Source organism: Patagioenas fasciata, chromosome 1, assembly GCF_037038585.1.
Source record: "Patagioenas fasciata isolate bPatFas1 chromosome 1, bPatFas1.hap1, whole genome shotgun sequence".
In the NCBI taxonomy this organism is placed as follows: Eukaryota; Metazoa; Chordata; class Aves; order Columbiformes; family Columbidae; genus Patagioenas; species Patagioenas fasciata.
Window position 1 is genome coordinate 93,727,183 of NC_092520.1, and position 117,301 is coordinate 93,844,483.

At 41.1% G+C, this 117,301-nt stretch overlaps 2 protein-coding genes and 1 long non-coding RNA gene across 5 annotated transcripts; 1 reads left to right on the forward strand and 2 right to left on the reverse strand.

Annotated features, from left to right (window-relative positions):
* Positions 1-45,705: 45,705 nt before the first annotated feature.
* Positions 45,706-53,752, reverse strand: LOC136109090 (uncharacterized). The gene is made up of 7 exons (XM_071811794.1): positions 53,669-53,752; positions 52,731-52,873; positions 52,250-52,589; positions 50,897-51,363; positions 50,626-50,674; positions 49,928-50,132; positions 45,706-46,346 (listed from the first exon to the last, which is right to left on the reverse strand). Exons 1-6 carry the CDS (start codon positions 53,750-53,752, stop codon positions 49,980-49,982), a joined length of 1,236 nt encoding a protein of 411 aa, XP_071667895.1. The 3' UTR covers positions 45,706-46,346; positions 49,928-49,979.
* SIM2 (SIM bHLH transcription factor 2) lies at positions 53,405-116,824 on the forward strand. Of its 3 annotated transcripts, XM_065862291.2 has the most exons (11): positions 53,405-55,156; positions 63,965-64,047; positions 67,022-67,111; positions 73,471-73,579; positions 90,965-91,050; positions 93,220-93,419; positions 97,251-97,357; positions 104,162-104,309; positions 106,220-106,388; positions 107,526-107,934; positions 114,483-116,824. In XM_065862291.2, the coding sequence occupies exons 1-11, from the start codon at positions 54,982-54,984 to the stop codon at positions 115,208-115,210; spliced, it is 2,304 nt and encodes a 767-aa protein (XP_065718363.1). In that variant the 5' UTR covers positions 53,405-54,981; the 3' UTR covers positions 115,211-116,824. The 3 variants fall into 3 exon arrangements, with proteins under 3 accessions (XP_065718363.1, XP_065718371.1, XP_071667079.1); XM_065862299.2 differs by lacking the exons at positions 53,405-55,156; positions 63,965-64,047 and adding an exon at positions 64,279-64,463; XM_071810978.1 differs by lacking the exons at positions 53,405-55,156; positions 63,965-64,047 and adding an exon at positions 65,112-65,338.
* On the reverse strand, positions 65,168-73,037 carry LOC139828428 (uncharacterized). The gene is made up of 4 exons (XR_011739995.1): positions 72,859-73,037; positions 67,009-67,135; positions 66,362-66,447; positions 65,168-65,251 (listed from the first exon to the last, which is right to left on the reverse strand). It is a non-coding gene; the product is annotated as an uncharacterized lncRNA (long non-coding RNA).
* Positions 116,825-117,301: the final 477 nt, after the last annotated feature.

Genomic DNA, 117,301 nt, shown 5'->3' on the forward strand with positions numbered 1-117,301 from the left:
TGATATAGAATCCCTTATGGCACCCTGTACCTCCTTTGTGAGGCACCAGTGCCAGATCAACGGATATTTTAAAAAAAGATGCTGCTTCAGTATATAGGAATGACAATTAATGTATTTTCACATGTTACAAATCCATTATCAAATGGTAACTCGCAAATCATAACAAAGTTAGAAGCAAGTTTTAATCTGTTCTTAGTTATTTTTCTTTAAATTATTTTCTTGTCATTCAGACATATAAATTTGTTAGCTTTATACATGCACATATACTTTATACATGCATATATACACATCTGCACATATTCTGCATGTCAATTGGAAATAATATGTCATTATCTACTGAGTTACATTTCCATGAAAATTTCATAGCTTTTTTCTTCCTAACAAGCCTGACTTAAGCCTTAATTTTTAACTTTAACCTGGATGTCATTCCAATTTTCCGTATAATTGATGAAATTTCTGTTACTTGAAGTTGCACATTACAAACAATACACATCAGAGAACTTTCTTGGACATTATCAATGCTGTCCATTTAGTCAGTAAATTTATAAACAATGCAAAAAACATTCCTACAGATGAAGCCTGAGCTGAAGAGAAAAACAATTTCCATTCAGTTCTGGAAATCAGAATCTTCTCTTACAGATTTGACCAAGTGTCTTTGCAATCTGGAGAACACATTCATTTATCAAATGTACATAACTTCTTACAAGGAAACCTGTTTATGTGCACATAAGAGCCACTGCACACTGGACTTCTGTCTAGCTTGGTTTCCCACCTCTGTCAGTGGCCACTAGCAGATGCCCAGCAAGCACAGAGAAGTGGGCTAATCCCAGAGAGACACACACTCGGGCCTTCTCACAGCCTGAGGCCTCACAGTCTCCACTTTGGACACTTTTTGAATCAAAGGTAGCACCAGCGTTGTGCTTGATGAACTTCCATTTCACTAATTTGCTTAATAGGTCTCTGAAACCATGTTAGTTTGTCAACTCCCACAAAGCTGTGTGGCAGCGTGTTCTACAGCTTGTCTGCAGGTCATGTGAAGAAATAACTCCTTTGTTGTGGTTATGACCCAGGCTGGTTTTGCCCTTTTTTTCTTGTATTACAGTGGCAGTCAATAATGTTGCATAATCACTGTCCTCACATCACCTAGAATTTTATATATGGTTTGTATAAAGTTAACTCTTTTCTCTCCTACTCTCAACTCTTCGCTCATCAAAACTATATTATGGTCACTCCTCATGCAGAGAATCTCCTATATCATCTTGAACTTCTCCAAGTCATCTCTAGTTCTGAAATATCTGCCTAGAAACAGAGACTAGAAACCAACACTACCCCTGTAATCAAGACACAGGTACGTCGTGAGTTTCTCTAGAGACATGGTATTCTGTCATGTTGTTCTTTTCCTATACTACTTGTCTCTTGACTGCTGCTAAGCACTAGGTTGAACATCAGGGCTTGGAAATCTTTTCCCTGAACAGTAGTAGATAGTCTGAAAACTAGCATTTTGTATGCAAAACCTGAATGTCATTTTTCCCAAGAGTATTACTTTACATTGCTCTGCATCAAATTTAATCTGCCATTTTATTGTCCAGTTGCTCAACATAGTGAGGCCCTTCTGGATCTCTGCAATTGACTTTACTTCTTAATATCCTGGATAATTTAACGTTCATGCTAACATTATCACTTTACTCTTCATCCGCTCTTTCAGCTGATTTCTGAAGAACAGAGGACCTATCACAGATATCAGAGGAACACAACACTTGACCTTTCTCCTCTGAAAAAAAGATAATTTCTTTTTTTTTTCTGTGTTACCTTTTCATTAGTAACATAAACATATCACTACGTCTTCTCCTGTCCCATGGTAATTTGATTTTACCTAAGAATACTTGGGGAAAAATCTTGCTGGAAACCTTTTGGAAATCCAGGCAGTCTATAGCAGCTGTGTCTCCCTTGTCCACATTTGTTGTCTCAGGTAATTCTAGGAGATCTGGAGAGATCTGTGTGACTTCTCATTATAAAAGGTATGTTGACACTTTCCTAAGAAATCAGTTATTCATTCTACTACTTATGCATGTATCCACTAATTATTTTCTTTTATTTTAACGTTTTGATGTAGAGTTGATAGGAGCTTTGGCTACATATCTCCCATTTCTGACCAAAACTCTGCAAGACAATTTATCATCTTCTATTTCTCACTGAAGCTTCTAGTGTGTGTAAACTGAAGAAATGTGAACTCCATCCCACATAGACCCTGTCTAATGTATCTCTAACATGAATTTACATGAACAATTGAAAACATCAATCTTCCTTCTCTGTTGATGCTACATTAAGGCGTGAATGTAGAAAACTGCTAAAATCAAAGAAGTTCTGGACATATTTCCTTTTCCACTGGGCATACTGTACTGGTTTTGTTAAAAACAAGTTTCTCTTTTACTGAATTTGCCTGTCAGCTAAAACCTTCACATTAGCTGCTTTCCTGAAAAGCCAGATACATGTTTTGGTAGACATAGCAATGGAGTGCGAGGTCATTGATAAGGATGGATGGATGTACATCTTGCGAGAGGGACAAGGAAAAACAGGTGATCAGAAACTGACCAACGGAGTATAACGTCCCATTCACATGAATACTTCATATAAAAGTGGAAGATCACAAGGATCTCGTCCCTTTTTTCCTTATGGCCAACATTAGGAAAGGACCTTGCTGGTCGTCCCTGTGAACTGAGGCCTAGTGACAGACTGAATCCAGTTCCGGTTGGCTACAGAGTCCACTCCAGGACTTCAAGTGCCAGCCCTACAATCTACCAGAGCAGTTGTCGGGACTTTGAAGATTGGTTTTGTATATTTTGTATTATTTTCCTCTATTTTATCGGTAGCATTAGTAAAACGTTTTTAATTTTTCCAACTGTCTTCTCCCTGTCCTTCTTTCCCTCCCAATCACTTGTCCTTAGTGGGAAGGGGGAAGAGGGTGGGGCTGAAGGGGGAAGCGAGGGGAGAAGGGGTTAACAATACATCTGCCACGGTTTTATTGTCGTCACGCAATCAAAACTACGACACATATCCAGACTAGTAATCAAATATGTGTTGATGAACTAGGCTTAAGAAATTAAATTAGAATTGTATTTGTAGCTGCTTTCTTGAAATTTCCTTCCTAGTTTAACATCGAAACACTAATGTGTTCAGTATCCATACTTTTATGATTCAGTTGTTTCATAGTTTTTTATTGCAGCTTTGGATTCCTCCAGTCAGAAATGACCAAGTTGACACTGCTGAAAGGATACTTGGTAGGGGGTGGAGAGAGAAAGAAAGGAAACTGCGAAATTATTTTCCACAGCCAGAATTTGGGGGCCAGACTGATAAGTGCAAATGGATAACTATGTGTCCTTTTATGTGCAGTGATGTTGGTGGCAACGAGTTTCACTTCAAAGATGGAAATTTTACAGTGAGGACTGTGAAACACTGGAACAGGTTTCCCAGAGAGGTGGTAGATGCTCCATTCCTAGCAACATCTAAGGCCAGGCTGGAGGGGACTCTGAACAACCCGATCTATTTCAAGATGTCGCTGCTCATGGCAGGGGGGTTGAACTAGATGAGCTTTGAAGGTCACTTCAAACCCAAGCTATTCTATGATTCTACTAGCAGTCGTGTGAAGCACAGAAAGAGAAAGTATGCCTAGCTTAAGTTCAGTTAGAAAAAAGAGAAAGCCAGAAACAGGGCACGGGCAAGATAATATTTAACATGCAAACAGTAGTAAGGGGGTGATCAAACAAATGCCTTTCATAAACCAAATAAACTTTTGTCTTTGTTGGTCATGCTTGTTTTGAGTTGGGTGCTCCTTGTCTCTTCTAATGCATAGCTTGTTGCCAATTGATCCAATTTCATGTAGGTCTATTATCATAGTGGCTGGAGGATGGTGATCTTACAAACTGTTCCAGACTAATACTATGTGCCTCTGGAGTAGCATAAATACATGTGTGGACCTCTAATGAAATGCACATAGCAGAGAGTCAATGACAGAGACCTGCCCAGAGTAAGGGGGTCACATCTGGAATATCAAGGATCAGAACAACAGAACTCTTTGAAGATAAGTTGAAGAATCATAACTGGATTCAGCAGAAAGAGTGCAGGGAAGGGGACTTTAAGATGTAATGTAATGTAGCTAGTGTAACTTTTAGAAAATAGTGATTTATAAATGGCAGGATTATGGGACAAATCCAAGGGATGTTATTTACAGAGCCTAATCTTGCTTCCCTTGAAATTGTGGTAAAACTCGTATTGAACAAAAGCCCTGTACTGTTTTGTTACCTTGCACTCTCTGTGATGATAGACTCAACTATTTGATTCCAGTTGCTGCTTCAAAATGCACTTTTTAAGTACAAACATTTTAAGATCACAACTGACTAGCAAATATAGTTTTTACAGAAATAAATTTCCTGTGTCATTTAATTCTACCACACTAAGCTGTTTTCTGTTTAAGCTCTTAGTGTATCACTGTGTACAATAAAAACAAAGAGCAGGCTGGTATATCTTTATCTTAGAGTTGTTCTTTCCAGTGAGTCTAGTTGACATCCTTAAGTAATCATAATGCTACAGGTGGTGTTTTCACGATTCTAGTGTTTAAGTACATTGCTTAACTAGTGCCTCCTCTTTTAGAACAATGACATTTTCAATCTAAATGAAACAATCTTCCACTTACTTACATTATGCTCCTCTAGCAATTCCAGAGGGAATACAGAATAATATAAAAGGCCTAAGGATTTAATTCATAAAGCCAATTCTGGTCACAATAAGCAGTAATCTGAAAATTGCTTTAGTTTCACTTTTTGATTACCCTTTAGCAACAACACTTGACAAAAACACATTAAGCAAATGAAAGATAAAAATAAATTCTAAAGACCTGGTATTTTGAAGTTGTAGATAGTCATCACTGTGAAATTAAAATTGACTTGAAGCACAAGCATATAAGGAAGATCTTGAAAGTACATAGCCTACAATTCAAAAGCCCTTCCAGGTATTTTGAAAATGACAAAAATTCTTAAAGCATCCTCACTGATTTCTTGATTGTTTGGTTTGGTTTTTTTTGATTAGTTGGATGTTTGTGTTTTTTTTTAATCTTAAACATTTGTAACAAAGGTAGTAAGGGGTTGTGTTTGGTTTGGTTTTTTGGGGTTTTTGTTTGTTTATTTGTTTTTAATGTTTCAATGCTTTGGCCCTATAAGTACAGCTGATCACTTATGTTAGAAAGGAGGATGTTTCAACTCAAGCTGGGAGATCACACTTTCAAAATAAACTAGAAAATGTCCAGGAGCCATTCTGGTATGCTATGGTATTCATTTCAAGAAATCAAGGTAGGATTGTCAGTTTGTGGTGGTAGATGTTTACCCATTGCTGGGATAAAAATGGCTACTGTCTCCATAGACTTCTATCAGTGGGATGTCACTTGTAAATATATTTGTCACCCATGTCTATGCTGTTGTATTCTAGTTCAACCCCATCCTTCATTTCACTACCAAAATTTCTTATCAGCATATTTCCAAAGTGCTTTTTAATTATTTGTGGTTGCTAGTGCTGCCCATTTTTATTTATTTCGGGTTACTTGACTTCTGGAAGAAAATCTATGTTTTCAGATATTTTGGATCTCTGCCATAAAGGATACAATGTGAAAGGAGTAAATGTCAGGTTTATCAAAAACACCTTTTTCAGTTGAATTGAAAAGCATGCCAAATGTTTTCAGTATTTCTTGTCTTGCAATAAATCTACGCATCTACAATTTTGTTAAATTTCAGTCAATTATAGCTTTTTTGTGTGTTTTTTGAACCTTTCCAGATTGGGTGTGGAAAGCTGAGGGCTTAATGTGCATATGGGGAGGGGACATTCTGGAAAAGGCTATAACACTATTTTCTTCAGGGCCATTGCTACAACCCCGTATATTGTGTATTTTCTGCTAGAACTTCTATGGTATGTCAGATTATTTATTTTCTTGGTTGTCTAATTCTATTTTATTTAGTGTTGGAGGGGATGCAAGAGAGAAAGAAAGAGCAAGAGAGCAGTTCAGAGGTTTCATTATTGCTGTTTTTGTAATGAAGTGTTCAGATGAAGTACTGGCCCTTTTAAAATACCATTTTCAGCAACATAAATGCAAATGATCCTTGTGCTGAGTATAACCATTATGAAGAGTACTCTCAAATGATTACTCAAAATAAATGTGTAATCTTTTAATCACTCTTAAGTTTACACTTAAGAGTAATTAGTCTGGCATGAATCCAAGTAGTCCCTATCAAGGCATGTTATTAATGCACTAGGTAGCATAGCTGAAACACTGTTACGGGTTGATAGAGCTCCTTAGTCTAAGCCTACAAGAAACGGAGGCTATCTGCCATGAAACTTTCCCAGTCTAGAATAAGACACTGGAATCAGATCTAAGAGACAGAAGAAAAATCAGATTTGTCAGAAATGAAAACAGTAGTCTGAATGCTTCTCTTTAAATGAGTGATAAATTTAATTTTAAGTTAACAGAAGCAGAGAAGGATCAATTTTGAGCTACACTGATAATCCTCCCTGTACTCTGTTGCCAGATTAGCACATAGGTCTGCTCTTCTGTCATAATTAGGGATTTTTCTGGCATGTGGGAAGTATTAAGAGCGAAGACTCTTTCAGACTCTCTAAAACCAGCATTTACAGAGTGTATTTTTAACTCCTGAAGGATTTCACACCAGGTCGTGTCACTGAAGTAGAACAGCATTTGTGGTGGAAAACAAAACATCATCTGCATGACTGAAAAACAGAGATTGCTTAAATGAGAGATCTTTCTTCTCTCCTGGAACGTGGAATAGCAGAGTATCTTCTATAACCGCAGATATAGCTATATCAAATATTCTGTGTTTATTTCTATATAATTCATTGGATTCCTCCTCATAGGGACAAGATGGTCTGGTACTAATTTGATCCAGAAGGTTCCTAAATCTGCTCAACTGTTTGAATCGCTAAGTCCTGTCCACATTTACTGAAATGTTACAGAATTGCACTCACAGATTTATTGGAGTTTGTGGCCTTCCTGAGCACTGCATCTCTCTTGACCACACAACTGCAGCAGCTCCTTCTCATATGATATGGGAGACATGCTCAGTTTTGCCAACCACATAGGAGAGTATCTGCTACGGTAGCTGAATACTGCCTTTCCAAAGCATACACTTGGGTAATTTGAAAAAAAAAAAAAAAAAAGACTCTTTTTTCCAGAAGAGTCTTGAAGTATGATGTTGAGAATGAAAATTGCTGGCAGGATCCCTTTGAGCACAACTCGCGGGCTGAGTCGAGAGTAATGAGTCTAATTCAATATGAATTTAACATCAGTACCCTTTAATGAACTCTTAACAACACTGAATATCAATGTTGGCCAGACCACCTTTTTCCAAGCCTTATATACTCTTTACTCAAAGGCCATGCGGCAAGCGCAGGCTACGATTGGTTACACTTGCAGTCACTCTTCTCCCCCCACTATGGTGATTAGCTACAGGGCACTGTCCACCTACGGCGCCCCTCCTGCAGCCTGGGTCAAGGGCAGACGAGCTTCTGTTTACTTCCCTTCTGTCTTTGGTGTCTCAGAAAAAACCTTCTGTGTAGGTCTCAGCCTGCACCACAGCCACATCAAGCTCTGGCTTGTTCACAGCACACAGCCAGAAACTCTCCACACAGTCTTATGCCAGTTCCCCACAGGAGTGACAATGGCAGTGATGGACAACTGCGTATCTAAATGAGAAATGGTGCTCTTCTTCTGACTGTTAATAGTTCTTTAGTCTGAAGCACCAACCTACTCTATGTCACACAAGCAGCACATACAGGTCTTGGTTCTTTGCAGTGGTAGAACCTGAGCTTGCTATACATTGCTCAGGTCCTGCTGTGTAAGTTGGGGATACATCCTTAGCTCTCAGGAGTGCTGTGGAACTAAATATGTCAAATCTTTCCCAGCAGCTTGTCTATTTCATAGAAAATACTTTAGACATCTGATGTACCATGAGTGCAATTTTGTTATCAAACTCTGTCATTTGGCTAACATAAAAAATCTCTATTGCTCAGCAACACTGTCTTCTCTTTATCAGTCAGTATTCAATTAAAAGAACCTTTAGCACTTACTGCTCCCAAAATACAGGATGTTTTGCCCTGTACTACTAATCCAGCTTTATTGTTTCACTTCTTGAATAATCTGCCTCTCATATGTATTAGCAATGCATACCAACTTTTTGGTTAAGTTCATACTTTCTGGGAGATAGTTATTTGCATGACTATTAGATCCATCTTTGAAGAATTATCCTAGTAGTTTCCCTCTGGTCTGATACTTGTTTTCATTGCAGTCTCATTTTGCCTCTCTAGCAGGTAGTTCTTTATTTCCTTTCAGTAGCTGAATTCATCAAATTCTTTTCTAATTTCTTAAGATTTCCCATGTATTAGCATGTTTGATACCTTATGAAGGCCAGACAGAGTAGGTATAATAGATTTCCTGTGTCTAGACAATCAGTTATCAAGGAGTGTGAAATGCCTAGCATGATCTCTTCAATAAACTTATGTCACATAGTTTTATATCCCGTTGCACTTTCCTTTTAATTATTCTTTTTTTTCAGCATTTGTTCTCTTATGTGTTATTAAGATTGGACCAACAGACTCAAAGATGTCCTGGTCTGCCATCTCTTCTAAAATACATATACCACTATTACAACCCCCTGTTTTTGTGGTTCCACTTCTTCCTTTATCTATCTGATACAATTTTTTCCACTGGAACTTTAAGTTCATTTTCAATGCCATGGTCATTTCCATTTCTACAGTCACCTTCCCATGTGGCCTCTCATTATCAACAACAGTGTTTTTCTCAAAAGATGAGGTGAGATATGCGAGTTCATCTGAATCTCAAATAAACAGTATTTAATGCCTGACTTGCTCTCAGTGGATGTGATTTTCTGTAGTAGATGTTCTGGATGAATCTTTTACTACTTGTTTTGTTTTGTTTTCCCAGAAAATTTACATCAGCCTGACTCCTGGCAATTCTCACTTTGTACTTACACTTTGCTACTCGGAACACTGTTTTTAGCCAGCTTTTTAGCCTGGTCTTTACTCTCCATCTTTGCACACATCTGCATCTACTCTCATTTTGGAAAACAATTTTTTTATTTAACCATTTGGCCTGAAGATCTTAATCATTAAGATTTTCCCTTGCACTGGAATACAGGCTTGGGCCACTTTTTCATACCTTTGATTTAAAGGAATTTTAAGCCTCCTCTATACTGAAGTCTCAAAGGTCTACAAATGAAGGGTCTTCACTGAATTGTCTTAGGCTAGTTGCTTTGAAACACTGATCTCTTAGTAGCCAAGATCTAAAATCATAGAATCATAGAATAATTTTAGTTGGAAGACACTCTAAATGTCGTCAAGTCCATCCATAGCCAAACACTGGCACTAAACCATGTCCCTAAGAACCTCATCTCTGCATCTTTTAAACACCTCCAGGGATGGTGACTCTACCACTTTTCTGGGCAGCCTGTTCCAATGCCCGACAACCCTTTTTGTGAAGAAATTTTTCCCAATATCCAAACTAAACCTTCCCTTGTGCAAATAGAGGCCATTTCCTCTTGCCCTGTCACTTGTTACTTGAGAGAGGAGACCAACACCCTCCAAGCTACAACCTCCTTTCAGGCAGTTGTAGAGAGCGAAAAGGTCTCCTCTGAGCCTCCTCTTACCCAAGCTAAACAACCCAGTTCCCTCAGCTACTCTTCATATTGTGCTCTAGACCCTTCACCAGCTTCGTTGCCCTTTTCTGAAATCTCTCCAGCACCTCAATATCCTTCCTGCCTTGAGGGCCCCAAAACTGAATACAGGAATCAAGGTGGGATCTCACCAGTGCCCAGTACAGGGGGATGATCTAGTCCTGCTGGCCACACTAGTTCTGATAGAAGCCAGGATGCTGTTGGCCTTTTTGGCCACCTGGGCACACTGCTGACTCATGTTCAGCCAGCTGTCAATCAACACCCCTAAGTCCTTTTCCACTAGGCAGGTTTTCAGCCTGTGGCATTCCATGGGGTTGTTGTGACCCAAGTGCACTTGGCCTTGTTGAACCTCATACAACTGGCCTCAGCCCATCTATCTCCTTCATTATTTTCTTGAAGGTTTCTACCCTGTATTTCAGCTTTCTCTCCTTTTATGGAACAAGAAGCACATGGAGTTTTCCTCCATACCAGTGTCTCACCATGCACTCCAAAAATGGGATGTACTTATCTTCCTCCAGGATGTGAAATATTTTTCTAGGAAAGTGAACTACAGGCAACTTGGCTTTGGTCCCAGCCGGTGGTGAAACACTAATTCTGCAGGAATCACAGGGATTTAATTTTTCAGCTGACTTTCTCAGAGTGTTGATCTCATCTCAGTCTGAACAGGGTTAGATTAGTAGAGACCTAGAGATCACTTTTCAATCTTTGGCTTTTGGCTTTATATATAACAGAGTTAAGGATTTAACCTGACAAGCACTGGAATTTAAAAAAAAAAAAATTCAAACATCGTAATGTGAACAGCGATGCTTTACAAGTCTCAGAAATCCCTTCCTTAGTGCTGATAGGAAATGTGCAAATTAAGAAATCCATGTATTGTACAATGTGTGATTTTTGACAACTATTTTATAGCCATCTTATGTGCATGGGGAGAAAGGAAGTTTGGAATTGTGTTTTGTTTCAATTAATTATACATAGATATATTTACATGCAAACACATATACAAGCAATGGGTGCTTGTGTGCATAATGTATGTATTCATGATGCAAACCTCCAAAGAGGCGGGTTTAGAGTGTCATTGCCATGCCTTTTCATACAAAGGGGAAAATCTGCAATTTAGAAACAAACCCCTCTCATAACAAAGTGGTTTAATTTTAGTTACAGGCCAAGCTTAAAATGTACCCATCTCTGAAGTGCACAGCCTGAGGTAAATTGATACATTCATTCCCAGTGCAGACTTCTTCTACACTGATTACTGGTCTCTACTAACAGTGTTTGCAAGACGGCTTATCTATTCTCCTCTTCTATAAGAGACACTGTTCAAAGAGCTTGAAACACAGCTGCCTCTTTACAGGCTTTACCTACTTTTCAAAAGGAGGAGAATCACGTGGCTGGGGGATGGATGCCTCCGCAATAGAAAATCTCAATTAATCTTCATAGAAAGTGGGGAGCCTTGTCGGGATCTATCAGAAAGGGAAAGCACTTGTAGGTGAAATCTTCTTAAGACCAAAGTGAAAACTTGGAGGGAACCCTGTGAAAATGCTGGGCTGCCAGGCTTCCTGGGCATTTCAAACAAAAGAAATTAGCTCTCCGGATAAAAGGTTCCTAGTTTAAATGTGAAAGTTTTCACCATGAAGAGGGAGTGCAATGCTGAAAGTCTGAACGGGCTGGGAGTTTAACATCAAGCCTCTTCGTCTGGCACCAGCACAGCCTGTCTTCTTCCTCACCTGTTCCTTCAGAGCAGGAGCAGTGACACAAAATACCCATTTGCTTCATCCTATTGGGAAAAGAAGCAATGCACTTAAGTGTATCATGACCTCTGTAGGCAATGTTTCAGTAACTGCTTGATTTTGAATTATTCTCCTGGCCATCTGGCCAAACACAAGGCTGGAACAGACATCAGAAGGACACCTCTTTCAGCATTTCTCAATCTCAGACATATTTCACCTGCCAGTGTGGGAAGGCTGTGCCATGGCAGGAGAGAGGGTCTGCCAGTGTCTGATGTGTTAGAATGTCTTGCAGACCACTGATGGTCCAGGAAGCATAGAGCTCATCCATCTCACCCTTCCTAGTGTCGCCCTGTGCCCCAAGCAGCAAGGGACTGGAGTTCTAACCAACAGGGATGGCTAAAGGGAGGGTGAGAAAAATCAAGACAACAAAAGGAGAAGGTGAGAAAGAGGGTATTGCAAAAAGGGGACAGTCTGCCCAGATAAACACATAACCCAAAGGTGTAGTTTAGTGAAAAACAGCTTTTGGCTTTCATTTTAATGAATTTTCATGGGAAGAAAAAACAATTCTTTTTGCAAGACCTGGGAGAGCACAGAGCTATTCCCACACACATTGCTGTTGGTTTGCAGTCTGATCTGCTCAGTCACTAACATATCCGAGAGGAGAACTTTATTTTCTTTTTAGAGGTCTGCTAACTGAGGATTTTTGGTATCTGAAGTGCTTGCAAGAAGTAAAAAGCTACTCAACTAAAGTCACCACAGATCTTTAGTGCAAAACATACCAGAAATTTTCTGGTGATGTAAATTTGATTCTTTTGATTAGTCATCACTGTGTTCTAATTCCTCACCCTGTTGGAGAAAAAAACTTACAGTATGATAAATGAGCACTGACCTCTGGCCCAGGCAGCACTGGATGTAAAATCCAATGGCTTTTCCAAACTGACTGATGCTTGTCCTTCCTGTTCTTGGGAAATTAGACTTATGAAGGTTAACATCACGTCAGACAAGCTCACATAGCTCTTACTTGTTTTAAAATGTTAATTCGCTTCCACTTAGAGATCTGGAGTGTAAGTGGGCAAAAGAGAGATGAGGTATCCATAAACTTGTGATAAATTTATTACAGCAGCACTGTGGCTCATTCTGTCACCTGCTGTTTTGAAACTGACTGTTTTGCATATCTGGAATTAAGTGTACTAGACACATAGCTGTCCACATTTCTAGTAAGTGAATAGCATATTAAGCCACCTTTTTTCTGTCAAAACACTTTGCGTGTGTGTATGTAGAAGAGCTGATCCCAAAATATGGGGTTTCCCTATGCAAAGCTCTACACCTGAGATTGTGACACTTGCTTTCCAGAATGCTGTTTTTCATTTCAGAAACAAGTCTCTGGTGAGAAGGAAAACAGTAGCACTTATGATATGAGTGGGGACCACAGATTAGTGTGCAAGTTTCCCCGGGGATTTCCATGTTCCAGTTTTGCACTTCAGTAGGCCTTAGGCAGCAGAAATTGTATGCCTACATCGGACAGATTTTGTTTCTTCTTGAATTATGTGCAAAATATGCAACCCAACCCTCCTGTAAAAGACTCACAACATGCAAGCTCACATAGCACCCCATGCAAGGGAATATGCTTTTATGGAGCCTGGCCTAATGTGTGAAATCATGAAGTTAACCTCCCAGCATTAGTGGTGGGCCTTTCCATTCACAGTTTAAGACTGAAAACTCCCAAGTGTCAATCCCGAGTGCTCCTAAAGCCCAGTTGATATGGTTGCAAGCAAAACAACTTCCCACATCCAGATATATTTCATTTCCCCAAGCTTAATACAGTAAAATGTATCAGACAGAGATCTCGCTATGTCTTTGAAAGCTAGACCACCCAGGGGAACCTCTGCGAAATTACTCTGAGTAAATGTGATTTCAGCAGTTTAGTACAAGGTCAATGATTCTTGCTTTTCTTTTTCTTTTCCTTTTTCTCGCATCTCTTCTTCCTTCCTCACATTTCACAATTGTGAAAAAATCCACTTTGATTCAAAACTGCAATCCCACCTAATATTTGTCTTTGCAAAAGGCAAAAGAGGAAAACATTTTAACAGCTCTGCCTAGTTATATTCACTTAGATAGTGAATGAAAATGCCTACAAGTAGCAGTTTCATGCACAACTGTAGCCTTTGATTTGTTTTAAGTACCTGTTATTTTAAAATTATTCCCTTGAAAAAATTGTACATTTATCTCTTCTACTTGCAGAGACCACTGGGAGGACTTGTGAGTCATTCGCCATGGAGACAGAAACATCAGGGGAGGTGGACTGTTAACACTAGGATGTCACCTGCTGTCAAATCAGGCTTAGCACAGAAGAGGATGGGAGATTTGGACAGGGGTTTGTGAGGTTTGACCCTATGGCAAGGCAAGGCTCAGCTCGATTGCTTAAAGGCATGTTCCTGCAGACAGGACCAGTATGAGTATTGCTATCGACTTCCACAGAAGCACAGTTGGAAATATCTCTCTGTCCGTACTTCCCTTGCTTGCTTGCTCTCCTTTTTCTTTGTGTCCCTTCTTCTTCATTTTGTTTTTTGGTCTTTGCAGAGGATACAGGAATTTGGCCAGGGTCTCTGCAAGTAGATTGGGGACTCAATGCCTTTTCTCACTGGATTCAATAGAAATCTTTCTTATAACTGCAGAATCAACTTGACTGAACATAAATTATCAGACATGAGGGATTAGCTGCCGCATGAAGTGTAAGTTAATGATCACGGGTTAGAAGCAAAATAAATATTTTTGTAAGTAAACTCTTTTCTGGAAAGATTAAAAAAGAAAAAAGATAAATGAATGATTAATTCAAGTACTTTTTCAGATGATGAAAGATATTATTAGTTCCTCCTGCACAAAAATTCATTGAATGGGAAATTTTCAAATACAGCATTTACTGCATGGAGTCCAGATGAATCACTGAATTCAGTGACACTCTTCCCAGCTCTTATTTCCTACACATGAGGAGAAGCAGCCTGTGGGATTGGAGAAAGAAAAGATTAATAAATGATAGAATTAAAGAAGAAAGGGAATAATTGTATTATTTTAACTGCAACACATTCCTCAACTACTTGGTCTCACAGCTGTTTCTCACTAGAAATTTTCCAAGTAATTTTGGCCCCATTCAATGCTCAGTTTCTCAGTTAGCATCTCCCTCTACACGGACTAGAAGTAGACTGTATAGGGCTTAGATCTGCCCCTACAGCCACATGGAGCATAAGGATTCATGCAGAAATCCACTGTAAACCCATACTCTTCAAATCAATCCCTTAGAGGATCTGCTCTGTAAGGTTGCTCCCTTGACGCTCTTCCACAACCCTACTTTCCTCCTTGCTGCATGCTTCCTTTCAAAATCATTATATCCTTGGCTGCCCCAAAGGCTAAAGGAGTTGGCAATTCTGTGCTGACCCTGTTGGCCTTTTCTGCTGGAAAAATCCTGTGGTGTGCTGCTTCTGGGCCACGGTGCCATGTGGAGAGAGGTCTGTTTTCTTCCTTGGTCTCTTTTGTCCCCAGGACACATCCTACCCAGAAAGAAAAAGGTGAGGTATCTGCACCCTCTGGAAAGGAGGAAGATGTTTCTACATGGGATTTGTTGCCCTTTCACAGGCAGTTTGTTCTTTGTCCTCACAAAGTTTCTGCTCTCCCACCAGGAGACAGATGAGTAAAGGCCAAAGTCCACATGTATTTTAATCCCTTTTCCCCCCAAAAGTCTGTCATTAAATTAAAAGGTTTAAATGTTATTTTTAAATAGCTTAAGCTTTTAAATAGCTTTAAATAGTATTTTGTTTTATAATTTTGTATCTCTGGCTCCTAGTATTGCAATAACAGTATTTTGTTTTTATTGCCTCAAGGTCGCATGCTTTTTATTTTGACTGAAAAGACCTAGTGGAGCATTTGGCAACTATTAAGCACAAAGACATCCTGATACTTTTGTATTTCCAGCCATCACCTTCCTCCTCCCCCTCTCCTATCCGCATGTTTGTCTCCATCACCTGTCCCAACACTTTCGGGCCAGGAGCCCTTTGTCGCAGACCGTCTGTCAGCCTGTGTGTTTGCACAGGGCTGGAGGCAGCGATACCCAGACCTGGGTGAGGCCCCTCACACAATATAAATTGTGTTCCACAGAGGAGATGTCTTGTTTTTACAGAGAGCTAATCCTCACACATACTCGTGTGGGGTAGGTACACCACTTGCTTTTCAGGAGGAAGGACCCTCTGAGCTCAGAGGCACCAGCCCTAAAACTGGGATACCTCCTGCTGTTGAGGTGCAGGGTGTGATTGCTGCCCCAGGGACAGCATCCATAATGTTTGGCAGGGGCATGTGCAATTCCTGCTCCTCACCCCCCTCCACGTTTTCTGCTGACACACTTTGGCTGGCTCTTGTGTTCAATGACAGGTCCTTTACCAATCTTCAAAAAAGGCAGCCTGAGGATTTTGCGAACAGCAAGCAATAACCTACCCCAAAACACCTCTAACCATAAACTCTGAGTTTTCTGCAGATGTTTAACCCTTAAAGGGTGTTTATGGGCCTAGGTTCAGCCCCGCAGCGAGTCTGTTGCAGAAGTATTAAGCAGAGCTTGTACATGAGTTTTGTCATCCCAGACTGACTGCGGTGCTGCGATGGGGCTCTGCTCACACAGAATGTCAGCAGCAGCAAACTCCGGTGGCCGCTGATGCTCCTGGCAGATGTCAGGGCAGTTGTAGCAATAAAATCTGCAAGGGCAGGTACATTTTTTCTGCTGTAGCACTGAAGGTGGGTGCTGGAGAGGAGGGTTAAATACTTTCCGTAAGTACATCTCAGCGGGATCAGGAATGTGGCAGTTGGTGCTGATACCTTGCACTTTCAAATGCTGCAAAACACTCATTCATGCGTAGGTGAGACATTGTCAGTGTGCTCTCTGCATGTGAGGAGATTTCATTTTTCTTTTTTCAGCTGTGACATGGGTGTTTCCCCAGTCTTCTTTTAGAAATGCAGGAAGCTGCACCTCCTCATATCTCTCTTTTAGACTGCCAATCAAATTATACTTCACATCTACCTCAGCATTTGCAGCTTGGGGCTGTAAAGAAGCTGGTTTACCTGGAAGAGTGTAATACAGTTTTGAGAAATAGTAGGTTTTGAGTTACAATTGTTGTGACAGTTTGCTTTGTTGGGCTCCAGTTCAGGCAGGAGAGCAGCAGCCAGGAAATAGCCGGGGAGGGTGGGGGAGGCAGGGACTGCAAGATATTAAAGCAGAGTCAGCATTTCAAGCTCTGCACCTCACAGAAGTCAAGGGAGTTTCTGCCCAGCCACTCGCTGTGCTGTATCTATTTTGAAACTCTAATTTCCAATGACAGTTTATGTTAAAAACAAAACAAAACAAAACAAAACACACAACTTGCTGAATCTGTTCAGAAATTTCAATGTGAAAAAACAAAACAATTATTTTTCCCAGGAATTGTCTTCCCAGGAACTGTTGATTAAAACCTGTGGGTATCTCTTTATAATATGCCTGCTGGTTTCCCTTGCCTCTATCCTACTGCCCCTATAGTTTCCAAATGACTGCCCACCTTTTTACTCTCCTCTTCTCTGTACCTGAAGTTCTGTAACACATCAAATTCATCCTGGAAAAATCTCATACATCATCTGTAGATGAAAATTTATGGGTTTGGATTTTAATTAAGAAATAATTTCCAGTAAACGCTTTTCCAGTGAAGTCAAGTTTCACCAAGTTATTTGCATGGATATTTAAAGAAATTTCATAAAAATAAAATGAAAATATGCTAGTTCAGGCCCCAATTCAGCAATGTGCTTAGGCACGTACTTAAATTCATCCATTAACACATGTTTGAGTGCTGAATAAATCCCCTGTGGTATTTAAAGCTTAGAGCATGTTTAAGTACTTTTGTGATTTCAAATTCTAGTCCTCCCGGGTAGGAGGAAAAAGTATCGCATACGTTAGACAAAAACACTTTTATTTTCTTTTAAAAAGTACATTAAAGGGAGCTGATGCTTATAATATAGCCAATGTTCTGGGGCACGCCAGACTGAAACACACAGCAAGCTGTGCTCCCACAGCCTGTCCTGAAGGGACAAACCAGCAGTGCAGGGTGATTGATGCCTGTTGCTGGGCGGTGGGAAGACTCTTGCCTGCTTTCTGCACCAGCAGGCATGCAGTGTTGGAGGGAAAGGTCAGCCATTCTCTCCTTCCTCACCTGGTCATGGAGGGTCAGGCCCCAAATGTGGGGCAAAGTTCCCAAAAGCTGACAGAAATCACCTGAGAGGATCCTGCTCCTGCAGACAGTCTGGCCCAGCTGCCACTCTGCAGACACTGCACTGTTCCCTCGACTCTGTGTTGGACTCAGACATTCACTTCCACCATGAGATGGACGTACCCCTGTGCATGCAGGGCAATTAGGTACCAGCCTAGCTAACCTGTTTCAAAGTCACACTTTGCTTAATCTGAATTATTTTTGCATTGTTAACGAAGACAAGAGAGACTGAATTCAACTGAACAGGTCATGCCAGCAAGGAACTTGCTTCACTGTTATTAAGCAGGACTTAAGTTGCACCATTCTGCAGGAACAATAAGCAATTTGGGCATCCTATATCTGGCAAAGTATTTTCACCTCCTGTTTTATTCAGCTCTGATGATAAAAAAGGGGAGAGCATGTACAATTCTGCATGATAACTGAAAATGAACCAAAGTTTCTGGCTTTAATGGAAACTGAAGACAACATTGAATTTGAGGTAGCATCTCTCTGAAGAAGGGCTCTTTCATCTCAGCTGTCATACAAATACATGATCAAAGTTTGATGAGAGATGGAAAGACAATAACTTAAAATTTCAGTGCTTGCTGAAAAGGGTGGAAAATTATTCTTCTTAGATAAAAGCCACATTGAACAAAATAAGAGTGTGGTATAACTGTTTCTCTTTTAGCCTCTACCTGAGTCCTAGAAGAACTCATGCATAAACCTGATAAGCCACTAAATAAAACTCAGCTCTTTCATGCAAGCTGCAAAAAATCTTTGTTTGTTTAAAGAAGATCCTTTAACAATAGACCTGCCTGCTTCAGCAGGCAAACCTGAATTTTTGGTAATGCCAGGCTGTAGAAAGTAGTGTTTTAAATGTAGGATTTCTCCTCTTGACGATGTTTGAGCAGGTGGCTTTGTGGCAACAGCTCTATGCTTTTTATTAATACTTCATTTTAATAACTTGGACTACATGAAACAAACTATTGAAAGCAGCAGAGCAGCAGACTACTAGGCCTGAAAGTGTCATCTCACTATTATGCTCAAAAGGTTCTAATAAAATGTCCAAGGCAATAATCATTAGGCATCCCTGTATTCTCTCTGCCAGTGCCCAATAGTGGGAATGGTCAGGAACAGATGTAAAATTCCAGGATATTTAACCTGTGAAAAATTATACAACTGTGTACACAGGTGGAGCTGGACTCCCTTGTATGAATTAGAGGAGGTGGAGAGGGAAGGAAAGGGTAGGTAGAGAGGAAGTTGTTTGAGTCCGTCAGTGACAAGTGGGCTATTTAAATATACAGGGAGATAGGTGAAGAGGGTTATTTTCTGTGTAAATATGCACATGTGGTTGTCAGAGTCTTCAAAACATCAAACTGAAGAATCCCACAACCTCTACTACAGGGATCGTCACAGCCAGTGTCATCTTACTGGGGACACTGTTTGTTTCGGTGGGTCCCCTGGTCTCTCCGTAGTAAACGCTCAGTAACAGCAATGCAATTGTAGAGATTCATGTTTTGAACTCTACCAGTCACATCCAGCTGTACTGCTCCTCTTCACTCACCTTGGTGTCATGGCTTTAGCTAGCTCCTCAGGAAGGCTGCTCCAAGGTTTGGCTCTGCAGCATGCCCCCGTCCCTGGGGCACCTGGGCTTGGTTACTGCACCTGGTTCAGGTCCAAGCATCATCCTGACCAGGGGGGTTGTGGAGTCTCCTAGTCTGGAGATATTCAAAACCTGCCTGGACACACTCCTTTGTAGCCTCATCTGGGTGTTCCTGCTCCGGCAGGGAAATTGGACTAGATGATCTTTTGAGGTCCCTTCCAATCCCTAACATTCTGTGATTTTGTGATTCTGTGAAGGCATGTGTTCTCTGTGCAGCCATCATGAAGAACTGAATCAGCAAGAAAGGGGTTTCAGGCACTAGCATATGTTTTAGAGGAATTCAGATTTACCTGCTGTTCATTTAGTCTGCAGTTTTTGAAAAGTCAACAAGCCATTTGGAGCCCTGCTGCTCTGTGTGAAGCTTAGAAGGAGAGTGGGAAAGTGGGCCTAACCTGTAAATGGCTTATTCTGTCCTAGCAAAGGTTGTGCATGTGTTTTATAAGAGAAAAAGAGGTGGACAAACTGGCCCAGATTCAGTATGGATATGACTGAAATTAATCTAGTAGGCTGGAGGAAAGATGGAGAAGCAGGAAGAGATAGAGCATGTAAAATTCTGCTCCATGACAAATTTACCATTGGTTTAAGCAGTTCTGAGGTTTCATTCATGTTGTCTGCTGCTAATATCTGAATTTCAGTCATTGTGAATTTTGAGAATAACCCATGCTTAAATCCCCAAAACAACTTTTTCACATAAAATTTATCTACTTTTCAGTTTTTCAAAATATGTTCAGCCTGACTAGATCTCTGTTAAGTCTGAAAAACTGTATTTCTGCTGATTAACAAAGAAGATAACCAAATTTAACTTTAAGACTGTTTTTATGGCTAGCAACTGTGAAAACAGTGGTGGGTGTAACATAGAAAATCAAAACATATTCCCAATAGCACCTCTTTTTACAACGTCATTGTGGGCTTTGTTGACTTTAGACTGGCTTTTTTTTCTGTGGATACCATGGAATTTGAGATGACTTGAAACTCTCAAATGAACACGCTTACATGTGTGTATTTATGGGTAAGGGAAGGGGATTCGCACTTAAATCCTAAGTGCTGGAATTAGGTCCAACAAAACCTGAGTGTGTTGGCTTTCAAATGTATTCAGCTGATGGAACAGAAATTTGTTGGCTAGCTTCAAGAGTTGTCTATATTTTTTTAGTTTATTTTTCTTTCCGGAGATCATCTTTGCAAGCTATCTCAGTAAAACAGAATAATTGCAATAGGTTTAAAAACAGAATTTCAGATCTAGAGTGGCAGGGCACTAGGGTTGCTCTGCCACATTTGAGGTTCATTTTGCTGGTGTAATTGGGTGAATCCTGGACTGTGCTGTTCTCGCTCTGCAAATGCAGAGCTCTACGTCTGCCCTCAGTCCTAAATCCTGCAATCAAGGAGTTACTGATAGAGACACTTTGTCAAATTCAGTGACAGAAATTTAAAATATTAGCCAGGGCCCCTTGGATGTTAGTGGTGACAAGACCCAGGTGGGAGATTCTTGCCACAGCAGAGGTGGTGGAAGAGGACAGAGTGCCCATGTGTTTTACAGGTTCAGTGTGCTAGGCAGCTGACAGTGTAAGCACAACAGCAAACCCATTTCCTCTTCCACTTTTACAGCAGATAGTAACTTGAGATGGAAAGGGGGTTGATGGTTAGGGATGTCACCTACAGCTAAAGTCCAAAAACTCATCTGTTGGAACCAAAACTAAAGTGTATGTTATAGGCGGGGGAACTTGTGTTGTTAGAAGTCACTTCAGATCAGCACCATTAGTCAAATTAATTGTATAGATTTCCACAGATTGAATCTGAAACAAACTTGGCATATTGCCTCTTCTTTGTGTGGTGTAAGGGAATAAACCTTTTTAACCACCTGGCCAAGCCTCTGTATCACTTGTTAGAACTATTTTTATGGCTCACATTGGTCCTGACTCTCCTCTTCCCTATGGACAGTGTAAACACCAGTATTGCATTGGGCTGCTGTTGTGGGGGAAGAACTGTGCTTGTAGAAGAGTTCAGTTGGTGCTTTAAGTCAATGGGCAGAAACAGCGTGGCCTTGAGGGGCTCAGACCTGGGCTTCTCAGGAGGCTACTCCATCATGTTGACATTTTTGTCATCGAGGTATGAAACAAAGACTGTTCTGCAAAGATCAATATGCCTAGCGCCATGCCTGGCAGATTTCCTACAGCCTCTGGTGCTCACTGGGGAATAAAAAAATCTGATCTGCACTTGCCCCTTCCTTCATGGGAATAAAACCTGCAACCTCTGTATAGTTTTTGCTTTACAGATACAATCTATAGTCTACCTATCTATTAATCTATCTGTCTACATATAATGAAGATAACTATACCTGGATTTAACCCATTGTCATCTCACTGCAAAATCTTCACAGAAACATGATGATTCACAGTAGTTTGATACACAGTTGGTGCAAATGACTGTTCAGAATGCATCACAAAGGTTTGGTGCAGAATTCCTTTCCTATAACAGAAAAGGAACATATAATGCAAACATTGTGTGCCTGACATATTTTTATAACAGAGTACTAAGAAAATACTTGCTACCTGAAATATTTCTGTAAGTCACTGAAGCAAGCAGTCCAACATGTGGGTTACATTACATTCAGAGCTGATCTTAGTTTTGTAACACACACTAAACAGCAGTATGTAGGAGGCTCAGGTTTAATAAAACTAAAACTTTCGGTGGTGCATACAGCCAATAAAGATTTAAGCATGCTGGGCATGATCAGCATACTAATTGCTGCATTAATAAATCTTGAAGCCTGGGTTGTTTTGAAAGGCAAATAAAATTATTGTAAAAACCCTGAAGAACATTTACTTAGAAAAGTTAGCATATATCTGTACTGAGACGTGTGTGAATGTAAAATGATAACACCTTTCAGATGTTTTTTTCCTGTTTTTTCTACCTCTCTGTTCTGTGTAACCAGGACTTTGCAACATCTGATGTTAAGTTGTTCTGCCATAGCGTTTATTGACAAAACATCACCAAAAGCAATCATGTTTCTGTAACTACTAGTGATAACACAGTTTATCTTTCATTTTCACCACTGCATGAAGTAAATCATGCTGTACAGATGAAAGGATCCTGAAGAATAAGACTGAACAGAGTCATCTATTCCACTACAACACTTCAGACCACGACCACAGGCAAAAAGGAACATGGAGGCAATAGCCCCAGCTAAAAAAATTGTCCCAGGTATCAATTTCACAAAGACAGAGTGCGATATTTCCCAGGAGGCCAGGGAAATGGGAGGCCCTCAAGGTCTCTTCTTGTGTGGAAACACAACCACAACTGGATCTGAACTGATGTGAAGTGGTACTTCAGGTGCTGCAGGTCAGCACACAGCATCTTGTCTGGCTGCCAGCAAGAATTTCTCTCCTCTCATTTCCGCTCCCCACTAGCCCCTCAGCTCCTCACCGAAGAGAAATGCTGCGTGTCTCATGCAGAAACAGGCAGGGTATCAGCAGTAAGAGGTTTTCAGCTTAGGAAGGACAAGCTTGCAAAGGTGATAACAAATATTAAAAAATAAGCCAAGAGTTTATACAAGTGGAAAGTACTCTGTGCATTTCCAGACTTAGTGATAGAAGAAAGATGGTTCTACATGAAAAAAAAAAAAAAAGTAAATAAACTGGGAGCTCACTTGCCTAGCAAAAAGCACACTCCACTGTTCTTTACTTCTTAAATAAAAACTGTTTATTAAGAAGTTTGGAATTTTTTTAGTGAACGGTAAGATTAATGAGCCGTGCTCAAGCAGCAATGATTCCTGCCAGCTTGTACATTAGTCAGCTATTAACATACTTCTTGGGTAATTTGAAGGTATTTTTTCATAGTGCATTGGAAATCACAAAAGACTCGTTGAACTCAACAGGATCCTTACTCCCAGTTACCTTGCCTTACAGTCTGATGGCTGTGACTGTTGTAATACATTCTGGCATTTTCCTCAGTGGCATCAGTACAGTCAATGGAGAAAATCAGCAAATACTCTAAGGTGAAAAGGGCTTCCTTTTAGAGACACCTCATTTTTAACACAACAGTCATCCTAAGTGTCTCTCTTACTTCCACTACCATTACATGGACTGTATGAACAGGGAGGTGAGATCTGGAGGCAGAGAAGATGAAAAAAATAGCATCTCTTTCCTTGTAAGCTCTTGCCTGCCCAGTCTGAGACAGATAAGAAGCGTGCATTAGAGCCGTGAGTTCTGAACCTCGAGCAGAGTGTTTCCAGCACGCAGAAGATACAAGCACGGTACACGATACTCCCATTGGGAGAAAGTGGTGAAAGAAATGTGTTTTGTTATTGCAGTGTCAAAAGGAATCCCCGGGCTGGAGAATCTGTGGTTTCTAGTGAAAATCAGGGGTGAAATAAGAATTAATAAAAAATAAATAGTGAAGCAGCTGTTTTGACAATGGTACTTCATACTTCCACCAAGCAATACTAATGAAGAAGGAAGCAGGGAAGTGTAATTATATTAAAGGACCTGGACCCAGACAACAGACATGGTTTTCAAGTCTGCAACAGATTCTGTAGGTGATATGGATCAAACTTATCTTTCTGTGCCTCAGGTTTCCAATTGTAAAGTGGGGGCAACAAGAACATTGACTTTTTTTTTTTTCCTAGCATATTTTCTCTCCTTTCTTGGTTCCTCTCGAGAGAGTAATCATCTTCTGCTAACTATTTCCACTGTGACCAACAGTGTTATGATCATCAGTGCTCGGTCTCAGCTAGATCTGGTGGCTGTCAATCTCTTAGTCTAGACAATATTGATTTCAAATTGCATATGTATCAAGCCATATATTTGCAGTGTCTTGGGTCCTAAGTTGATGGTAGTAGTTGTTAGGATGCTATTCTCTGTCACTTTACCTACCAAAGAGTCCATTTTTCCTGTTGGTTACCACATGGTCTCTTTTCCTTTTGAAGCAGCTTCTGTAATAGGCAGAGATTTATTGACCTCCGACTCAGACCACAAAGGCAAACCTTTCAGGCTCCCAAACATGTGTCCCATGGGAAATCTGCAGCTTTCCAAGGTGTTCTTCTCTCCTTTCTTCTCCCTGGGAGTCCAACAAAGAGCTTCTCAGGACAGCACAGCAACAACTAAACATGATTTACCCAAAGGACTGGAGAAATAGCCGACCTGTTTTCTCCTGGCAGAAAGCAATTCAGCCTTCTAAGGACGGTGGTATCATCCCAAAAACCCTTCCTGGGGACTTTTTCCATGGTGATTAACCAGAGTTTGCATCACTATGGAGAAATATCCCTTTCTCTGCTGAGACATGCAAAGACCTAGTACAAGAAGCACTATTCCCATGAGGATGCAATAGGTGGTATGTTATCATACTGCCTGCACAGCAGCTGCTCTGAATCCTTTAATGCATCAAATCCACAGCCAGTTTCCAGTGCAGACATGCCCTTCTTGCTACAGGTCAGTTGTCTCTTTTGACACTTTCACAGAGTGTATTAAATTAATCTCACTCCTTTTAAAACCTGGTTACCAGAACTGGGAAAAAGTGTTCTACACGTGCAGCTGTTTTCCCAAAACATGCTCTTGCCGTCTTAGAAAATACTTCAGGTCTCTTGTACTTTCCCAAACAGAATTCAGTTCTCTTCCTGCTGTAGCTTTGTGCCATTTCTAATAAGAGAAGCTTAGCAGTACTTTTAAAATTCTTCAAATATGAATTGTTTAGGTTATAGAGCTATAATTCCATGGCACTACCTCCTGACTCTGGTGGCCACTATGGTGCTGATGCTGAACCACAAATTTGACTGAGGTTGGGAAAGTTTTTGGTGTGCATAGGCTAAGATTCAAGCAAGGATGAGCTAAATCGTTAGCTGGGGTGGGAACTTGAACAAACCATTATAATAGCTGAGTTTCTGTTTTTCAAGTTTTGGTTTCATTTGAACCACACACTCAAAACTGAAAATTGCAAGATCTTTTACAAACCATGCCTGCATTTGCAAAACAAGCACTGTGTTGCGCTCAGCCCAAGTGATGAGTGAATCCTAATAAAGTATTTCTGTTTATTCAGACCTCCAGACATTAGAGATATGCTGGAAAACTATTTGCCCAGTGAGATTTACTGTCTGGCCATTCTGGAAATACAATAAGAGCAGTCTCTTTTATTGTACCTGTTTTATCACTAGTGATCTTACTCAAATCTGGAAATCCAAAATTGCTGGTCTGGAATGGCAGATAACATTTTTAAAGCCTGCTAATCTCAAGGTTTTATTATTTGGCATAAGCGTCTAGCTTCAGCCTTATTTTATTTGAGCTGGTTGAAAAAAAAAAAAAAAGGAGGGGAGCACGGAAATTGCTCATGAACATACCTGTATACTGCACAAACCAAAAGTCCCATCATGGTTTGCACGGCTCAGGGGAATGTTCCAAAACATAAACCTGCCTGGTCATACAGTCGCTTTGCCAGAAGTTAAAGCACACTTACCAAGGTTTTTAACTGCTTGTCAGCTTAATTAAGTATTGCACTACATGCGTAAGCAGCAAAAATAGTAAGTTCTGATCAGTCAAAAAAATATACTGATTTAAAATAAAAATATGTGCAGTCCACACAATCTACACTCTATAAAAGGAACATACTGTCAGTAACTGTCTTTAAATAAACTCTTAAAAATATTAACTATTATGCCAAATAGGAATATTTCACTTTTTTGTATTTTTACTGTTCTATAGATGAGGCATCTAAAAGTAACTATTAACCCAAAACTTACTGACTAGTGATAACCAACTTTTGTTGGGATATTTGTTGCTGCAGCTCATCTCATGCAATCTGGGTGCACTGTGACCCACAAGAGTAAATTCTCAAGTTAGGAAAACCAGAATTTTTTTTTTAAGTATATTTTGGAGTTATTATAGACAAGATAAGGAAACATGCCCTATACAGGACTGCACATAATGCATCTGTAATGACTAAATAAGAAGTGACAATGACTCTTGAAACAAAATATCTCAAACCAGTAGTACACTTATACATCTGCAGAGGATGATTTTCTGTTTGGTGGCAAGCTATCACAGTTGTTCCACAGTGATGGCAGTCCCAGTTGCAAAAGGTAAGACCTTCTAAATAATTAACAGAGAGAAAAGCAGCCTTAGTATTCTATTGTGCTGGATTCAATATATGGCTACCCTCCATTTGTGCACCATGTAGTCTTCCCTGTGTAAACAGGGAGTCTCTGTAGCCGATGTGCTCCTTTCCCAGTGAGAAAGATGAATTATGTGGCTCAGTCCCATTGGCAAGAAAACATACAGCCCCCACATGTCAGTAGAAGTATCCTCACCACCACTCATGTAAAATCTAATCCCTGCCTGTCATGACAGTCTCCAAAACATGGAGTATTCTCTGAACCACAGCCAACTTTTTGGTCATTCACTACATCAGGAGCAGCAGTCGCTGTTCTCTGTGTGTGTGTGTGTGCATTATGCCTTAATGTATAAATACACATACTTTCAATGCAGTTACTTTAAAATTGAGAGGGGGTGGAAATCAGTGGAAATCCCTAGCTATTTCTTTTGGGGGTTGATACTTGAAACTTTGAGTTTCATTCATAACAATATGGAAATGCTAGTGGTCTTGACGTGCGTCTCTTTGGGGAATTTTTCACAGATGAACATTTTCCCTAGTCTTATTTCATAATGTGTGAGTGAAATACAGTACACAATAGATTGATAGGGCTGTTTTAAAGAAGTCTTTGTCAAAAATTCCTGCGTGCTTGACCCGTTTCTTCAGTAGTAAGCCCTACCAGAAATGCAATCTGAATATACAGTGAGTAGGACAAATGTGGCTTGGCATAAGCAGCTGCAGGTCTGCAGACGTGTGCCATGATGGGAGGTGAGTGCTAGCTGAATTGCTGCTCTGCTGAAAAGGCACCTGTTGAAATAAAATACAGTTAAAGAGCAGAAGACTACGTTGCAGTCGCGATCCTTAGTAGCAATGTGGAGGTAAGACCACGTAAGTGTCTGAGCGTATGCCTCTGTTTAGCACCTGAAAGCAGGAATAATTTTCTTTCCATGCAAACTGAGGGGGCAGCTGGATCCCAAATGAGAGCCCAGGGCAGGACGAGAAGAAGGTCCAGGGCAATACACAGATTTGACAGAATCTGAATTTTCCAAATGCTACTGAATAAATGGATGAGCTAGTGTATACTGAAAGCAGTATTTTGATGGATTGATCTAGCTTCAAGTTATTTGAATAGGCAAGCAAGCTTTTTCGTGAGGTATTTGATACTTCATGGAAACCTCAATGTGTTCATTTTGGTATCTCCTTTTCCAGTCATGCAGAGGAAATTTACAGAGCCTTTGCAAGACCTGTGCACATGTGGTGCACTTACACAGTAGAGGGGCATATGATTATATTCTTCTTTGCTTTACAAGTAGAGAGTGGGTTTCTGAGGGTAATTCAGTGTTGCGCGAAAGGAAGAATGCCTGTTCAGTCATATGCACTGAACATGAGTTTCGTGGCCCTGTAATCACTGCACATACTGGTTTAGCACCAGAACCACCTTTTCTTTCTGTGCATTAATGCTGGATTTTTCTAATTCACCAAAAGATTCCAGAAAATAGATTATCTGGAATTAAGCAGCTACCACTTAGCAGAAGGGTGATGTGGATTAAAAAAGAAGTGAGAGCCAAGCCATGAATACAAGTTTCTACATATCCTAACCTTGATGAAAGACTGAGGCTGAAAAATTATGCACAGCCCATGGACCTTGCGTGCCAGGGCAGATGGCAGAATGGACAAAAATCCACTGGGCAGTAAGGTGTGATCTGGAGGTGGTATTCTTTGTGCAGCAGGTCAGAAACTTAATGCTACCGTGCCATTTGATTTATCTTTAAAAGTCTTATATGCTAAAACCAGAAAACCAACCAAAAAAAGCCAAATCTTGCCAGCAGTTGCTTGTCCCTGGACTTCTACAATTTCTTTCCTTGGAAAAAGCTTTTAAGAATGATTTTCAAGGACTCCATTTATAATTTAAAACAACTTAGTGTTGTACCTGTTTAAAGCTGTATATTTAGATCTGTGATTACGATAAACAGATTTACAATGCACAAAATCTACAATATACAAATTTACAATGTATTTAGAGTTCTTTATTTGATAAATTATACATTATTTCACTTAGACAAATAAAACATTGTTGGAGTCACAGTGATATTAGTATTACAGCAATTGTTGGTGTCAGAAGAGGCTAATTCCACAAATGATATATCAAAACCTGTTCCCTGCCCAGCCTAAACCCATTCCAGGCCAACAAGGTAATGTACCACAAGGCTTTATCTTCATCAGGATGACCCAACACTCAAGTCCTTCCTACTTACATAAACGCAAGTACCAGCTCCATTCACATGACAGACAAGGTAGAAAAGTGCTTCTGAATGAGGGAAGACACGAAAAATAGTGGGCTTGTGTACATATGTGATTTCTCTTCCCTCTTTTATGAAGTGCATTATGCAGAGATTACACATTTAGGGACCTGAGGTGACAGATTTTCAAATGTTGCTTCTGCTTTCCCTTGTTAATCGAACTGGCAAAACTGCCTACAAAGTGCTTGCTAGAACATCCATCTTCTCATGAAAGCAAAGGAGATGTGAGAGGACTTGAACTGATATTAATTGGACTTCTGCTCCCAGTTGAGTTTAAGTGCCCAAAACAGTATCCTGGCTTCCAAACTGACAAATGTAGAAGTTTTCTGTGCACACACAAGCTTGTGAGCTTCACTTTAGATACACTAGAGGGGAAAATTTTCTGAATAACACTGCATTGTTCTTCAAGGAAAAGCAGCAGAAGATAGTGTCAAAGCGTTATTGTTATGGTGTAAGTAGACAAGTCAGATCTTGCAAACAGGAAATAATTGCTTGCACAAGTAATTATTGTGTTGGTTTGAAGGTTTATTAGCTAATGTTTACTTCTCAACCAGGAGATTCTGATATTTGCAAGAGAACAAGAGAAAATTCCTGCAGGCTCTTGCATTTATAAATCTACTGCATTTGTACAACTTCTTAGTATAGTCGTGAAACTGAATTTATTTTGCTCATTAATATTGTTTTTGCATTTCAGTATATCTTATAGTGTGTTTTTCCAAATGAAAAATACAGCATTAAAAAATCTTGCCAATCAGTTGGAAAGGTGACTCATATTTTATTTCAGTTTGGTTTGATTTTCTATTTTTCTCTCAAACAGTCTAATACCATTTGTTAAGTCGGGTTCATACTGTTTCAGGTATCCTCCTGTTTTAATCCTAAATAACATCTGAAAGTGTGTTTATTCCCCTGTAACAGTTAATATGTACAGTTGGTGAATATGCATTAACTAATCACTAATAACTCCGCACTGTCACCACCTGCTAACCCATAAATTGATCACAGATTTTTCCTTTCATATTCCTTCACTATTTTCTGGGTAACCTAAATGCCCCTGGCAGTGACTCTTGTGAGTCTGGCTGGACAATCTCCAGGGAGCATCAAACCTTTTTCTCAGGAATCTCCTGAGGAGGGAGGCTGATAAGGTGTTCCATCTTGATGGGAGTTTTGAGATGTATCAACTGGGTTTTAAGCTCTGCATTAGAGGAAAAAGCTATGGTTTCACAGAATGATTGGGAATGACAAAGAAATATATTGATCCTTGGGAAAAAAAATCATTTTGCAATAAAGTAGGTTCATAGATGAGTGAAACAATGTAGTGGGTCAGGCTTTTGCAAGACCAGGCAACTTATGAGATTAACAGGTATGTGTTTAAGCACAAAGAGATGACATGGTGTCTGATTCATACAGGTAAAGACAGATGAGGCAAACAACTTTCTGTAAAGACTGGAAGTATGTAATGTTGTTATGAGCTGCCAGAGGTCTAGTGGCGCTTATTAGTCAGTAAGAAGGAACAGTTCCAAAGCAGGATACAAATCAGTAATAGTTACAGAGTACTAATGCACATACTGCCATGAATCATACTTTTTCCAACGGTAAAAAAGCGTAAAAGCACTATTTGTGTTTTATATATATTCAGTTCCTGACTTCTTTTTGGTTATTATTTCTTAAAATATCATAAAACAAACATGGTCTTTAATCCATCATAGAAAACCCCTATATCTACTCTTAGTGTAGCTGTTGCCATATGGACTATGCAAACATTAAAAAACTAAACCAGTAATTCTACAATAAGCAACACAGGAAATTGGAGGTTGCTGATGATGAAACTGATATCCAAGTGGTAATCTGAGTAATGAAGTCACTAGGCTTTTCCTGCACTGTAAATTTGATTTCCTGGGACATATTTAATGTTTTTGTTAGATTTCTTGGATAGTACACCCCAGGTATTTTTAGCTAAAAATTATCACCATAATTTTGTTCAGCTCCCTCAAAATAAGTAGCGTGTTAAAAGCATAATGTCAGAACAGAAAGGTAAAGCGTGCTCATATTTTAGTGTCAGCATTTACTTACAACTGGGCCTGTTGTGCAGATAACATCTAAGTGATAAAAGGTGGAGGGGGCTTAAGCAGTGCATGCTCTTTACAAAGGCTGCTTAGTAACCAACATCACATTGCCTCACTGGAAGCTTTATGTTTGTTCAGGCTATTTCATTAAAAAACAGCAAAGAGCCCTTCTGGAGGGTAGTGAGGAGAGAGACTCAGAGAACAGCGACCCAAGCGAAATGTAAACACAGCCCACTGAAGCCTTTCCCCAAAATGGAGACAGCAAAAGATTTAGTTATTTTGTAAGCTGCTGTTAATCCTTGAAACTATGACAGCCATGTCCTTTTACCCAAGCATAGGCCATTTATTTATTATTACAGGTGGTGGTGTACCAAAATGTAGTGATTTCTGAGAGACAGATCATATCGTCAGACAACACAACTACAAAGTACTGTTGACTATAGTGAACTTATAGAGAGTATCTGACCCAAATCTTCATAAACACTATTGAACAACGTCCTGGCACATCTGTAGACACTGTTTTAATGATCACATATTGTTTGACTGACTTACAACTGGTGTTTTTAATGGTTAGTTCACAATGGCTTCAGTCTATGTAGGTAATTATGTTTTGGAAGTCTTGTTCTCCTCCACTTTTTAGAACCAGAGATGGGACCTACACAGTGGACTGGGATTATCCAAATTCACTATAGTGAAATGAGGCTGGGAATGATACTTGGCATAGGGGATGCTTGCTGGGAAAATGTCTCCGGAGGCAAATATGAAAGCAATAGGACACAGAAGCAGGCTGAGAAGTAATTACAATCACGAGAGCATTAACAGGACAATGCAAGAGTTTATATCCCAAAAGCAGTGAGTGAGGTCTGTAGTGACAACAGCAATAGGCAAAGTTATTTCTTAACAGAAGTTAAGTGTATATTATGTGGGTGTATGTGTGTGTGTGTGTGTAAAATCAGTATGAATTTGTCAGTCTCAAAGAACTGAGATTGACCTGGAGGCAAGTGTCCCCTGGATGTGGAGTTTATTCTCTTTTTTCCAATAGGAAATGAACCTGCTAGAGGACAGGGGAGTGGAAAAGCAAGAGTCATGTGCTATAAAGACCATAGGACTCATCACTACTACTTCAAAAAAAAGCACAAGTTGATGGATGTCATTGCTCTGAGGAAGAAGGCAACAGACACTAGTGGACTAAGATTCACAGTCAGGGAGGTATGCTGCATGCAAAGAACTCAAATCTGAAACAATTGTACACAAGTTGTGAAGACATCAGGCATCTCTCCCTCACACTTTTCTGACCAGCAATGACACGACCAGGAGTCACCCTGAGCATATCCCAAGGCCCCTGGGATAAGGGACTAGGTATTCAGGAGTTGGTCACTGTGTGATCTTCCACCTCCCCTGCCAAGAAATGTTGTTTCTGTGTGGCTACATAGGCAACATTGCCAGGGACCATCCCATCCCATGTGATAATTTTGAGCATGGATAGAGAAATGAGAAAAGCACCTTTGTACACCAACTTGTTACTTGAATCAAGAGAGATCTAAACCAGGAAAAAAGAATGAAAGGGAACATTCTAAGAGGTATAAATTGATGTGGTCAGAAGAACAGGAGAAGAGAGAGCTAATTAAAAATAAGAAAAGAACTGGGCTTAGTGATAGATCTCAGATCCAACTTATGCTGCCGTATTAGGAAGTTCAGATGGATAAATATTTTATTGAGTAACTAACAAAATCATTCAGGACACAAAGTCTGATGGATACAAAATTTGATGACCTGTACAGATTTTAGTTGTCCAAACATCTGGGAGAGAATAGCAAATGTCCAGAAAACTTCAGGGATGCAATATTGTCTATTTTCTTTTTAATCTGTACGTTCTAAGAGCAAAGAAAGGTATTAGAGAGGAAGGTTTTTCTGATGCAATTTTAACTACAGGGGAGGAACAGGTTCATATATAAGTTAACTTGAGGGAGGATGACAGAGCTCACAATCAAGGAGAAGGAAGAAAACGAAATAGAAACCATGAATCCATTCAAGAAAGTGGACTTCAGAGAAGTCAGAGACTTTGTAGGACTGATCTCTCAGGAAATTGATTCAAAGGAGTGGAAAGGATTCTTCAGGAAACGGTATTACAAACACATCAGTAAATAATATCGTTGTGAAAGGCATGGAAAAATGGTGTAGAAAAGACCAAGATGGCTACATTGTGAGTTCTTTTCACAAGCCGCATACACAAGGAGAGGGTGTACAGAAGTTAGAAACTAAATCAGGTAATTCACAGAAATATAGTATGAGCATGTAGTGACAAAATCAGAGAGTCCAAGGCATAAAATGAATATAATTCACATGGGGCACCAAGAATAACTGATACAGAGGAACACAACCCAGAAAGGATTGCTTATCTCCCTTTCCTACAACAGCTGACAGTCTGAAAGACTACACAAAGCATTGATCTGATGCACCAACCTTAAGCAATCAAATTCTGCCCAAAATGCTGCAAAAAGTCTAGATCCTCTTACCAAAAACTTGCCATTAATTCTGTGCCGCAGGAAGAGGGCAGAAGAGGATCAAGCGTGTTGCCTCTGCCCCAGGACCTTCTAACAGAACATTTTACAAAAGTGCTTCGTGCTGTTGAGAGCAGAGGAGAGATAGTCTGGTCTCTGGGAGGGAAATTCCCCTTCCAACTCCAAATCTGCGGGTGAGGGTACAAGTAGGGAGAGGCAGGCAGCAAGAGTGCTACTTGCTACATGAGTAGCAAAAGGAAGATCACAGAACGTAATGGGAAAGTCATAGGGGACATTTGGGGAGCCATTGATGTACTGGAAGACTGGAGTAGGAGAAAACATAGTAGAAGTTCTTAGAAGGTGGCATGCAGAGGTGTATGGAGTGGTGTACTTAGGCAGTAGTTGTCAGTTGTCACTAATGGCATTGGAGGCTGTGCTGAGCACGATTTTGCAGATGAGTGTCCTGAGATCTGTTACTAGTATTTCCATTACTAACTTGAACGTTAAATAAAGCAATATGCTAATAGTGAAAGAATGAAAACAAACTCTACATGATGGCTACAAAACTGAGAAATAGCATTTAATTTAGCAAGAATGACAGCAAAGTGCTATGTAGGGGTGGCATAGGCACAGGACAGGGAACAGATTGATAGACGGTAGCTCTCTAAGAACAGATGTGGTTGTCATAGTAGGTCATTAGATGAGCCCATAGTAGGTCATTAGATGAGCCGTGGTCCACTCTGCTAATGGTGAATGCCATCCAGGGGCTGGACAGGAGCAGTGTCTGGAGGGCCAGGGAAGTGTTCCATCCTCTCCACCACAGCAGGAGTCAATTCAAGGCAATTCAGACAACAGAAATGTCAATAACCAGAAAAACAGGAAAGGGGGTTTGTGAGGAAAACTTTGAATGGACCATGACTGTTCAAACCCACGGGAGAAAAAACCTTGAAATAATATCTAGAAAAAAACAGATATAAAAATAATATTCTTTTAAATAGTAAGAATATTTAGATATTCTTTTAATATTTAAGTCCTTAATAAAAGGCCTGTCAACATCAAGAGGATTTTTTTTTCATTTCCAATTACCTTTTTTTTTTTTACTTTCAACAAGCAAATTAGACCTTATTGAGAAAGCTTTGAAAACCTTGAGAGGATTATATTGATTCATCTCCTTTGAAAGTCCCTCAGAAGAAAATGAGAAGTTTCTCAAAAACATGTCTTTTGCAAGAATCTATAAAACTGTGAGGGGAAACGAGATGTTATTCATATCTGTGCAGCTGTAGTGAAGTCAACGGAATCCATTTGCATCAAAACCGAATCTAACCCACATGTCTCAAAAGAAGCCGAAGTCAAGCCTTGAGATCAGGTCCACAGAGGGATGTAGATGCTCTTGTCTGCCCTGCCTCATGGCTCAGATCCTGGTTACATGCTTGGCTCCTCTGTGTGCCGTCTGGGTCTCACTGCAGCCAGCATGCTGAGCAGGGACTCACACAAATCAGCTAGTGAGAAATGCTTTAAAGAGCAGCATGTCATGCACTTTGCTTCTTTTGGAGGTTAGGCTCTTAACCCAGGCTGTTGTTCCTTTCAACAACATAGCAAGAGGTCACTCTCCTCTTTTATCACACAAGCTAAAAAAGAGCAAGAGGTTGCAGTCATCACAATAACCTTTTGTCCTCTAATTCAGCAGCTAAAGCACTTCTCAGGACACAGGTTGTTCAAGGCTCTCGCAAGACAGTACCCTGGTGACAGAGCTACTGGTGAGGCTGGGCACTCCTCTGTTTGCCGGGTCACACACACACAAAAAGTCCTCAAGAGTCATTGTGTAAAGAAGGACTGTGATGCTCTAGTCAGGTGCATGGTCTCCTCGCTTGTGAAGACAGAGACAGGGACTTAGCCCAGCTCTTAGGCTTGCTTATACATTATGCATGACATCTGTACTGGATAAAATTATTCAGTCAGGTCCTAGGAACCCAACCTGCCAGCTCTGCAGGGATGGCAGATATTCTGGCCATTTGCAGAAGTGATTTAGGGGTCTCAAAGACTTTATGCACCTAAAAAATAATGTGGAGAACTTTATATTATCAAGTCTCTACATGAACATGGAAGGGGTCCTCACCTTTGGATGACATGGACAATCCCATTCAGTGCAAGAACGTCAATAGAAAAAAAGAGTAAACAATCTTCACAACACGTTCTGCTTCACCAAGCAAATCTTCAGTGTTATCCATTCATACATTGCAAGACAATCTTTTTGGTCAAAACAGTAATTAAGAAAATACAGTTGTGTATGAAGTTATTCCTGACTGTCGACATTTATGTGCAATGAATGCCTGACCAAAGTTTCAAAAAATAAAGAAAAACTAAGAGCATATCGACAGGTTTGGGTGACATCCATCCCTTTGCCACCTGCCCAATATACTGAAGTGGCATTCATGACTCTCCTAGGAGTTTTGTTTTTAAGGTTTAGTCCCGTAAATGCTGTTTTATGTCATGAGGCACTGAGGCCGTCAGAGAGGTAAATAAATGTCACGTTTACTAGTGAGTGCCAACAGCAACTTGACTGCAACAAAGCCTCAGTTGTTGAATGTTTTTATGAATACCAATGTTTTCATTTTGGTCTTGGAATCCTGGAATCTCTTCTGTTTTGTTTATGCACATACACGCACATTATATGTAATATATATAGAAAGCATGAAGAAAAGAAATCTGGAATATTTCTCTCTGCAGTGTAATGGAGTTCAATTTACTCAACGGTTGCATGACCTGCTTGCTTGTGAAGTCCTAGCACTCCTAATTTCTGAGCAGGATGCCTATGAGGAGTTATCAAGAGATGAACGGAGCATTTTCACATAGTAACATTTTAATACCATAGATACAGGCAATTATAAAAGAGAGAATCTAGCATAGGATAGGAAGCGTATTCAAATTTTTTGTTCCTTTTTTCATTTTTCTTCCTTTTCCTTGTTGTCTTTTACAGGGAGTTTTCTTCATTATAAAGCATCAGTGCTCTACACTGGTGGAGGTAGTTCCAAGTCTTCACCTAAATTTGTGTTTTAGGAACTGTAGTATTCTGGTCATTGAACTCCAAAGCTTCGGTTCCATGTTTTGGACGTCCTGTGCTGGTGCAGAAAGAGCGTCTTGTATTCTTTTGCAGTTCTTTATTACAATGGTATGTTTCTTAAATTACAAACTGGAAACTCGGCTGTTCAAGGAGTTTATCGTCAATGGCACAAAATATTTAAGAGCATTTTGCTGCCCCTTCTGTGTTTACTGCCTTTCTCTTTCGAATTTTGATGAGAGTTTCATCTCATGTTCAGAGCAATACCTCCTACTGTAACCAATGAATGCTTTCACTGTGAGTAAGGCAGCCCCATGGTGGAGCTTATCTAATAACACGAACTTCTTTTTGGCTGGTTTCATGATTCAAGTTTCTGTATGTTCATAGTTAGAGGGAAGACTTGCTAATGTGATTTTATGCGACCTACCCAGCTTTCTCCTATGCCTTGATGAGGAGCCCCTGCAGCCCTTTGCTGTGTCCAGCTTTATTGCAGTACTTTGGAGTCTATTGGACTGCCTCCATTAGAAAAGTCACGTCTGAATTTGTGTTCAAAGGCTCATATTTGTTTATTAAAATGTTGCACTCAAGTCAATATTCTGTAAGCACGGCAACCCAGCCAGGATTTTCTTGTAACCTATTGGCATTATGTTCAATAGCATGATGCTGACAACAGATTTATTGCAAGGTTTAACACTATGTCAGGTAACATCTCTCCTTTAGGTCAAATCCTGATCCATTTTTGTGCAATTAAATTGCACAGTCTAAAGGGTAAAATTCACCCTTAGATGAGTATATTTTACCCTGTTGGCCCCTTACACCTTTTTCTTGAGGTTCAGCAGAATTTGCACAGAGACTTGCTCTTCCATTCACCTGGCTTACTGCCTGTATTTGCCGTTCCTTTCAACCACATACAGATGTGTTCAACTTCTCTCAACATCGTGGGGTTTCTATACATTTTAGGAGGAAGTCCTGGACACTTCTTCAGTTGTATGACAACCAAAGACACAACCACAGGACTAATATTTCTCTCTATATGGTTAAGATGAATGGCATCTTAAAAAGTTCCATCATGTACAGTAATCATTATAATCTTGTGGACAGCCCCTTCTTTAGCTTCTTTAGTCATGACTTCTGCCCTTTTTTCTTGATTGATAAGTGACAGCTCTGCATTCTGGACCTTGAAACATATATTTACAGTAGTCTAAGAAATTTGTCCTTAATCAAAGGAGGCTTGACTTGCCAGCACATCTTTAGAATATTATTGAGTGACTCATTAAAATGTTAATAGCTTCTGTCAGAACTTATTGATCCTGATGTCAGCTTTTTTCAGAATAAGAAATAAAGCTGATTTTTATCTTATCTTCAGACAATTCTGAGCGATCAGTACTTAAATAGAATAATGAGAAGTGCTTGAGGCGAATAATCAGCAACTAGCACATGCATCAGTTCTGAACATAGACAGAGACCTCCAGATACATGAGTGTATTATACATGGTGTGTGAAATAATATGTAATATAAGGAAAATTAAGACAACACTTTATCTGGATAATTTTGACAAATAATGTTTTCTGCTGAAGCAAATAGAGGGAATACAATCACGTCAAATATTTTCTCTTGGATGAAAATAGATTTTTTTTAAAACAGCTTAGTAAAATCAAAATATGAGTGCCCTTGTTGTTCATGCATCCTAAGTTATACAAGCAAAATAATGACCAAATTCTATTCCACTGAATTTCTGTAAGACAAACATTTGATACAGAGTATTTTCTGCTATTGTCACATTGGTTTGGTCGTATGTGGAACTCAACAAAAGACTGACTGACCTAGTGAAGGAGAGGGAGGGAAGGGTATTTGTTTTTCAAAGGCAGTTGTTAATCTCAAAATCTTTCCCACCATGAGCAATGTTGTCCAACAAGAGTAAAACAGCAAATCTCATGCTGACCCAAGCAGAGGCAGGATTGTCAAGTGTCAAGATGAATGAAAGAAATAAGAGAGATGAATCTGTCTTTTATATCTTGCTTTAAAATTATTAAGTCAACCTTAGGTCACTTATTTTGAGTACATCAGTGAGTATTTTGCTGAATTTTTAACAGATGGGTATGATGTTGTGATACTTCGCTAACGCAAAAGGACCCTGAAGACAGTATATAGAAATCTGTCCGTAGAGGTTTATTTAAGCAACAGCCTAAAAGGCAATTGCCCCTGGGCCTGGCATGTAAGAACCACTGTGTCCTGTACTAATATGCTGTTGCCTTGTACCTGGAAGGTGATAGCCATTTACTGGCAAAAGGATTGAGGCATTGCAAATGGGCTAAAAAGTTATCTATCTGGCTGCATTTAAGCTGCAGCATGGTCAGCTTGTGAAAACGGTGCACAATATAAGTACCCGCAACAAAAAGGCTCAACCTTCTGATACAACAGATTCTTTTAAATCCTATGCTCTTATAACTTAGAATTCAAAAAAGTCAGTGGGTTATTTAGCAGTTTCTTTATAAGATAAGGGCAAGAACAACTGTCAAGAGAGTGATGAATGCCGTAAAACTTATAAAACAAAAAAATTCAGACATCCTGAGAGAAGCTTATTTCTAAATCAGAATGCCTTGTCTGGATATTAAGTAGAGTCTGCAAACAAGGAAAATTTATAGGAGTTATAGTTATGAGTGATACTGTTATGGACTTGCTCGACTTACCTTTTCATCAGATTAGTCAACATAATAGGACTAAGAAATCTGGCAAAACAGCCAGATGTCATCACATGCTTAGTGAATTTTAATCTGGCATTTACAGTATTTGAGAATATAATGTGGAAAACACTAAACGTTGCCTAGTTTATGTGACTTGCCGTACTGATTTGCATTAAAACTTTTCTTGTGACAGTTGCCAATAAATCCTGGAATTACTTACACTCCTTTAAAGGGATGAAGGCAACAGCTGTGAGAATGCAGACAAGAAACACTACTTAGTATATAGTAAGCAGTGTGCACTTCTGAAACCTGGTTGAATCCTTAATGTAGGATATTAATTGTTTTTGCATAAAGTACAATCTTAGTAATATTTGTCCAGAGTGACACTTAGACATAAAGATCTTCAATATTCAGACACTTAAGCTTCTGGGTAATTTTACATTTACGTGTAATCCTGTTTGATGTGCATTATAAAGTTGCTCATGTATGTAAGTGACTTCAGGATCAAGGTCAAGGTTTATAGAGTGATTTGAGATTCCTCAGGATAAAAATGCCATCTAAATGTAAAGATACTGTTTGTTAGGCACCAGTGTTTTACAGACAGTAAATTTAATGACCCTGATTTTCATTTACCTTTACAGTCATATGAGGGATCCATTTTGGAAAAGTCACCACTGTGGGGGAAGAAAAACAATAGCCAGGAAATTGCTAATGTTAATGTGATGTAAAGTCAAGCAACCATTTCGAATCTCATTTAAACTTTGATTCAGGAAGGGACTGAAACATGTGCTTAATTTTAATCATGTCAGCAGTCCCAGCAGTCACTGAGACTACTTAAAATTAGGCGTATTCTGCCTGCACAGAGGCCTCAGTCAACAGTGTACAAAATACATTACCATTTCTCGTCCAAATTGCTTGTGCCCGCTTCTTAATGGATGGATGGTCTTCTCCCAAAACAATGACAGAATTGATATTTAATGGAGCAGAAAAACTTCTCTGCTGAACTGAATCAAATGAGATTTCACTGAGGGGACAGAGACAGTCATACTTTGAGAAACGTATATTTTAGAGGGACTAAGATAGAAGTGCAGGTAAAATCCCTAATGCAGGTGCTCTGAGGAATCAAGTGTAGAGCTCTTGATGCCTCATGGCAGGTACCCACGCTCCTAACTTCACTGTCTAGGCTAAACACCTAAAGTAAGAGGGCATGAACATTTTCCAGAGAGGTTTATCTGCCTTCTACACCCCAGGGCAACATGTTGTGTCGTATCATTCATCTCTACCAGTAGTAACTGATGGCATCAAAGAATTCACCAAAACCATGCAAAGCCAAAGACTGCTTCGGCATCATCTTCCTTTCAATGGCACTATTCAAATTATCTGTATTAATCTTCATTTTAAGAACTAATCTTTCAAGGGAGGTACTGCGAATGTCTACTTAAAACAGTATCCTCTTGTGTATTGAATTTAAAAATAAAGTCTGCATTCTGGCTTTTTATAGCACATATTTATAAATAAGACATGGTCACAGTCCATATTTTCCCCTTCATTTTTAAATGCTGTGTGATTTAGAATTTGATGACTGAGTTTCTTTGGGTGTTTTTGTTCACAAACACAGAGATCAGAAAGAACCATTTATGCTCTTTCTAAAGTAGTGATGTGCAACTCAATGTTCTGCATAACCTCTCACATGTGTATTTATATACACGTTTATGGGCAGAGATATTTTTATATATTGCGAATGTGTGTTTATTGTTCTATCTTTAAAAAGGTTCCTCACAACAAGAAGAATTTACACAATTCTTCAGGCGTCTGCATTCTTTTGAAGAATCCATTAAAATATATTTGCTTCTGACATTCAGGGCTTTAAAGAATGGTTAGCATTTTTTGGGGTCTGTTTTAACTTTTTTTGGCATAAAATTGGCAAGATGTATTTATTTAGCTCATATATATATATATTTTTTTTTTCTCACAATAAACAACTTGGTATTGTATGTGATCACAGCTAGAAGAGGAGACTGGGAAACATCCTCCCTGGGATGAGACTTTCTCACAGCACATTTCCAACAGAGAAATGGGAAAACTAAGACACTCAGATTTCATTATTATTCCTGATCTTGGGTTTGCTGCATGTTTTTGATCCCAGCCCAATGCTTTTTTTTCTCAATAATGACTTCCAAAACCATGGGTAAAATCTCCTGTAATTGCAGGAAACATATTCAATTTAAATTTACATATCATGTATTAATGCAGGACTACTTTAGACCAGGTTATTTTCAACTGTGCCCAGGCTTTCACATAAAAGGTTCACTCTCTTAATTAATAATTTACAACAGCTTTTGAAAGACCTAGTTAGGAGCAGTTACAAAGTTTCATCAGAATGTTTTCAGTGTAGGAGTTTTACCCAGTGTCCTTACCAGCACCACAGAAGTTTCTACTCCTGTTAGCTTCCAAGGTCAGAAATGTCCAAGGAAATGGGTGAAAAAGCCCCACAGTTTAAATTCTAAATAAATATCTACCTTCCTTTAGTAATTCATTTATCTTGATCCTTTGTACACAAGAGGGAATATTTTTTGTTATAAGAACAATCAGCCACTGGAATAATCTCTGCAGGGATGTGGTGGATTCCCCAACATTAGACACTTTTAAGATTCAGCTGGACAGTGTGCTGGTCAGTTTTGTCTGGACTGTGCTTTTGCCAAGAAGGTTGGACCAGATGATCCTTGTGGTCCCTTCCAACCTGGTATTCTATGATTCTGTGATTCTTACTAATGTAAGGGTTAAGCAACACCACAAAAAAAAAAAAAAAAAAAAAACCAAAAACCAAACAAAACGCTGATGATAAATATTCAGCTGACCATGGCATGGCCCATGTGGCTTGGTAATCATTCACTCCTCAAATTCAGCTTCAGAGCCAACAGATTATTTTAAAAGAGATCTTTAAAATATTTTACCAAAAAAAAAAAAAAATTAATAGAGGATAATTAAATATGTGAAAATATTCTCCAATAAAAATAGGATATTTTTTTATTTCATCTCCTTTAGCTAAAATTTACTTCTAAAGATTTCACTTTTCACCTAATGCAAAAGGTTGGATTTTATGTGATTTCCTAACAAAAACAACACATCTAAAGGGGCACCAGGAAAGAGAACTACTTGGGGATAACAAACACCTTGTTTTAAAAACACATTTCTCTTTAGAGGAGGATGTTTCCAGGGGCATCTTTGGGGTGAACATTTACACTGTAAAAATTGCTGGGAAAGCCTATGAAGCTCAAACAGATCTCCTCTAGCAAAGATGCTATTCACTGACTCAGATAGAGGGCAGAGTGTCAGATGGTTTGTGTCCCTGAAAACACTTTAGAGTTTGTGCCCATGACCTTGAATGTCTCAGATCAAATCACTGAGGCAGACGATTAGTGATTCGCTCATAACAGGATACTCCATCCCTGGAAACACTCAAGGCCAGGCTGGACAGGGCTCTGAGCAACCTGATCTGGCTGAAGAAGTCCCTGCTCGCTGCAGGGGAGGTTGTGCTAGGTGATCTTTAAAAGTCCCTTCCAACCTAAACCATTCTAAGATCCTATGATTCTGTGATGTGTCACTAATAACAATATCACATGAGCTATCCAAGCCACTCTTTTATATGAAAGTAATTAAACCATTTCTAACAGTGAGCAGTAATTTCTAAATGCATTTCTCTTTCTCTTCTGGTCACATAGGTGAGGAAGAGAATAAATACGTGCTTCATTGGATGCTTACAGCAATCAAGCAGACAAAACCAACACTAGGAAAAGCTTATTGGTTTATTTTACCTTCTGTCCCATAAAAAGTGGTAATTGACATTTTAATGCATGACATACTGCATTCCTTCATAAGACTACAGTAATTGAATACACATGAAACTGTAGTGCACTAGGTGACCCTGGAGTGTGCCACACACCTGGAAGCAGTGAGGTTCAATTAATGTGTCATTGCTACTAATAACAGCTACTAGTGAGAACCTCCAGCCAGTTGCTACACCAGAGGAAACAGTAATCCTTGTATTTAGACAGATAGCATACAGTAAACACCAAGGATCCATTGTTTACATGCAGAGCTGTTTTGGATCAACAGTTAAAATCTTATTCTCTTAGTAACTTCCTTTTTCACTAAGTTGCACAATTTACTTACTCCTGCACTGAATTTAGCTAGCTTTGTGTGCAAAAAATTTGCAGATACTAAAATAAAATCAGCTGAGAACCATTAGTAGACTAAATCAAACAGTACTGAGACAAAGGTTCATGCAATAAAGGGACGATATAAATCATACACTTGTGCAGAAAAAAAAGCTATGGTAAAATGGCTTGAGGATTTGATTTAATCTTTCAAACCCCAGGAAATTTACAGTTAAGAGTTGGAAGTCCTTCCTTAACTTACCTTGTTGTTAAAATCAAGTTATCAACAGTCCTACAGTGTATGCATATATAGATGCACATACACAAACAGTCTGAATATTTTCTTCATTTATATTACAAAAATAGAGGACATGAAAACTGAAAGTGTATGTCTGTGGTGGGCCAGAACAGAGGCATGCAGGGCTGAAGTTCTCTTTTTAGTATTTCAGCACCAGGTCTGATTTCACTAAATCGTAAACTTCAGGCTCTTGAGACAAGATATGTGTCCTAGGTGCTGAACCTAAGAAACTACAAAGCCATTTAACCAAAAGCCCACAGGGAAGAAAAGATCATTCAGGATGGCCTGGTTCCACAATATCTCTGCCCTCACTAGGATTACAGAGCAGGATATCAACTTACAAACGCTACATCGTTTGAAAAAGCCTCTACTGACTAAAAGCTATGTTAATACTGTGAAGACCATGATGTTGATTCATGAGGAGTTTAGCCCCTTCACAGGAACCCTGTTTGCAGTACCAGACCTGTGCGTTTTTACTGGTGTTGAGAAAAATCTCAGAGGAGTTGTAGTTTCTGGTTGAGTAATCCCCAGAGATAAAACATCTTACTGAAAATGGGTTTGAACTTCTGCAGAGCTTCACTCCTCTTCTAGGAGCTATCATCACCACATCTATTTTATTTCTCCAGTCATCCTGCTCTCTCATCTTAGATTTGTCTAAGATTTATCTGTCAGCTTTATCTGGCCTGAATACATTTCAGCTCTCTAGCTGTTTCTCTCAGGCATTCATGATAAATAATATTCTCTGTGTTCTTCATGCTCCTATTTCCCTTCACTTTGCTTTTATATGTCTTGGTTTAAAGTCTATCCTACTGACCTGCCTGAAATCCCATCTGTTTATGGAATTAGAGTACAAACTTCCTCAGTGATGAGTCTCTAATAGTCGGTAAAGCGCTGGGTAGGAAACTGGGAGAATATTTATCTTGTATTAATTGAACAAGTATTCAGCTCAGTCTAAGATCCTGTTTTTTTGAACTAGCTAGTCCACACTGCATGTGTTTAAAAGGTTGGTGACACTGGTGTAATCAATCCCACTGTGAGTATTTGCACTGCCCAATACTTGCAATCTATTCAGGGTAAACAGTTGTCTGCCAACCTCTACTGCAGGAAGGTTTCTCAAGGTATGTCATAGCATGTCTCCAGTGCTGGAGGAAAAAGGTAGGAGAGAGGAAGAAGAGGAAAAAACAAACAAACAAACAAACAAACAAAATGAAACAAACACCCACAAAACTAAAATCCACCACATCCAGAATCTGACTTTTATAGGGAGTAGCAGGAGGTGAAGAAACTAAAGCCTTTCTGAAATCATTCAAGTGATAAAAGGAGTGTTTGGAGACAACAGCGTGTACCAGTCTCTGTTGATGGAGGGAATCTGCTGTTTCCTTCTCTCAGAAAAGGAGTACATTGTATTTCTGGAAATTCAAGAAAATTCCACACAGGTTTAGAGAGAAGGGAGGTTGGACAGGGGTTGATTTTCTTTCCAGTGTAGCATGGGAGACTTAAGCCCAAGAATCTTGTTTCATTGAGGTTGGTTGTATGGAGATGGTTACACGAGAACAGATGATCTCAGGAATGTTCAGAGACTCCTAATAAGTAGCACCAGAAAACAGTGGGATCATATATTGCTCCATAGCAATCTGAAAACAGATTTATTTTGGGTTTTCTTAGATAGGAAAATTAAAAAAAAAAAAAAACACAACAAAAAAAACACACACAAAAAAAAAAAAAAAAAAAACACAAAAACCAAAAACCAAAACTTTAGCAACATCAAGGCAAGGTGTCGCAGCTTCTCAAAAATAATCCAGCCCTAGCATCATTTCTGAACTCATAGTTATCTACCTAAACTGCTGCGAGTTTGGATTCTTCCAAAAAGAATGCAAAAAAAAAGCTGAGCAGAGAAACATATAAGTTCACCCCCAGGGAGATGTTAAGGGAGTGGGCTGGTTCTTACGGTCTTTTTCCTACTTCAGACTGAGACATCTTTGTCATCATGAGATTCCCTGACTGGAAAATTCTTGTAACCATTTCTTTTTTTGTTTGTTTGTAAGGTGTTTTTAAGAGGAAAAAATAAAGATAAGAAAAGGAATGAGAAAAATAACAAAATGGAAAAAAAAAAAAGGAAAGAAAAAGAAAAAGAAAAAGAAAAAGAAAAAGAAAAAGAAAAAGAAAAAGAAACAAGGAAAAAGAGAAAAAGGAAAAAGAAAAAGGAAAACCACCACTGTTTAAGCTATAAGTCTAAAGGCAGAAGTCCAGTTTTCCTCATCTTCCTACCATATGACAAAGTGGTCCTGAATTCATGAAATAAGAGGAAAGTTCAATTGCCTTCAAGGAAGTTCAAACTTTTACCTCCATCTTTTCAACAGCAGCAAGATATAAATGGGGATGAGACTCACAGTTCCTTGTGTTCATACTAGGTTGCTCTGCCTAGAAAAGCTAATGTGACCCTGGCCTGCTTGGGAGGGTAGTTGTCTGGGAACAAGTAGTCCTGCATCTCATCCTGTTTCAAAGACTTTTAATGCATTTGTGTGCAATGTCCCTTCCCAAATAATAGAAATTTTAAACAAACAAACTAACCAAAACTTGGAAAAGACACCAAAATTTGTCCCTTCCCCAGTAAATCTTGATTATCCTATGCACAACAAAGTCAATTCCGTAAGAGAGTACCACACACACACAAAATGGACTATGATCTGATAACCTGAACATATTCTTCATAGACAAGAGGCCTGCAGTTGAATTCCCATGGACAAAGGATGGAATTGAGTCTGGATCTTCACCATCGTATCAGACTGATCTATCTTGTGTATAAAATGAGGACATCTGCTCCTGTTGATGAAGAAGAGGAAGAAGGTTTCAGAGTATTTTCACAGTGTATTCACTGACTGTGTTCAGCACAGATCAAAGGAGAGAAGCAAGGAAATATTATACTTGCTTTCTAGGTCTGCATTAGGTACCTCTGCCCTGCTGAGACTGAGATGCCACTGGATGTGTGTTTGGGGAGCTGAAATGATGAAAAATGGCCCTTAGAAATACCCGTAATTAGGCAGCAACTGACTGGAAGTGTTCAACATTGTCATTTTAGACTTCAACATCTGCATTCTTCCTGAGTCCCTTTCTGGATCTGGCCTTGAGCTCCAAAACTGAAAGCACATTCAAATGGTATCCAGTGACTGAAGTGTCTAATTCTTTGGTATTGGTGGGTCTTAGGGATCAAATTTCAGGATCAGTGTCTAAAGGTCAAACAGATCATTTTAGAGGGCAGTATCTTCTGAGTATCTTTCTGTTGTTAACAGAGACTAAACTTAGGTCATCTTTGTCCAGTTAAAATCAAACATATCCCAAGTTCCCATAATAAAAACACGGAAACCTTGGTAATATGAATCCTGACAAAAGAAAAGGGCATGTGAAGTTATAAACAAAGCTGTAAATAATAATGAGAAATTGCAGTAACTTCCCATACTGGCAATAGCTCCACTTTCAGATACATTTTATGACTAACTAGCAGCTCAGAAACAAAACTCACAGAAATGAGTTTGTTGAGGGGTGAGTTACAGAAAAAAGCAAATGCCTTGTGAGCCCATGCAGGATGTTTTCTACATGTTTCAGCATTGAATGTAATTGCATTGTGGCGATTGTTGTCCAAGTGGCATAACATTTCAATCTCACTGCTACTGGTGAAGCTCATGGTGACCAGAAGAAAACAGTCTGGTTTTATATTGGAAAGACAAAAGCAGAGGCAAGGAACACCTCTTGCACTCTGCCTTCGATGAAGCTATCTCACGTGGGCTCCTTACACACTCACAAAGCCTTGATTCTGCAAGGATGAATGTTAAGAGACCTACAAGCCGTTTCAAATAAGACACTGTGGTATGAGGCTGTTCTCTACTGTCTTTTGAACCAAAAAGGGATCATGTTCCTTGAAACCACACCACCAGTTCCACAAGAGCTGAAGTTGTGAATCCTTGATTTTCCCATACCTATGCCAGACCTTCCAAACCAGTTTGACCACACTAGTGAGGAGACAGACCCCCTCTTCCCATTCTTCTCAGTGCTTTGTCATGTCTTCCTGAGACTGCACTGCTGAGTATTCCACACTGATGGCTGATGGCTTGAAGAGTTGCCTGGTACACATTCATTTGCAGGGCCGAAGTTCACAAAAGCAACCTTCACTAGAATCTCTGTTTCTTTACTCCATCCTCTCTCTCTCTTGCAATTATGTCCCAGCCCCACTTTAATAGCTTATTCTTGACTTAATTTCTCTGTCTGTATGTAATAAAATATCTGTATGGTTATTACTTGTGTTACAAAGTTTTCAATGGAGAAACGCAAAAATAGAGATTCAGGATGTTACAACAAACCAAAAGTACAGTAATTAACAAGAGTATATACATTTGCTTATGAATGTGCTTAGAACACAGTAAAGCATCACATAATTATGTATAAATAGAATTTTCCATTCATCATTTCTAAATCATGACTAAAGTATTTATAAACTTGGCCATAAAGTACTACCAAAGTTCTTCTGACAGTCATTCTATAATATATTGAATGTCAAGCAGCATAAAATACCACCGAAAAACAGAGAGATGTTTTTGCATCAGAATTCCTCTATTCCTCACAGATCCATTACTCATCTCCACTAGATTAGTCACACTATTCATATAAGCTCAGGGCCACTGAGAAAACTAGTTCAAGTCATTGAACATAACTTAAAAAAAAAAAAAAAAACACCTTACGTTTACTTTCATAATGTTCAAAGTATTTCAGACAAATAGAGCAAAAATGCTCCACTGTGTGCTCTTCATACTAAGTTTTTCTGATTTCTTCACCCTAGGAGCTTCCTCTCTGTGACTGATACATTCCCTCTCCTGTTCCCAAGGACAGCCTTCACCTTTTAAACTACCTACTGTAGTCAAAAGAAATATGGTTGTCAGCTTACATTAGCAGAATCAAATGTTTGATAATGGAAGTCTTCACATCATAATTAGTATCAAGTATCTGAGTTTTATGAAAATACTTTCAGAAAATTAATCAAATTCCAGGTCTAGTTGGGGGAAAAAAAAAAAAAAAGTTTGCCTTAACAAAATACCACTATTCTCCTTAGGAAACTGAAATTGAAAACCTGACCCAAACATGAGAATTCAGTGGTTTTAACTTAGATTCTTTGCAAATGTCATCCATTTGGATCAGTCCATCAACTCTGATAGCTTCTGCAGTGTTGCATGCCTATATTATCACTACATGTTATGTAAGGCACTATACATTATGTACACTATGTACCCTTTTCTACACCAACTACAGGAAAAAAAAAAAAGTTACTAATTCTAAGGGGACAAAATGCCCCTATTTTATTTTTAAATAGCAGGTATTTTTCTCAATAGCTAGCTCAAACCACATTTGACAAACTCTAAAAATGCTATCTATGTAACGAGAAAGAGTGTTTAGTTTTCCTTCCCTCCACTCTGATTAGAAATGGGATCCACACCCCAGCTGGATATTTCCAGTTCATACCCAGTAGAAATAATTTTCTGTCCGATTGCCAAACGCTGTCCCATGTGGCCAGCAAAGGTTGGACAATAGCAATAACACAGCTTCAAGTAAAGAGCTGAAAACGATCCCCTGCAACCGGAGGCCTCAATTCTGCATAGTTTAATGATTCTAGCACCATAATTTAACTTCCTTTTTTTTCCTTTCAAGTGTTCAGTGCAAATTAATCGTATTGTCAATGCTTATGTTTCCTACCTTACTTATTTGTAAGGACATGTTCAAGTGGCATACTAGAAGGTTGATCCTGCGGTCTATACTTAACTAGTAATCCTCATGCACACCAGTAACCCCATTGAATATCAATATACAATTGTGGTGCCAGGGAAAGTTAAACAAATCCTGAGGAATCTGTTTTATTAGCATTTATAGGATTTGTGTGTGTGAGCGTGTGTGTGTATACATCCACACTTGGGAACAGTAGTTACAGGAAAAAAAATATAAGGGATTCCTCCGGGGACGATAAGAGCTGCTAGTTCTTGAGCTCATACCGATGCTGATGTTGCAGCCTGTAAATGTTAAAATATCTGATGATATTTTCTTTCCTGAGGAACTCGGTGATATTTCTCACAGTTAATACGTTAGCTAAGCACATCAGACAAAGTTAAGACCCCCACTGTGCTTGGCCCTGCAGCCCAGTTTTCCCCAGCCTGGATCCGTCTAGCATTGTGTGTGTTATACTAGCGTACAAGAACGAGAAACACGGGAAAATTACATGAATGTGAAAGACCACGGCCTTGCAAAGGTGGCTGTCCCAAGAGAAGACCGAGTGGCACGGGGACCGCTTTCACGGCCACGGGTGGAGGGGAGGCCCCGGCCTGCCGCCTGCCCCTTCCTGGGCCCTTGTTCGCCACCATGCTTACCGAAACACGCTGGCGTCTGTAAACCGCGGCCGAAACACCCCTGGAAGCTCCCTCAGTTCCCGGCCAGGGCCGCTGCCGCCGCCGCCCGGCTCCTGCCGACCGGGCGGGCTGAGAAGCAGACGGCACGAGCGGGAAGGGGACTGGAGGGCAGCGGCTGTGGGGCTACACACGCGTGTGCCCGTCTGCGAGAGGCTATTTGCGTCTCCTTCAGGATTACCAAAAAAAAAGAAGGCGTTAAACCCCTCGTTTCGAGCTTTTCCTTCGTCACCGTCTTCCCCCGGTCTCACCTCCGCGCCCCGGCGCAAAACAAGCCCTTCGGGCTCGCCACCAAAGCCAGCAGCCGCCCCGGCGCGACACGAACACGCATGGGCTTCGCCACCGGCGGCGCCTCCCCGCACGGAGGGGGAGCAGGAAAGTTCCTGTCAGTCTCCCACCCGTGTAAACCCCCACGCACACACACACAGACTCTGCGTGGAGCGCAAAGGCTTAGCCCCTCCGCACCATCCCCAATGCCTCCTGGCGCGCTGCAGCCGGGCGATTACGGGACTCGCTGCGGAGGAGTTGCCGATAGAGTGTTTTTGGGGGACGGGTTTGTTTGTTTGTTCCCCATAAATTTTCCCCTTTATTTTCCATTTTTAGTTTAAACTCTTGGGGAAAAAAAAAAAAAAGACTGAATATTCCTCTGCAACGCGTCTCACCTGAGAAAGAAACGTTCTTCCTTTATTTTCCATCTGGTGAAGTTTCCCCCTCGAACCAAGGAAAAAAGGCTGTTAAATAACAGTGGGTTTTGTATGCAGCAAACTTATGATTCGACAATAACGTATCTGTGAAAATATGATCTAAATATTTAAATAATAAATTGTTTTATTTATTTTCCTTATTAATTTCAGTCCCTGATATGGAGTTTCTTATTAAAACGGACGGAGGGAAATCTTTCCCCGAAGGTCCATGCAGCCACCTCAGACTCACCGGGTTGAATGTTGCGAATCCACCTCGGTAACTTTGGGCCACCCTTGAAGTAACGTGATTTTTCTTTTTCTTTCGGGATTATGTTGCGAACATTTGCAAAGCTGCCCTTTCTCCAAACCACCGTAATTTGTTAGAAACATAACGTGTTCCCCTCTTGCTTTCCTTTGAGACTCAGTCGCTCGTCCCTGTATATTGTTTATGGGACACAGAAATATCCCATACATTTTCCTTCTCGGGGTCAGCCTGGCTTGGAAGACAGCCTGTTTCCCGCATGTATATGTATATGTATAATTTTTTTCCCGTATAATTTTTTTACCTCTGCTAATGAGTCCAGTTTCGACGGCGGGCGGAGGTTGTATTGAATTTTGAGAATTTCCCCGAAAGGCTGAAGTTTCGTTTCGACTGGTGCTTTTTCCTGGATTATTTTTGGTTTGTTTTGCTCGGCGAAAAGTCCCAACCGGAGCATGCTGCCGTAAAAATAAAAATATAGCGGTGGGTTTAATCGTCGACTACATCTGCGGTCCCCAAGCCTGCGCCAAATGTCCCCGAGAGAGAGGAAGCCCTGCGAGAGGGTTACGGGACTGGTCCTATTTTGCGGGTAAAAAGGGCAGTGCAGGAGAGTAAAACGGGAAACATCGCCCGGGCTCCCCTGTGCAACCTTTTCGCTCAGGTTTCCTTGACCTGTAAGCCAGCTCCAGCCTAAATCCCACCCAGGACGGCGGGGCAGAGAGCCTGTTCCCCATGTGTTCCCTGCAAAAGTCACTTTCCCCCAGACGCGCCAGCCAAGAGGACGGGCGCGATACCAGGTACCTGAGAGGGAAGGGGTGCGGATTTAGAATGGGACAGGGCAAGAGGTTGTGCGGACTGGGCCCGGCGCACGTCGGGGCGCTGCTCCCCCGCTCTTTGCCCCACGTTTCAAGCAACAGATGCCGAAGGTCTCCCAGCCTCCCTGCTCGCCATCCCCTGGGCGCGGAGAGGAAAGCGGCTTCCCCCGGTGGGGCGCTCCGGCGAGGGCGACCCGGGAGGGGAAAGCAGGAGCAGCGGTGCCGGCGCGGGGATCCGCGCAAGTCCCGCCCGCGAAGACGGGGCCTCCTCCGGCGGCGGGGAGGTTAAAGAGCGTGGCCTTTCCCTCGACAACGCAGGGCCGGGTCCTTTCTGGTGTAATAGGATAATTACAGAGGGGCGGGTGAGCTTAAGCAAACACACTAGCCCACCGGCCAGGCCTCTCCCGGGGATTAATATTAAGGACCGGTGCATTGTGTTTTGCAAACGGGCGATTCAATCGCCCTGGGGGACCTCCCCATGTCCGCGGTTGTGAAACCGCTTCTTTCTGGGCTCTGCCCACCGCTATACCTGGTCTCTCCTTCGCACCGAGAGTTTTCTCCTTACTGCTTTGATCGTCGGCTGCAGCCCAGCTCCCCCCGCATGGCTGGGGATTGCTGGGACCACCCTTTGGGGGTGGGTGAATGTACGTGTGTGCGTCTCCCCACGTCTGTGCCCCTCGCAGCATCCCGAAGGGTCCCCTCGGAGAGCGAAAGGCTCCCGTCGGGTCTGGGCTGCATCACAGCCAGGCAGAAGGCAGCGCGGTCCTGTCCGGGCTGAGCTTAATCGCTCGGGTAGGGATGGGGGACCCCGGCATCGCGCTTTTATTAGGGGCTGCTGTGACAACCTCTGCAAAAGCCGGCCTCGAGCCCTGTAGTTAAAGCCCCGTGAGCTCCATGTCCCCCGACTCTGCTCACAACACGGTGCGTGGGGCCACCGCGGGGTCTCTGCTGCCTGGAGAGGCGGGAGCCGGGGGCATGGGCAAAACCCGGGCTCTGGGGAAGTTTCTTACCTTTCCCTGGTCATCGGTGGCCGGCCGGGCAGCCGAGTGTCACGTCGAGGGCTGATGAGCAGTGGCTGCCGGTGCAGCGGCACCGACAGGGAGGACTGCGGGGCAGGGGGACCTCTGGACAGCGCCCACCGCCTCTGCCGGGGCTTGAATCAGTGCGAAGGCCCACGTATAAATATATATGTGTGTGTGCGCCTTTGTAAATGTATTCGTGTGAGTACATGTTTATATGCATACATACACATACTTGTAATGTATATGACACACACACATGTATGCGTATGCAGGTACATTTTGTCCCTTTTATCCAGCGTCAAAACAACAGGGGAAAGTGCTCGGGTGACCTAATGGCGGTGCAGTGAGTCTGGTAAGGGAGGGCCCACGCGTGTCGCGGCCCCACGCGTGCCTCTGGCCCGGCCCTCGCCGGCAGCCGGCTGACGGATGGGGGTACGAGGGCTCCCCCCTGGGGCCGCGGGGTCACGGCCGGTGCGCCAAACGCGTACGTGAGCGACGGCAGGTTATGGGGCAAGGGGGCCGCGGGTCTCTGCCGGCGCTCCGCGGCTGCTTAGGGAGGTCGGAGGGAGCGGGCTCGGGCTGCCAAAGCAAAAGGTCCCCGCCCCTGTCTCCCCCCCACCGCAGCCTCCAGTTCCATCTCGAGTGCTAATTGCGGCTCTTTTCTGGCTCCTCTGTATTTGGGTCCCTCGGAGGGCGCTGCGCGGGAGGACACGTCACGGATACATTATCCCCTCCCCTCTTGAGGCTCTCCTGGCTTTCTGCAGCCTCTGCTCAAGAATTAACTGAGGGGTCCACTTCAGAGCTCCTTCTGCCCCTGGGAAAAAAAAAATAAAATAAAAAAAGAAAGAAAAAAAAAGTGCGGAGATATCGGTGCTTTCAGGCGAGGAGCGTGACAGCTAGGATTTCTGAAAGGAGCTGAATTTTACCTTCGATCCTTGCCGTATGGTGAGGATCGCTGCTCTTTGCGGGAGGTGAATGTTGCAAACCCTCCCTTCGCCTTTGAAAGGCATGTCTATGCGAAAGAGACACCGCTTTGCTCTTTCAATACGTGACAAAAAATAATAATAATAATAAAACAAAAAGGAAGCAACTCCTGACCATGCAAATGCTTTTTCTTTAAAAGGAGGGGGAAAAAAAATAAATCCAACAAAATCAAACCCGCGCCTTTGCCAGCGCTCGGACTTGTTTGGAAAGAGACAACGCTGAAGTGGCACTGGTCCCGAGGAAAACGGATCCTTTAATTTGACTCCGCATGAGAACCACATTTGGAGCTGGGCGCAGCGGCCGGAGCGGCGGGAGCAGCCCCGCGGCCAGCAGCCCCCCGTGCCCGCAGGCCCGCCGTCAGCCCAGCCCCACCGCCCCGCCGGGCTCGGCACCCCCCGCGCCCCGGCGCTGAAGCAGCCCCTCGGGGACTGGAGAAAGCGTCTTTCTGCTGCAAGACCAGCCGCCGCCCGCCGAGAGCTGACCGAGAGGAAAGCGTCTGAAGGAAATGAGAGCTTGTGATTTCGGAGCGCTCCAGCCATCAACTCCCTCCGCACCGGCGTTGGTTTTCGTTTAGCGGCGGGTTGCCTTGCCGTCTAGTCGTCTCCTCGGCATCTCGGGCTCTGGGACCAGTTCATTTTGCACTTCGTTAAACAAGCAGCACGGTCTTTCCTTTTCTTTCTTTCTTTTTTCTTTTTTTAAGAGACAAAGTGTCCAAAAATGGTTCAGCCTGCTTAGCCCAATGATCTTGCGTGGACGCTTTATTTTTAATATTTTTTTATTATTATTTTCGGGCGGGGAAGGATTGAGTAGAAGAAATCCTTCAAGGAAGGAAACCCAGTGATTTGCTCCCCGTTAAGGAGAAGATCCGTTTCCAGTTGCAGGCAGAGGACCGTGGTTCGTGTAGGTTTTTCATTCTCTGTTTCGAAGCGCTAGATATTGCCGAGTCAGAGCAGAACTGCCTCCTCACGAGCAGCTTACCTGTCTTGGTTGTGGCTCAGATATCGCCTTCCCCCTCTTCACACCATTTCTGTTGGTGTTGGTTTTGTTTGGTTGCTTTGGCTTTTTTTCCTTCCTCTTTTTCCCCTTTTTTCTCTCTCTTTTTTTTTTTTTTTTTTTTCAATTCGATTCGATTTGGGTGAATTCCCTCCCTTCCTTAAACGAAAATACTGACTCTGAAGCCGAAATCCATGCCCCCTGCAATTCGGAAGAATCGGGTCTAATATGCCAGTGTCATCTTCGCCTTGCAGTAGTCGCGATGAAGGAAAAATCCAAGAACGCGGCAAAGACTAGACGGGAAAAAGAAAATGGAGAATTCTACGAACTGGCCAAACTCCTGCCTCTGCCCTCGGCCATCACCTCCCAGCTGGACAAGGCGTCCATCATTCGCCTCACCACTAGCTACCTGAAAATGCGAGCCGTCTTCCCCGAAGGTAACCACCCCGGGGTGCCCCGGGAGGGGCTGTCTGCCTCCCGCCCGACCCGCACAGGAGGGACCGGGCAGCACTACGGCCCGAAAGAGGGGGTGGCGGGTGGGGTGTGCATACCCCGAGACGAGTCCGCATCTCCTCTACCTCCTGTGAAGAAAGGCGGGGGGGGGGGGGGCGCGGTTTGCGGGGGTGCCAGTACCGGCTGGCGAACGAGGGGCGAGCGAGGGAAAAGCCGCTGAGGGTGGAAAGGATCCCGTTTGCCTGGGAAGAGGAGGCAGCGCTGCACTGCCCGAAAACCAAAGCTTGCCGGGGGCTGCCGTGCAAAGCGCGGGCTGCAAATAGCAAGTCTGGTCCTGTGAGGCCTAAACTCGACAACAGCTCTCCCCGGTCTCGCGTAGCCCTTCGAGAGCCGCGACCAGGGGCGCGGGCTGCAAGGGGACCCCGGCCGGGGACTGCGCTGGGCTGGCGGCGGAGCGGAGGAGGGCAGCCCGGCCGGTAGTGCGGGAAGGTGGAGCCGTCCGGTTAATCCCTCTCTTCTCCCCCCTCCTCCTTTGCTGCCGGTTCAGCTCCGTCTGCTCGGGGGCACCGTCCCGAAGAGAGAGGGTTCCGCTCGGTTCCGCTCGGCTCCGCCGTCCCCGGCGTCTGCGGCCCCGGGAGGCAAGTCGCCCCAGCTCCCTGGGAGGCCCCTCGGCACAGTGCTCCTGCCGGTGTCCAGACACGGCCTTGTGGGGGGAGGAAATAGCGTGGGTGTTATTATTATTTTGTTTTGGTTGGAGTTTTCTGGAGATAGGGAAGCAGTCTGGGAAATAAGGCGCAGCGGTTTCGCAGAGAGGTCCTCCACCTTCTCCTGAGACCGGGGGAGAGGGGAGGACCAGTCGGAGCCCAATATGCTCCTGAGCGGGGCCTGGACCTCGCTGCCCCACGGCCAGGGCCGTGCAGGGGGGCGAGAGCCGATGACCCCTGAGCTCTTCTCGGAGACACGCAGCAATGAGGCCTGACACTGCTCTCTCCTTCCCTCGCGGTTTGATAAACAATACCCCCCCGTCAGCCTCGCACCTACACCCCAAGCGTCCGAAGGACGCAGAGTTTCGGCCACTTTGGGTGAGGGGAGGCAGCTGGTCGGCACCCGTGGGAAGCCGCCGGCCGCCCGGTCCATTCCGTGCCGCCGCTGAGCTGATGGGAGACGTGAAATGAAACGCTGGTTAGTGACTGCTGGTGGCTAAATAAAGCCCAGCTTCCCCCTTTGTCATCTGTTTGCGCCTCTCCGGACGGGAGTGTGTGTGTGAAGGAATTAGCAAATTCCAGAGTGGAAGGTCTGCTCTCCGTCGCGGTTTCTAAGGAGCTTTATTAAAAGCCTCCAAATTTAAAAACAAAAACAAAAACCCACTCCCAAACCGAGAGAAGCTTACCGTTATAGTCATCTAATTCAGTAATTTCGAGAGCAAGTGCTAGCAGTGCTACGGGAAACTAGGGCTCCTTTAGCGTACGCTTCTGAAGCACGCCGGGTGAAGAGAGCAAGGGGAAGCGAGACGCTTCTCCGCTGCAATTTCCAGCCATTATCCCCCATCGGGAAATTTCGCGATGAGAAATAGCGCGTCGTAATTTCGGGGGAGCATTCGCCGGCCCTTCCTGGGGAACTTGCCCCGAATGGCTTTGGTTTAGGAGGGAAGAAGAGTGGCACGTTTCGAGATGCTGCTGAGTGTATTCGTGGTTTTCCAGTCCTGCTGAGCCTCAAGAGTAACAAGAGGACGCCGAGAGTAGGTTTATACCCACCAGCTCGGGTGTGTTTTATGTGTCTGTCTTCCTTAAACAGGCCAGGCGTGCGCTTCCGCACACTCTGCTTATTAAGAGCAACGTTTAAATGCATACAGCGAATTCCTGATCTTTCATCGTCTTAAGAACGGGTGGAAATACGTTGAAAAACAAAGCTTTGCACCCAGGGATGACAGGCCCCAGGAATAACCGTCTCCAGCCCCCGAGCTGTGTGTTTAGTACCCAGGAGCGTAGAGGGCAGAGAGGGTAGCTGCAGAGAGGCGGCCATGGGCAGTGCTTGCTACCTTGCCGTCTGCATTAGGACGTTTGGTGCCGGACGGGGGGAGGAGGGGGGAGGGGGGTTGCCCGACGGCACTCGGCCCCGCATCGCCCCTTTCTTCCCTTTCTCTCTGAATTTGTCTGCGGAAAGCGGAAGAGGAAGGTCCTCTCCCCCCTCAGCAGCTCGGCGACGGCATGGAAAGGCGGTGTCCAGTTGTCTTTGCTGGGGCGGCGGGGGGGGTAGTCTAACAGCCCAAGACGGCTGACCGGCACGGTGTCTTAAATTCTGGGGACAATAAGACCTGAGGAAAGTGCCCCTTTGAGTATACTGGACCCAATTGGTGGGGACGACCCACGTCCGAGGTCCTGGGGCTTGAAATAAAGGTGGGCACGTAACAGTTGGCCGACCGTCGGCCGCTGCTCCTAGGGCAGAGGGAGCGGCGCAGCCCGCACTCCCTCGAGCGTCTCCCCCGAAACGGCTGTCACCGGGGAACCAGCGACCCGTGCTGCCCTGGCCGCCTTGCCCATCACTGTAAGGGCATCGCCAGGCATCGTCCCTGTAAGACTCAAGGGAGTTTACTTCTTCCAGCTCGCGGTGGTGGGAGGACAGGCCTGAGACAATTCTAGCATGCGTGCTAGACCCATGGTAGCTGGAACCAGCGTGATCAGAAACGTTGTCCAGATATAAAACTGGCTTCCAGCTCTGTCTAGACTGGAGGGAAAGAGAGAGAGGATTTTGTTTCTAAAAACTCCGGTGGATGGCTTCCCCCACACGTTTTATTTCCAGCGCGAGCTGACACAAATTGTAGGTAGAGTTTGAGACTCTCACTGAGGTATCTGGTCCCAGAGCTTCGACAGGGCTTCTAAGGGGGCTCAGACAAGTCTCCTGCTCATCTCTGTCAGGATTTTCCCGAAGATGCTCATTTTGGACTAAAATTATAGATCTCCCCAAGGAGGCGCCCGATAAGGCTCAAAATAAATGAGTGAAAGGCGATTTATATTCCAGCTCCTTTCTTCCGCAAAGTGCAAGCCCTGTTAGGCGCAATTTCGTGCTCCGACATCACAGATTTTGCCGTGAGGTTTCACTCTGACCTTCAGAATCGTGAAATAAAGTCCAGGAGACAGCAATCTACAGCCTCCCCCGCGCTCCCGCTCTGTAATACCGTCTTCTCTTGTGTTTTGATATTTTGCCAAGGCATTTATTACTGTAGAACAAAAATACACCACGGGACTTCTGTCCTGACTGTCAGTATTTTTTTTTTTTCTAAAAATGAGCAAATGAGAGGAGTCGCGAGAAGAAATTGTATTTAAAACCCGCGATTCTCTGCCTCACGGTTATGGCAGACTGGTTACATTGTGACCCGTTTCTTCCCCCAACCTCGAAGCGGTTTCGAAAACTGACTAAAAAACTGCACACTTATGGATGTTTAAACGGGTTGCGAACGAATTGATTAATAAATGACCCAAAAGATAATGTGAGTTATAAAAAATTGCTGAATAAAATGACTCAGCAGCAGACCTTAGACCTGTTCCTTATTCCGAGATGCAGACAATATAAATTACTGGGCGCATGTAGAGTTTTCGTTCGATTTAAACCTGGTCGTGAATGTATGTTTTAAGAAAATCAAGGCGAATTGCAGCTATTTCATTAATTTTCATACTCACTCCGAATAGCTTAATGAATTAATTAAAGCCCGAGCCGGCGGCGCGAGTAATTCCTCTACGAAACTTGCCTCTACTGTAATAACCGCTAATAGTGGCACTGAAGGTCTTACTAAAACAGGAGTGCCATTAGTGTTTCCCGGTAGCCGCGGCGGGAGCCGGCAGACCCTCGGTGCGGGGACGAGCGACGGCGGCGGGAAGGGAGGGCAGGAGGGGGTCACTGCCGTGGTAGCTGTGGCTCTGCTTGGGACCTCGCTGTTTGTCGTGCGCCCGCTTTCGGGCCTCTTAACAGGATCTGGTGTTTCTGGCTCGCCGGGAAGTGCCGGGTTTGGGTTTGTCCGAGTGTCCTGGAGGGTGTTCCTTGTTGTTTTCTCTAGAACTCGACTTTTTTTTTTTTTTTTTTTAAACGATTGTCTCGATTTATACGTCTGTCACTCCCATCGCCCAACCCTTGGAAAACTTTCCAGCCGGCGGTGACGCTGAAGCCCGCGGAGAGGATGCGGGGGGGCCCACCACATCCCTGCCAAAGTTAAGCTAATGAAGCCCTTCTCCTTCCCAAAATCATCGCAGTCTGGAAGCTCCCGTCCAGAACAGAGGTTACCCCCACTGGAGCCGGGGACTCCCCGTCAACTCCAGACCCGACCCGGCCCCTCGGACCAGCCTGTCAAGCGGTACGATTCTATGTGCCGTCGGGGCTGAGACATCTCTCCCTCTGCTGTATTTGGTCTAAGGGCAAGGTGTCAGCTCTGCCCCTCGCCCAGAGCCGCACTTCCTTCCCCACCTCAAGGGTTTATGCTAAACCCTGTGCCTCGCCTAAACGAAAGAGCCAAAGTTAGAACGAGGGTAGGGGCCACCTCCACCCCGTCCAAGGTGGGTCCGGGGCTGGCAGTTCGTCGTCCCCTGGTCATTTCCGTTGGCTTTCCCGACGAAGGGAGGCACAACCGCGCTAGGGAAAAGTCCCTAAAGAGAAGCGGTACTGAAAATCTCCGCTCTCGCAGTTGACTCGGGCTCCTTGTGAAGGATAGCTGTTGAATAACGCGGCGGGACCGTGAGGTTCGGGAGAGCCGGGGAACAGTACAGTACACACAAAGGAAATAGTACAAGTTACAGGGCAATCCGATACTTGACATAAAACATCACTAAGTAATTCTTTTAGCAGAATCCCAAGCAGAAAAGCTACCGGGCTTTCAACTGTGTGTGTGTACGAATTTACACAGTTGGAGACCAAAGGTGGGAGTTGTTCTCGAAAATTTCTAGATCTTATTACAGTTTGACTTACTCCTCTCTCTGGAAACTGGGAAATAGTACAAAGTGAATGTTGAGATACTTTGAAAAACAGTCAGAGATGTCAAAAGACGGTGGAGGCAATCATGCCCGGGTTTGCCGAAGGGAAGGGGACGCGTTCGTATGAGAATTCCTACGTCTTTCAACGGCAAAAGTAGCACGTATTTCGGGGTGTCTGTTGAAAACCCCGTCTCTGTCCCTAGGACGCCGTCGTCGGAGCCGAATCTGCCGCCGGGTGCCCGGAGCACGGGCTGATGGTCACAACTGCGATTAGGGCCGATTATTTCCCCCTTAGTACTGCCCGCTGTGTATGTCCTTCACCCCCTAGCACGGTCCCGGTGGGAACGGGATCAGCCGTCGTTACACACACCAGTAAACGGAGAGTGAACAGGGAGAGGGGCTCGTCTCATCCGTGTTTGCCGACGGCCGGATGCCAGCAAAGAGGAGGTTGCGCCTTGAACCTCTTCACCGTGCCAGCTCCTACTCGCCGGGGCGGGCTCTGCCGCTGAGTTCGGCTCCGGCTTTCCGGGCTTTACGTTACCGGTACCGCCCGGAGTCTCCACAGGCCGCTGGGTGCAGGTGATCCCCTACGCTCTCGCGCGGCAAAGGGGGAGAGGGCACCCCCACGGTTGTCCCCAGCCTTTGCGGGAAGGATGCAGCAGCTGCTCGCTCTCTCGCAAGGAAATCGCTATCTGGGCCAGCGTTGCAGGTAATTAGTGCTGCAATTGGGCATTTAAAAAATATTTGCTTCGAAATGACTCGTTCGGCAGTGCACTGGCTGCACAGCCGTGCCGGAGACTCGGCACCCTTTCCCGCCGGAGACCCCTTTCCGGGCCGGGGCCACCCCGGCAAACTCCCACCGCGTTTAAGCGACGTAGGAAACACTCGCTTTGTATCGGCAGCTCTTTTGGCCTCGCTCCAGTCCAGTGAGTGAAAATGTGCGTTGTTTACTGGCTGGGCAGGAGCAGCTCGGCGGAATCTATTGCATCCATATGTTTACAGGACGTATACTGCACATTTGCAAATCTCTCGAAAGACAAGTTAATGGGAGTTAGTCCTCCATCTGAACGTAAGGTTTTTATTGGTTTCGTTTCCACCTTCAAAGCGAACTGCTGGTGGATTAAACGATAAAATCATCGGCTTTAAAATAAGCTTACACGAATGCCAGGCTGATCCACCAAACGCATTTATGTTTGATGCGAGTTCGCAATTGCAACTCCAATTTACAATTTCAAAGGGAACAAATCTGCGGAAGTGACTTTTTTAGTCCAGGTTTGGGAAGAACCTCAAAGAAAGTGATCTGGGGAATGCTGTGAAACCGTACCTGGCCAGCCGTGATGGACAGGACGGAGCAGATTGCCAGGCACGGGTGCGGCAGAGACAGTTCGTTCTTGAAGAGCATCTTCGTGAGTGGCACAAAGAGTAAATCTGCTTCGTCCTTCAGAAAGTTAGGGCTCGTTTCAGGGCAGTTTTTACACCACTATGTCTAACTAAAGGAGAAGAAGTCTCTCTCTCCCGTGTATCGAGACTTGAAATTAGTAAATCGAAATAAGGACATGCCGCTCAGAACCAGGTCTTACTCTGTTGTTTGCATTTGTTATCGTCTCTGGAAAGAGACTGCAAGATGTCTCTGCGATCCTCAAACTTTCCGCCCCAGGGAAAGCAGCGTTTCAGCAACAACAAAAATATTCTGAAGGATCCCTGGAAGTGTAGGGATCTTCTTTAAACTGCGAATTGGGAAACGGCGGTAGAAAAGTGAGACTTTCCGTTTTCTTTTCAAAGCAAATTTCCCAATGTATGGCTAAACACCTTTCGGCGAAAGGAAGGTGTCCTTCCCACACCCACAAGAAAGCGTAGCCGCACACCGTGCACTTCTGAGGCGCGGTTTGGAGGGACCTGCTGGGGCAGCCGGAGCGACTGACACGGGGCAGGCAGACAGACGCCTCCTCTTGGGACTGACCTTGAGCACTGCTACTGCTTTGCACCGGAGGAAATGAGGCGTTGGGGACGGTGGGGTCCCCGGGGTGCCTTGCCTGGCGCTGAGAGCCACAGGCTTATTCATGCTTGCCCGGCGGGAGCGGAGAGGCTTCGCTGACACCGGGGCACCAGAAAGAGGCGAAACTCGTGGGAAAGCACCTCGGGTAACCGCGCTTCGCCACGCGTTTCCTTCGCTGTCTCCTTTTCCTCCAGTGGGAGACCTTGTCCACCCCAAAGGACGCCCCAAGGGCGGGGAGAAAGGCTCCCATCGTTTCTAGACCAGTGCTACCTGCGGACACTCGGCCGAAGGGTGCGCGGATCCAGGAGAGCGTTAGGCAGGACGTTTGGAGGCGTGCTCCAAAGCCGAAGCTTAGGGCAGGGCTTTCCGCCTGGGTGCTAACTTCTTCTCCCTCCCGCAACGGAGTCGAGAGGGACTCCTGCTGCAGCGACCTTTGCCCCTGCCAGTGTGCGGGCTGGCAGCACCGAGAATCCCCGCATTTCACCCGCCGCCGGCCCTTCCGCAGAGTCTCTAGGCTGCAGGGAAGCACGGGCAGTGAAGCACCATTAAGGCTTCGTGGCCTCGTAGAATCTGTGCTGTGGCCCCGAGGGCTTAAGTCTTCTTTTCTCTCCTTTGTCTCCAAAAAAGAGGCATTAAACGCTTGCGGTCCTGTATCCCTTCCCTCCGCCCTCCCTGTCTAGGCGGTCCTGGGGGCAATGGCACGCTGTAGAGCCTGCCATCAGGGTATTGGACAGGATCCTCCATCTCCTCGACTGGCACGGGTAGTGGTCTCAGCTCCACCGGGGAGGTGCTGCACCCCTTCTTTGCATGGAGTAAACGAAAAACAAACAAACACGTAAACGCCAGACCAGACCTCCCTCACTTCAAGCCCCCTCAATAACCTTTCGCTGTCACCAAGGCAGTGCCGGGCACACGGGCTGCCCACAGCCCGCCGGGCAGGACTAAGGTGAAACAGCGGGACTGAGTCGGGCCTGTCGGGTTAGAGGGGGCCGGAGCCCAGCCGGGGCCGCGCTGGCTGCGGGCAGGAACTCAGGGGAGAAGCTGTGCAATTACGCCGGCAAATTTCTCGGTCCCTTCCGTGCGCTGGTGAAGAGGCCGTCGGGGCACTTTGCCCCCGATTGAGTTCCCGCCCTCTTTAACCTCCCCAGCGCACTCCCCAGCAGGGACCCGCCTTGGCCAGCGTGAGGGTCGTCGAGACCGGCACCCCGCGCAAGCCACCAACCCACGCAGGGACGGAGGGCAGCGGGACGCGGGCGGTGGGGCGCGCAGGTCCGGCCCGCGGCCGGGTGTTGAGAGCCGTCCCGCTGCACCTCCGGCACAGAAGACAGGCGAGTGTCTTGCAGCCCCTTGTGCCTTCCATGTGTGAACCCCTCGCTGGGAACCAAATGCCCTGTGCTGTGCTTGACGAAGCTGCAGGCAGGCCGGGTGCTCGGGTCCTCAGTGGGTGGCCACTCTTCCTCGCCCCGGTCGTGGCGAAAGGGGGAACGGGCACGGTCCTACTGGCAGGAAGGTGCCGACATGGCCGGCAAGGGGAAGCGGTTGGGACAGGCGCTTCCCTGGTGCGCTCTGTAGAGCAGCAGGCTCCCCGGGGAAGGAGGAAGGGGTTCGCGGGGGTGCCCTCGCCGGGACCTCCAGAAAAGAGCAATTCCCTTTCCACGCGTGTGTGGAATGGATTCAGCCTTTCCCACCTCCCGAGCCCCAACGCCGCGGCCTGGCCCTCTGCCCGCGGGAGAAGTGCGGGGGAGTAGGCGGGTTGCGAACAGCTCCTGTCCCGCCGGGGAGGCAGGACGAGTCGGGCTCCGTTTCCCTCTCTAACGAGCTCCTCGGTTCCCTTGCAGGTCTGGGCGACGCCTGGGGACAGCCGAGCAGGATAGGTCCCTTGGATAACGTGGCCAAGGAGCTCGGATCCCATTTGCTTCAGGTAGTGGACGCCTTCCTCCTCTCGTACGCGCTCCGCATCGCAAGTCTAGTGTTGCGCTGCAATCAGCCTCCCAGCTCCCAACTCTCCTCCTCATCCTCTTCTTCCTCCTCTTCTCTGCACCGCGGGAAGAGCCTGGGTGAAGCCTTCTTTTTACTCCCGAGCCTCACACCGTCTGGGAGGGACGCAAAACGGAGACACCAACCACTTCATATTAGGATAAATAACAGGCACTAGTCTGCTCTCCGTGCATACAAAGCGTCTCCCATCCGTAAAAGCCATAATCAGACGCCCCAAAACTGCTGGGGATGTCCCGCAGGCAGCCCCCTATCAGCGGCAACTGGAAGCGCGTTTAGGCTGGAAAGATGCCGAACACCGGAGATCGTCGTTCTCCGGCGGTGTCTCGGGAGGGGAAACCTGTAAGTGAGCGCAGGGCTGCCGAGGCGGGGATTGGACAGCTGGGTTAGATCTCCCGCGGACTTTAGCACCTGAAAATACCGTTGTTCACAATCCCGTTGATTTGCTCTGGAATTCCGCTGAATTTCACCCACGCCTAGGTGAGCGTAGGAAGTCGTAGCTGGGGTGTGTGTGGCATTCGGAACAACAACAACAAAAAAAAACCACCCAAAAACAAACAAACAAACAAAACCCCAAAACTAACCAACCAAAAATACACAACAAAAAACCAAACAAAAACCCCATTTAGCATCATTTTTTTTTTATATGTGAACTTAATACAGCAAGGGTTTTTCTTGCCCGGTTTTAAAGACCTAGTAAACCGTAATCGTTTAACGGCCGTTTTTACTGTGGGAGGTTAATTCCTGGTCACAGAGCTGGAGCTGTTTTAGCTGTTCACTCGGGCTGGGGATAAAAACCTCGACAAAAAACTCTCTTCGGGGTCTGTGGCCGCTCCCTCCCGCCGAGTCGCCGGGAGGGCTCGCCCACCTTCGTTCCCCGCCAGCCGGTCGCGTTTTGGGCGAGACCCGGCTTCCGGCCCCCGGCGTCCCCCCCACGCCCCCCCTCAGGTAGCTGCCGTTCCCCTGGGCTCAAGCAAAGCCGCCCACCCGAATGGAGGTGAAGAGGTGGCAATGGTGGGCCAACTGGGAGAGCTGTGCGAGGTCGCACGACGATGGAAATGCCGCGCACTTCTTTGTTGCTGCAGCCCTGCAAAGTGTCACCCGTTCTCCTGAAGTAAAAAGAGAGCGTGCTTTCGGCACAGCGGTTTGAAACATGCGTTACTGATCACATACAGGAAATGGGAATTGATGAGGTTCAAACATTATCTCATGTCGAGGTAATTCTAGCCTTGGAAATCTGGTTATAAGTAGCTGATGTCCTATCAGCTGTTTCAGAATCGCTAGTCTACCTAGAAAATACGTATCTAGTTATATCATAAAAACCATTGCTGATGCACTTGCTCCTCCTCCCGGTTAGCTATTTCGCATTTTGTCTGGCATTAAATGAATTTAAGTAACATTATATGCTAATCACCTGTAATACTCATTTTATAGACCAGTTATTTCTGAATCTTAAAGTGCTTAACATTTTAATAAATCCCCATTTACTGTAAAATTTTTAAGGTTTCTTCGACTGAAACCTTTCATGTGAAGTTTCAGCTTCATTATGCATTTCTGTACAGGAATGTCAGAGACCTACTGCACCACATACTGCAGTAATGGAAGCATTGACATAGTTTCACTTATGATACTGAGTAAAGCAATTGCAAGATGCCAGTGTTTGAAAGCAAAGTGGTTGAGAGTGTAATAATTCGTTTCTCATTATAATACTTTTACAAAATTTCATTTATGTTCCACAAAAGAAAAACAAGTAAAGGCAAAGAGTAATCTGGTTTCAATTACATGCTGTAGAACCATTAGTAGGCCAGATAATAATTTGGAATATTTTCTTATTGGGGCAGCACTGTAAGAGCATGAAGAATACAGGATTCTATTGCTTCTCTCCTGGTTCAGTAACTTAGAAGATGAATTAAAATGGCTGCTTGTTTTATCTGTGTACTGTAAAAATTATTTTCCTCTTTCAAATATATTTTCCAATCAAGTTCATGCGTATGTGTTGATCAAAGCTTCCTAAATTTGTTAGAGATAATGAATACTTTTTGAAGGAGGATATCAGATAAGTTTGAAAAAATGCCTCAAATTGGACACTGAAGAAACCAGGTATTCTCTAACTGATAGTTTGTGTGTCCAAACTGTGGTCAGATTGGCCTATGCTGCATCATTTGCATATATTTTTTTCTTGTATGAATCATGTGTGACTAAATTACACTTCAGTTTTTACTCATGCAAGTAATATTTACCTTTCAGTCAACACCCCATCAATAAGAATTCGTAGTACTGGATCTCAAGTGTGCGTTGCATCTTACTGTCAGTGGAGATTCACAAACTGTAGAGATATAGCTTAATGAGCATAAACATCTCTCTTCAAGCGTGATAAACTTTCGAATGTGGATTTTTTTTTACTTTCTTTTTCTAAGTTCATATAGGTATATAGCAGACAACCCTCTATTTAGAAAGACATTGTTAAAAATATAGTCAAAGAAATTTAAAGCATTGCTTACAGTATCATTAAATATATTGCAAAGAGCAGTAAGCTGTGTCTGCCAATTATACCGTAAAAAATGGCTTGCGTGGTGCTAGACTTTCCCGTAAGTACCACATAGCTTGGGATTTGTACTAAGTACTAAAATAACCAGAATCAACAGGAGAATGTTAACTTTGAGTGAAGCAGTAAAGCTAGCATCTGTAGGGGGAATGAACTTAATTTCACAATGTGTGCATGTGTCATAGGGTTCATAGGAAGAGCATCAGATAAAGGTTTCTGTTTCTTAAATTTTACTGCTACTTGCTGCTCTTAAAGTTGGATCGAATTCTTCCTCCGAAAGATTTCAGATTTTTTATCACTGTCGGTAGTTTAAACAGAGGGCTTGCGTTTTACCCTACTTACTTCTCTTTTTCAGACTTTGGATGGCTTTGTTTTTGTGGTAGCATCAGATGGCAAAATAATGTACATCTCAGAAACAGCATCAGTACATCTTGGCTTATCTCAGGTATGAGCGATTTATTCTGTCCATCTGTTAAACACAAATGCTCGATTTAGAATCTAACACTGATATCCTGCCATGTATACAATGTCACTATTTCTTAGGGGTATTTGAAGCTTTGAAATATGTTTTCTGACAAATTGCCTTACTTAAATATTCAACTTTCCTTTACTTACAACCACATCATGACTGTCATTGTATCTTTTCTTGTTCATTGTATTTTACTCCTCATTACCTTTAAGAAGGGTAATAAATAATATGATATTGCAAATTGCAGATATATACAGAGCTTGAAACCCAAACCTATTGCCTGTGTGGTAATTCTATACGTCTGAAATAAAGTTTAGAATTCAAGTCTGTATGTTTTAGATTGTGTAAGATATTGAGACTTGCTATGAAATAGAGAGGAAATCTGATGTGGAACATGAGTTTTATGGCAAATGTGCTTTAGGAAAAAAAAAAAAAGAAAAGGGGGGCAGATTTATGAGTGTTCACATGGAATTCAGGGTAGTTTTTCCTGAGTTTTTCCAGCTCAGTGGTCTTTTCAGTAAAGCGTTTTATATGGTTGTGATAGAACTCATAAAACTCAGTTTACTACTGTTCTGCACAAGAAGTATAAGGGGGTTTTATTGTGTGGGGCTTTTTTTTTCTTTTTTTTTTTTTTTCTTAGAAGGACATTTCTAATTTTTTGCCTTCTTGGGATAAGCACAAGGGCAAATAGCCTGAATTTATTGCAAAGCACGAGTTTCCATACCTTTGTGTGTAAATGTATTACATAAATTCTGTGGTAGCACCTGACCTAAAGCTTGGTGAAGTCCAATAGAAAAAGTCCTAATTAATTTAACTGGGCCCTAGATGAGACTTAAAAGAAACAGAAGTGTTTCTTCAAAACCAGTTGCAGCTCAAACACTTCTCAGATTTAGATAAACTGAAATAAAGACTTAAGAGCAAACGGAAGGAGAATGAGGAGATGAAGATGAGAGAGCACAGGATGCTCTGAAAATGTCTGGGGAATACGCCCTGTGGTTTTTCCAATAAACAGAGAAAGGGCTGAGTTGTGGAGATTGTATATCTGTTTTAATTTTGGTAGTAACGGATATTTTTAACTGAAAAATTGTGAAGTACTTCATATGTGTATTTATGCTAGTGATATTTGAATGAGTAGCTGTGAGAAAAAATACAATTCCAAATAGCTAGAAAAATCAAGTATGTAATCTCATAAGCATCACTTCCAAATCCAAGGGCAACTACAATTCTAGTCTTGTAATCTCTTTTAGAAAAAATAATTTTGAGAATCAATATTCCGTGTGGATACTTTTTTCCTGCCAACTTTTAAAAATGTGTCCAGGGAACATTCTCAGTTTCAGCAGTTTGTTCAGTTGAGCCTGTTACAGTATAGGACTAGTTGTTTCATAACATTTAATGCATGTTCAAATTACTTTAAATATTGCTTTGTTTTAGAATAAACTTTACTAGAGAATGGCTGTATTTTCTACTCTGAATTGACAGCCTTATCACAAGATTTTCTTGCCCTAATGTTTTGAAAAGTCCATCATGATGCTGACTGCTTAAATAGGTTCATTTAGCCAGTACAATTATTCCAAAGCACTGAGTCCCACTTGTCCTTGCTGAAGTAGAGTCTCATTGTCCTGCACTGCTTGTTGTTTGATAAGCACTAACTGATTTTCCTGGTTTTGTCCAGAGATTGTTTCTTCCTTTTCTTTCTTTCTGAGGAATATCAAGTCATTTGGTGTTGTAGGTCTCAGTATTATCCAATCATCTGATGAAATGAGAGAACTACGAAATTGGTAGGGCACTAAATTGACTTTGCCACATTCAAGAAGAGGGGACTGAGAGTGTCATACAGGCTTTAGTCACATTTAGCCTTCATGCCCTTACAGCCATCTGCACAGACTGAATTCCATGTGCATTGCACATGTAGATACCTAGAAACCCTTAGTGCAAGAGGTACTGAGGAAAAGTAGCGGATTTGGTCATATCGCTTGTGTTTAATAAGTTTAAGTCAGTTTAATAACTAAAATCACAAATATTTCACTTCAGCAGAGATTTGTAAATGAATGGGCTGTATCCCTGAACTCTCCAAAAAGCTATAGATCAGAGAGGACAGAGCAGTGTGAAATTTAAAGGCATGTTTTAGATTCTCAAAATACTACCTGAGATAGCAGTTTCACAGTGCTTATTATTTTTATTTATAAATACAAAACCCCAGTTGAACAAGGCATTGATTTTTTCTTTTCCCCTCTTTCCTCATGCTATTTTATAATCTAATCTGTCATTCCTTTTTATCCATGTTGTATTTTTTAAGCAATAATTTTACTTTAAGTAGTACTAGCATTAATACTAGGCTACTCCTATGTACTATGATATTAATACATTAACACTAGGATATTTCTGTAAGCTTCCCAGGGCTCTAAATGAGTTCTTGTTCCTATTTCTCTGGAAATCACTGGGAGTTTTGTCACTGACATCAGTAAGAATGAGAATGGTCTGTAGGAGCAAATTCTGCAATTCTCCCTTACCAAGTCATAATCCTACACTATATTTTCAACAAGTGCTCTTACAGAGCTCCAGCCAATACAAGCTGAGACCAGAGTGATGATGATTCTGGAAAATTTGTTAGAGTGTGTATAGAAAGACCTTTTTATTAAATAATTTGACAATTAACTAGTCCACACATCAATTTCCCGTTAAAGTGCAATCTGTTTAAAAATATATATTTAAACTAAACAAAAAAGTTAATTTAAAGATATTTTGCAGGATATTCTTGGAGACTTACTACAGTAGCCTTTATCTTCTAGTTGATCTTCAATTCACTTTGGCAGAAAGAAATTTGAGCTTTTGAATAACCCTTCACTGGCTGGTGCAGTTAAGCTAGTTTAAAAGTTAAAAACCATATTAAGGGTTGTTTATCAGCACTAATTCACTCACTTCTGTCTGCAGCATCAGAAAATCAGAAACAACATTTCTAAAAGGCTGCATCTTCATTTGTGAACCTATCACTTAATGTGTGGCTTTGGATTTCTGCCTTTGCTCTCAACTGTAACTGTAAATATTGTAAATACTGATGATTCAGACCCTCTCCTCCATCTAATTTCAATTGGCCTCAGACCAGTGTTGAACTGACTTGTACTAGATGAGAGAGCCAGTTCCCTGCCTCTTTTTTTTCTGTGGATAACAAATAGGTTCAAATTCCCCAAAGATTTTTTTTTCCCCTTAGAGTCCAAAGACATGGAATGGAGAGGAAAATCCTCTTAGGAAACAATGGTGAAAGTTTGTTTGTTTGTTTGTTTGTTTGTTTTTTTAAATTTTGAAAGTCTGGATCTTATTCCAGCCATTTTGCAGGTCCATGAGGGAGCCAATCTTACCTTTGACTTCTGATAAGTCTTGAAATATTTAACCACAAACATCTGAATATTTCCAAGAGTTTATTTTACTTTCATCAAATAAGTATATGAAAGGCAAAATATGTAATTATTTGCCCTAGAATCTCTCTACTTAGTCCTCTGTGTTTATTATGAATCGTTTCTTGGCAGGAAAGAAATGTGCAGCTGAGTTACACATAAAAAACCTCTTAGTAGGAAACAGTGATGTTTGGTAGTAAGCAGGTATGTACAGATATTAAAAAGCTGCATCGAGGAAGCTGGTTTAATAAGCCTGAGGCATGGGATTTTAGAAAGTTTATGAACTGAACCATATAATTTATTTTTTTAAGTTTTCAGTGTTTCATTGTATGCTTTAAAATGGCATGCACACACTATGCATAGCAGGAGACTGTGGTCAGTTTCAAAATTGTGTATACATATTTTGGTTATTTGACTCTTACATAGCTCCCATGTCTTTGCTGATGGCTTTATGTTTCCACTTGTATTTTTACAGTCAATTTTGGTTTCAGTGTTGTATGTTCACCTCCCACTGATTTTGTTGGGGTTGCAAATGCATACATCAGAGTAGAAAATATTCCTATGTCTATAATGAAAAAAACTAGTCATTAGTTTGACAAAGCACTTTAGTTTTGAATTTTAGACATAAGCCCTGGGATACAAATTCCTTGGGTCCAGCCCTGTGAATCCTGTAAACAAATGTGTATTTCTGTGAGTCGTCCTTTTGAAATAGGTAGCAACATTTGGAAAAGCAAGAGATACCCATGAGTCATACTTCAGAAGAGAGTAGATGCATGTTGATGTGTTTATGATTATACTAGGCAATAACAGAGACATGACAGGATCTTTTGGATTACTACAGCTGATGTTGCTAGTTAGTTGATATTGGTTTTGTAAGAAAGTCTTTATATTGAAGGAAGAGATTATTTGCACATAGCCACCCAGGAATGATTTTTTTTTTTTTTTTTTTTGAAGCTGTATTATCTGATACAATTGTCTTAATTTCAGAGGCAAAATATACTTTACGGCAAAATCACTATTTGCCAAAGATAAATAGTAAGAACAAGGTCATAAGTGGTACTCCAGTACTCCTTTTGGTTTGAACAATGACCACAGCTGTGCGTTTTTGCAATGATAATTTTTTTTGTGTTCTGGTTTAACAAGGATATAGGCCAATTGAATGCCCATCACTATAATAATTACTAGATTTAAAAAAAAATGGTTTTATATGTCTGTAGGTGATTATGATGTTTATGGAGATATCTATGGACTTTTACATAATGTTTTTCCCCATGTAATTAAAAACAGACAGAAGCATTGAGAAGCATGACTCATAGTGGGATTGTATATTCTCCTTCCTCCTCCTCCACTAAAGCTTGAACATGGGGTGTTACTATAACAAGTCCCCATCTGTTACAATCCTGAAAAGGAACAGCCTGTGAGTTTTAAGGAGAACTTTTAGAGAAAATTATATAAAAGAAGCAATGTCGATAATTTTTTTTCCCTTTCCCTTTCCCTTTCCCTTTCCCTTTCCCTTTCCCTTTCCCTTTCCATTTCCATTTCCATTTTCTTTCCCCCTTGTCCTCTTTCTCTCCCTTTCTTTTCTTCCTCTCTTTATTCACCTCCTTCTCTCTGTCTTTCTTTCTCTCTTTCTCTTTGTTCATCTCCCCTTTCCTTTTCTTCCTCTTACTTTCTCTTTTTTTCCTTAGTGAAATTTTATTCTGGTTACACATATCAAATCAGTGTTTCAGTTTTTGCAGGGAGGGGTTGTTGGAAAGAAGCAGTGGGGAAAAGATGACTAGAAAAAAAGTTAGTTTGCATAGTCTTGGGACGAGACATTCCATGAATAATGCAGAAAATGCAATGATGAGAAACATTTTTGGAAAAAGATTGCTTTGTGAGGTAGACAACTTCATTTATTCCAAAGAAAAGGCAACTCACACATCTTAGCAAATTAGTAGGATTGGCTCAGAATAATAGGTTAAATTACTTCACCTCTCAGCCGTCTCTGATCTTGGGGGCCCAAGGCACATCAGGCCACAGTGAACAATTGGGCAGCCTGACACTAATTTAAAACACGGACTCAAAGAATTGGTTCACTTCTTAAATCAATTACTGCATCTATGTGGAGACTTTTGTTGCTGAGTTTTATACATGGCAAATAGAGTTAGCAAAAAGGACATACGGTGCACACCATTCTTTTTTTTTTTTTTTTTTTTTCCTTGAGCAACAGTTATTATGGGTACAACAGTGGGAAAGACAGAAATACATTCCTGTGTGAGCAAAGTTCAAGTAAGAAGAGGGAATACACAGGCATTTAGGATAGATCTAGTCTTTAACATGCGTACTTACTTAAAGCAGAGAAGGCTCAATCCAGTGCCCATGAAAATCCATGGAAGCCTGCTTTCTGAATTCACTGGCTGCTGTTCTGAGCCCTTCACGCTACTGTGCGTTGAGCGTGGTGGATCGTCTTTGAAATTCCTTACACAAAGGAACTGTGTAAGTCTAGTGGTTTGGCTCTGAAGGCTCAGTGGGCAGCTGAATGCAGGTGACAGTTTCTGGGAACCCGCAGAATTATTATAATTATTTTTTTTATATCTGTCTTCTTGGGAGACACTAATACAGTTGACAGAGATATCCTATTTTGTGGCAATCTAACATTTCTACAGCTGCTCTAGTTTATCACTCCATTTGCCAGCTCTCTCTAAAAGCAGCTCTTCTCTATCTGGATCATCACCAGGAATTCCCACAGAAGTCCCTGTAATATTAGTTACTGCTGAAGAAGGAATTAATTCAGTTTCTTTGGTATAATTTGGAGCACAGCTTTGATACATTCAGCTTAGGTTTTAAAAATGGTGTGTAGTTGCCCAGATGCAGTGTATGCAGGTTACTTAAGAGCACTTTTGTAACAGGAGAAAAAAAAGGAGCCAACTGCACTGGTTCATGTGTTACGTCTCTTCACAGGTGGAGCTTACTGGTAATAGCATTTACGAGTACATACATCCTTCTGATCATGATGAGATGACAGCTGTTCTTACTGCTCACCAGCCTCTTCATCCTCACCTCTTACAAGGTACTTGTGTGATCTGTGATCAAACTACCACTGAAAAACTGAAAAAAGTAACAACCCTAGACTGAAATGTGACGGGTTCGTATTTATCTGATATGAAGCTACGTACATGAATGGAGGAGGAGCATGAACTTGAAACTGTGATCCAGGAGCTTGGTTTATTACAGTAAAGGGAATAAGGTATCCTAGCTTAGATAATACTTTTCATGCCATGGAGTCCATGCAGTTTTAAACAGGTTTTTAGATTTTGCCCAGTGGCCATTTAATCTCATTTGTTTTGTCATTACTGCTGAGGTTGCAGGAATGTTGCAATGGTATAGCTGTGCATAGCTGCAGCTATGCAGTCTTAGCAGAAAAAAAAAAAAAAGACAAAAACCAAAAAAGAATACATTAGGCAATTGGGAAATAGAAGGATACTTGTAATGTTTTAAAAACAATTGTTAAATTTGAAGCTTGGACAAAAAGCTGGACTTGATACCTTCGGCTGTAGAAAGAGAAAAAAAATGGGGTTTGTAAAAGACCTAGATTTTGAAACTTTTGTAAAAAAAGGTGGTCTCTCCAGGAAATTAATGTCCACTTGCCTTGGTACTGGGTCACTGATTGACCAAGTTCTCCACACATCCTGTTCAGGTGTTGCAGATGATGCACCCACATGTACCCATACGCATGATGGAGTGCCAGGGAAGAGAGCAGAACTCTTATTGATTATGCGAACACCTGGATCAGACTGTCCACCCTGACTGTGCCTAGCCACCACACATAAATATTAACATAACCTTTTGTGTATTAAGTTGTTACATCAGTGTTGTAACTACTACATAACTAACTATGCTAATCTTTGCTAATCTTTGCACTATCCTCTTCAGTAGCCTTTCCTTGGAGGCAATTCTTTGAAGTTCAAACTTTGAAATATCAGAAATAATATGGCTCCATCATCTACAATGTGCTTTCACATGTATTTCAAAATTGCTTAATCAGTTGGACCTCACTTCCTGCTAGTTTTTATTTGCCTTCTTAAGGCACAGTCCCTGAAAGCACGAGGACCTTTGGGTTCACACTACAATTTAGTTTAGGATCAGGCATTTTTTTCACAGTCCTGATGTCTGTGCATTTTCTGTACTTGGTGACCTCACCACAGTTCTGACTGCTGTGATTCTATCAGCACAGAACCGTGTGCCTTCTGCATGCAGGGAAGTTTCACGTGTCTGGAAGAACATCTACTGCTCTGAGTTGTGTAAACGGAAGAATTCTCTTAGTCTCCTTCCTCCCCAATCAGGCTGTCTTGAGTACCCCTTGGTGTATTGAAAAACAAATTCTTATTTTTCTTGTTGGACTCTTCTCATTCTTGTTGTTACTTGACTATTTCATAGTCTACGCTTTCCCATTTGGGATTTTTTTTTTAAATATGTTGACTTTTTTTTTTTTTTTAAAGGTTTTTCCTTTTTCTTACCTTACTGATAAGCAGAGAGGTTACCTCAGCTAAAAGCCCGTGACTTTTCATGCAGTTCTGCTGGTATCCAGAATTTCTATTAGAGTAAGACATTTTTATACCCACTGTCTTGCCAATGGCGATAGCCTCCTGGTTTTGTTACTTTTTAATTATTAGTATTATTTGTTAGTTGGAAATTTTTTGCAAATTTAAAATCATGGTCAACTGGAATTAATTTCTAGGTCAAATGCAAATAAACCTGCAGCTCTTCTTGTTCTCTGTTTAGTATCGTGATTTTGGTTTACTAGAAGCAGTGAGACGACACAATAGCATTGCGGTTCCAGAAGTTGTTTTTTTTCTTCAGAACTAGGTGTTGCCTGTCTCTTGCTTACATTTGGACGTATCTGGATGCTTATCTTGCCTTTTAGCATTTGTTTTCTGAAACCATAATGTCTCCCTCGTTTTGGCTACTTATGGTCAAATTCTTTATTTCCTTAGCAAATTCTTGTCAATGTGAAGTATAATTCTGTTCTGACCGTGTTTGAAAAGACTTTACACACAATTGGATCTGTTAATTTAAGTTCACTTGCAATTGTTTCAGTCTGAAATTCTGCTGATGGTATAATTAGCCTCAGATATATGTTTCATTCTCTTTCTTTACCTTATTCTACATAGATGCTGTTTGTTATTAGCATCAAGCTCTGGTGCAAAGGTAACGGAAAATTTACTTTGCCATGTGATCCATTTACATAAGTTTCATTTTTGTGTAAAATTTTGTGTAGCAGAGGAAATTGATAAAAACCTCAAAACAACAGCATCTTATTTGGTTTCCTAGACTTGGAGAAGATAAACAAAGGAGTTGTGTTCTGGTTGTATAGGGATTATTTTATGCAAATCTTACTTCTGTATGTCTCTTCGCCATAGAATGCCTCGAGCTGGTGTATAAAATATCCAGAATCTATAGTTAATTCTTTTTTTAAATGAACAGAGTGACCAAATATTTATATTTGTCTCCAGTGTACCAGCAGTTCCCTTTTCTTCAGTGTACACATTTTATGCATACATCTATGTATATATATATAGGTATAACATGAAACTACCTGGCCTACAGAAATCAAGGCAGGTTTGCTATTTTTCTTTAGTGAAGCCCTGAAACCTACTTAATATGTGAAAAGAATGATGCAACTTCTGTCTGTATCTTAGTAGATATTTTGAATATTTAAATAAAACACGGAGTCCTACGAATAACTAAGGACAGAGGGAAGCTGAGTGGAAGTGGCTTTATTTCCTAATACAAAAGAAAACAAAACTTTTAAAGATAACTTTTTGTCATTTCAGTTTGATTTTATCTCTTTTAATTTTTAAGACATGTCTGAATCATCAAGTCGCTGAGTTAAATAAAAACTTTCCTTTTATGACATTATTTCATTATAGATCTCTCCAATCTGTGGTATTACTCAGGAGTAAAATCAACAGACACAGACATTTACAACACAGATTTACAGCTTGGCTCATGTAACTTTACTTGCTTAAGCGATCTTCAGCTAATTCTCAGATATACCCATAAATTTTTAGTTCAGTTGCTATTTCAGCAGCTGTAACTGGATAAGAGCTGTTATCATAGAAATAAAATCCCAAATGTGAACATAAATATCTATACTTTGTGGAATTCTGTTATGGTATTGAATAACCCAGAGTACAGATTATTTTTGACCTTCAGTCTTTGTAAATTTTGATGCTATTTATTTCTTCATTTGTTTTTAATCTTCCTCATTGTCCTTCATTATTCTCTTCAGACCTTCCCTTGTATCTCCAGTGCTTCATCAGTTCCATAGAAGCTTTTCTGAAAGACCAAACAACATGAGAAAGGTAGAAGCCTTGCAGCTGTTGAGCTCTAGAGATTTTATTTGCATGAGTTTTATTTCTCAGGGAAATGCAAATTATTGCTCACTGAAGAAAATCAGACATAGTGTAGATTTCTTTATATAATACTCACTGTGACGTTGTTTTTCTTTAGGTATTTCAGCCTGGTACTCAAAAAATTATCTGTTAGTTTAAAAGGCATAAGCCTTCTTAAATTATAACTTTTAAATTTGTTTTTAAGTTTCCTCTGGACTTCCTACAATTTCAGGTACAACAAGGGCACATCATCAGCCACAGAGGGCAGATACTTTGTTTTTTTAAAAGACGGTGACAATTATTGAATAATCACAAGCTTCCAGAAGCTGGGACTTCATAGCAAGATGAAACTTATTAAAATTTAGAAAAATAGATGTTGGCGAACTAGCTGTTTTGTTATCCCTCTTTAGATAAGTCCAATGTGACATTACAGCATGTTATGGTATGGTAAGGAAAGCTTTTGGGGCAAAAATTGGAAGGCAGCAACTCTGAGAAGCATTTGAAGGTCATAAAGGACAACAGCTCAGTGTGAGCTTCCATTTGGATGCTGTGGCAAAAAGGGGTATTGGAAAATCTCTGTGCATAATAAGCAGGGCAATAGTGAATAGGATTGGCAAGGATGAATTTTTGTATTCTTTATACAGTATTAGTGAAATAGACACTGGATTTTTCTGTGTAATCCTGTTGTCCACTTGAAAAGGCAAATTGGAGAAAGTAGAGAAGAGAGCCGCAAAACTGACTGAAGGAATGGAAAGGCTTATAATGAGAGATGAAAGAACACCATCTGTTTGGTTTATCAAAGACAAGATTGGGAGGTGACTATATTATTGTGTGTGCATACTTCCACAGGAAGAGAACACTGGGAACTATAGAACTGTTTTAGAAGAAAAAACATATCAAGGACCAGTGTCTGTGAACTGAAACCACAAAAGCCCAAATTAGAATAAGGCATACATTTATAACTACGAGTTTGATTAACCACAGGAACAAAATACTGAGGGAAGCAGCGGTTTCTTCCTCTTTTGATGTCTTCACATCAAGGCTGTATGCCTTTATAGAAGGTACGCTTTAGGCAAACAGAAGTTACTGAGCTCAGCACAGGAGTAACTGAAGTTTAACCAACGGCAATGTACAGGTTAGACTTATGATCTAATGCTCCTTTCTGGCCTTTAAAGTCTATAAGCTATGGCTCAATGAAAGCCATAAGCTCCACGATCTGTGGAGGCTTTGGAGAATTTCAGCTTTTACTTACAAAGTCTTTAAGCTGCCTTTTTACTTGCATGACCAGCATTAAAAATGTAAAGCAATATGTACTGATCCTTTGCTATGAAAAAGGCCAACAGCTGGACTCTTTCTGAAGGTGGCTGTGGTGGGGAAAAAATAATAATCTCTCTCACATACGCATTAAAAGTAGGGTATCCCTCAGCAAATCACCTCACATGAGTCTTTAGGCCAACTTTGCACCAGTTGTAACAAAACAAATACATTATATTGAACCAGGGTGGGATAGCAAGGGAAAAAAAAAATGTATATTTTTCCAAATGATGTGTGCTGGCTGTGCTCAGATCTCAGATGACTTCACTGACCCTTCATGCCTTTCCAAATTTTGCTTAATGTATTTCTGATCTGCAGCATTTTTCTGTGTTCTAGCTTAGTTTTGTACCTGTGAAGCCTTACACCACAGTTTTGCCACCTGTATCTGTTGCACATCTGATATCAAGATTACTGGGCCTCTGTCCTAAAATATGCCACACTTAACTAACAGGAATGTGGGAATTGTTTCATGGTGTAGGGCCAAGAGACTGATTTCTTAACATGTAGAGAAGTGGTTTTGATGCACGCTGTGTTTCCTTGAGCACTTACAGCTCCGAAAGCTTTTATTTTCTGCTTCTTCCAGCAGCGGAACTAACAGAGTCCACTGGCTGAGGTTCTCCTGCTGGGGCAGAAGGCAGTCATCTGTCAGGGAGGCTGGCTTCAAAATGTGGGGATGATGTAACAGTAGTTTCTGAATCTTGGAAGACTGCAAGGTTTATGCCTGACTGTAGAGACTCAGCGCATGCTGCGTATCTCCCTTGCTTAGTGCAGGAGACCTAGTAGGTTGTGATGTCATGCAAACTTCTGCCTAGCCAACAACAGCTCCAGAACTTCATGGAGGCACACGAGGAGTTTGCCCCTTGCCTCACCTCACATAGAGTATAAAACTAATTGTCCATCAGGCTAGTAAGTCTAAGCTGCTATAGCACAGCAGCAATACATTTTAGTACTAGAATGGTGGGGGTACAATGATGGCAGCAGTTTGTGAAGAGACTGTTACAAAGTGCCTTGTCCAGAGGTGACAAGAATTTTGAATGTGTCTGAAACAGCTTTCAGGGACTGGGTGTTCAAGATTGCACCAGGGTTATTGACTACACCCAGCTCCCCCTTAGCGTGCCCTGTACAGGAAACAACATACTGACACAAACTGGGTTGCACATACTGCCATCAGTCAGGACCTTAAGCCCTCAAATGTTGTTGTCAAAAGTGTGTCTGTACCAACTAGTTTTGCAGAAAGTTTTCTTTAACAGTTAGCAGCATCGAGTAGCAGGCTTGTAGCAGTATAGTCACACTTACTAAACCATCTGGAGGGTTTTGGGAAATACTGTACCTCCTGAATCATATCTATCAGAATAAAGAAGGAAGTTTTGGTATGAAATACCAGGGTAGTGCAAGCTGGGTATGACTAGTCTGTCTGTCTGTCATCATTGCAACTGAATACAAGCAAGAGAGCAAAAGAAGAGATATTTGCACTGCAGGCTAACCAAGACAAGCAATTAAGCAATGCTGAGGGGGATTCAGTATTGTGTAGGGCTCTGCCCTGTCAGACACTGTGTGTCTTCTATTGGTTTCATATGCTTTTTCCTGAGATTTTAACTCTTTAAAATGTTGATAGCTTCCCAACTTTTGCTGACTTGCACACCCAGGCATGGTGTACTAAAAGCGGTTTATTATCATTCCCTAAAACAGACAAAGGAAAAAAGGAATACTGTAGTTATTGTAGACAACAACTGGACAATTCTTATATCATTAGTTATAAGCCTAATGTAAGTTAGACAAGGAATGTGGAATCACAGAATAACAGAATACTTTGTGTCAGGCTTTCTTCACTCTGGTTGATGCTGAAAGGGCACCATTTCAGTTAGCTAAGAACTATATGCCGGTGCATTATTTTCCTCTCAATGAAGAACGTCTTCCCTATCTACATCTTGTTCAATATTAAAATAAAGGAACAGAAAATTGTACATCTGGAAAGATGGGTTTTTTTACACTAAATATTAAAAAAAATCTAGTAAGTATATAGGCAAAAGACTAATCTTGATATGAATTTTTTATTTATCTTAAATTTTTATAGGAAAATGATTATTGAAAGATAATGGTTTAGCATAATGATACTGCTAGTGCTGTTTCTTAGTGTTATTTTAAACCTGAGAAATATAGAAAATAAATTATTTTGGATATACAAAAGTGGAGAAGAGAGCTGACGGCTGGCACCCCATTCAAAGATTTTTTTTTTTTTTTAATTAAGAGTAAAATATATCAAAAAGAGTAGAGTGTCTTAGATCACAAAAGCTATTGTTTTCCTTTCTGCCTAGTGCCCTGTTGAGTTTCTTCTCTAAGAAAAGTTTGGAAGCATCACTTACATGAGCAAAGGAAAATCTGGGCAAATGCTAGCAAACAGCTGAGTTTGGATGACAGCAATTATGACAGACACAACTAATCTCTGCAGCACTGGCAAGATTCTGGATGCAGTCAGGACACAGAACAAAGTGTCAAAATGGGGGGGAAATTTGGGCAGCTCATGCAAGCTTGAAACTCTAGGACTGAGGCTAATAACAGAACTGATTGCAAGAACATTACCAGGTCAAATCAAATCAGCCCACAAACTTCAGTTCTCAGCTCAGAATGTGCATTGGAACTTGTTCTCTCTTTCTCTCCCTCTAATTTGTAATTTTGCCATGTAAGGCATTTGTATTTTATCAGTCAGCTGGTTCCACTCATTTGCTAAAAGTACAAGCATTCTCAAATATTTAAACCTGTAACTTGTATGTATATATATGATGCTGCAGTGTAATAGGGAGCAGGGAAAGTGTGTCCAACTGTTTTGTTTCTTCTTTCTAACTTGGAATCAGTTTTGACCACACATACCAAGGAAGGACAGGGAAATGTTGATTTAATACACACCTTTGCATGCAATGTTTCACTTTGCAGAACAGTTTTAGTCATAACCTCACTTTTGCACTATTCCTTCTGGCAGAGCAACAATAAAGACGATCAGTATGCATCAGGCTTACAGGTCTGATGCATCATTTGCCACCAGCTCATCTCCAGGCCTGCCTCTGAACTTGTCATGAGGAAAGTTCACCAAAGATATTTTCAAGCCCTTTCTCATGCTGGCCCTGTTGGTCAATCTTGGATTCCCAGCTTGAAGGATTACCTTAAAACTGTGTGTGCTATTATGCAACCATTTCTTTTTAAGGCACCCTACGGTGCTTTTACCTCTTTGTTTTTGTTCTAGAAGTTGGTGTCACCCTATTCAGAATTAAGGGGTAGAAGTTGTGGCATTCTCTCTCCCATGCCTAACAAAAGCTATATCCTTGTTATGTTCACAAGAGACTAGCCAAGATACTCACATGCTCTTTTAGTCAGCAATGTGCTGTGTGGAACCCAGATGCTTTCCAGATTACATAATAATAAGAGTAGAACATGTGTGACCTTATAGTATAGAAGAGGTAAGATGAAAAGAATCAACTGAAAGGGCAAAAACAGGCAGAGTGTTTGGGGAATGGGCAATAAAGTGTTATCCAGACATGAACTTGTGGTATCTGTGTTTCCACCCTGTAAAACAGTACAGCAGGGATGCGGAGCAAAGCTTATCATACATGCATGCCTTGTCTCCAGAAGAACACACTAGCTTGAGGCAGGAGCATGTCTTCACACAATCTGAATGAGGGGAAAGGTAGAAGCAGGTGACCTTGTGCATAGTGCTTTGGTCTAAATGTGGTCTTTGAGAATCATTTTCATCTCCTACACCTTAGATGAAATTTGACATTGCACCCAAGCTGCCACATAGAGTGAACATGAATCATTAGCTGTGTCAAGAACTCCTGATTTTAATGCCACTTCATACCTTCTGTAGTGGTAGATGAAACATACATTCTTAAAACAGCACATGGTACAGCAGGGTGCAGTTTGCAAGCTGAGGTATTTCAATTTACAAAGTGGTTCTGCAAAAAAATGATGCCATATTTTGCTAATGTAAAAAATTGAGAGCTTTAGGAAAGAGATACAAAATACTAGCTTGCACCTTAGAGAAGATAAAGGCATGAGAGGTGAAGCTGTGGAAAAAAACTTCTATGATCTTTTTCTTCAGTCCACTGTGCATGCAGCTTGGAAACCACAGAATTTTGTGACTGTTTGCTGTTAAAAGAGATGAAAGATGGAGTGGAAAGCAAAGATTAATTTCACATTTGCACCTCCAGGGATGGACAATTCTGGTTTCCATAAAGCCAACCATAATTTCACAGAAATGCTTGGAGAATCCTGTTTGGCAGTCATGTGCAATATGAGTGAACAAATGCACAAATTCTTTATCCAAAATAGCAAGACTAATTTTCTTTACTATGACATATATTCTGTTTATGAGGGTAAGAAAATATAAATATGTAAAATACAAACAGGCTATTTTATTCCTGACTAGTGCTTGCAGACAAAATGTACTGCATGATATACTAGGATAAGAAAAGAAAGAAGAGAAGAGAAGAGAAGAGAAGAGGAGAAGAGAAGAGAAGAGAAGAGAAGAGAAGAGAAGAGAAGAGAAGAGAAGAGAAGAGAAGAGAAGAGAAGAGAAGAGAAGAGAAGAGAAAGAAGAGAAGAGAAGAGAAGAGAAGAGAAGAGAAGAGAAGAGAAGAGAAGAGAAGAGAAGAGAAGAGAAGAGAAGAGAAGAGAAGAGAAGAGAAGAGAAGAGAAGAGAAGAGAAGAGAAGAGAAGAGAAGGGATGAGTGGGGAGGGCATACTCTGTAGAAATGGTACTCAGTGCTGCGAGAAAGGAAAACATCTGTATTTCCATAGACATACACAGATTGCTGTGTTTTAGATTTGTGAGGATATTAGCATACAGATAAGTTTAGGCTGTGATTTGAATTAAGCCATTTACTCTCTGCCTCATTCATAGCTTTTACTAAATCTACTCAACTACACCATAGCAATGCTTCAGGGAGGGAGCCTCTGTAAGGTGACCAGGCAATATAGTAATACATTAGTGGAATAGAAAAACTTCCCCGAATCTGATAAGGGAAACATGGAGTTTGGCTGAAAAATAAACAGTGATACATTAGCAATGGCCATCTTGGAGACAGATACGGACTCTGACTTGCAGTGCCTCCCCCTACAAAACTCCTCATAAATGATACCTCGATTTTATTAAAATATCTGCTAGTAGACATATTGAAAAAGTCAGGATCTCAGTAACCTCAGTTACATCCTTCGTAAGAATGACAGCAGAAAAGACAGAGAAATCTTCTCAAAGTATATAAAAAAGTTGATCAAAACTAGTATTTTGTTTGTGTCAGTTTTCATTTCCAACTATTACTAATCACATGGTTGGGGAAAAATGGCAAATCCATGGTAAAATCTGAGAGTCTCACAGGTCATTCTTAAAAAGATTTCAATAAAAGTTTGTCGAGCAGTGTGGAGAGGACAATCATTTGCAAATGTTAAACACTGATACAGGGAAAACAAAATCAGAAATTTGCTATTAATTCAAGTTATAGCAAATATTGGAAGTGGCTGGAATAGAAAAATAGACCTGTGATTGTGTTCCACATAAATGGATAAAGAAAAGCACTATGCCAAAAATGTGAGAGTAAACATTTAGAAAGAACCCTAAAGCTCTGCTTTTCATCTCTAATTCCTGTAGTAGATAAACACAATGTCAATAAGCTCTGGAAAATGCTAAAAGCTGTGCTAAGATGGTTGGTCTGTTTTTCAGGAAGGTATCGTCAGAGCCTTTTGAGATACTTAGCAATTTAGAAGTGGGGGTGGAGGTATCTTTTTAGCTATGGCAGCTATTGAGACATTTTCTTGACTCATCTTCTGAAAAAGAAGCTTGAGCAGAAGAATGTAAAAACTTTGAAAATCATTCAACTCACTTATCAAAAGAAGTATCAATTTCCCAATTATTTTAAAGTTGTTTGGGAGAGAGAAACAGGTCACATTCAGGTAAAGAGGGAAAATAGATGCTGACATGGAAAATAAATGGGAAGATCGGTAAAGCAGACCCATGCTGCAATGCTTGCACCTATAAAGGATAACTGCATTAAAACTTTTCGGAGCAATACACAGCTGTTTGTCAGAATTACAGATGGCTATGGCAAACGTGAGAGAAGGTGCAATTAAACAGAAAAAATTTGTCATATGTGGTGGACTGGCTGGTATAATAGGTATTTGAAAGAAATTATGCAGAGTAAGAGACAGAACAGTGACATTTATCATTAGTTGTCTCAAAATTTGCCATCTCCATGTGGTGATTGCTCACTTTTTTTGAAACCTCAGGTGGCTGGGAGAGGAGTGGCTAGAGAACAACCCTACAGAAAGGGGTCTATGGGTGCTGGTTGATGCTTAGTTGAGTACGGCCATGGCAGCCAAGAGGGCAAACCACATTCTGGGGTGCATCAAACACAGTATAACCAGCTGGTCAAAAGAGTCTATATTCAGTGCAGGTGCGGCCTCACCTTGAGTACTGTGTGCAGTTCTGGGCCCCACTGTTTAAGAAGGATGTGAAGATCCTTGAATGCCTCCAGAGGAGGGCAACAAAGCTGGTGAAAGGACTGGAAGAAATGTTCAGTGAGGAGCAGCTAAGGAATCTGGGTTTGTCTAATTTGAAGAAAAGGAGGCTGAGGGGTGACCTCATTAGTCTCTACAGCTTCCTAAGAAGGTGAAGGGGAGAGGAAAGTGCTGATCTGCTGTCTGTGCTATTCAGTGACAGGATGTGTGGGAACAGTTCAAAGCTGTGTCAGGGGAGGTTTAGACTGGATGTTAGGAAGCATTTCTTTATCTAGAGGGTGATCAAACACTCGAACAGGCTTCATAGAGAGTTGGTCAATTCTCAAGCCTGTCAGTATTAAAGAAGCATTTGGACAATGCCCTTAATGACATGCTTTAATTTTTGGTCAGCCCTAAATTGGTCAGGCAGTTGGACTAGATTGTCATCATAGGTCCCTTCCAACTGAAATATTCTATTCTATTCTATTCTATTCTATTCTATTCTATTCTATTCTATTCTATTCTATTCTATTCTATTCTATTCTATTCTATTCTATTCTATTCTATTCTATTCTATTCTATCCTATCCTATCTTATCCTATCCTCATCCTATCCTATCCTATCCTATCCTATCCTATCCTATCCTATCCTATCCTATCCTATCCTATTCTCTTCTCTTCTCTTCTCTTCTATTCTATTCTATTCTATTCTATTCTATTCTATTCTATTCTATTCTATTCTATTCTATTCTATTCTCCTTGTTGTCAGCTTCTCAGTTTTTCAGCTTGCTTCTGGAAGCTATAGTCAATGGGGCAATATAATATAGAATACTTCCAGCAGTGACAACGGTGAATTGGGATTGTTTTACTTCAATCTAAAATATCCCAAATACCACACTCTGTGAAGATACAGTTGTCTCAGTTCCAGGCATGAAGGTGTAGTTGGAAAGTACAGTTTACCATGGGAGACATTGCTATGCTTAATGAAATCTCCTTTGTTTCTTGAAGTTCTAAAAATGCTGTTTTGTAAATACATCAAGTTATATCAGTACAAACACACACAGAGTACACACATGGAGATTACAGTGCTGTAATAGTGTTCTATTTTAATCATAATCTGAAGTACATTTTCATGCAGAGAAATGGGGTTTCTTTTGTTAGAGGGGAAATATATTTCACATTGGATCTGGTTTTATTTCTTATTCTCCCCTTTCATAAAAGAAAAGAAAAAACAAAAAGGCACAAACCCCCACAAACAAAACCAGAGCTGAGCAATAAGTACCTATCAATACCCATAGGGTTTCAATGGATTACTTCTTCTTCTGTGACAGATATGGAAGAGAAAAAACATCAAACATCATTGGGGTTGGTTTGTTTGTTTGTTTTTATGTTAACTCAGATGGAACATCTCCGTAAGACTTTCTGGTCTACTCAGTAGATTTTTGTCTCTCATCCTTCATTTGTCAATGGCTGCCACTTGTTGGTTTAATCTTTTCTCTATAACAAACAGACATATAGATTTTTATCATTTTCTGGATAGTTAAAGAAAAGGTGTTAACATCACTAACAGTGATGCATTTATATAGCTAACATTTCATAATAATTAAACATAGTTGTTAACCTTTGGTTATTAGATGGTATTAATATTCTTTAATAATTAAAAAAGCTATTTTCCTTCAGTGTTGCTTATATTCTGGTTCAGTCATAACATTTTACTAGTAATTATTCTTTCTCCAGTTTCATATATGTGTGTTTAACTTACAGTTCTCTCAACTTTTAACTACTTAAGAAGTGGTAGCACCTGACTGGTTTCCTCTTCGTTTCAAACCTCTTTTACCTTCTTGATAGCCTAAGATTCTTTTTGTTATTTGTATGTGCTGTGCTTACATGTTTGCTTGAAAAAACACTAGTGATATCAATAATTACATTACTGGGTCTAAATGCTTCATATTATTATATTTTTGCAGTTTTGCAAAACTTAATTTTGATTGATAAAATCACTTAATTCTTATGAATAATTGGTTACATTCACCTCTTACTTAAGCCTGGAGTGTGTATTTTGTATTTATTGTTTTTTTGTCTTCCCTAATTTGAGACTTTCGCTACATCCCTGGACATCTCCAGTCATTTTGTTTTTAAGGCAGCTACCAGCTATTTATGCTACAGGCTTTATATGCTTTATATGCTTTATAAATGAGCTTTAATGCCTACTCTCTTCTCACAATTTTGTGATTAACCTCTGCAGTAGAACAGCATGCATTAGCAATCGCTTTTCTCACAGCTCATCTGATTTCTCCTATTTGAATATTCAGCATCTCCCTCTTGCTTGCTAAACCTTTAAGTATCTCATTTTTTTTCTACATTCTCTTCATCAGAGTACATCATCTTACTTGCAAGAGGGAGATGCTGAATGACATATTTTAAGTTTTGCATTATATTAATGGATGCATTAGCATCCTGCAGGACACTTGGGCTCTTTATTTCCCAATCAGCTTTACTATTACAATTTTAGTTTTGTTTTGTTTTGGTTTTTTGCTTTGCTACCCACTTCTGCTACTTTCAAAGGCACTGGGGAGTCACACTGGCAAAGTTATCAGTTAATATGAATATTAATTCACACTGTTTACAGTTTTGTGTGCCTGAGTTCTTTATGTGAGGGTTTTGGTCTTACTGCTCCTTTACATTTTGCAGTCTCTTGATCTAGTTTGGAGGCGGTTTTATTCCCAGAAGACGTGCACAAGCACACGTATGTAGACAGAACCCACCTGTAACAGATCAACATGGACAGCAGAACAGGGCTTTTACAGGCACTGCGTGCACACTGATAGCGTTCACATAAGCATGAATAATATGAACGACCTGGTCCTGCTTTTCCCTGCTGATAAGTCAGTCTCAAAACTTGGTATTAGATTTTATACTCGCTCACAAACACACACACACACACACACACAGAAGGATCTCTCTCTGGTAGCTTTTGTATTCTTCAGCTCGAATCCTGCAAGCAGTATGCCAGACATGATGTAGCACCTGCACATTATTCATTATTGTTTTGTTTTCTTTCTGGTTAAAAATGCTGTGGCACTCTGCATCCTTCTGTGCTAGGGGACATGCTACATTAGCAAATAACTGCGTTAAAAGTTGTTACAGCCCCAGACCATCCAGGAATGATCAGGTTCTCCTTTTGTCCTTTAGACATGTTCTGCTTGACCCACTCCACCCCACCCCACACCCCCAAGGGGCAACTGTCACAGCAACGCTGAGTTCCTACACAAACACAAACAATCTCTCTTAATACACACAGGAGGAGGAACACTTATCATGTGTATGATACTTTGACCTCTTCAGGTAAAAAAGCAATATGTCACTCAGGGCCTAGAATCTTTTTGGCCACATGGGCCAGCTCTCCTTTTGCTTACTTAAGGCATCCCAATATCAGCTAGCTCAAGCCTCTGAAATGGAAGCTCTCATATGAGTCCCCAGTTACTTTGTGGGGATATCTTCACAGGCATGAGATGTAACTGATTTAAGAGACTAGTGTTTGTTGGTTCAGGAATACACTACTAAAAAACTAATAATTCAATGATCGATAATTAATAAACACAACATTATTAAATTACAGTTATATAATTTTGCACTTGATACACACAACAACAAAGCTACTGACTATTACTCTTCAGTCTCACAAATCACATGCAGCTACTATTGAATTGCAATTCTATCAATCTCCTTTACCTCCCCGTATGACCTAGTTCTAGGGTGCAACTTTATCCCTCTTTACTCTGTCCTCCTGCATCACACAGCATCCTTGCCCTTGAATTGTTTTAATCGCCCTCCTGGTTTCCTAGGAAGACTACCTAGTTACAAGGACTGGTATTCCAGGGGGGATCTCTTGCTTACAATCTACCATCCTGAAATCAGGGAGACAAGACCTCTTCTTAAATAATGAAATAATTATCAACTTTAAATAATAAAGGAAAAATGTTGTATCTTGAAGTCCGGGTACTACTCTGGTTTTATAGATACCTGAAGACCACACTGTACATCATAACCTATTCCTGATGGAACAGTGGATTTAGAGCTGAGTGTTTCTATAGCAGTGCCCTAGTCTGCAGTAATATTTAAAAACTAAGGAAATAGCAAACAGAAGACTTAAGAACAAGTTGCCTGGAAGGAGTTCGTTACTGAAGGAGATTCTTTTAGGTCTTATGGCACTTGAGAAGTTTAAGTTATTGTTTCCAATTCCACTAACCATCTCTTTTTATAGAATAAATCACTAAAATTGCAATCAACTCTGTTCATGTCCAAGGATAGTCTTTGTATCCTCATTACTGTGCGTGATTTATTTTTCTCCCTTGACACTCTTCAAGGGAGAAAGTTACCTTTATTTTGTGTACATGAGACTGTGGCAGAAAGAGACCAAGCATTAGTGTTATGTCTCACAGAAAAATCTGTATTGAAGCCATGAATTGCACCAATGTTCCCAGATCCATTCTTTACTCATGAGATCATGCTTCAGCAATAGTAATCTATACTGTATGGCCTCCTCCCACCAAATTGTAAGCATTTGGATTTAAAACTCTATAGTAGATGAGCCAGTTAATTTAAATGCCTGCTTTTCCGCATATGGATCTGATTTGCATTAGGAAGATGTCCTGGTTTCGGCTGGGATACAGTTAATTTTCTTTCTAGTAGCTGGTATAGTGTTGTGTTTTGGATTTAGAATGAGAAGAATGTTGATAATACACTGATGTTTTGGTTGTTGCTGGGTAGTCAAGGACTTTTCAGCTTCCCATGGTCTGCCCAGTTCACAAGAAGCTGTGAGAAAGCAAAGCCAGGACAGCTGACCCAGACTGGCCAAAGGAGTATTCCTCAGCATGTGATGTTATGCTCAGTATATAAGCTGGAGTTGTTGGCGGGGGCAATTATCACTGCTCAGGAATGAACGGGCTATGGGGTTGCGGGTAGAGAGCAATCGCACTGTACATCACTTGTTTTGTATATTCTATTGTTGTTACTATTATTTTATCTTGCTTTTCTGTCCTATTAAACTGTTCTTTTCTCAACCCATGAGGTTCTTTTCCCTTTCTGATTCTCTCCCCCATCCCACCTTGGGCAGGGGGAATTGGTGAGTGGTTGTGTGGTCCTAGTTGCCAGCTGGGGTTAAATGAAGAAGATAAATGGAAAGTTCAAATACTTGGGAAGGCTGATGCTAGTTGAGATACACTACATATTGCATTTCTTTTCCCTCCTCACTAAATCCTTTTTCTGTGGCTGTATCTTCAGACCTTTCAACTCAGATCTTAATGTAGACAGTTTACTGCTTTCCAGGTAGTAGTCTGAGGCTCAAACCACTGCAGGCTAAGAGGTGTTAATTGGGTGATGGATGCATAAAAATTGGGAACACAACAGTTAAATCAAATTAAAGCTAGACTCCAACTGATTACAGTAGACTTTGGATCAAACCCTCTGGGGAATTAGGAGATAATACACTTTGCAACAAACCCAAAAACCTCTCTGCTTCCCTGATTTTTCCTATTCACAGGTGTACCAAATGAGTTTTCTTTTCCTAATATGGTTGCGTTCTCACAAACCGCAACTTCCAATAAGAGGAGTTGAAACTACTAATGAAGGCTGAGCTGTAATTGAGAATAATTAATGTTAAAGAGAATAGTAACTTATTCTTAGCAGAAAATACATGTCTATCTGAGCAATATTTAATGTAAAAACATTGCTGAAGGTTACCCATGAAGACATTTGTTTAAAAACCATCTATCAATGTTATTTTGGAAATCAGTGAAACAGGTAATAATACTGCATATGGAGGCCAGGAGTTCACCAATTTGGGCATGACTAGTTACGTACCATCAAATTATTAAGAAAACACAGTTAATTTTCTTGTTTCCCATTCTGCTAGTATTTTGGAGGGTACCTTCATTTACCTGCACTCCAAAGGAGATGTTTACTTCCCTTTACCAATATAGGCTGGTCCCTAGATGTTCAGAAACAAGGTGATTGCCTTGTGAAGGTTAGTAAAAACAGAAATTTGGAGACCTAGTCATGCTGATTTGTTCAAGTTTCACAGCGAATCCTAACATGAAGGCAAAATAAATCCTGAGGGCAAGGATTGAGAGATAAAGTAGAATGGCTGACTTCTATTGCTGCCTAAGGCTGAGACATAAAAGTATCCATTAAATCTTGAAACACGATGTTATGGACAGTTTCGAAATTTCAGTAATAAGTAAGCATTGTGGTTTATGCTTTCAGAATATGAAATTGAGAGATCATTTTTCCTGAGAATGAAATGTGTCCTAGCCAAGAGGAATGCAGGATTGACATGCAGTGGCTACAAGGTAAAGTATATAAGCTTTCCTCCCCCCCCCCCCCCCCCCGCAAGTATTTAACAAATGACAAGTTTCTTTATTTAGTGTGTTTTACATATGTGTAGCTGAAAGCAAAGTCTGTGATGAAAAGAATCAGAACAGATGCAAAAGATACCACTGCTACCTGCAGATTTCCTCAGTAATGCAACTCCATAGACTCTCTCACAGTGAGTTGGAGTTCACCTTGTGGCACATTCCCACATCCTGATTCCTGATCTTCCAGATTAGGGAATTGGCTGGAGCACACACACGGAGGTGTAAGCAGAGTTCACAGACAAGTGTTATTTCCTATGGAACTGGAGGCAGGTGAGGCAGGAACTCAGACACAGAAACTTGGAAGTCTTCCCGCATCCCTCTGCCTTGGTGTTACTGTGCTCCAGCTGAGCGGCCAACCAGTTGCACAAGTCACCCCATTGGCCTGACCAGAGTTACCTCAACATTAATGAGACTGTAATGTCACCCTTATCATTAACGTCAGCTCAGAGTTGAATTGTACTAAACCATCAAGTTTATTTATAAATCTTATATCTTGTGTTAATTTTTTATTTATTACATGAAATCAGAAGCCAAAGCAAATGCTGAGATTGTCTAAAAACACCTGCTATTCAGGTAGTTCTTATTTCCAGCTTTACAGCGTGCGTTTGCTGCTTTTTGAGATACATAGTATAATTCTATCACTTAAGCATCAGGAGAGAAGGGTACTTCGTAGACATTCTGTGAGGATTCATTTTGTTTGAGTCATTCAGAAACAAAAACAAGCAAAAGAAGCAGAGGTCTTTTAGGGAATGTGTCCAAGGTCCAGATATATATCTGTCTATTTACATTGCTGTCTACCTGGTTAGACTGATAATTCTTCATTACATGGACCCCTGTTTGCTCAGCTGCTCCCAGCAAAAATGGTTCTGCCTGAAAGCAGAATCTGAAACCAGGTAAAAGTGTAGAACTTGTAGTGGTGGTACCTCTGTATGTTTTTTAGTTTCCCCATTTATGGCTGCTAATCAGGGGAATCACCTTCTTCTTTCACTCACTATTAAAAGTTTATACAGTGAAACATTTAAGGATGTATTCATCTAGAGAGGTGTCTATAGAGGTATTCTCTTTGACTGTACTTAGAGTCACAACTTAACAATTTTGAAAGTATCACCTGAGATTTTGCTTGCTACTGTACTTTTGCTAGATGTACTAATCACTTGGTGGTGGGAAATGAGGAAGGAAGATTATACAGGAGGAAACTATTTATAGATGACTGTTTAGTTGGTTGTTCAGGAGTACTAAATACACTAGAAATTAATTCCTTTCCACTGGACACAGTTGAAAGTCAAACAAACAAAGAAATGAAGCTGAAGGATGTGTAGTACGCCTGCTGTTTGGACTAGAACATTGGCAGAAGCACAAATGATATCTAAACACCAGCACTACATTAAATAAACCTTATTTTTCTGGAGGAGCCCCCAGATAACATTTTTCCCCCTTCCTTAGCTGACATTGTGAATTTTTACAGTCTAACAATGAAGTTATCACTCCAGCGATTAGGAATTGTATATGGGGATTCAGGAATCTGGTCTTAAGACCTTGGGCTTGGTCACATTTCAAAAGAACATCATTTGAACTTAACTGGAGAACTTAAAACTCATTTCTAGTGCATTTACATATCCAACCATTTATTTTTATAAATGCATTCATCTCCATTGGATTTTTAAAGTGTCTCTTCTTCATCAGAATAATAACACATTAAAATGCAAATATTTATATATACCTCTGTGTGTGTGTGTGAGAAAGTAATTTTAAAAAGAAACTTCCAGATTTTTCAATTAATGGACAGGAATTCTGACTGTATCTACAAGAAATCTATGCCAAAGAGAGTTTAAAGTACTAATTAGAAAGCAGTCTAGATAAACCCAAAGAGCATGTGCTTTAATATTGGATTAATCATGTTGTCAGTAAACACAAAAACTGTATTTACTGTGTTTTGTTCTCCATTTTTAAATTAGCCACACTTCTGAAGCCTTTGCAGACTATGCAGTGTTGAAGTGTTATAAGGGTGTATTGCTTCATAACCTTGTTGAGATTGGGTAGTCATCTGACTTGCAGCTTCTTCTCTTGCCATCAGATACTGAGTGTGTTTTCTTCTCATGCCAGGTGATCCATTGCAGTGGCTATTTGAAGATACGGCAGTATATGCTAGATATGTCTTTGTATGATTCCTGTTACCAAATCGTTGGACTGGTGGCTGTAGGTCAATCTTTACCTCCCAGTGCAATCACTGAGATCAAACTTCACAGTAACATGTTTATGTTCAGAGCAAGTTTGGACTTAAAATTAATATTCCTAGATTCCAGGTAAGCAACTATTTCATTTCTAGCATAAAATGTTTTCAAACTGAAGTGTTATCATAAGCTACAGTGGCTTCCAAACAGACCAAAAAATCCATGGAAAAACAAAGCAGCCCAAAATAGATCTGGAACACAAAGACCATGTGGGTCTTCAAAGCCCTCCAGGTAGCTGAATAGACCATATTTTGTCCTGAATACCAGCCTATAAGAGCCTGTATAATTTAGCCTGCAGTTACCCACAATTTCAGAGAGTCGGTTAAGGCCTTCTTGCTGTTATAGGCGCATAAGCAGTAATACATTTTTACCTTAAAGGGCATAAATATGAAGCTAGTGAAAGGAATAAGGTTGTACTATTATCCATAATTGAAGCAAAACAACAAACAAAGCACACACACACACAAACCAAACAAAAACCAACCAACCACGTCCCTCCACTTCAAAAAAAAAAAAAAAAAACAAACCAAACCCCACAAAAAACCAAACCCAAAACAAAACAAAACAAAAAACAAAACCAAAAAAACCCCCACAACTGAAACACTGAGAACAAATCACTTGTTAGGGTCATCCAGAAAGCTTTTGACAGAGCAGTAGGAGAACATAGTCTGCTCTTCAGTGTAATGCCTTGAAAATGAAACTGAATCTACCAATGGTGTTGTTAAAATGAACGTGAGTTCAATTGGCTGCTACGTAGAAGCACAGCTTTCTTAAACAAAACTTGGGAAAATGATTATTGCTGGGGAAAGAGAACCCTGCCTCCACTCTCAGTCGATATAGTTCACATACCAGCTAAGAAGGAAAGAGCACAAAAGCAGAACTGGTTTCTGGTTTTTCACAGTTGTGAAATTATCCACTCCTCTCTTTTTGAAACATGGTACTTCTTTGTACAATGATACTTTGTATAGTGCAGTTCAAGATACCTTGAGTGGAAAAGCCCAATTCCCAGATGATGTAAAAGATTTGACTATTGACAAGATGGTAATTCTTCAAAAATCCCCCCATGTGGACCAGTATGTCAGAATCTCTCTCATTTCCCTGGCATGCTGGATTTGCAAGAAGCAGAAGTGATGTTCATGTGTAACAGTGAAAAAGAGTCTATGTCCAAGACAGTGGAGAAGTTTTGCATGGCAGGTCAACCATGCAAGAACATGCTCTTTCTCCATGCTAAGTCAATGAGACAGTTGGGCCATCAGCTGCTAAAATACAAAGACTTAGCTGTTTCTGGAATCTTTCCCTTCTCTTTTGCCTGCTTTACTTAATGTAACAGCTACAAAGAAGCACAAGGGATTCGGCAGCATGTCTTTGCATGTGGAAAAAAGGAAATGATGTGATTAAGAGTAACTGCCTGGAGACATAAATGTCTTCAAAGGAGACTGCATAACCAGAGGTGTTGACAGGAGCACAGATAGAACCAGTACTATTGCATAGCTCTGTTTACCAAAGAGCAGATGGATGTCACCCCCACAGAGGACAATCAGGGATATTAAGCATTACCAAAGCCCTTTGCTCTCCCAGCTGAGCAAACCAAATTATATTTGCTCAGAGCAGGGACATATTAGGAATAAAACAAAACTGCTTTCAGTCTTGCTTCTGGTATCTATACAAGGAAAAGCATTGTTAGATCTTTAGAGGTAACAGTCACAGCAGACAGACCTGTCTTAAAGCTATAGGAAGAAGCAGTTAAGCCTTTCTAGACACTTGATACAATGTAAAACATGTAAGAGTACATTTATTACCATCACTGAAAGAAGGAGACAGTTCTTTCCCTCCAAAGTGATCTGCTGCTTCTGATTTTCGTGGTGTAGCCTATTCATTAATTGCTACATGATTTACAAAGGGTTTCAAGAACTCTAGAGAACAGAACAGATCATTAGAGCAAGCTCTGTTTCCTTCCATGTGCCCTGCCACATGCAAAGAACAATCTTCAGAGCCCAGGCTCCTTACAGTGGCTTATTGAGAGATTTGTTTTGTGTTAAGGAAGTCAAGCAGCTGAATTTATTCTCGGATTCAAGCTTTTCAAAAGTTTGCGTGTCCTTGTAACCATTAGTGATATTTTTTTGGCCCTTGGGAAGACTAGCTTCAAAGTGAGGCTGTACCTCCAGAAAAATTAACACCTGGCTTAGGCTTGTGGCATTTTGTTTGGTTTTGGATTTGCTGTTTCTGTACTCACTAATTAAGTGAGAGGGGGTAAAACTCTTGTTTTAATTGCACTGAAGTCAGAAGGAGCACTGAAACCTGAACAGGATCTTTCACCGATATTTCACCATGCTGATAGGCGTGAGACTTTGGGCCCCTAGAAATGTAGGCCAGGAGGGATAGGGCACACTGCAGAGGAGACACACGAGTATATATTCACATATCCTCCCACAGAAAGAGAGCACATGTGCTCACTTCACATTGGCAGTCTCTGACTGAGGCAAAAGCATGCAAGAGTTTCCCAGATGAAGGCATATATAGGGGAGGTATGGATGCATTTGTACTGTATTTATAATAAAACAGGCTGCACAGGTGTGCCCTTTTTTTCATTATTTCCTTCAGAAGAATCCCAACCCTCAACGTAACCCCCAATGACACATGTTGCTTGAGACCCCTGTATTAATCTCTGTAGATACCACTATGTTATTCTCTGATACAGTGTATCCTCATCAGTGTTTAAGGTCAGACCAGAAGCATCCTTTCTTTTGAAGTCAGTGTCTTGGCTGTCCCAGCTCATTGCACTGCAGTTCATGTCATGAAGAGGCCTTAGGCATGTGAACTGGATTACCTCTGGATGAGTCTAAACTGGAAGACAACCTCCAAGAGCATGTCTAAGGCACTCCAACTATTACAAAGCTTTCAGTCTACAGGCCTAGACTAGAGCTAATCTCAAGTAAAGGTTCTGAAATTAAAATATGCAGATGCATCTGCTGCTGCAGAAGTAGATCCTCAGTAGTAACAATTTTACTCTCCAGGTTGCCTGCTAATGGACTGTGCTGCTTGTTAACATAGACGTGCCTTTGTATGGTACCTCTGTTCTGCCTTTTTAGGTGAAGAAAGCCCAGGACAGCATAAAACAACCCCAGCAACATTAGGTAAACAAGCCACACTATGGCTGAGTTGCACAATGTACTTTGAGGATTTTTGTTCTCAAGCAACAGAGCTAAATAAACAAATGTCCACTTTGAACCATCAAGTTTGCCTCTTCAGGTGTGACCCAGTGTAACTCTGCCCAGAGTAGGCTGGTTACTTAACATCTGCAGAGATGCTGCTGTTTCAAATTTTTTCCACTATTCTACTTCTCATCATGTGAGGATGTTTTTCTGAAGCCTAGCTTCAGCCTTTCTTTTCTTAGCTTGTGATCTTCATAATGGTTTGTCTTTCCGCATTCTCAGCTGGAATAAACTCCTGCTTCCTCCTTCTGTTAGGTGTTAGCCTAAATTTATTTATAGACTGTGGTCACACCTTCTATGGACTGATATACACGCCACACTTGTATGTTTGCACAAGCAAATGAAAATGTGTCAGCAGTCCACAAGAGTAGTTTTATTGTTTCGTGAATGGCTCCTCAACTGGATCTTTGTGCAAAGGATCATGCACGGCAGTGGCAAAAGCCCAAAGTGGAAATAAGTAAAGGAACTCATTTTCCCGTCTGTGTGTGAGGCTGGCCAGGGAATAGCTGCACCTTGCTTTGGCTGGGTTGAGTGGGTTTATTTTTTACCTAAAGGTGAGGATTCTGTTTCCAAAACTAACATTTTGTCCTGCATTTTTCAGGCACCTGATTTGTTGGCACAATCTAATGCTAGGTTAATAAAATGGAATATTCCTAAGATTTTTTTTTATTATGGAATCTTCCTTTTCCAGGGTGACTGAATTAACTGGATATGAGCCTCAAGATCTCATAGAAAAAACCCTCTACCACCATGTTCATGGCTGTGATGTGTTCCATTTACGATATGCTCATCACCTGCGTAAGTAAAAAGAATGCTAGACTGAAATTTATTGAGTAGAGTTAGAATTTTTGCAGACAACAGGTGCTATGCTGAAAAGTAGAGAAAGCTTCCAAATTTTGACTGTAGCTGGATTTTCAAAAGTGCTCGGCTATCACTTTGGGAAACTGTTAGTTCTACAAATAAGCTAGACAGATACTCAATATGCTGTGCTTCTGAAAACAAAACAGAACACACACACACAAACAAACAAAAACAAAACAAAAACAAACAAACAAAAATAAAACCCATCCCAAACTCCCAAAAAACACCAAACCAAAAAAAACCACCACAAAACCAACCAACGAAAAAAACCCAGATCTGATCACTTTTATATTTCTACTTATAGGATCTAGGTTCTTTTGAAAATTTGGACTTGATTCTGGGTGGCAAACTCTTGAAGGAAACAACAACAACAACCAACCAAATAAAACAAACACAAAGAGTAAATGAGTGGGAAGGGAAAACGTGAACTTTACTAGATTCTGTTTTAAAAGAAAAATTACGCAACAGCTCCCCATTCCTCTGAAATATGTTAGTAATAATCATCCCATGTTTGAAGTGAATGCAAACCCAAAAACTCCTTAGATTAATGTTCATTAATAGCATGCAGATGAGGTTTGGAGAATGGAGTGTCAGGAAAAAAAATTACGCATTTAATAATTCCCCATCTTCCAACAGAGCCATTAATCGTATCTTCAAACATCTGGATTTGGGAAGTAGTTCATTCAGTAGCTTCATTGAGAAGCAAATTGAGGGAATAGCTGAACTCTGGATTTGGCTCAGTCTGCTGCAGCCTAAACGATTCAAAGACAACATCCAAAAACCAATGTCAGTGAATTTTTTTCCAGATTGCTCCTGTAGGCTGAAAGCAGGCAGAGTCAAATCCTTCTCTTAGGCTTTCTGAAGGAGAAACCGGTCAGTTCTTCACCTTAATTTGTGCTGCTCCTGAGGATCTGGAATATAAAGAAGGTTGTAACTGTATTTGGTAAGTTAGTGCTGAAATTCCAAGTACCAAATGGCAGTGCATGTTACATCTGGGAAAGCAGAAGATGATCTTTACAGCAAGTTCAGGTCTACCAAAACACCACTGAATACTCTGGGCCACTAGAGTGACCAGTTTACATGGTAATGCCCTGTTTGGGGCATCCTCTTTGTAGTGTTAACATCTGCATCTGGATGTGGCTGTTGACCTGTACAAAATATCACTCATTATTTTCTCAAGGCTATTCGAAATACCTGTGTCAACCAGTATACAGATGATACCACTATAGCCACAATCATTTATGGAAAACAGCTTTTCATTTTAGAGCAGAGTGATAGATAATTCTGTGTGCCTGGTAGAAGACTTGTACTTGGGCTGCCAGTTTGTTCTATGCATGACTGGAGTTTTAAACAGAGAGACAAATCATGTTTTCTGAATCACCCCCACCACTTCCTCCCACAAGAAAAAAAACATTCATCCAAACAGGATAACTAAAAGGAGTTCTCTAGATACTGTATTTGAGATAAATTATTGTAAAGTTTAAAACCAGAAGAAAAGTGTGAGAAATCTGCATAGAAATTTATGGAAGTTTCAAAGCAAATAACTGCCAAGAAACAAAAAATAATGGCTAATTCTTGGGCAACAGTGGGAACAGTGCAGAATCATGGTTAGAATACTGAGTAATAGGAATTATTAAAGCAGATGTCAAGTGTATTCGCTTCCTCTGGGGAGCACTGTTACAACTCCCCCACCGTCCATCAGTAAATGTCTTAGGAACACGAACAGTAAAAGGCTGACAGATTTGACGTACCATTCTATAAAGCAATCTGATGATTAAGTGTCATCTGATAAAGAAGTCTGGAGAGAAACTTCTTGCACCTAATAAGGAAAAAGGAAAAAAAGAAAAGAAAACAAAGCAAAAAAGGCAACCCTAAACTAGGGTAGCTAATTGCTTTTTCAAAGAGAAAAAAAAAAAATCCCAAACTGAAGCAACTGAACTTTAAGTTTGGCAGCACGGAGAACAGAACAAAGGACACAGTGAGGAGAACAGGTTAGAAGGGATATAACAAGAACATCGGACTATGAGGAAAATATAGATGTGACTATTTGCCGAAGGTGTGCTGGCAAAAAACAGTGTTTCCTGTTTTAAACATTTGATTAGCTTCCAGCTATATGAAAAATTTCTGGCATTTGAACTAGTGTTATTTATTTCCATAGCACCATTAATATACAAAGTGTTTGCTCTGCAACTGGGCATATGTGGCCACACAAATGATGAGTCTCTGCCTAAGGATCTTGCATTCTAAAAGACAGGACAGAGAAGCTGTTCCAGTACGAACAAAATATTCCTCTGTTCCACTATAGACAAAATATTTGTTTCATTTGTACCATTGTCTCTCTCTGAGGAGGATTTTGTGCATCCCACATGTTGTAACATCATTGCTCTTCCCACATAAACTTTTATAAAAGTCACATCTCTTGTGTCTTGGCAAGGCAAGCCCCAGCCTCAGCTGATGTCACCACCAAACTGTTTTGCTGCTTCCTGGAAGTCAACCTATGTATTTATAGACCCTGTCTTATAGCAGAGCACAGTTTATGCTCTGCCCTTGGCATTGAGTCGGCTTTTGCTCCTCCAGCAATCAAGCCTGTCAGAGCTGTACTAGTTTATAAGAGGGCAAAAGAACAGTGGAGTCTGCTAGGGTACCATCCACTGACCACACTGCTTGAGGGCTGCACCCATGACATGCCAGGGAAACTAAAACAATAACTGCTGCAAGTGGGGAACCAAGAAGTCCATTTCTCTTTGCGGTATCCTTAAGCGCAGGCTAGGAAATCCCAGCCTCATGCCCATGAGCCTGCTGAGGCCTTTTAAAATAGCCATCTATGACAGACCAGAAGGACCAGCCCAGCCAGCCCAGTGCCTTTTTCAGCTTGACTGCTAAACCAGGAGGGAACCACAACAGCGGAACACCCAGTTACAAATGGCACATCTATGAGCCAAGGCTAAAGCCACTGAATCCTCCCCATTTGATTGCAGTGGAGGCCACCAAGAAGTCTGAGCCTGCACAGAGTATCTCGATAGAGGATTTACCTCACTCCCATTGCTGGGGTTTCCCAATCAACATCCAAGAGGATTGTTTAACTCAGAGCCATATGGAAATTGACCTCATTTACTGTATCTGAAGTGCAGCTACTGTCCCCTGGCAAAGGTCAGACTTTACCCAGATTACTAAAAATGCAGGAGACATGAAGTCCTCCCCTGTCCCAGGAGAAATATTGGTTTATGCATGTATTTAGGAAGGAAAGCTGAACACTGTAGTCCTCAGTGGTTTTCACATCTTTTAAAACACTAACTGGAGAGCTAAACCAGGGATTTAAAAAAAAATCAGTGAAAGTCAAAATTAGTCCCAAAGCACAAGAAAGAACTTCGTTATAGCTAGTGATCCATTACAGCATTAATTCCTGTTTTGGAAGACTGAGTAGCAAGGTACTTTGAATTCAAGGAAAACCCGACCATTAAACCAGCACAAAGACTTAGTTCTGAAAAGCCTAGACCACATTACAAAAAAATATCTGTTAGATGATCTAGGCCAAAATGTAAGCATTGTTTTCTAGAACTGGACCGTTTGGATTACAGAGCATCAAGAAATATACTGATTCCATGGCATATAGCTTATTATTAACAAATATTTTTAGAACAGGCTTATTTGGCATGGTTACATTGAATCTTTGAGTAGCAGCCACAAGATCTTTACCTTGGAGGGATATATTGCACTTAAAGAGTACACATGCCTTTATATTTTGTGGGTGTGTTTACATATTTACACACACATTCCTCATGATTTTCTTGAAAATCTGTACATATGCACAACTTCACTCCCCAGAGTATTCTTTGTAGCAAATGTAGACATGAAAAATGACACCAGAAAGTATGAGGCAAAAAGCTGATATCTAAGAGGCACTTCAAACTCTAAATAGTAGTGGCTTGATGTCAGCAAGGATGGATTTTTAAAGTCTTGCAAGATTATCTTGTTTATCTTGTTGCTTTCTCAACAAATAGATACTATAACCTGTAATGAAAGGGGAACTGACACTTCACAGAATCATAGAATGTTAGGGATTGTAAGGGACCTCAAAAGATCATCTAGTCCAATCTCCCTGCTGGAGCAGGAACACCTAGATGAGGTTACACAGGAAGGCGTCCAGGCAGGTTTTGAATGCCTCCAGAGAAGGAAACTCCACACCCACCCTGGGCAGCCTGTTCCAGTGTTCTGTCACCCTCACTGAAAAGAAGTTTCTTCTCATATTTCAGTGGAACCTCCTGTGTTCCAGTTTGTACACATTGCCCCTTGTCCTGTCATTGCTTGTCAATGAGAAGAGCCTGGCTCCATCCTTGTGACACTCACACTTTACATATTTATAAACATTAATGAGGTCACTCCTCAGTCTCCTCTTCTCCAAGCTGAAGAGACCCAGCTCCCTCAGCCTTTCCTCATACAGGAGACGCTCCACTCCCTTGATCATCTTTGTGGCTCTGCGCTGGACTCTCTCCAGCAGTTCTCTGTCCTTGAACTGAGGAGCCCAGAACTGGACACAGTATTCCAGATGTGGTCTCACCAGGGCAGAGTAGAGGGGAGGGAGAACCTCTCTCGACCTACCAACCACCCATCTTCTAATAAAGCCCAGGTGCCATTGGCCTTCCTGGCCACAAGGGCACAGTGCTGGCTCATGGTCATCCTGCTGTTCACCAGGACCCCTAGGTCCCTTTTCCCTATACTGCTCTCCAACAGGCCGTTCTCCAACTTATGCTGGAACCTGGAGTTGTTCCTGCTCAGATGCAAGACTCTACACTTGCCCTTGTTATATTGCATTAAATTTTTCCTCGTCCAACTCTCCAGCCTGTCCAGGTCTCGATGGATGGCAGCACAGCCTTTTGGCGTGTCAGCCACTCCTCCCAGCTTGGTGTCATCAGCAAATTTGCTGACAGTGCACTCTAGTCCCTCATTCAAGTCATTAGTGAATATATTGAACAGTACTGGTCCCAGGACTGACCCCTGAGGCACTGCACTAGATATAGGTCTCCAACTGGACTCTGCCCCATTGACCACAACTCTCTGGCTTCTTTCCTTCAGCCAGTTCACAGTCCACCTCACTACCTGATCGTCCTGTCCACCCTTCCTCAGTTTAGCAGCAAGGATGCTGTGGGAGACTGTGTCAAATGCTTTACTGAAGTCAAGAAGACCTGTCTGTAATAATTTTGTAATAACCTGATTTTCTTAGGGAAATTAACTGGATTTGAAGAAAAGTTTAAATATGTTATGATATGCACAGATGGATAGGAGACTAAGCAGTCCAAAGAGATGACTTAGATGCTGCAGACTCGGAGGACCTTTCAGCAAGAAGAACTCTTGCTCTTCTATTTCTGTCAGTGTTACACTGAGCTATTCACATTACTCACATTATTGCTGTCTCCAATTACTATTGAAATTACAACCCCCTGCTCCCCCAGGTAAGAACTAAACAAAAAAAAGCAAACCCCAGCAATGACTGAGAGCCACAGAGCTAATTACCAAACAGTAGACAAATCCTCAAAGCTTATGCACTCTTTAATTCACAACTTAACATTGGATGCCCTCCCTGTCAGAAAAACCTTCTATGAATACTAATTATAAGGCCATATATTTTCATTTCAAGTCGTCATTTATTCAGCTAGAGTTGGCTGAAAGAGAAAGCTGTTGTTTATTTGCTTATCTATCTGCTTCTGCACCAAGTTTGTACAATGAGAGAAAAAAAATTACAGTGAGCTTTGCTACTAAGTTCAGTCTAGTACAAGCCCTACATTTGCAAGTAGTAATTCCATTTCTTAATCATGTATTATATAAAGGGACTGCTGCTATTGATCACTTTTTTTGGACATAGTTTGTGTAGCAAGCTCAGTCCTTTATTTCCTAATTTAAAATAAATTACTGATTGTATAATAGAAGAGTAAGAAGATAGAGTTTCCTAGATAAATGCTCCAGGGTCATGCAAGAGAAGAACCATCTTCAACAGATGGGCATTATCTTCTAGTGGATCATTAGATAAATGCCTGGCACTGAACCAGACATATTTATAGGTAGGTTAAATATTTAGAGATGCTGCAGAACTCGTATTATAGCATAGCCTTATGCCAAAATGTCTTTGTTCACAGAGAACCCAAACTGGTCTACAGAGGGTTACATTTCTAGAGAAATCTATCAGATAACTGATTCACCTCTCTGGCCTTGTCTTTATTTATGTGCTTAAGAACCAAATAGCATTTTGATTTTGCTCTTTTGAAACACCTTTCAAAATGCAGATCTTATAGAGGAAAAAGCATCATGGCATAAAATTCATAATAAACTATCAAGCTATGAACAACAAAAGTACTTCCAAATATAATGGAAAAATTTAAAGTAGTTGTGCCCACTTCAAAATGCTTTTGCTGTCTTGAACTTTTTCAGTCAGAAGATTAGAAACAGTAAGAATTTTTTTGCTGAATATAAACATAAGAAAGCAGGGTGAACTGGAAGAGACAAAGTTTAATAGTTCGCAACATGGTATTTGTAAACAATAATGTGAAATTTTGAAACTATGTAAACCAGCAGGACAGATACGTTTGCAGGGGAGCTGTTTAAATTTTGATGAGAGAAGGAGGCTTAAGGGAGGGAGAAGAGGGATAAAAGTCCCTGCTGTGCAAATAAATCTCTCCAGGAAGTGGTCACAAATCCAAGCAATGTGAAATGCTTTCTTTTTTTTTTTTTTTTCAATTGTATTAACAGTGTTGGTGAAAGGCCAAGTCACAACCAAGTACTATCGACTACTGTCCAAGCATGGAGGCTGGGTCTGGGTACAGAGCTATGCTACTATTGTGCATAACAGCCGTTCATCACGGCCTCACTGCATAGTGAGTGTCAATTATGTCCTTACGTAAGTCAAAATACTTTGTACCATTATGTGTTATCAGTAATTGATTCATTTTATGTGTTATCAGTAATTGATTCATTACTAATTAAATCCTTTAAGTTTGCTTTACTTGTGTCTTCCAGTATCATTCTGTGCTTGCATGTTATAGTCACTTTTCTCTCCTCACATTCTCCTTCTTTTAGTTACATTGAGCTAAAAAGACCTAGTATTCCTGATGATTACTTTGTACACCATATGCTTGAATGTAATACCACTTATAGCCATTTGCATTACACCCAGACCCCAGTTTTGTGATCTGCATCAAAACTGTGCCGGTGCTGTCCAGACACAGTGAAAGCTACTGCTACCCAGCAGAGGTCCCAGTGTCAGTTTGTGAGAGAGAGACATGGTAGGCAGCACTACCCCTTTCAGGGACAGCCGAATCACCAAGGATTCCCCCACTGGCCTTGGCTTCCACAGATAACTCAGTGAAAAACTACATTCTCTCAATGGCAAGTAGGTCTCAAAGAGCTGGCGAACGGAACAGTGGTTTGGACCTGCAGTTTATGACTTCTGGTTCAAACCATGAAGGTATTACAAAACTCCTATCTTGATATAAACCCAAGAGAGACAGAAACATATATTCAATAAGAGAGATAAGTAATAGTGAAACACACTGTGACTGAAGAGACCATCTGTGGGGGAGAAATAAAAAAGGGATAGTGGGCACCTGTTGTGTTGAATAGTGTAAAAAAGTGGGGAACTATACACTCTTTTCTTCTGTCTAGATGAGTCCATTTCTTATGTGGCCTGAAACTAAGATGCGTTTGCATGATGTCTGTGTCAGGATCACATACGTTTGCATATGACAGTGTTATCTCTGATACCTGACTTTGGGGGGTTAAAGTATATGAATTGAGAAACCATAGGGTGTTTCCTTAAACTACTTGAAGTAGACACCCAGCCCTAGGCACAATGGTTAATCCTGCCCTCATTCCTGTACACACGTGAGAGACAGCAGCGCGAGGGAAAGACTCAGCTCTGCAACCTGCTTAAGCAACCTCCTCAAGTCCTATGAACTGGCGCAAGAGATTTGAGTAAAAAGGACACTGTGCCAGAGATATAGCAGCATACTCTTGAGTTGAATTTACTTCTAGGTTATTCACTATCAAAAAATGATGGAATTTTGAGAGAGAAGTAGTTTTTTGAGTTTTGTTTCTTTTTTTTTTCTAGTTATCCTTTCAAAAATATGTTCCACTGTTGCTACTGACAAAACCAGGGGAGATCATTTAATCATCAGAACTGTATCAATTAACATTTCAAAATATGATCTACAGTCTGTTCTTTATTTTTTTTTTTCCTCTTTTATACAAAAATATGCCTTCTCTATGAGGCAGATAAAACTGAACGGAACAGAGCTGAAATGAAAATCTAGAGACTGTGAGAAAAACAGCATTGCAGCTTCTATGGTCTAGTCACAAGCACATTGTGTTGACAGAAGAGGAACATCGTTCATTTTCCTTACCTCGGGGTTAATTGTGAAAGCAGGGCAGAGACCAATTCCTGATCGAGGAGACAGAAGAATCGATCTGTGCCTTTCTATCAGCTGACATGGCCATGATTCGAAACTGCAGGGTGCCACAGATGGCTGAGGAGAAGTTAGTACAGCTCAGGTTCAGAGAGTGAGGACATTCACTACAAAGATGCTAAAGCAGTTCCCAGTGGAACATTTGTGGTAGACTTCCATGGGGATGAGGTCAGACCACAAAATTCACTGTCTGCTGACACCCCCATCCTTGCACTGTGGACTCAGTGAAAATTTTGGAAGAATGAAAACGAAAACATTGTGAAACCTAATGTGTATTTTCAAATGAGCTATTTTGGATTTGTGCAATATATTTGAGTATGTAACTTATTGGACTGTTCTTTTGCAGAGATGTTGAGTATAAGGAACTTCAGTTGTCACTGGACCAGGTTACCATTTCTAAGTCACAGTTTTCATGCAGAAACTCAGTATCTACCTCGCAGGAAACAAGGAAAATAGTAAAACCCAAAAGTAATAAAATGAAGGCAAAACTCAGAACAACGCCTTACCCACAACAGGTAACTTTTTGAGCAAAGTTTACTTACCAATCATTGTGGCAGAGTGCTTGGACAGGATAGAGATCACCCAGCACTGAACTTACTGTAAAACTGACTATAGTACTCTGCTGCAGGAACGCCCTCGTAAACAGGAATACAATTTGACCCTTTTGTCCTTGGGGTGGATAGCACTTGTAGTGCATACCAACTCTGTCAAGTGATGCAAACACAAATTTTTTTTTTATTTGAAGTATGTAAAGTACTTCAAAACCAATGCGATTTCTCGGTAAAAAGAAGAAAAACATGTACTAAGAATAGCTGTGTTGTGAAAATTTGCATTGGTGTAGAATACATCTCACTAATTGTTGACAGGCAGAGCTCTTAATGTCACTTAGATGTTAGCAGTGTCTTTATGCTGGAGAATGCATCATAAGAACGAATCGTAGCAAATACACCACTGTCGTGGGATTTGGAATAACTCTCACTGTCACTGGGTAAGCTAGAACCAGATACGAAAGGCAACTATGGAGATTGTCCATAAAACCACGTTGATGAGACAGACAACCACCACGAGACATTCTTAGACTCTGCAATGTATATTGCTGGAAGGGGTTACTATTACTTTAAAACAGCAGTGAATGCAGATAGCATTCAAAGCAATGAGAGCCCCAAAAGCATTTGGAGTCTGGAGAAGGGCGTGGGAGAAAGTGTGAAGTGAAAATCATTATAACAGAAGCTCATGCAAAGGACAGATTTTGTCTTCCTACAATTTTAAAGGTTGACATGCCAGTATAGGCAAAATCACATTCATGGTCTGCTACTCAATTTATCAGTGCTTTCCAGTGCTTAGCAACCACCTTCTGCCCTCTGGGATTTACAGCTGCCTACACTTAGTAGCTAAAATCCAACTGTCAAAATTATCAAATAAACCCTTAACATTAGGATGACAAAAAAGTTTTTTGTTCCCATGCCAAGTGAAGGTAAAGTTACTGTGAAGACAGGGAACTTTAAATGCTTTGGTAAACCAGTCCCTTTAGCCAGGGAGATTGCAGTTCAATGAGGCCCAGCTTTGGGTGCCTATATGATATATTATGCGGTTTCATATAAAAGTTAGTCATTTAACTCTCTTCCCCTCCATTTTTTTTTTCTTTTCCCCAGCAATACAGCTCATTCCAAACAGACAAACTGGAATGCAGCCAGGTGGGAAACTGGCGATCCAGCCCTGCAGTGAATGCTGCCACCATTCAAGAACAAAACTTCCATTCAGAAAACAGTGAACTTTTATATGCCCCGTCATATAGCTTGCCTTTCTCTTACCATTATGGACACTTCCCAGTAGATTCTCATGTCTTCAGTAGCAAAAAGCAAATGCTGCCTTCAAAGTTTGGGCAGCCTCAAGGAGCACCTTGTGAAGTGGCTCGATTTTTCTTGAGTACACTGCAGACAAACGGAGAATGCCAATGGCATTATGCCAACTCCTTGGTACCCAACAGCCAGTCACCGTCCAAAAATCTTCCTGATCAGCCAGTGAACATCATCCGACATAATCTTGCGCAGAGTTATGAAGGTGGGTGTCACTTCAAAAAAAGAAAAAAAAAAGAAAAGCTGTGGGGCGTCAGGGGAAGATTTGTGATTGTAGTTTGAAAACAGGAACTACAAGATGTTTAGGAAACACAGAAAATCAGAAACAGTGAAGTGTGACAACCACTACGTTTATAGTATTTACATATACATCCTTCTTCCCATTACCACAAACACTTGATTAGGAATATTATCAAAGCATCAGTAACAAAAATGCATTTATCAGAATCACTTTTAGAACAGGGTAGAGATACCACCTCCTTTAATCCTGGCACAGTTTACCCCCTTGTTTTGCACTATTGTAGTTATTTAGTGGAATTACTCAGGTAAGTCAGTGCTGACATCAGAAAGAAACAAATGTGCTTCAGTTCACATATAGAAATTAAAATTAATGTGATCTGTTTCCATGTGAAAATTGAAGGTTGACCTTTCTGAGTATGAAGCCATTCTGAATGTCTTTACCTTAGAATTACTACAGTGAAAGAGTAAATGAAACGCACTGTCTCCCTGCTTTATTTAAAAATGTCTTCAGTGCTTCTCCCTGATCAACCGCACCATCTTTCTATACAGATGGTCGGCTCAAATACTTTGAAGGAAGCACTGAAGACATTGACTTTTCTGAGGTGGCAAACTATAAGAAATAACCTTGCAAAGCTACAAAATAACTTAATGTAAAGAAGCTCAAGATACGCTCTAATCATTAGATCTCACATGTATTACATCTATCTGCATACAACATTTTGATTAGTTAAAAATCACTCATGATGATTGACTGGTTGACATACTGCTAACAAGTTAGATGCAACCACTTCTAGCTTCATTCAGGATGGGATGGAGGAACCAGTAGTGGAAATTAAAAATTAAAAAAGCTAGAAAATATAGGCTCAAGATTCTTGAGTACCAGAAACAAGTATGTATTCACTTAGGGATATGACACTAGGTAACCTAGATCCGAAGGGAATACCTGGGGAAGTTAAAAACTGAGCTTGCTACATCAGACAGAAGACAGTATCAGACATTGAATGTGTCTCCCACAGAGAAGCAAATAACTTTTGCTCAGGGTGTTCTCCCTCACAGGATTGTTTGACCTTACCTAGCTGATTGACCTCACCTAGCTGACTGTAGCATTTTATTTTACTGTTCTGTGTTTAGGCTGAAAATGAGCAAGTCTGAAGCTCTTCTTACAGCCTAGAGAAAGTTAAATGCCTTTTCCAAGTCAATGCTTCTTTAATATGCTGACTTCCTTTTGTTGCTGTTGTGGACAGGGTATGAAAAGAAGTATCTTTAGACCAAAAACAAGAACTGGTTTTATCCTTTCTAAAGATGATGTATCTTTCTGGAAAAGGAAAAAAAAAAAAAAAAAAAAAAAAAAAAGCTACATCTTTAAAGGATAAGGATTGAAGTAAATCTTGCAGAGTCCCAATGTGTCTGCAGCAACAGAACTATTCTAGATGTACAGAAGCCAGATCAGCTTTTCTTCTCTGCTTCCAGGGGAACAGATACTGTGAGACAGACAGAGAAAGTAGATCCACCCCTTGCTGGTCAGAGGGTGCCATCAGAACTGAGAATAGATATGGAAAGAACAGCCTGTTCAGGGAAGAGTCTGTAAAATTGACCATGGCCGTAACATTTGTCAGAAAAGCCCAGTGAGCATAGCAGCAGACAAGCAATTTACCATCACTTGGTTGATATGGGTAGATAACTCCTGTTAAATATATAAAGTCAGAAGGATTCCACAGGAATTCTGTTGAAAAAAGTTCTAAAAAAACCAGCAAGCATCTGCTGGTATTTTTCAATTTCACCATGCATGCACACCTTCACCAATTTTTATGGTCAGGAAAACGGAGCTGTGATACCAGCAGTTGTTACCTCTGGTTCTATGTCTAAAGATTTTGTTGCTTAAGTTGGAATACGTGGGTTCTCTTTTGAGCACAGCTGTATTTTAATGGATGTTTAGCTATTGGGCATTTGATGAAAACTGAATTGGTACAATTAATTCTCTGCAAAGGCACTTACAATTGTACGCTTTAGGAAGGAAAAAAAGAATACGGTCAAACTCAGGCCTGGTCAGAGATCATTGCTTGAGTTCACACATAGTGTTATAAAAGGGGAAAGAAAAATGTAGCCTCTGCTGCAAAGAGGGTTTATGTCTAATTGTTCCAGAGTTTGTTTCCTCTTGAGGTAGAATCAGCCCTGTTGTACTCTCGCTGAGGCTGGTGGCAGGAGAGAAATCTGAGCCTTTGGAAGTGATTTTTTGCTCTGAATTGAAAGGGGCATCTGATCTTTCTTACGTTGTCAACTGCTGCTTTTTCCAGCAGTTCACTGAAAAACTGACAGCCAGTAAGCTTCAAAGCAGAGAGGATCTGCTTAGCATCATTATCTTCAATCCAAAGGCAATGCCAAATATGACATCTGGCAACCGGGTTGGATGCTAGGCCTCACATCCATAGAGTCATCTGCCAAAAATGCCGTAGACCAGAGACATTTTTCTCTATGGAAAATAGCTTCTTTTGGAGAGATCAGAGATTTTAAGATGATCATGCCAAGCCATCAAAGCTCTGGAAAAGCACGTAGCAGATAAAATTGCCTGCAAATCAGATGCTGCTGCCTCAGAATCTAGTTTCAAAGCTTCTTCCAGTTGTTTTTTTTTTTCAGCTGGTCTAGTCATCAGAAAAGAAACTTCAGAGAAGGCAACCATCTTCTTAGTCAGGAACTTTTCTTTTGTACACTTGAACGGACACATTGCTACTGTGGGTACCACAGCACCCACTTGTCACTAAGTTATTCTGTTGGCCAGTCTGTACTAGCTGTGTGAAGCTTAGTGCCACTAATCATGCCAAAACTCAGGAAATTATGAAGAATACTAAGAAAATCTATGAAAAAGTTCTTGTCTATCTTCCTCCTTGAATCCAGCTCCCCAGGTTTAGCCTATGCCTACTGGAAGAAATAGAGGACATCTACTTTGGAAAGCGTATTCCACTGGTGGCAAAGAGGTCTTGAAGATCATGTTGTCTTGCTATTGTTTTTGGAGGGAGAAAAATGGAGAACATAGTAACTACAACATCAAGCCATGCCTCAGATGATTTGCAATTAGGGTTTCAGGCCAGGAGACAACATGGGTATTGAGCTGATCTAAAAAATGTCTTTTTCATAGGTGTGGGCAGCAGTAAGATATGTTGCATCTTCACCTTGTTCAACACGGATGGATATCAGCATGCCTTTGCGACACAGGAGTGTGTGTCCTGATCAGTATAGCAGCTCTACCCATTCATCTTCAGCAAAACTCAAGTGGTTGAGTAGTTGCTCCTTTTCTCTGAAGGCCCTCTTGTACAGAGGATTAGGAAACACACTGAAACATCATGGGCTACATGTCAACATTCAAGTGTCGGCATACTGTCTTTTTGAAACATGGAGTACACGCTTCTGAGACTAGTGTAGGTCAGAAAGCTCAAGAAAAATTACACAAGGTAAAGCATGCACAAAGAGGGCTTCAGCCCAAAGAAGGTTTTTCACAGACAGGATGCAAAAATCTGCTGATAAGGACTGCATACCTTTCGCATGAAGACCAATGCTGACTTCCAGTCTTTATTTGCTTTAACCTGGTTCCAAGATGCCTTTCTTTCATTTTGACTGAAATAGACAGGGGCAATGAGAGAACAAGGAGTGTCTCTAAACCACTAACATCTTGGTAGAGAAAGGAACGTTTGTGAATGAAATACCTTTTCTGCAAGCATCTTTCCCCACAGAGCACCATCTGATCTTTTACTGCACTGTGTAAAGGAGATGAGGGAATGTTCTTCACCGCAACAACACATTTGACAAGGGAAAGATCACACTAGTATACTGTAACTATGAATAAACACAATATGTTCTAAACAAATACCTGGTAGAGTAGCTTTCCTGTTCCCACTTGGATGGACGGATGCTGAAGTCTGAGCAGACTGTCTGCTGTTGGGGTTCTTATCTCCAGGTTTTCCCCCAACTTAACCAAGCTGCACCCTGTGCGCCAGCAGAAAAGTAGAGCGACTTGGAAAGAATTAACAGAGACATGATGCCTGAAGGACTAAGTTCACTGTTGCAGTTGTAGGCTGCTATGGACAGAGGCAGTGTAAGCACGTACAAAGGGCCTCCTAGAAAGCTCCTATCACTCTGGTATGATATACAACCTTGTATGTGGAGTGTATCTACCTCACTTAGCATAGATGAGTTGCTCTGGCAGAAAAGTGGTCCAGAAAGCATTCCAAATTAATGCACTGACTTAACAACCATAAGGTGTTTTCAGTGCTGGAGAAGTGCAGAATGCATGGGAGCCCCAGGTGCCTGCTGAGGCAAGTGCTCCGGCAGCTGCCCACGTGCCAGATGGGCGGAAGCACTCCTAGGGCGCTGCCCTTCTACAGCAGCACAGAGCAGCCAGTCAGCTATTAACTTCTGTATGAAAAAAACTCTTTCCCAAGGCGCGCTTGGGTTTTTGTCTGCAAAGGAAGACACAAGCAGATTTAAGGCTAATTCCAGTAACTGTTCTGGATGTGAGTGGCCAAAACCTAACTGTGCTCTGTTGCACTGCAGACATGACTTGCTTAACTGCTCTAACTCCACAAATGCGCTGACAACTTTAATGGAAGCCTGCAAACGATTAACCAGACCCTTACCTTCTTTGTCAGCAAAAGAGATGAAAACCGTCTTTGATAAACAGGATAGAACAAAATGGACCATATCCTGTAAATCTCCAAGTATTCAAATCACCTCTTGGTACCAAGAAGGTAGCCATCAGCCCAGCAGAATTTGAGATTACAAAAATGAAGATAACAGGACAGAGGCCAATCGGTAGCTGTGATGCTTCAGCTCCTCACAAGTGTGGGCTCTAAAAATGAAAAAGGACAATCTTGCGTTCAGAGATTGGAGTCATAGAGTAACAATACTCCATGCTGCACTGGAAGAACAAGCCCGTCACTCCTGTGGATGTGTCAAGTGGGAAAACCACTAAAACCAGTATATCAGATTAGATAAACCAAATGAGTTATACGTCAGTAACTCTCAGCATGGATACTTATTTCAAAGTAAAAATGCCCGAGGTAGAGTTAAAATTATAGTAGTATAATTACAGTGGTGAAATTTCTAAGTTACACTCAAGCATGTGGCTGAATCCCTGGTTTGATTTGTGATCTAAGAGGGTCATTTTTCAACAGCTGATGAGAATTCACTTGACTTAGATCTGCATATACTTCTTGGTACAAAATATATACATGGAAATTAAAAAGAATAACTTGAAATGCTGTTATTTCTAGGAGGGTGGTAGATTGATCAAGGAAAAAATTAGATCCAGATTCCTGTATAAATTCTGGTGTTAATCATGTGGTGCAACTCCCTCTGAAATTAATGAAGCTGCGCATATAAAAAAAGGTACAATTGAGCTATTTCTGCTTCCTCTGTTATACGTGAAGGCTTTGCCAGTCTACTATAGCACAGGGAATATTTAATTATTAGCGAGTACAGTTACATCAGCAACCACTACAGGACAACTCCAAAACTTTTTAAGATGTTGAATAAAATTTTTAGAAAAACAGAAAATCCCTTTTACAAAAGGTACTTAGGTTTCCAGGGCTTTCAGTGAGCATAACACAAAATAGAGTTTAGGTTTAATGTGAGAAATTTGGTAAGTGCCTCATTTAACCGTTAAAATAAATCTTTCAAATATGCCTTGGAGGAGTAGTATAACTGTCAAACCGTTCATACAAGACAGTGCAAAAAATTAGAACTCGCCTAATTTTAGCCATACTGTACAGGAGTAAACCAGTGGATTTTCTCTTACCATTTGTAGATAGGAGTGTACAAAAAGGAAAAGCTGTATAAGCCAAGCAGAAGATGATAAGAGCAATCCAATTTGCTTCAAGACTTCAGCTAACATGCAGAAACTTAAGATAAAAACAAGATTACTTAATATATTTTAGAGAAAAAGCCTGACTAGAAATCCTAGGTTCATATTCTCTTCAAAACTTAAGAACTTAGCTTCTGATTTTCCATGCATACCCAGTTTAGTAGACATTCAAACAAATATCCTCAGTGTATGTTGTAAATTACATTTATATTAGACATACATCTTTATTATATGATATTACCTTAAAAGCAGAGAGACAGCATTACTCAAGAAGTGTTTCTGTTGCTTTTCAACAGATATTTTTAATATCTGATGCTAGTTTTTCAAACAGAATTATGTTAATAATGACAGTGATTTGTAATTATTCAGTCAAATAAACGGGCATTTCAAATGGAAAAACTTCTCAGAATTGTTCAACACCATCGGTCCTTCGGAATGGGTTGTTTTTGGTTTTTTTTACATTTTTCAGTACTGTCTTAAAGAGAATTATCCAAGCCACTGAAGCAAATGGGAATGTCTCTGATGTCTTCAGTGGGACTTGGATCTGGCCCAAACCAAGCGCGTATTAAGGTTCGGTCATAAAATGTGTTACAGTCTAACTATTGTTTGAGCTCATTGTCAGTAATTAACTAATTAACTTGTTTTCTCTTTTCTGCAAGTGCCCGTACCAAACAGGAGATACAGCCAAGATGTTCTGTCTGACAACTTTACAAGCTGCACAGCGTCCGTGCCAGGCAGCAGATACAAAGAAGAGATTTATGATTCCAGCATCATGAAATCCAACAAAATAGAAAACAGGATTCAGCCACCTCACCACCTCATTAAAGAAGAAAACAAATTAGCTTTTAACAGAGAACTACAGGAAAGAATGAGCATTAATGAAAGTTCTTTTTCAAACTCAATAGCCAGTTCCTTGCTGCCAAAATCAGAATGTTTCCAGTCTAAAGCTATAGGACAACTAAGTCATCTCTTGCCAATGCCCTCAGTATATGAGCAAACAAGAAGGATTTGTATGAAGGAACCCAAATATGGGCATATTAGTCACCATGCTTCAAATCTAGATGAACTGGACAGTGATGAGAGAATGACTGTGAAGCTCAATCATGACTCTGAAAGCGAACGTGTGATGGAAGCAAGACCTCCTGGACAAGTTCCATTTGTGCTTCTAAATTATCACCATGTTTTAGCCAAACACGGCACATTTCAAACTTCATCATGTACAGCGACAGGACATGTAGGAGAAAATTACGGATACAACTCTGAGGAAGTAAATACATTTATTTACAAAAACCAAAGCCCCTCATCAGCTTCTTCTCCAGAAACCCACAAGGAATCTGCACTACCCCATTATATTGGAACTTCTGTAATAATAGCCAATGGAAGGTGACGGTAATAGAGGAGTATTTACACTTAATGAAGAAGCCAAAGTGTAATGATTTGCAAAAAAGCATGAGAAAACATGGTTTCATTTACTGAGCATAGCTGAGGGTCAATGAGGGACAGACTCGTGTTCCTGGCAAGCCACGTGTAATAAAAGTATCTCCAAGGTCAGGAAAAACCCCTACATCCAGCTTCCATGCTTCGTTGTCACAGATTAAGCTCCGGTGCCGGTGAGAAGACATGTTACAGATCTTATTTTTGTTATTTTATAGTGTGCAACAAAATTAAATGATAGGTGTTATATGCAGAGATTTATATGAAGAACATTTTTTTCCTTAACCCCTCCTTCTCGAAATACATTCAAATTTTTTTTTATCATTAACTATACACTCTAGTTTAGGTATTTTTGACAAACTGTGTGAAACCTTGCATCAAGTCTCCATCCAGGTGTTAGACACCTTGAAAAATGAACTTTGTTTAAAGAGTGGTGATTTTTAGTATCCATAATACAGCTGTACTAACTAAACAGAACTCTGTTTGGAAAAAGCTTATTTATTAATTATCCAGAAGTTTTTAAACTAAATAAATCAAATCCAGATTTGATTTATTTAACATAGATTTCAGTGTTCTGAGATTGTTACCACCACCACTTAACTCTACGAGGAATGATATGACAAATTAGTACATACAAAGACGTGTATTAAAGGGTTACAGGTCTTGTCATGGCAAATTGGGACAAATCATGTAGTGGGAACTAAAGATTACTCCTTATGAAATGTTGTAATGAGAAAAAGAAACTTCTAAAAAGTGCATTTCACTGAGTATTCTGGGAGAAGGCTGTGCAGATTTTCAAACCAGCTAGTCAAAAATACATCTTAATAATAGCACCAGAAATACTTTCTTTATAGTCAAGGGAATAATGAACATATTTATGCTTTATTTTAAACTTACCAGTAGCCTTCTGAAGTTTGAAAGGTTCAGCTTTTAACACACGGAACTCCCTTAAGCATAAATCTCATTGTCAACACAAAGGTAAGATTAATATTTGACTGATTCGTGCACTTCACAAATAACGTCAGTGGACAATCTGAATACAGAAAGTTGAAAATTGCTGCACAACCACAAAAAAAACCAAAATCGCACTTGAAGTGAACGCTTTGCACACATCTCAGTTTGTAATAAACTGTAGCAAGCAAAAAGCGTACAGCACACATCTACATTTTGTCCAGCCTATTAGGAAGAGATTTCCCCCCTTTTTTTACTTCTTTGGGAAGTTTACAAATGAGGAGACATAGGGATTTGTGTTTAATTGACAGCAGTCAGTCCACTTTGTTTTTCAACCACTTTCCCAAATGGCTTTTGTGTGCTCTTGATAAAACAACAAATGGCTCCCTAAATAATCACTGTAAATATCAACGATAAAAGTTGGACATCAGAGCCAGCTATACTTAGCTATATTCCTCAGCACAACTCAAGGCTAGTTTACATTTTCTAACCCTTCTTTCTCTTATCAGACTCTCTCTAAGGAGACCTTCACTAAAGAAAATGCTTACCTGGCTTGTGCAATATGGAAAAACACTCATGGATTGCACCTTCTCGGATTAAAATGTAATGAAATACACATTTTTTTAAATTACGTGTTCTCAATCTTTTATACGCAGCAATAATATTCAGTCACCTCCTTGTACCACAGAATCACAGAATGTTAGGGATTGGAAGGGACCTCAAAAGATCATCTAGTCCAATCTCCCTGCCGGAGCAGGAACACCTAGATGAGGCTACACAGGGATGTGTCCAGGTAGGTTCTGAATGTCTCCAGAGAAAGAGACTCCACAACCCCCCTGGGTAGCCTGTTCCAGTGTTCTGAGTACACAAAATACTTTAAAAACATATATTTGAAAACAATTTTCAGTATTTTTAGTGCTTCCTATTAAAAGGTTAACAAAGGAGGCTTTATTATGAAGATAAATTGATGTTCACTTGGAAGTTGCCAGTTGTCCCACTTCATTTGCTAAAAAAGTATGAAAAGTATCTTCTGTGATAAACATAGCAAAAAATACCTAATCAGCCATTACCAGAATACTGGCTTAAAAAAAAA

Bases quoted from the DNA above. Each gene is read 5' to 3' on its own strand.
- LOC136109090 (XM_071811794.1), bottom strand. From the start codon at position 53,752: ATGCCTTTCAAAGGCGAAGGGAGGGTTTGCAACATTCACCTCCCGCAA. The intron at 50,675-50,896 runs GTGAGTCTGAGG...CCTTGGTTCGAG, and splicing joins GATTCGCAACATTCAACCCG to GGGGAAACTTCACCAGATGG. The intron at 50,133-50,625 runs GTGAGACGCGTT...GTAATCCTGAAG, and splicing joins GAAGAACGTTTCTTTCTCAG to GAGACGCAAATAGCCTCTCG.
- SIM2 (XM_065862291.2), top strand. From the start codon at position 54,982: ATGAAGGAAAAATCCAAGAACGCGGCAAAGACTAGACGGGAAAAAGAA. The intron at 64,048-67,021 runs GTAGTGGACGCC...TCTCTTTTTCAG, and splicing joins TCGGATCCCATTTGCTTCAG to ACTTTGGATGGCTTTGTTTT. The intron at 91,051-93,219 runs GTAAAGTATATA...TTCTCATGCCAG, and splicing joins TGACATGCAGTGGCTACAAG to GTGATCCATTGCAGTGGCTA.